Source organism: Gavia stellata, chromosome 4, assembly GCF_030936135.1.
Source record: "Gavia stellata isolate bGavSte3 chromosome 4, bGavSte3.hap2, whole genome shotgun sequence".
NCBI lineage: Eukaryota > Metazoa > Chordata > Aves > Gaviiformes > Gaviidae > Gavia > Gavia stellata.
The window spans coordinates 78,629,385-78,773,563 of NC_082597.1; the positions used below are offsets into that span (position 1 = coordinate 78,629,385).

The following is a 144,179-nucleotide window of genomic DNA, read 5'->3' on the forward strand; positions in this document are numbered from 1 at the left end:
TTGATTTAGCATGTCTTTACCTAAATGAATATACAAAGTGCATTTAATGGTAAGCTTGCTGTCACTTTACAAAAACCTTTACAAGTGTTGTGGTTAGGAATTAGGACAAAACAAAAATCATACAAACAGGTGAAGACTCATAATAAAATGTGCATCTGCCTTGTTGTCCACCAGGTAAAATCACCAGCTATCCAGAGTTCTTCATGCACAGTGGCTTGAGTTTTTTGGCTCAGAACTGGCAACAAATGCTGCCTAGCAAATGGGGTTTTCTGTTGATTCTCCCCCAGCTTCCATCAGTCAATAGCAGATGGATTTTCATTTTTCTAACAATGACTATAGGCTTAGAATAACAACTCTTACATTTCCAACAGAGATGATGGAAAGCAACAACAACAATAAAAAAAAAAAAAACCACACAAACATTCTGGCCATCTGGACACTGAAATGCAGAACTAATACTTCTCTACAGCAAGGCTCTTGTAACATGCCCACAGTCTCACCATAGGTAGAATTAGGCACTGTATTTCTGCAAACTATCATATAGATAACATGACTTGATATTCATAAAGAAATAGTTTTCTATAAATATAGAAAATGTTAATGAACCTGATGGTTTCCTAAAAGTTTATGGAGATGAAGCCAAAACTATGACATCTGTTTGTAAAATGAGAAAAAGCTTACGTGTGAAAAATAGCTCAAGTAATTAGTATTTTTTAAATTAAGACAGTTACTGCTGCAAAGATCTGCAAACTTGGTACGAACTAATCTTTTGTTTAAAGTCTGATAGGGCAGAATTTACGTTACAGTCAGAGAATGAGAAAAATTGACAGTCTTGACCTATTTTGCAGCTAGGACTGAGCAGAAGAGTGCTGTAAGCACTTTCGGAATGCTGAGATATGTTACTACGACAAAATATTTCACTCTTTCAGAACATGATTCACCTTAATACTACTGTGTTTGTAAATATTAATTAGGGCTAATGTCCCGACTTTGAAGTAAGTAATTACTATTACAATGATGATAAAGTAGAGTTCTAATAACGTACAGAAGAATCTTGAAAAAGGCATCAAAGAAATCTCTTTTCACAGACATTTTTCTAACTGAGATAGCAGAAACCAAACTGAACAGATATACCCCTGACTTTGAATTTTGACTTTGAACTAGTCAACTGTGTCTTCTTTGGACAAATCCATTCTATAGAATTAAGTGACTGTATATTAGTTGAGGAATATTTTATTGAGATTTGCCCCCCTCTCCCCAATACAGGGAAGAGTGCAGAGAAATTCTAACCTTTCCTTTCCTTTCCCATTTTTTTTAAAGAATTATTAAAGCATACAAAAAAATTAATGGAAACATCTAATTTCATTCTGGACAAAGCATCTCAACTAGTCCTCAATTGTTTGCATTTTTTGCCTTTCGTTGCCAAAAAACAATGAAAATGTTTCCAGTTAATATGAAATTTTAACTTTTAGAACATTTTAGGGAAGGAACTATTAATAATTCACACAGCTCCTCTACTGTACTGACCCTCTTTAAGATGTTGTAGAGTTCTACCTCCTTGGGGAAATGGGTGTTATGTCTTCCAGAGCCCTTTGATGCACTGTGATGAACATGCCTTACACATCATCCCTTAGAAAGCTATAAATACATGCTAACCAGCCTAGACAGCCATCTTTGGTACTTGGTAGCACTGGATGAGCACAACACATCATTACAAATACTTTATAGCAGGGACAACCCTATTAGGAAACAACAGGAATGACAGTTGTGCTCATTCCCTCCAAAAGTATTGTAAAAACGGTGAGTTCTCATACATTCTCAAGCACCTTCCTCACTGGGGAGAACAGCTGTGTTTAAAACACCTTGGTTTTAGCAGAACTGAAAAAAAAAAATTAATTTGAAAACACAGGAAAGAGGTTTCAGGCCTAACTTTACATAAATTAACAGGGAAACAAAATTAACAACTGGAGTCAATACATCTTACAGACCACTAGAGGAAATTTTCCCATTTCTGAGCCATATTAATGGAAAAGATTTGGATATTCTGGTGTAAGTACAGTTTATTTTTAAATGTAAACATTAATCCTTTTCGAAGAATTATATTCCATTTTCATTCTTTTCATCAACTTTCAAATTTCTAAGTCAGTCAGTCAATACTTTGAAATGCAGCTTTTGTAAAAGATCTCTCACATGACCCCTGACTTTGCAATTGTCATTTTTGTTATTTAGGATTAGTATAAACTCCATTTCATTTCCACTCATATTCTTTCTCACTGAGGACCAAGAGACAACACAGTATTCTGAGGGGCTAATTAAGAGATTGCTGGTGACATTTCAGCAAATCCAATTCCCTGCTGGGAGATATTCCTTTAATTCCCTCTTTTATAATTTTTGGACTAGAAAGAAAGAGCCAAGAAAACAAAGCCTTTTATAGATAGTTATTTTGAGGTACTTGGGGTTTTAACAGTTGGTCAGGTAAACACTGCAAAACAGACACAATGACAAGAAAGCCTGTAATGACACTCTAACCCTGGATCAACACTGAGTCGGTTACCTGCCAACAGAAATGTAGGTGCTAACGCCTATATTATCACACAGTGCTGAGTATTTTCTAATCAAGTCTTTTGCATAGTGTAAATCAGGAGTCCTTATATAACAGGCACATTTCCAATTAAAATACTTGCTAGGAATTCCTCAGAAACCTTCCAGTCAACAATGTCCAACCATATAAGCATAAAAACCAGAATGAGGATACGTCTAGAATCCGACCAAGTGACTCTGGAAAGCTCCTTATTGAAAGAACATTTTATAAATGGACCTTTTCTTAAGCGCTATGAGTGCTTTAGTTACAATGAATAAGAGTTGACAGGTAAAGCAATTTAAAAAGCTACACTTCTGGAATAATAAAATGTGTAAACAGTGGAGAAAATGTTTATCTACTTTAATAAAAAATGTATTTAACAAAAATGAAGATATTTTTTCTTTTCCCATTTATTACATTTCAGCAAGGTATCTGTATTTGACTTCTTGGCTTTTTTTTCAGCAAACTACACCTGAAATGCCTCACTCTCGGTAAAAACAGACAACCTCCTGTCAAAGCCTCATACCTTCAACGGTCCTGGCATGGTGGGTGATGCAATCATGTGGGCAGTGACCTTTTCAATCTAAATCGAATGTGTCTTGCGAGGGCAATGCTGGATTCCTCTTTCAGCTCCTCTTTATGTGTTCTCTGCCCCCTGCTGAGACAAAATTACAATCTTTATTTTCAGCATTCAGGCTGAAGACTGAGTTGGACGCAAACCCCTGTCTCCGGGTGACTTTATTCTTGTCTCATACAGTTATTTCTGATTATTATTTTTGCTGCTGGAACAAGACACTATTTAGCATTTTCTAGAATGGGACTTCATACAGCTCTAGTGTAGCTGCTAACCAGAAGCTTGGTTTAACCTGGCTGAACAAAGAGCTCAACTGCAAGCCTTGGAGTGAATCCATATTTCTCCAGCACATCTTTGGAGTTGGCGTTTTAACTGGAGCAAGTCAGAATTTTTCCCAAACAAACTCTCTGGGGAAGTTTTCCTGCATCACTAAGACTGCATCTGCCTACTCAGGCTTTTTGATTACTTAGCTGAAACACTTCATGGGCCAGAATTTCTCCTGTGCCAAAATCTGCTAAGGGCAGGTTACGGTTCCCGAGTCTGCAGTGCACATGCAAGTCATGGGGTTGCTCTCGCTTGTGCCAGTTGGCAGAGGGACCCGGTGGACCAGCTGGCAGCCAAGGCTGGCTGGAGTGCAGGCACCCCCCAAACACCCCTTCTCTCGCTTTCTGCTCACCACCGGGAGACTGGTGCCAGCTCCTACCTGCCAGAGAGCGGTCAGATGCAATCTTTGTCTGGCAGTGCTGGGTTGCCCCACAGGGGCTATGCTGGAAGTAAAGGCTGATCTTAAGACTACTGCAATAATGAAAGGGAAGGATTTTGAAGCTGTTCTAATGGGATATTCTGATTACAACAGAATTGCATGGACTTACGGATTGCAAATATCGCTGTTGCCTGATGCTAATGTTAAAAATCAGCTCCCTAAGCCAGCAGAAAGTATTTTCACGTACTGTACTTTGGTTTCTCACTCTGGAAAATAATCAGTCATTACAAAAGCATAGGAGTCATCTCTGGCTTACATCCAACCAGGATGATACTCATATCTTTCACTGTACCGGGGGGAGTCTTAGGCCCGTTCTACAAACTGATACATAGGTTGGCCTTCCCATGAAAATCAAAAATCAAGTGGCTTAATTTACTACATAAAGTATTGCAAGGTCTCTGACACACTTATCTCTTTTCTCAAAAGTATATTGCCTCTTGAATCCAGTCTACTTATACTAAGTTTTAACTAGATTATAGTACAGAGTTGTAAGACTAAACAAGCTGTAATCAGACCCAATAAGCTTATTTAGTTTTATTCTTTACTTCCCAGAAGCAGCGTATAAACAAATGTGGTGCTAAAGCCTAAAAAGGATACTGCCAATATCAGTGTTGTTTTTTAAAAAAAAATAGAGGATTAAGTACTTAACCTTTTCGGTTTTACTTTTACTTAAAAGCTTAAGTAAACTCTATACACATGTATAGCTTGTTTACAGTGAAGTCTAACTACAGCAATTATTTTAGCAGACATTCATCTGGACATAGTGGACTATGCGGACTACAAATACAGAGCTCTCACTTCAGTTCAGGGTCTCTCAAAGTAAGTCCCTGAGCCTCTTAACACCCACACCTTTGAACAGGCCTACTGAGTTTAAGCCTGATCAAACGTGTTAGCACTGCAGATTCAACACCTAAATTGAGTGCTATTGCATCCAATTAAAAATGCATCACACATCAGGTGGTAATATTTCAAGACTTGGTACAAGAAAGCACTTTGGGAAGAAAATGGTGTATAACTTTCATGAACTGTAACAACAGCAAAGTCACATAAAGCAGAGATGACTCAATTTACACTAAAAGTTATTTAGAACTAGATAGCTTTGTATTTTTATGTAATTGTCTATCAGACTGTACTACAAGGTCAGTATATAAACAAGGCAAAATTTATTCATAAATGGATGTTTAAAAGCTGACTAAAGACATCAAATCTCTTGTTTTGGGCCAGGCCACTATCTCTACCAGTTTTTAAGTGCTCAGGGTATCAGAAGTTGGGACCCAGCAAGAGACGTGCACAAAACCATTCCTGAAAAATGTAGTCAAAACAGAAAAATACATATTTATATAACTATGCCAAAATATCAGCTCTTCTTTTCCCAATTTACTTCAGCTCCAATTTATGCTCCAATCTTTAAGACACACAAGTTCAGTAAAGGCTAACTTCAACCTGTAGCAAAACTTGTTGGGAGAAAATGGCATCCTATTCAGTGCCATATTAACTGTGTTAAAAAGCTGCCCTAAAGAGTATGCACGGCAGAGAATATTCCTCTTGCAAATACTCTTATGTATGTTTATTATGCAGATATGAATACTTCTTTTGTCTGGATTCCAACATGCTGGGTGCTGTACAAAACTAAGAAAAACTGTAACTAAACTGATAACGTATATATCTATTTAAGAAGCACTGTGAATGTCACTGTGAGACTGCACAGGTAAATAAGCAGTACAGGTCCCTGACTCAGAGAACACAGAGTACTGGAAGAAAATTAACAGAAAACCAGCAGCAAGTAGGAAGACAATACAGCAATAAAGCTACTGTTTGCATAAGTCACATGGGGGTTGTCCTTAGAAATTTGTTATTTTGTATGAAAATGCTGTATGTTCCCATGCATTTCTTAATCAGTATATCCTTTCTGAAACAGAAGTAGGTATATTTTGGTGTAAGCTTGTTCATTTTAAGATTTGCATAGGCATTTTGCTTCTGACAGTTGTAATTTTTCTTTGCAACCAGATCGGCCTGGAGGCGTACCTGTGTATCCTCACAATACCTTGAAATTGCTCAAAGTACACCTTAACTAAATACAATAGAAGGATAAAGCTGGACAAGACCTCCAGAAATTATACAAAATGTAACTGAAAGACATTTGTCATTAATTTGTAATTAAAAGTTCTAATGCTGAATTTCTAGCGATTTTTCCTTGGTAGCCTGTAACAATATCTAATTGTTCTTACAGAATTTCTTCCGTCAACTTCTACTTTCCCTGGCTATAAATAAAGTCTATTACTACTTACGCATCTCTTCAATTGATGTAAAGGAGGTTTTATTATTTTTCTAACAACCTGCTACACATTTGAGGACAAATCATCCTTTATTCCCCAAATCTTCTCTTCTCTTCATCAAAGAGACAATTATTTTGACTTTGCTGCATCGGTCATCTGTTCTTCACTGTTATAATCTTTTATGATCGCATGTGGATATTTTGCATCCATCTGAAAGCTTAGTGCCCAAATCTGGACAAAGTATTTCACCTGAGGGCTTGTAATTATTTGGCTCTACTCATTAGTAAACTTCCAAGCCTTAATGCCTCTTAGAACATTGTAAAACAGTACTTGTGGTCTGCTATAAACCCCCAGGCCTCCCCAGCCTGCTTGTGTTGCACTAGTTATCCTAGACTTTGCATTTGTGGAGGGTCTGTTCATATCATTTCTGAGGTGATACATTTTTCATTTTCTTTCTGGAATTTATGAAGTTAGGTGCTCATTCTTAAAACTTTTTTCAGTTGCCTTAGCTAAGTCACTGCCTTCCACCAGGAGGGATTTCCACTGGCCAACTGCACTTCATCTGAACAACTTATTTCTAAGTGTTCCAACACTGACTGACTGCAGTATTTCACTAAGTTGAATCTCTGTTTTTATATTACAGGATGACATAAAAGTAAAATCATCCTATTCTACCGTGACCGTCATAAAGACCTCAAGAAAATGCCTTCTAACACTTCCTTTTTAACTAAACCCCTTTAAACTGTTTTGCAGCATCCTCTTTTTAGTCACTTTTATGTTTGTCTTTGAAACCCAACCAAGAATGGGGCTCCTCTGTGTTGCAGGCACTGCTCAAACACAGAACGCTAACCCTACAGAGCTTTGCAAGCAGTGTGCTTCAGAAGAGCACAAGATAGAGAAATGGGATATGAAACAAAGGAATAGTGAAAAAGCATAATGGTTGTATGTGGAGGGAGAGAACGAGACAATCGCGGAAAAAAAAAGTCAATGGTGACCATATGGGGGCATGGCACAGGAAAAGGTGAAGGGACAGAAGTTGACGGAAACTGAGCTGACGAGAATATGAAAGGAGGAATGGGGGAAAAATGTGACCATGAAGTCTAGTTAAAACTGCAGAATTCTCTGAATGCCTGAGGCTCTTTGCTTTCCTATTCCTACAGCCATGTCTGCCTGCTGAAGTCTGCAGACATACAACTTTGCTTCACTGACCACTGTATTGTCTCTTTCTGCACAGTTTCATTCTCATCTCAGCATTTTTGAGCACAGATAATCCAAAATACCTGTTTTTTATCGACCTTACCCACCAACACCCTTGTTTTGTACTACACCGAGCTACGACATAGCTACTAGGAAGGATAATGAAAAAGCGTATATTCTTTGGGAGGGACAAGAATTGGCCATCTGATGCAGAACTCATCGGGAGAACATGGAATGTTTCTGCATTTTTATGCAAATCCTGCTTGATTAGGGTTAACTACTCATTGTTGTACTGCTATCTGCCTGGCCTGAAAGAACTAACTTCCATGCAAAGTGTAAGGATCCTGGGAGGGGTACAAAGAGAGCAGCCATTAACAGCTCCCAGCAACCACACAGGTCAGACAACGGCTGAATGCAACAGCCGGAATGAAAGGCCTTCTTACCACCTTTCAAAGGGACCGAGTGGGAAGCAAGCAGGAAATACTAGCACCAAGTCAATCTTCAAAAATTGCAGAGGGAAAAAAGCTCACTAAGCAGGAACTCAACAGAGCCTGCCCGCAGAAGGAAGCAAACTTTGATGTTTTGGGGCTGAACAAGCTGAACATCATGAAATTCAGGGAGAAACCTCCATGGCTTAGAGAGAAAAGGCCAGGAACACGGATCTGAAAATCTATAAATCTTCTGGTGTGATGGGACAATAGGGTCACAGCGTTTGTTAGTAACAGAGCCTTGCGTATTGTTTGCGCTAACAGAAGCCAAGAGCAATTATTTTAGACATTCTCTTGAAAGACTGTGTCTCTGACTGTATTTGTAACTATGAAGGGGCAAACTAGAACGCATCCAAACTCTGGGAAAGGATAACCTTAAACTATTAGGAGCCTGCAGGAGAGCAAGTACAGGTGGGATAGTTACCACAGGGAATAGGGGTATTTCAAGGGTTTTGTTTTTTAAGCAAAAGAGGGGAACTTTTCAGAAGGGCTGCCAGATAGACAACGCAACAAGAGGCTAAAGGAGCGGTCCTGGATTAAAGGAAATATCCAAAACACATGGAGTCACTGATGGGATCTAAACGTAAATGGGATCTAAACCAGCTGAGTGCTAGTTAAAGAAAAATTTTAATGGCACTGTGACAATCCTCTTTCTGACAGCAAGCGATACAAGATACTTAAGAAACATTAAATTTTAAATTCAAGGCATTAACACTGGTTTATGCCATCATTATGCAGTGAGACACATTTTAAAATAGTGTATCTGAAATCCCAGGAGAGCAGGTAAAATGAGTTTTCCAAATTATTACCTGAAGATGGTTCAAAATATTTGTACATTGTATAAAGAAGACAAACGTGGTGAAAATACATTGTTTGAAAGTTAGAAGTAGGTAACACAACTGAAGAGTAGGTCTATGCCTCAGAAATCTTAGGGTCCCACATATAATAAAGATCAGTGCCTCTTACCTACTGCTAAAGTATTTTGTTGTTTTTCCCTCCATTTAAAGAAATTATATGCTTTAGAAGAGCAAGATCTTTCTAGAAAGTAATTTATTACCTTTTTTTTTTTTGTAATTTTAGGTCAAGGTGTTTCAGCCTGCGAGTTTAGCACCGCAAGTCTTAGCTGTAGGCTAACACCTAAGACAGGGCACGAGAACTGCAGCTTTTAGGTTTACTCCGATTGCCTTCATTTTTACTGTTCTACGGTAGCACATGATCGCTGTACGTGATGCAAAAACGCTTGGGAGTCACTGTTTCAACCGGGAACTACAGCAGAGGACGTTACCTTCCCTCCCGTCGCTTCACACTACCACTAAGCCCACGTACTATTACACCGCCGGAGAAGAGGCCGCGAACGAGGCAGTAAGCGAGCCCAGGCCTTTACAGGTCAGTCAGGCACCGAGCCTGGCAAACCACCGCTTCTCCCGCCGTAGGCCAGGCCGGAGCCGGCCCTGCCCCGTGAGTCAGCGGCAGCTGCGCCCGGCCGGGCGAAGGGGGCGGGTACAGCTGGTGCGGGATGTGCCCCGCCACCCGGCCACGCGTGCCTCCTACTCCCCCCCACCGCTGCAGGCGGCCCAGTTTGGGGCCGCGAAGCACGGCAGCCCACAGCCGCCCCCGGTAACGGCCCCGCCGCCTCACGCCGGCCCGCGCCGGAAGGGGGACGGGCGCGAGGACGGAGAAGGAGTACCGGCCACGTGACGCAGATTCGAACGGTCGGCGCCAGACCCATACCTGCCGCAAGGAGCATGCGCGGCCCCGCCGGCCGTTGGTAAGACGAGCCGGCCCATTGGGCTGCGGTAGCCACGTGACCCGCGCCCCAGCGGCCGGCTGCGGGGCCGCCGCCACCGCCGGCTCCGCCCCTCTCTTCCCCCCCGCAGCGCCGGCCGCGGGGGGAGGGCGGCGCATGCGCGGTGGAGCCAGCCGCGGGGACAGCGGCGGACGGTGCCTCTCTCTTTTTTAAAAGAATTTCTTCCCCGTCTTTCAGGAGGGACAAAATGGCGGCGGCCTGACGGCGGGTCAAGCGACGCCGGCGAGCCGCGGAGGCAGAGCGGGTGGAGGGCCCGGCCGGGGGATGGTGAGCGGGCTCCGGGCCCGGGCAGCCTGTGACCAGACTCCGCCTCCCGCCCGCCGCAGCCGCAGCCTCGGCCCCGCAGCCCGGCACTGCGGGGGAGAGCCGCCCGCCCGGCCCCGCCGCCCCGCGCCCGCGAGGGGCCGCCCCGTGGGGGTAAGTGCCTGCTCTCTTCTCCCCTCTCCGCTCCCCCGCCGCCGTGCCTGGGATCGCCCGCCCTGGTGCCTTTGACGTGCGGGGGGGGGGACACGACACACGGGACACGCCGCGGGGGAGGGCTGAGGCCGGCAGCCGGCCCGGCTGGGGTGCTCCGGGCGGACGTGCCGGTGTCCCTGGAGGGAGATCGTCCCCGTTCCCGGCGAGTTGGTGCCTCCCCCGGGGTGCCTGGCCGTGTGCGCGTCCCACCGCGGGGGGGTGGCTGCCCGCAGGCCTCCCCCCGCCGGGCGCGGACCGGCCGCAGGCATCGCCTTCCCTGAGGAGAGCGCGTGGATTTCAGGCGGGGGTGAGGAGAAGGGATGGTCTGGCGGCAAATGTCACCCGCGGGCCTCCAACAGGAGGGCTGCAAGCCAGAGGGTACCGAGTAGGGAGGGGGTTCATCCTTGGAGCCTCCCGGCTCCGTAGGGCTCGCTTCGCGGTGCGGGGGGGGGGGGGGGGGCGGTGGCATTTTGGCGAGCTGCACCGAGGCGGGGGGGCAGAAATACATCCAGTTGTTTTAAAAGCGAGGAGCTACCCTGTAATCTGTGCGGGGCGGGAGGGAGGAACTTGAGATGTTACAGGGGACTGCAGCTAGGCCTTTGGAAAGGAAGCGAGCGGGGCTTTGTGTGTTAAACCGAAAGAGCCCACGCCGAAACCGAAGGCCTTCTCAGGGAAGGAGAGACGCGGGTCAGGGACCAGGCGGCAGCCTGCCTTCCGCTGCGCACCCTGCAGTACCGCCGGCGTCTGCTGCTCCATCGCCCAGCTCGGGACTGAAGAGTCTCTGCAGCGCTGGCTTCGCCAGCACCGCACCTCTTCAGTCCTGCAAGTATGATGGGATACCAGCGACTTCTTTTGCCGCCCGCTTTTAGGTTGGGCGCTCCAGTGGTGCAAGTTTTCTCGCCTTGTGGTAGATAGGGGATATGGTGGAACGCAAATGTTGAAAGTAAGTCTTGTTCTCAAAATGCTGCATTAAATAGGGCAGCTGTAGTTACTAGGTGTATTGTAGTAGGTCAACAAAACATCTATATTGTGGGGTTTTTTAAACAAGAAGAGCTGTTTCTCAAAGTAGTCCCATCTCAACCTGTTCAGAACATTTGCTACAAAAACTTCTTGAAGGTTGCGAGTATCAGATAGAAGTGGGTTTGTGTTGCTTCTTGTTTCACAGGTTAGAAAACATGTCTAGAATTTTCTTGCTAGTGTCTTAACGTATGTTAGATTCTGTTGTCTGCTCTTTTTTTCAGTACTGATGTAGCGAAATTGTGTAAACACGGGTAGGTGGTGCAAAGAACCTGGAGCCAAGGCCAACAAGTTGACCGCTCTTCTATTAGTGGGAAACAGGCTTTCTAGTTAATGTCGTGCTTGTCATGCTTCAGTGGCTGGTAATTCGATCTTCTGTGGAATCTGATGGTGTAATTCTAGGTCTTACTAGCCTTTGAGCTCTGGCTGCTGCCAACCAGATGCAATCTTTGTCTTCCTCTGGTTGCAAGTGTTTGTATACTCTTGTGGGAAACTGGACTGGGGAGTCAATATGACTTTATAAAAAGTATTTTTTTTATTAATGGGTTAGATTTAAATAGTTCCCCAGTCTGCAGAGAATCAAGCAGGGCATGGTAGGCGCTCTACTTTCAAGATGGTGTGCGGATTAGGGCGTTCTAAAGTGTTTACACAAAACAATCTTTTGTCACTGTACTTCCAAAAGATCCTAATAACTTGACCTTATTTGCGAAGCGTGTCAGACCAAAATTCATGGCTTTGACGTGTGATCTTTGTAAGACCGCTGTGCAGCTGGATTTACTGTTCTGTTTAAAAATATTTCATCGGCTAAACAAGATGTTCTGTAACCATGTATTGTTATCATTTTTGGCTCTGAAATTCAACTGTATGTGGAATTTTTTTTTATCTGGCCAGGTCTTAATCACAAACCTAAGAGGGTTTTTTAAAGAGTTTTAATTTTTGTGCTTGCTTGAGACTTATTATTGCTACAAACCCACATCTTTTCTTTGAAAAGTTTTCATATTTAGTGTGAGATGATAAGATCATAGTAAAAAAACTTTTTTCATATAAAATTTGAGTAATGTGATTGCTTGCCAAGTCTTTCAGATACAAAATATCATAGCTGGATTCATTCTTTGGTTTTGTACACAGCTGGTAAGTTGTACTTTAGTAAAATGGAAATCAGAAGTTAGAACTATTACAGACATTCCTTCTCCAAAGCTGATTTTCGTTTACATTTGCAGAGACAATTAGCAAAATTATGATTGGCTGCTTACAGTAATTGCTCTAAAAGCCATTATATGCTTCATGTGTTCTTGGAAGGAGAAAAAATAATCTACTTTATTTGTAATAGAATTTTTCAAATTTCCGATTAGTAATATTCTACCGATCCTGGTTTTTGTAGGAGAGCGTTGTCTTCATTTTACCCAAGCTCTCTGTCCAGTTGCTTCAGTAGGTCCTCATCGGTATTTATTTTAGATGCTATAAAGCAACTTACCCATGTAAGCAGCAAGAGAAAAGTATCCTGAGGCAAGATTGAGTGGAATATGGAATGTTTTAACCAGATCTTTTTTTCATATTTTTGGGTTTTGCAGCCCTTCAGAGTAAGTGGTGACCAGCTATATGGGTTATGGGACTGAAAGGAATTTCTTTAGCCAGCATTGCTGCTGAAGAAAACTTATCCCATAACTGAACTGCATATTTCTGTTGTTGCTTAAATTTAAGATCAAATATGGCTTATCGCTACAACTTTAATCTCAAGTGCTCTTCGTTGTTGTTGCCACAACAGTTGATAGAAACACTTGGTTTTCAACTGTCATTCCAATTGTGACCTACTTCTATATGAACTCTGATTCCCATTATTTGTTCTAAGTAATACAAATTGAAGATCACTGTTGCTTAGAATTTAATTTCTGTGCAATTGATTCTATGCATATCCCCCCCCCCCCCCCCCCCCCCCCCCCCAGGTGTGGAAAAATGGCAAAGAGAATTGCAGAGAAGGAACTGACTGACAGAAACTGGGATCAGGAGGATGAAGCTGAGGAGGTGAGATACACATAGATCCCCCCACTCCTGCAGGTAGTAGGGTAGTTATTTACATGTGCTATTTATCTTGTGGGTGAAATCTACAGTAAAATTGGTTAAAAGTGTAGCAATTAAAGATAATTTTATGTAAGTGATTTTTTTTTTTAATAAAGCTTTTGATATATGCAGACCATATGGCAAAGCAGCTTTTAACAGTTAAAATGACATCAGCAGCTCAGGGGAAAGGAACTTTACATTTCTAAAGGGAACCCCAGGCTTGTTAAAATGCATAATGCTTTTGAATTCTTCAAATGTGTGATGGGTATTTATTGAGTTCACAAGAAAAGCGGTTTTTATTTCTTGAGATCAATTTTCTTAATGTCTCATGTCTTGTTTTTTTTTAAAGGTCAGTAATAGTTAGTTTCAGAAATACGTTAATTTGGAGTGCTTAGCTGAATGTCCCTACACAGCCAGAATGATTAAGCCAACAGTCCAATGATACGTTTCATCTGATTGTAAAGAGATCTTCATGTTTAGTGTCTCATGCTTACTTATGGCTCATGTATTCTCTCTAAACAAACTGTGCTAGCTTCTGTGCTACTAAAAGTATTAAATGTTTAGGCCTATAAAATGTGAGGGGAAAAAACGCAACAGTACTCTTCCAGAAATTTGAATATAAGAAAACTTAATTTTCTCTTTTATTATGGGGTAGTAATTAGTCATTAGCTGCCTTTGCTAATACTTGAGCTACAGCAGACTGCAGAAGATTGACTTAGAGCATACATCTCAATGTACTTTCTCCAAACTGAAGATTGTTTGTAAGTGCAATAAAAAAAAAAAAAGATTACTTGAATTATTTGTCACAATAAAATTGAGATTGCACAAAGGGAAATGCAGTGCAGAACAAGAAAGATGGAGTTCTAAAAGTATCAGCTAATTGTCCAAGTAGCTGGCAAGCTAATCACAGTACTGTATTTTCTGTTTGGGGTGGGGTTTTTGTTGTTTTGTTTTGTTTTTTTTACTTATTCCCTTATTTGTTAGGGAGCAATGTTACAGTTGTGTTCAAAAGCTGATCTCAGCCATCTCTTCAGAATATGATGGCTTCATGCATTCTGAGAATTTCACTAATGATTCCATAACTTCTTCTTAAAGGTGGGAACATTCTCAGTAGCTAGCGAAGAAGTCCTGAAGAACAGAGCTATTAAAAAAGCAAAGCGCCGAAACGTTGGATCAGAGGTAATGTCATCACTGAGCATCAGTGTTGTAGTTTGACTCAGTTGCAAAATATGACATCCGTGCTCACGTTTTTAGTTATTTGGGCTTGTAATAATACTGTATAAAGCTATCATTTAGAAGGTATGTGCAACTGGTCAGATCATACATGGAAATTAATTTTTGCTCACTGTTTCATAGCAAGAATAAGGCTACAACAAAAAATGGGTAATACTAGTATTGATTGGGTGAAGAGAGATGTGTAATTTTGAAGTATAAATGCAGAGTGTTTCAGACACAGTGTCTTCTACAGATGGGTAAAGTAGCATTTGAACTGCTCCAGTTTTATTCTTTGCAGAGGTGGAAGCCTGGAAATCAAAAGTTACTAGTTACCCATACAGAGGAGGGCTGAGAGATGTCTCAGGCAGATGCTAGATAAGTAAAAGCCAAAATATTAAGCTGATCTAAGAATGAAAAAGATGTCTTTTGTTAAGAATGCAGCTACTTTCCCCGCCCCCCCACCCCCCAAAAAGCTTTAGTGCCACCTACTCTTTGCAGTAACAAATTGGAAGTTGGAAATTGAAAAGAAGTTGGCCTTTGTTAAAGGTTTAGTCCATGTGAAAGCATTAACCCAGTCCAACCAAATTGTAGTCCTTTCAAAAATCCCTGACAGGTGCTTTGTCGTATATATCTTTCTATGAAACATTCTTAGAACAGGGCATGTGCCATGTTAGAAATAGGACAGAAACTTTACCTATCACTCAAATTGCTTTTGGATTGAATGAGACTAGGCACAATTAGGGGCTACATAGTTTTCTCCTGTGCTTTTGATTTTCCTTCTGCTGTCCAAGCAATGTAAATGAGGAAGCAGTCCTATCCCACTTTGGCATATAGTAGTTTTAGCCACAAATGTGGTAGAGGATGCAGTTAATTAAAGGATTGTACTGGGAAGAGGTGATGCAAGATATAAACCACCGCTTGAACAGGAGGGATTCAGGGGCAAATTGAATAGCAAAACCAGAACTGGCTGAGAAAGGGGACCAGATGATTGTAGAAGAAGTAGTCAGGAGGATGGGAGTCAGCTGTTAGAGCTCTGTCAAAGCTGGAAGAAGAACTAGGATAGGCTGGGCAAAATGTAAAAAAGCAGAAGAGATGGCAGGACAGCTGAGGTTGCATAAGAAACCTGTGAAATATTTACAAAATGGTAAACTTGAAATTTATTCATGTTCCTAAATGGAGCAAGTAGAATGCCGCAAAGAAAAAGACTGCAGTTTAACTTGAATGTCCAGAGAGAGAGGTAGGTAGGACTGATCAAAGAGAGACAGAATAAAAATAGCTACCTAGAAATGAGAAACAGAGGACTGAACTGAAAAAGGTAAAGCACAAAGGGAAACAAAAAGAGTCCATACCCACAAGGCCAGAAACTGGAATAGAACCTGAAATTGTTATCTTTTGCTATTTCTTCAGCGGCAAAAGCAGATGAAACTCAGAAGCAATTCTCCCTTTCCTCTGAAGGCTTCCCAGAGACATTGAAAGTCCACTTCCAGTAATAAGTGCATATTGCCTCAAAAGACCTTCTATGTAGGACCTAAAAGTGGCAGTGCCTATTTGCGTGTTAATCACACTATATCTTTTAAAAACATGTAAGAAACTATACCATAAAATAATATGGTTGTAAAGATAGTGTTCAGAAGTAGGTAATGGAAAGGCTGCAGAAAGCATGCATATTATGTTATCAGGTACACTCTATCTTTGCTTCTCCCATCAGTCACACTGGACACTTAAACGTTACATAGGTGACTACAAAGTATGCTGTTTTGATGAGTGGCTTGAAGTGCTGGACTCTTAACTGCGGTTGTAAATGCTAAAAGTTGCTGAAAATAAGCCTGCAATTACATATTGCTATGTAATTATTTAAAGAAAACAAGATGCTATGAATGTCTAAATAGGTGGTCAGACACATCCGCTGCTCTGAACAACTTTTATGTATCCACTTCCTACATCTAGTTTATTTTCATACCAAGCATCTGAGTCCTTTAAAAATAGTAGCAATATGTGTCATAGGGAAGCTATTAACTTTGTTTACATAGCTGACTTAGAATAATGCATGAAATGACACACTGAACCAGGGTAAAATAAATGGGATATTAAGTGAGGAGAGGATTTTTGTGGAGGAGATGTATATAACTAGTTGTCTCTCTCTTGGTTTTTTTTTTTTTTTTCCTTCTTCTTTTCTCCCCAGTCGGAAAGTGGAGGAGCTTTTAAAGGGTTTAAAGGCTTTATATTGCCTTCTGGAAAAGGAGGAGGTGGCTTCAGCGGATTTGGTAATGGTGCAGGAATAAAGTCTTTAGAAGGGTTGTCTAATGGAAGCAGTAGTGTCTCTAGCACTCCTTCTTTCAGCAGTTTAAAGACCACCTCCGAAACACAATCAGCATTTGGTAAGTTTTAAATAAGCGTACGTATTTGTCAGCAAATTCAGTGATAAAATCCGTAGGGCTAATTTAATAGTGAAGAACCAAATTCAGACAAACCTGTAGTCCTGCTTTAAGGCATTGAGAATTTATTCCTCTTTGTAAAATTTCTTAAAAAGACTTTAGACTGCTGGAGGGACAAGTTATCAAATGCCTGCAGTTTTAAGAGGTAGAAACTAAATTGGTATTTGATCTAACACTGGAGGTAAAAGCTTTATAGGCACAAATGGGAATGGAAGATACTGGCATAAGACACTCTCCGAATAGTATAAAAAAGCTGATAACATGTTCCAGTTAAATAATTGCCCCAATTTTCTGAATTTAATTAAAAAACCCAAAAAGTTAATGGAAAATGCCCTTTTAGTAGGACTACAGGTTTTGTGTGACTTTTTTTTAAGGTTTCTGTATTTTTTGCAGTTCTTGGTAAATATATGCTGCATAGCTAAAGCCTTAACTTTTTTTCCCTGCACATCTTATATTGCAGTCAGTCTTACTAGAATCTTATTTGTTACATTTATACCTATATTTTAAGACACTTGAAATATTTTGGCACATCTAACTCTAGTCTCATGCTTTGGTAGTTGCTGAAGAATATAACTTCTATCTCTTTGTGTTGGAGATGCAGAAATGTTAACAATGCCACAGAACAGAAGTGGTGGAGTTTGAAGTTTAGAGTAACTTAGATTTCAATGAGCTTAACTAAATTAGGAGAAACTTAAATATTTTAATTAGGATTTTCTTAATTTGCTTATTATGGTTTTTATACAGATACCACTCAAAAATGTGCAGTATCATGGGCTAGTGTGTTCAGAGTTTTTTAAAGCACAAGTAGCAAGAGATAACTGAGTTTTGTTTTAATAACTGTTACAGCTTGGTAAAGCTTGAATTAAGATTTTTTTGGGGGCTGGTGAAATAAATAACTTTACTTTTTTAATGTTATTCTGTACAATTTCTCTGGAATTTTTTTTATACAACTATGTGCTTCATCTACTTTGTCTATCCCTGAACTAACTTACTTTTCTAAACTTGGTGAGCTTAGGTCTGTTTCACAGCATTGTCTGTTTACGTGTACCACAGTATCTGGTACACAGTGCTGTGATACAAGGCAAGGTGTGTAACTGAGCAAGAATGAGTGATTTGATAAAGCAACATTGAGAACATTTAGTTTAGGTTTTTATGAGAACCGTGCTTTCTGGAAAAGTGTTCTAAGCCATGTTTTTCTTCTAATAGGATCCACAATGGCAAACGGTCCTACTACTACTGCATTTACTGAGAAAAAGGCTGCAAGCCCAAAAGCTAATGGTGGCAGTCAACCGTCCTCATCTGGCTATGCTCAGAGTAAAGTTTGTAGCTCTAGCGTTTACCACAAACAGTTAGCAGCTTTAAACTGTTCTGTGCGTGACTGGATAGTTAAGCATGTCAACACAAACCCACTCTGTGACCTGACACCCATCTTTAGAGACTATGAGAAGTATTTAGCAAATATTGAACAGCAACATGGAAGCAGTAGTGATAGTGGCTCTGAAAACGAAAGCAACAAGACATCTGGCTCTCAGTCTGTTTCTACATTTGGGAATTCAAAGCTACAGCAAGGATCAACGTTTTTGTTTAACAACAAAAGTGAGGATACCTCGGACAAAAAACCTGAAGCTGCATCGGAAAAAAAAGACCCATCATTAGGAGCTACATCAGCCGTCTCATTTAATTTTGGCAAGAGTGTTGACAGCTCTGTTTTGGGTTCCCTTGGTTCAGGAACGCTTAGTAGTTTCTCATTTTCTCCTGGGAATTCAGGTTTGTTTGGAAAAGACACAAACCAGGCTAAGTCTGTCACTGCAGTATCCACCAATGTATTGGAAGCTCAGACAGAAAGTGGCAATAGCGATGATAAAGGTAAATTCTGTTTAAAACGATGATTTTAGTGGTAAGCTGTGAATGTACCTGACTTAAGAATACTGCAAAGATGAAATAATACTAAGTTGAACTAGACCATAATTGATCTTGAATTTAAAAGCTGCAAAACTGTACCACTAATTTGGAAATACCTCAGTCTTGCATACTGCTTCAGTAACACTAAAAGTGTATGGTTATCAAAACCTATGTATTTCTGTCAGATTTATACTTCATGTAATAGAATGTAATTCTTCAGCTGAATACAAGACTTCAAACCATGAAATTTAAATCAACTGGTATGTTCATCTTTGAGCCTGCAGGACATATCAATCTTGCTTCTTTTCCCGATAGGTTTATTAGAGGTCCCTCAGTAAAATGCATAAGATGTGGAACAATTTAATACATCTTTCTTACAAGGCTGTATGGCCAATAAACTTGCATCCTACCTGACAGTTTTACTCTGCTATTCAGCTAAGCTGGGTACAGTAAGCTGATAGAAATCCTAGCAGTTGAGGGAGTGGAAGGGCATAATCCTGCCATTGTCTCTTGGCTGTCATTCCTCCAACTGATTACCCTTCCCCTAAATTAAACTTAGCTGTTGGAAGTATTTATTATGCTTTACTTGGACCTATGTGATTTGTGGAGACTATTCTTTGAAATGTTATAACTTCCCCCCAGCAGTGGGGGTTGGGTATTTTCATCCCATTTAAATTGAAGATGAGCATAAAGCTGCTCGAGGAGCATGGATGAATGAAAAGAAAGTAAGACTTTTTTCTGTAGCTGAAGCTGCTTTAGAGCCTACGTCGATTTAAATGTTGACAGGCTACACATGTATATGTCAAATTTAGCATGCATAAGCTAGTTCTAATACAATGCCAAAAATACCTTCCAGATTATATGCTCACAATATTAATGTATGGAATGTTTTAAAACTTTTTATTTAAAGGAGGAGAAGAGGAGGAAGAAGAGCCACCAAAAGTCATTGTTAATGAAATAAAAGAGGATGATGCTTTCTACTCAAAGAAGTAAGTGACTTTAACTTGGAATAGTGAATAGAATTACAACTTCGAAAATAAAATTCATACCTGCATATTGCTATTCTTCACCACTGCAGTGCATAATTAATGATGTATATGTTCTTGACTTCCTAGTTAATAGAGCTTGTTAGGAAGCTATATAGAATATGAAGTTTCACTGGTAAAAAAGTTACAGACAAGAATGTGTAAGATCTTACTAAAATTCTTGTGTATCTTGGACACAGTACTGATAGCTAGTTAGTGTTCTACTTTTGGTCAGTTTTTTACAAATGAAGATGTTTCTGGCTTCATCAGATTTTGTAAGTTTAAATTATAGGGCTTGTACCACGGAAATAACGTACTGTACTTCTGAAAAATCAGTCAGGTGCTCAGCTGTTTGCACAGCCTAAAATACAACTCTTCAGTTGGAAAATGCTGATTGTTGTATGAGGGAGTGAACAAGTTGTACTTTTTAAGTTCAAAATGAGACTAGTTGTACTAGAAGCAGTTTTTCAAAGCATGTCAGTAGTCCAAGTAATTGCATGCCTGCCTAGCACTTGGCACAGAATTTGTCCTTCTACAAAAAGCCTTTTGCTTTATCTGAGAGAAGGTACGTGCTAATTTATGAAGAATGGAATTAGGTTTATTAGAGCTTCAAAATGTTTTTTAATTTTACATAAAAGTCCTATTATAACTTCAGAATGATACAGCAAGTTTTTATGTTTTTGTAATTAGTGTTTTTAAACAGTAGTGTACAGTTACTACTCCTTATAGACCCCGAGTACAGGTTGCTGTGCATTTTACTTTTCTCCGAAAGTAATAACGTTTGTCGTTTCAATACTGAAAGAAATAGTTAACTTTCTTAAGTGGAAGTGCTATCTGAAACAAGGTCAAGAAGAATAAAGATTTATGCTACTCACAGCACGTTAACTCCTAATTGTTGTTAAACTATTGGCTTACTCTGAGTCAGATGTATACGTATATGCATGCGCGTGTGTATTTGGGAGGTATCTTTGTATTTAATCTCTACATAGCTGCACAAACAAGTTTGGGGGGGTGGTGTTTTTTTTTTTTGCACAGGTGCAAACTGTTCTACAAAAAGGATAATGAATTTAAAGAAAAAGGTGTAGGAACATTACACTTAAAACCAGCAGGAAATGAAAAAACTCAACTCCTAGTCCGAGCGGATACCAATTTAGGTACGTAAATTTCTTCTACTAGCAAGTCTTGATGTGAAATTCCCTGCTAAGCATTAGGATTTTTTGGTTACACAGCGTAACAGACACAATTAGTGGAAACCTTTCTACCTTTTTTAAAAAATAACTTCAAGTATTGAACAAGCAATTGGATTCCTCTAATGAGTATTACAGAATAGTGCCCATGAAGCAGTGCAAGGAAGTAAAAGGTTATGGTGTATGTTTGGGTATTCCACTCCCCTTTTTAATAGCTGTTCTCCATCTTTGCCTTGTTGAGTGGCTTTGAAGTGTGGCTTAAGATCCATGATGAAGTATAGATGTATCAGGGGTGATGAATGAAGAGGAACAAATTTTGTGCTGAGACTCAGGCCAACTGTCATTTGTCTGCAACTCATCCTGAATGTGTAAATAGTTGGCCACGTGGGCAGACATCCATTGTACTTGGGGGTAAAGGGGAGCATTATATAGATCAGGCACGCAGGATTCTGCTGTATGCATTGCTCTTAAAATGCATGCTGAAGGCCAACTGTTGAATGGTGTTTTAGCTAACTTCAGTTGGATCACAAATGGTCAGTTGACTCTACAGAATTTGAGTAACCTGTAGTGTGATAGTTCCTCAGAATATCTTTTGAGATGAACGTTAACACATACAGCTAATTAAAGAGAAGAAAACCCTGCTGTTTCTTCACTTTTGGAAGTTCAGGAGGACTTGATGTAGTCAAGTTTTTAAGGTGTAATGTTCTGGCTGAAGAGTGTTTACACACTCAAACTGTGCAAATCCATGTTTTGATATTCACTGTTGAGAAACTTTGCTACACCTTGGTACCTAGTTTCAAAAAACTTGTATGTGGGGTTCACATGCACCTGACAACTTCCATAAAATAGAATAAATATTAAGCTAAAGCCATGCAGCACTGCAGGCCGGTGGTAAATCTCACCTCACTTTCGGTTTATAATGCGCTCCAGCGAGTCCGTACGAAGCCTCTGCAGGCCCGTTAGGGGCAGTTTTCAAATACCTGGTGGGATTGGGACTCCTGTAATAGTCACTTCTAAATCATTAACTTCTTTCAGTGGAGACAAGGTTTGCCAGATACAGGGCCGTTCTGAGCAATAAAACTGAAGGCAGACGTATGGCAGAGTTGTCAGTGCTTTCAGCATTTCCTCGGGGATTTGAATGTGTTGACTAGAGCAGATGAAAACTTGATTTCTCCCAAGTTACCTACTCTTTAACTCTTGATTTTCACTCAGCTGATGCTAGTTTTCATGATGTTGATTTACATTCCCTCTACCTTCATCTGAGGTGATGTATTAGGAAATCTTTCCTTTTTCTTCAGCTCAAACACTAAGATGTTTCCAAGCATTGGTTTCTAGAAGCTGCTGCAGTCAGTGATGCGCACTTTCCTTTTTGCTATCTTCACACAGTGCTATAATCCTTTCCTAAAATCTCACTGTGTTGAAAAACTGAACTGGAAAGGAAGGCGACGATTGACTTTCCCCTAAATACTACTACCGTGTTCTGAACTATTTACCAGGTTTACAAAATGTGTGCATCTTCCGTGGAAGCAGATTTGAGTTTGTTTGCAACTATTTTAATAGACCACTAATCCTGAAGCTGTCAAACTCACTACATAATTTAACAAGTTGACATAGAGCTGTTATTAGTAAGCCAGTGGTAGACCACATCAGATGTGTTGTACTATTTGAGGATACAAAGTACTTAATCTACCATAGTTTTGTCCCATTTGAGATTAACATGCCTGTATGTGTGTTAAAGCTAACTTTTTGCCTCTGCTTACAAACTGTGCTTGATGGTCAGAATGAGTAACTTGCCTAAGCGTACACTAAGCACTGTGACTCGAGTCCTCATTTGCTGCTTCTCCCTTGCTCCCTTCTCTTTTTCCTGCGTGTCCCTACTAGAATTTGATATTCTTCAGATTCTTCCCTTTAAAAAAGGAGGACACAGTGTTTTCAGAGACTTCCTCATTCCTAATGAGGAAGGAGATCTGTGAGAACAGTGGCCATGAGCAGATGTTTAGGGAAGAATAAGATGAGTATATATGACGTTTGTGAATTGCCTTCCTTCCAAAAACAAACTTAAATCCCTATTTAGTAAGTATACTAACATCTGTATTGCAGTAAAAGCTGAAAAATTGCTAACTGTAATTTTTTTCCTCCTCATATGCAGGAAACATACTGTTGAATGTTCTAATTCCACCCAAGATGCCATGTACAAGAACCGGAAAAAACAATGTTCTTATAGTTTGTGTTCCTAATCCACCGATTGATGAGAAGAATCCATCTGTTCCTGTCACTATGTTAATAAGGGTGAAAACAAGTGAGGATGCAGATGAGTTGCACAAAATCTTACTGGAGAAAAAGGAGGCTTAAATAAGTTGCAGTCAGTGATTTGAGGAATTCTTGCCAAACTGCTGCTGCTCTTTTTTTCTTCCGTAACTTCACTTGAACACTTAACTCTTTACTCTGATATTAAGAACTGTTATAGGAATTCTGGAAAAATTCTGTGAGGAAAAGCTAAACTAGCTAATAAAAGCTTTAATAGAACACAAGTTGGACTGTGCGCCCTCATTTTTCAATATCTAAATGCAGGACCTCTTCTGGATAAAGCACATTGATTTAATTTAAAGCATATGTTTTTAACACCGGTCGCTTTGACCAAATGGACTGAAATCAGAGTACAAAAACATGGTACCAGAGCTTCCTCACAGACTGTGGTGCAGTGCAACAACCTCCTGTTTTGAGAAGGGAGGATGTTGAAGTTTAACTATTGAAACTGTTTCTAGACTCCAGATTTTTAATTTTAATTGGTCTGTCATATTCTGGTGAGACTAATTTTTCAAACCGTCGGTGACAACAAGGTACCCCAACAACAATGATACTCTATATTGTACTGTGTTTTAACACTTACAGACTCGTGTGCTTTTGGGACTCAGACTGCATCTCCAGATATTTAAAAGAAAATTTGCTTGTGTATTCTTGTTGACAGTAGTGTTTCTTAGAGAAGAACTGTCAGTTCTGTTCTTACTGTAGCAACAAGCTAATGATGTGCAATAGTACAAGCAGAGAACTGGAAGACTGTTTATCTTGGACCACAACCGGCATTTGCTGACTTCTGACAAGTCAGAGGCACAGGGCTGCACTTCCATTATGGTCCCTCCGAGGTATTCTTCCCTAGTCCCTTGGGCTAAAACTGAAACCCAGCAGAGGCAGAGTTGTAAATGTTGTACTCATCTTGCTACTCGTACTTTTCTGAAGATACCTCTTTTCACAAACAAATTGCAGGATTTTTATAGATCTTTATATTGCCTCTGGCCATTACCAAGAATACATGCGGAAATGTGTGTGTGTGTGTCAGTAATTATGTTTCCCGTGTGCTAAAACAGCAGTGCTTTACTGCATTACATTAGGTAAAGCAGTAGTTTGCAGCTTTAGGACAAGCTTTCTGTCGCAAAAGTAGGGAGCACTAGGTTAATCGATAACTTAGTTTTCAGCTGTGTTAAAATTAACCATGTGGCAATAATTTGTGGATCAGAACATCATTCTGTGACCAGTTGTCATCTCAACTTTATCAGACCTTGTTTGGTTATTTAATCCTTTTCTTTTTCAGATCTTGTTTGCTGGAAACTCCTTCCCTAGTAATTGTTTTTCTGCTTCACTTCCAGCTCTGGAAATTATCTCAAGAGCTGGATATTAATATTAAACTTGAACTGCTCTCTGATCTGTCACACTGACCAGTTCTGGGGAGATGGAAGAAATATGCCACCCTGTCGCTGGCTGACATGGCACAGAGGGAAAAATCCCATTCTTTAGAAAAAAGCAGCATGATGCAATTCTCACAGGGGACCTGGAAATCCACAATAGTGGCACCCTGTGGGTGGGGAAAAAGTAATAGCACCACTTGGGTAGATGCAGCACGTCTCACCTGCTCCCTGCTGCTCTCTGCAGGGGAACAAACAGCTGCCTTCAGTCCTCATTCACTGCACAATTCAGGTTACGGCCTTTTTTCCCCCCTTCTTAACTAAAAGGAGGAAACACGTTAGAGGATCTATAGCCCTCTTGACCAAAGTTCAAAAACAAAGGCCTTTGCTCGCATTTCAGCTACACTGAGGTCACAGGAATTGCATTTTTAACACTCAAGTGTAAAGGAAGCTTATATTTCAAGTATTTGAAGTTGTATCTAAACTGGTGCCTTTTTTTTTTTGCATCTGGCTCAGTACTTAACCATTAAAAGTAAGTGACATTACTTTCCTCAAAATAATGTGCTTTCTTTTTTTTTTTAAAAAAAAGCCTTGCTGATACCTAAATTGGAGGCTGAAGGCTTGCATGTTAATTGTGTACGTATGAAAAGCAGAGCATTGCCTGAAAGTTTATTACAGGCTCAGGTTTGATGTCCAAGGGGCTCAGTTAACTTTGCATTTTGTCGTTCGACTGTAGTGTCTTAAACATGTCTGCGCAGAAAGGCTTACAGACTAGAGTGCTGGATGTGGTAAGCAGATTTGTTACGCGTCCCAGTTGAAGAGCAACTCCGTACAGATTGTGTCGGTGGTCTTGGGTTTATGTTTGTTCACTTCCGAAAGCTCGCAGATATAGAACTGTTCCTTCATCCCTTGAAATGTGGACCAATCAGCTTAAACAAGTAACAGACAAACGGAACTTCCCCTGTATCCTTACGATGTGCCTCTGAAGTGAGGCAGTCTGGGGTTTTGCACACCCGTGTTTGGCCCAGTTGTAAAGCTGGCAAACTGAAGAACAGCTTGTCGTGTTTCTGAGGATGAGCACAGAGTGTAAGGAAAAATAAGTGGAAGAATAATAAATTGTGTTGGAAAAAGTTAACCCTTACAGTATCCATGGCAGCAAGTAATATCTTCTGTTGGCTGTGGGAAAGTCTTATTGAGATGAGACACCTTAATTTTTTAGCAACGTATGTATTTATCAGTAAAGCTAGGGAAAGGTATATAATTGGGATCTTGTGTTAATTAGAATATCAAATGCATGCATAAAAACATGATTTTAAACATTTTAGATGGGGAAAGTTACCACTAAAAGAATGGGGAAGCATTTTAGTGCAAATTAGATTTTAATCAACATCGATAGTGACCCTGCAATTACCTGGACTGCAATTACCTGTTCAGTTATAAAGCACAACCTTTCCCCAGTACTGTTATAAAAACAGACTTTTGATGATGCTTCAGTTTCTAGTTAAGAAATACTGAAATACATAAATACTGTACAAGGCCAGAGATTATTACACAGAAATAAAGGCCTAAAATGAGTTAAAAGCAGAAGTTAGTGGAGAGCATGGACATCAATATACTAATGCCTTCATAACAAAGTGGCACATGCTATACAAGGAAGGAATTCTGATCAGAATTCCAACTCAGTGAGGCATTCCTGTATCGTGGTAGATACTTAATATATTTAACAGCTGGATATCAGATACCTGATGTTAAAGAGGCAGGTTCCATCCCTAATTTGAGTTTATGCCTTCACTGTTTCAGCTGTACGTAGGTGCTGGAGTGTCCTACGGATCACGCATTCTTCCTTCTGCTGTAATTTTGAAGTTTCAGCTGCTTAGAAATCTTTCCTTTCCCTCTCACCTCCCCAAAATAGAAAAATCAAGATCTCTGCTTCTTTTAATTATCAGAATCATCTGTAAGGGAGATTATTACAGTTGGTTTTAATTTTATTTTAAAATATTAAATTGCTATGTGCAGGGTTTTTTGTTTTGTAATGTACTTAAAATTACCTATTTGGGAGCACAACAGCGTGTTCCTATAATCCCTTTTGGTTGACGGATGTGAAAGTTTAAATTAAATTTCCAGTTCAAATGAACGTGTTGTAGAACGTAGACCAATTAGGAGGTACGCTTTACTCTGAAGAACTTCAGCTCCCTTTGCAGCACTGTAACATTTAAAATGTCCTTAAAGACTTTCTTTCTGATGCCTTAACTTGTTTGCATTTGCTAAAATTTTGTAGCTGGTGCCTGTGTGCGGAAATTAACTGATGTTAAGCGATTTAAAGTGGCATGAGCTAGTACAAATCCAATGAAAATGCTGAATGTGATGGTTTGTTAATTGTTAATAGATTTCAAACTGCTCTGAATTTTTCAGTGGATACTTAAGTTTCACATAACTTGTCATGTAACAATGTTTTCATTAGTTCTAATACATTGAGGAAGTGTACAAAAATCCATGGAAAATGTGAATAAACGAATGGGAGATAAATGTCTTCTGTGTATCACTTTCACTTTGAGTGTGTAACACTGTATTAATAAAATTAATTTTACAGTCAGTTGCTTGCAGGTGAACTCCCGCCTACAGAATCCTGCGCATGGCCTTACTGCTGCCAAAAGAAGCCATGTCCGACTCTGCCCCTTCCTCAAGCCGGCTTCGAAAGCTGTCACATGGCGAAGAGCCAGCTCAGCAAATACGCTTTCTTCTTGCCAGGTCAGCGAGCTGAATGAGCTCAGAGGGAGGAGCTGGGGCTGCCTTTTACTACGAAGAAAAAAAGCTAGTTCTTGCCCGCTAAGAGATTGACTGTAGAGGCCGACCTCTAAAGATCCCCCCACTTGAATACTGAAAGATTGAGGAGCAAAAGTAATCTGTTTGCCTGATGACATATTAAGAACTTAAGATCTAGCCAAAAAAGCACTGTCCTAAAGCCAGGCCACAAAGAGATTCTTCCCTTCATTGGTTTGTGACAAGTTTGGCAAATAGAAAAAAAAAAAGAGAATAAAATCAAGACAGACTGGTCGTGACAGTCATGACAAGCGTAGATCATCTTGCCAATGCGCCATGAACTGCTGAGGCCATGAGAGCGCCTATCACCCAACTGTACTTTCTGCGGTTGGCCACTATCGTGCTGTCAGCCCTACCTTACTCCTGTTCATAGTTCCGGAGCTATCCACTTTATGCCCACAAATGGGAGCTACTTCTTGCATGAGGATGCACTCAAAGGTTAGCAAAAATTACCTCAACATCCCCCCATCATCACCCTGCTGGTTACAATGATTGAGAAAACCCAAGAGCCTCTGTTCCATTTTTAAGGATGCAGTTGCTATCAATAGAGAGCCACATTTCTACCTAAATTGCCCAGTACTTTTTTTTTTTTAAACCCCACAACTTCATGTACTGAGGATGTTGGCATTATTCCACATTTTGGACATCTCTTACTTCCTTCCACTTAAAAAGACAGCCCGCACTTGCTTACGCAGTCTCCCTAGCTTTCGGCAGCCATAAAGAAAAGAAAGCAAAGTAACAGTTCTCAAGAGCAGAAATGAGCTTGTTATTCATTTCAGGCTGGGGCAATCTAGAACATCTAATGCTTAGTGCTTTGCTAATCCCCAAAGATTTCACCACTTGCACAACAGGAAGGGGCAAAAATAACAGTGCAGAAGACAACAAGTCCTGAACACACAGCCTAAGACAATGCAACACTCCAAGAACAGTCTGCGTTCATCAAAACCGGCCTCTTTCCTAATCCAGCAGGAAAATGCCCCTCACAGCAGACTAGCCACAGCAACCGAGTCATACAGACGTCAGAACTGATTCATCTGAAAAGCACATCAAGTATAAGCTACAGGCTACGTACATGTCATCGGCTAGAAAAATAGCGAAGGTGACAAGTAAACTTTAACCGTGATCCAAATGATGTATCGACAGATGGGTTACCTGCTGTAATCAATCTGCTAAAGACAAAACTGAAAGCCAGATGAAGAGCAACAGCCAGCCAAGTAATTTTGAGTCACTTAGCCTTACATATGACACGACATTTGAAGTGGTCAATGAGTTCAGACTCAAAGTTTGGTAAACAGCTTGCTGTGGTAGAATACTTGCTTCATAGAAAGGTTGTGGGACAGACAGACAACCGAAGTTTAGGCGGAGAAGAGCAACAAACTTCTCTGAATATTCAGCAGATGACAACTGGATTACAAACCTCTGCACTACTGCACAAGTTACAGTACGTGACGGCGTGAGCACCCGTCACTGACTGACCCGCATGACATACAGGAGGAATGGCACACAAGAACCAACACAAGGTGAGCAAAGGAGGAGAAGAAGAATGTACACTGAAGTAGTCATTGATACACTTATCCAAGTTTCTGTTAGGGTAGCACACTGCTCATTTTTTTAAAGCATCATACTTGTTTAGAAATTCTTATTTGCATCTGAGCATCCTGAGTAAGTATTATAATAAAAATAAATATTCATAATAATCAGTTTTGTGGCTATTACTATTAGGAACATCATAACCTTTACTGAGAGGTAGCACAGAAATGGATCATCTCTGGAAGCCTGCAGAGACTTCAAAAGATACAAATAGAATTTGCCTGCTAAGGCAGTACCACTGAGTAAAAAGTCTCTGATTTTGGTTTACTACCTTGTATCATAGATGACATCAGACAAAAAGTTTTGTACTGTATTAATTGCGGTCAATGCTAGCTTTGGAGCCCCACCTGAACGGGTGCACGCTCGGGGCATTCTTACCTGCAAATGGTAATTCTGTTGACTGCAACTCCAGGGAAAACTTGCAGGTGGTTTCTCCATTGTAAAAAGCAAATTCCTAATGCTGAAGAGAAAACGGTAGATCACATACCAAATTTAACTACTTTGGCAGTTTATGAAGTAAGTGTTTCCTTACCTTTACAATGAAGTCAGAAATGACTACTGCGAACATCGCCTATGCTGATCTTCTTATGCACTGGGCAGGTTAACCACGGAGGTACTTACCAGGAAGCATGTAATTCAGAACTCTTGCGGAGAAGGAAACTTGAAGAATAACTCTTCTTGCTCCTTGATGTGATCCAGAGTGATCTATGACTCTGATTTTCAAAGCAAAACCCAGTCTGACACTTGCAGCGATCAGCAGGGACGGAATAGTGGGTTCTGCCAACTTTCCTGTCCTTCAGGAGCAAAGGAACGCCTCTAGATTTGGTGCAGGCTGAAGGCATTCTCCATTTCTCAGTGACATAGGGTTTTGATGAATGCAGTGGTTGCATCCAAGTTAAAGGTTGAGTATGAGACTTCGAAGAGTCTGTAGACTAGTGAACTGCTTTTCCTGGATTTCCCCAGCAATATTGCTCCAGCAGGAAAAGCAGAACCATAAATGTAAACACCCTTTTATGTCGCAGGGAGATGGGAGGCAGAAAAGCATAGGTTGAGTAATCACATATTATGAAATACTAAGTTATGAATCACCAGAATCAACTGAATGTTGACGTAAACAGATAACAGGGAAAACGTTAAAGCAGCTGGAACTAACACTTCAAGACAAAAGCTTTTTTTAAATGCAGGTCGTCCCCACTGATCTGCGCAGGGTGACTTGGTCTTTTTGAAAATTATCAGCCAGCTCCATTCGTTTCAATAGGGCTTTAAAACTGTCTATTCCCATCTTCATTTTACCAATTTCTTTGAAGTGAATTCAGAACCATGCGACTTAACTACTTGCATACTTACTATTCTCAAATTTATGTTATTGCCTGAAGTTCAGCATCCTCAGCAGTGCGCTCTCGCCTCTGCAGGCAGCAGCCGCCCCAGTCTGCTTTGTTTAACAAGATGCCTCCTCGCCCTCTCCCACCCCTCACGTTCCTCCTATGCTCTGACAAGGATGTTTTGCCAAAAGATCATTCTTCTTGTGTAGGCGCCATAGGGTATACATCGCATGCGGGTACAATGACAGCTATGTGGCTGGCCAATTTTATCTTCTGCAGTGGAAGTGCAGTAGAGGGAAGAAGTCTACACTCCTCACACATAAGTAAATCCAAATTGTGCACACAAACACTTCCATCTCATCTGAACAAGAAAATGGATCATCTACCCTGTTTTTCGCACCACCATCTCAATCAACGCTAACCCTACTAGGAAAAGCCAACTAGCTTGACTCGGGGAAGAGTTTTCTGGCTTAACCAATCATAAATGACTTATTTCCCATGATGAGATCAGTAGATCCCATCTTTACCCCTGTGAGGAACCAAGCTGAAGGCAGAACTTGAATTAACTAGTGTTTTCCTTGATGTATTCTAATATGTTTTCTTTACTGAGTAGCATCTGCTGCTCCCAGATGCTCATCTACACTGTGGGTCTGATTTTTCCATTAACAGTCTTCCTGCATTTTACTCCTTTGCTTTCTGCAAACTTTTAATTACAAGTTTCAAGAACAACATTTCTGACAGGAGTACACAAGTAACTACGTGCTAGCAAAGATGAGTATTTTTTCTTCAATCTCCAAAGTGTGATTTTACTTTGTAAAATCAGACTTCGATGATAAACTTGCGTGCAAAGCAATAGTACAGTATTTCTTGGGGGCATCTCTCCAGACGAGGACAGGCAAGACACAAAACATTCCAGGACGAAAGCACATGAGTTAACTTGGCTCGCCAAAGCAGGGACTCTATTGAACAAGAGATCCGGCCACACTGTTAAAACAGTATTTTTCTTTTAGCGTATTAATGAAATTAATTCATTACAGTTGTGAAAGTTTTTCAAATCTGCTATGTGGCAGTTGTCTTTCCCAGCAGCATTTGGATTAAAAACCAAAACAAGCACACCTTTTCCTAACACTAACTCATGTTGAAAGACTAACTAAACAGGTGAGGTTTATGACCATGATTTGTAAGCTTCTGCTGCTCTTTGCCTTTTGTACTGTTTTAAATAATGCTTTCTCCACTATGGCTGCTTTCAAAAGCTTTCAATTTAAAGCATTCAAGTAAAATCGCACTGTTTGTTTCTAAGCCACATTTTAGTATTTCCCAAGCAGTTAAGATTTCTGTCCAGTTGCGTGTGCCTGCACAGAACACCACTGCCAACAATCTGCTCAAATATCCATATAAAGAACTAAAGCACGCTGTTCTCTTTCCTAAGGTCTTTTTTTTAATTTTGCTTAACATACCACACATCTCCAAGCTATCACGCGTGGCTTAGCAGAGATGTTGTTACACCACACATGGGTTCATAAAACAGTCCCCGTCCGGGATTCTTTGAAACGGAATCATCAGCAAGTCACCTCCTATTTATAGTTGGTAACATTTGTTTGATGAGCGTTTCATTTTAACTAATTCAGATAGAAAAATCCCCCGAAGAAGCCTACTGTGAAATGTTAGTCATAAAAATCAGGTGGAGAGGGAGGATGCAGTGCCTTGCAGGTACTGAAACCAAAACCAATTCAGTGTTGGTATGGACAATTTAAGGCAGTATAAGCAGTTAAGAGCTAAAGAGCAATCTCATTTTTACCACATTGCACAAACCCATATTGAAGTTTTTCCTGAATTTATCAGGAAGAAATCATTACAGCCGTCAGTCTCTCAGTATCATACACCGCACAAACCGAAATGTTAATGACTACATAATTAAGTTTAAAACAAAACACAGATCAGTTTAGAAGGGCTGCGTTTTTCATGGGGGTTTTTTGTGTTTTGTTTTTTTTGGGTTTTTTTAATGCTAGCATCCAAAAGAAAAAAACAAAGCCTTTTTAAACAAATTCAGGAGTACGCTGACTTTCACCTTCCACCGCCTTATACAATGTCAAGCTGTCAGAGGCTGATCATTGAAAGATTCAGCAAGCAGAGTCAGAAGTTGCGCTTTGCCCAAAGTGGAGTAAGAACGAAAAGTAAAGAGGCTGCTTTGCCTCATGAGTGTCTGTTTGGCAGCGCTTACAGTGTGCCACAGAGCATTATTCCACCATTGATGCTTGCCACCAGTAAGGAAGACATTCAAACTCAAACACCACTAAGCACAGCAGAGAGAAAACACTATTAACAAAATTCACGGTTGTTTAAGAGGTCTGTTTATTGGCTGCAGGGTCCAACACTTTCTGCACTGCTGCCATACGCAAAGTCAACTCCATTTTTGGTGCACAAAGGTTCTCCTTGCTCTTTGTTCAAAGGGCTCAGTACAGCGCCAGCATGATTTTCAACCCATCATCTTTTAAATCAACACTGATGATTAATGAGGAAAAAAAAAACCCCAAACCATGCAACATGTGTTAGTCTGATAAAATTAGGCTGAGAATATTTATATATTTACACAGAGAACGTTCAACATTGTAACCTGCTTGCAGCCTTGTATTATCTTGACCAAGCATCCGAACAGCTACATTCTGGTGTAAAATACTCTTTCATTTAAGGTTTGGTGTAAAAGCTACTTACTTCACAATGCCTTTAACTGAATTCTACCGCACCTATTTTTGACACAGAATTTCTACGCACCAGTGCCACACACTTTCAGTCATACCTCACAAAACAAGATAAGGCATTCGTAGATATCTGACTGCTGTGATCACAAGAAATCCATTTTCCAGAGCTTTCAGCCATGACCTCAGGAGACCAGAGAGTCTTTCAAACACGAAGGGCTAGTCTGTAGGAGACGGCCAATTCTTCTGAGAACCATAAACTTGTAATTTCTTGATGCTGCTACACACAACACAGAATTTAAGACTACTTTATTAATTTCCTTAATAAAAATTTGTTCTTAAACCCCACTGGATAACAACAGGGCTTAGGCACTTCTGAAGATTTTCTCTTCTATCTATCTTTAATAAGGGGAAGCTTTAGACTACAAAATACAGGACAAACAATCATCTGGAAAGGGAAAAATTAATGATTGGCAAGAAGCAGGTCAATAGTCTAGAAGTGTAGACTATTTATGTGGACTTCACATCCATACAGAACCTCAGCGACCAGACGGGATTCTGTACATGAGGCTCTGCCGGAAGAAATCTGTCTGCAGAGCCAAGGACTTCACTGTTTAAATGAAAACTTGGTGTAAGAATATATTTTGGGAAAAACATTTTACCATGAAAAGTCACCTGTGCAAACAATTCTCTTTTCAGGAAAGCACACTGTGCCCAGAAATGGAAAACTGAGTAACAGCGATCCAGAGCCCAACATGCTCAAGCCTTGTAAACAATGAAGACCAGGAGAATAAAAAGAGAAGGAACATAAACCCACACAAACTGGATTAGCCAACACAGCTGAAATATTTGTGGTATATCTAAAAAATGGCTTTTTAAAATGAGACTTGGAACCCACCCTGTGCTGGCTGGCAATAAGAAAATGCAGTTTCACATATGTGGTGGTCTCTAGGCAGAGCAATAATCTGCTAATACAAAAGAAATTATTTAAGAACTTTCTTTAAAAAAACAAAGGCTTTTTACTTGTTAAAATTATAGCAGTGAAAAACCTATTACAGGTGAAAAGATTTACATCCTTGCACTTGACATCTATCAATACACATCATCTATGGAGAGTTCCAGTGGCAAGCCTCGATCTCCAGAGGGCGTGAATGGGCATAAGGATGGAAGGAGTTAACTGAGTAATGAGGTATGGTGGGATTCTGTAAATAAAGCTGTTCCGCAAAGCTTCCCAAATTTGTTAACCGTGCTGCATTCTCAAGCATCAACATAACTCATGAAAACCACTGTGCTCCAACAGTTAAGACACTGACAGCCATACAGCCTTTATGGCATGCAGAACACACCAGTTCGTTCCCCAGCAATTATTTAAATGGCCAACAGAGGCTCCAAATGGTTTACGGCTTAGGAGCTACAGAATTAAAAACCCCTCCCAAATTAAAAGGGCGAGAGGTTCCTATTAACATTCCGTTTTCTTTTTTGGTATAGTGCAATAGCATGCTAAGGGCCCAGCTGTGCCATCTTGACCCAAGCAAAACTTTGATCATCTTCCCTGTCAATCTGTCTATACAAGGACAATAAATTACAGTTTTGAGGGTTTGTTTAAAAGTAGAACAAAATGCAGAATTTGTTTTCCCCCACTTGATAATAGAAAGTGGGAACCAGGAGCTATACATAAGAAATTTAAGTCAGTTGTTTAGAGAAGGAATAACTGAGAATCTGACACACCTACTTGTTTCCAAAAAACACTACTAACATTCAGTAGATGTTTTGACCTCCGTTTTCTATGGATGTCCACCTGGGCATACCTGTAGCCCTTTTCTATTAAAAAAGGTGAGTCTTCAATGTACCTGTAGCATATCCGCTAGCAAGATACAAGAAATAAATTGACTTTTTTTTAGGACATTTACATTGCAGCCCTTCAGAAACTCGACATTAAAATCCACCCACATACAGGTAACAAAGCAGATGATACCTCCTCCATACTAGATGTGGGATCTGAACTGTACTTTCTGTAATGTTGCCTTTATACTAATGTACTGGTTTAGAACCATTCTTCATTTGTTCTGCAATCTTATGCAGCAAGATTTGCTCAGTATTTCAGATCATGTGAAATTAAGTTACCTAAACATAATATATGATACCAAGAAAGCGTTACAAATTACTGTCAACTAAGAAGTATTCAGACACCTACCACTCGGGTTCCAATCTGGATATATTTCCTTTTCATGTGTGTTATTCCTCTGCCTGTTTGACTGAAAGGTATCAATTGTCACTAGTAGTACAAATATTAACCCTCTCTCCCTTCCCTCCCCAGTGAATATCTGAAGGAAAACCGAGCACTGATTTGCCCAGCCCAGCAGTATGAAAGTACAGAACAAGGAGCATCTTGAGAGGCTTCAGAGTAGAACTGGTCTTCTAGCTGAAGAGTGGTTTAATTCTCGTCATGGGCATAGGAAGAATATTTGTACCGACTGACATTAGGCACACCACCGAGGGATCTCAGGTAAGCACCTAGGCTGCCTAGTAAGTTCCTTGAGAGGGCACTTCAGCTGCTGATTTAGGACTCCACCTCTCCCCCGGCTCAGGAAGAAAGCCTAGGCACCCAAGTTACATGCCTCAGGTTAGACCGCGTGAACACCCTCACATACACACACGCACAACCACATGCTCCCAGGGAGCAAAGTTCAAGGGCTGCAACGTGAAAAGTGGCTGTGCTGGTAATGACAAAGTGAACGTTTTTCTAACACTGTTGCAACACATTCGAAGCAAACTAAAAACTGGTCAGCCATCCCTGTCATGCGCTCATGCTGCCGGTGTTAGAAATGCCATCACTCTGCGCTGAGGTGACTGCTTCCAGGCCTAGCCTCAAATAAAAAAAGACCTCCTTACCATGCTGGATTCACCATGCTGGGCTGAATGATAAAGTTAGTCTACCTTTATGCTGAAGTGGAGCTATTCCCATGGAACCTGGCCTGAGGAGAAAAAAGCAGAAAGTCCTATTTGAGAGGTTAAGTCATCAGATGCGATTGAGAGAATAACAACAAAGCACTTTGAGAAAGGCTGGGTATAAGGGGGACAAAGGTCCAGGCTCAGAGCACGTGCCATTTGGTAACTGCGCAACAGCATTAAGTTTAGGTGCTCAGAGTCTGAAAAGTGACAAAAATGGCATCTTCACTCTCCCTCTGTGCGTGTATCAGAGTCTCACACGCTGCAAGCGACACGCTACCCCACCCATTGCTGTGCCAGTTATGCAGTCATAAACAAACTGAAGTATTGACTGGCTCCCATATCAAAACAGCCTGCAGTAGGCTCAGTATTCAATCATTTCGCTTTCAAATGTCAAGGACAGCAGAGTTTTGCTATTTAGAGAAAGCTGCATTTTACCGGTAAACATAAGGCTTTTTTCCTGAGAACTGACACACAATTTTCAGACCTGCCGCTATGCAATTTTTAGTCACTTTTCAGAGCAGAATTACATCTCAATCTTTTGTCTTTCAAGAAAACTCTCTGTGCTTTGGCATGTAACAGTACAGCAAAACACCACCAGAGGATGAAGAATCTGGGCAAGCTGCCCAACCGTTAGTCAGCTCCCATGCCCTCCTTGGCTACAAACACTACCGCAAGGACGACTCTACGTACTCTGAAGTCCAGTGCATGCAGGAGGATGTTGGTTATTGGTAAGGTTTTTAGGTTTTGGAGTCCAGTTACGGCCTCCTATTTTTCCACTTCAGGCTCAAACTTGTATTGACTCAGCTAACAGAGAGAGATAAGCAGCATTAGTACTGGATATGAACCTCGGCTTTACTATAGCAGCACATTTTAGCCTTCTTTTCCCTGGCTTATTTTCTTAGCCAGTTCTTGAGGATGAAAATGTTGCTGTTCTTTGGTAGATACGGAAATCTGTCAGCAGAGTTCACCTGTCCTAACACTGACGCATGAACAAATGGGAACATTTTCAGCCTCTTTTAAGCTCTGACCTGACCCACTGCACGTACCAAAATGGCGATGTATCTTTGTAGCATCTTTTTCCTTTTCCTCCCTCAGTAGGAAATTATTCTCTCATCCCTTCAATCCCCACACGCACGCACACGCGCTCACACACACATTAAGCCAAACTGACAAGGAGAGTGTATGGGCGAGAGTCTATGGAACGATGTTCATTAGTACATCATTATGAAATTCTCAGATTGTTTCTCTCAAAGAATATAAAGTTTAACATGTTTTGTACATATTGTTGGTTTCTTAGTTATAAAGTAAACACAGTAACAAACTGTCCATAAAGCGTTGACTCATTTTAAAGACAGCCCCTTCTCGTTTTATCTTGCTGAAAGTCCTCTTCCAGTCAGAAACACTCAAGCGATGTACTGCAAGTGTGCATACGGTGTATGACAGCAGAGGAAGGAAGAAAGAGGCACTTTTGATCGGCTGGTATTCTTGGACTTCCCTTTTTCCTGCGGAGGTTTATGTTCCTGACACTAGATGGTAGTGTTAGTACAGAAAACCGCTGAGGTTAGGCACTTGGCAACAAGGCTCCAAGGCAGTGCCCGCTCTCTGCTATGTCATCAGAATTGGTTTCTGCCGCACTTCCAGGATATCTGGGCAAGGGAGAGAAAGAAAAAAATACAGCAAACTTAGGAGGCTCCTGAAAGTAGCCACAGTACCAGAAAGCATGAAGGACTGGAGATGCAATTGTGGACTGCACCACTGTCCCCCTGTTATGCCACTAAAGGAATTTAAAACACAACAAGCATGCGACTGCCTATTAAAGTCCAGTTTAATTCCTCCCCAGCTGCATCCTAGTTGAGAGATGGTATGCTGCAAATATCACGTAGAGGTGACGGCTGATCTACTAAGTATCATTTACAGTGGGATGAAGCAACGTATGTCAGACAGAGTGGCGTAATCTTGCACAGAAACAAGTGGAAGTGCCATTACAGGAGATGCCAAGGGTTTTCCCTTTCTTGAAGAAAGAAATGCACCATCCCAAGACCCTTGAAGAGACTTTCGGCTCTGAAGATGTGGGCACAAATAATTCTACTGTTTCATCCATCATATAGCCTGAAGCCTACATTTCTGCATTCAAAAAGCTGCTGCAAAACCAACTCCTTTTGTTGCCCCTTCAGCTCCATATTGTCCAAATGTGACAGAATGTGAACCCGTAAGATTTCTGTCATAGTCGTGGGCATCTTTCCAAACGTGGACAGTAAACCCAGCATGCTGGCATGGCAGTACATAGAAATATCTAGAAACTGGGCTGCTCTGTCCTTTTCAAGGCTACACAGAGAATAAAGAACATGGGAAAAGGGAGCACACAATTAAGAGGCTGATCACACACAGCTGCACAAAGAGGATGACGTGAGTAAAAATTGATCCACAGCTCCAGAGGGCTCTAGCCACACTTGTAAAGAATGAAACACAGTGTAGCGAGTCCAGTGAAGGGCCACAAAGATTATTAAAGGATTGGAGCATCCGACGTATGAGAAGAGGCTGAGAGAACCGGGTTTATCTAGCATGGAGAGCAGGCTCAGGGCGAAGGAAGTCTTATCGATATGTATAAACGCCAGACATTTTAACATGTACTTTGATGACTACCACTAGGATTTTAATTTCTTAGTACAGGCTTCCCAAACTACCCAAGGGAGATGAGCATCTTTCCCACTTCACCCTGCCCCAAGTGTAATGCTCCCGCTTGCTGGAAAGCTGCCGCTGGCACAAATGCATTAATTACAAAAAGGCACTGGAAACGGGCTCCACCTGATGTGCCAAGCTAAAGCAAACACGGGTAGTGAAAAACTGCAGATTAAAATTCTGCCTTACAGCCCAGACATTTCACGTCCTATTTCTGTGCATCTCAATATATACACCAACTCCTGCAACTGTATGTTAAACAAATTAAGTCTCAGAAAGGGTGTTCAAACTCAAAGCAAATATTTGAGCATGCAGACATTTATGCCACCCACTTGAGCAAGTATTAAATGCCAGCAGGAACAATACATCTTCTATGAACTCCAAAATGCCTGTGGTGAGAGAGTGAGTGAGCTTGATAACACCTGCTAACTAGCTGTAAGATTATCAACACAATTATCATACAGAATAATTATGTATTTTGCTGAAACATTGTTCAAAATCCACCCTTAATTACAGAGGATCAAGTTTTACTGGAATCCGTAATTTCTTCTAAATTGAAATCAATCCCCACACAGAGTGAAAAGGCAAATGTAGAAACACCTCTTTGCTAAGTATAATTTCCACCTCTACCTTATCGGCTACAATTTCCTTCTCTGTAGAGCAAAAGCCAGTGTACTTTTGCAACAGGCTCCGAGATCTCAGCCTGCAAATGAGAAGACTGCGGCTATTACTATTACATTAGTATCATACAGCTGATGACATTAATACCCGTACTATCTTCTTATCTCTTTTAGCAGCAGATTAACCTGTTTAACAACAGATTTCCCAACTCCTTTTCTCCTAGCTACCTTTCAGGAAAAGGCTGGACATAACCACTGTGTAATAGATTGGTTTTGTTTTCAGGTGTGTCCTCTTTTTAGACCCAGACAAGAAAAAGCAGGCACTGATTAAAAGCCCACAATCCAGACAAACCTATTCATAAGTCATCCCATCTGCTGGATGGGAAGAGAAGGAAAAAGATTAAGTTCTTAGAGGAAGTAACAGTTACAAGGATCTCCCAAGGTTAGAGACAGGACTTTACGTAGCTCTGGGATCATAACTTTATTCTGGTCTAGATTTTGGAGTTGATCAATAGTTTTGCCTAAGATACTGCTGTGCAGCTGGATCACACTTTCTTTCTGCCCGCGATGGTCAATGAGAAGGCATTTCAGGGCTTCACTTCAGAAGAATGAAGAGGATGGATAGTAACATTAGTAATGTCTATATGAAAGAAACTGCCACCGCATTTAGAAAGAGGAGAGAGTCCTTAACCACTACTGCTTTCACAGTTTTCAGAGGTATCTCAAGAGTCCCATGGGCACCCTCATACTGCAAGCTGTATCCCTGAAAGGCTAGCAGGCTTGCTGATGGATTGAGCTCAAACAGACCAGTTGTTTTCTCTAGTCCACCTGTATTCACAGGCAGACAAGAGTTACCTGGATGAAAATCAAAACTTCAGTACTGCCTGCAGATTGTAAAACCCAACTTACTGTGCTCTCCTAGCCCAGCTGAACAAATGCAAAGTTGGCTGTCATCGATGTAGTAATTGGCATAGCTAGACCAACAACATGGGGGACTCTGATTATTCATGGCAGAACACATAACATCATTACATCTAGTTAAAGACACTGGACACCTGACAGATTTATGAGCATCAGTATGGGCACTCTGATAAGTCCAAGCAACTTATATAGAAATAAAATCTAAGAGACAGAATTGGCAAAGGAGGTCACTCCAAATTCCAGAGCTGCCTTTCTGTAACCCTCTCAGTCACAGGTCTCGCTACAACTACTGCTGTCAGTGGATGGGCTCACAATGAGTTGCCTTGCACTCATGAGATGTGTGAAGTTTGAATTCCAGTATTAAAGCAATTAGTGTTCCTCTGGAAGCTTGTTAGAACAATTTACCAACTTGTTTGAATCATCACCAAGCAAAACCAGCCCAAAGCCAGAGAACAGTCTGACACCGTTCCACTTGTTCACACTGATTTGCTGCTACAGTATTTCCCTTACAGAGGAATACTGGTTCCCCTATCTTAACAGCAAAATTCCACAACACAGAAGGCTGTCTTGGAATCAAAAGACTCTCTTGTTTATGCATAATACACATTAAAATTCACCTGTTAAAATTCGATGCAGTGGCAAAGTGATGTAAGTTAAGTGTGCATAGAGTAGAAAGTTTTCATCTGTTCTGTTCAGCTTCAGCCACGAGCCCACCAGAGACCGTCCTGTTCCAGATAAGGACCGCGACCTCAGATTTGTCGCATTGTGCAGATCTGTAAAGGTAGAAGACAGCAAGCTTAAAGTGATTGTACTTTCTGCGTTTTATTGGAAGACCCAATGAAAGTTTCTGAAAGTCAAAAAAAGAAAAGCCTACTATTCATTGTCTAAACAGAAATCACATGCAGGTCACTATTATTCCTATTTTTATTTTTTTTTAATTACTCAGATCTTGCCCAGCACAGAATTCATCATTTACATGGAAGCTAATGAATTATATCAGCAGCTGGCAGCAGTAGTAAACCATTATCCACTAACAGACCAGCCAGGAGAGGGAATGAAGCATTTGGTACCACACTGCGTAAACAGAATCCTAACCCAGTCTTCCCTCATATGCAAAATAATAGAACATCCCTACAATTAAGTAGTTATGCAGGCAGAAATTCACAAGTGTAACAGACGGAAAATTGTATCTTATGAAGAAAATTGATATCTACAAGACAGGGGGAGAGTACGTGTTATTAAGCCAGTTTACTGCAGATTTCCATCCATCCCCCAAGCCAAACCTGGGACCCTTCAGCAGTGCCATTCTTCCCATAATTAGTTTAGAGGTCCACAAATAACTCATAAAACAAAAGGCTGCTGAATCTACTGTAGGCTAAAGGCAGTTTTTATAGCTGCAGGTCTCTCCCACAGCCAGGAATGCACATGACATATTTCAAGTGTTTCTACACTTTCCCTCCATTCCCCTGAAAAACACAGCCCTGTTCCACAGTGCTAAAAGCAGGTGTTGAAGTGAACACAATTCTGATCCAGAATGATCCAGGCTCTAGGACTCATTTGTTTAAAAATGGGTCCCAATCCACACAAAGAGGCCCTAGCAAAGGCAAAATACATAGTGGTAGCTACTCTAGCAAGATGCATAACAATGTGGGAGAAAAAAATAAATATCTGTATCTTGTTTTCCCTCCTTCCCTGTAAATGTGTATAGCCAAGCAGTCTCTTCCCTCTCCTCACGCATTACCACTCCGCCAAGAGCACTTGTGGTGATCAGGTCAGAAGGACCTGACTCCGGTAGCTGAAATAAGTACAATTCTTCTGCTGCGTCACCCTTGCGCACAGCAAAAGCCAGTGAAGTGGGCCCTTATGGGGTGTTCCTGGCCACAACAGGTCTGTCTGCACTGGGGACAGGTCTGCGGCAGCACTGGCCAGACCAAGGACACTGCTGATCTTTAGACAAGGAAGTCATCCTCCACCCACAAAGCCAAGATGCCCCAGAATAACTCTGCTTCTACAAAACCCTATCACTAGGGGAACTGAAGTCAGTTTTCCCCACTCTGAAATGAGAATTTCACCACCGCAGCTCCTGAGTAAACACTGGTAGGACACTCAGGTTCCTGAAATTTGTAAAGAAATCTCATTTTAGTTACTTCCCCTTGTAGAAATCTCATCTTTGAATAAATTAAACTTCCTAGCATAAGCTGTTAAAATATTTTTAGGACCAGGAACAATAAGGTCAAAACATTTATAACTAAGTGAAACCATACTTCTCGGTATTTTTTATGCGTGCTATAAAATGTCTGGAGAACCTAGAATTTGTTTACTTCTGTAAATATATTAGAAGGAAAAGAAAAAATGAAAATAATAAGAATGTTCATCATTACGATTAAGTACACTAGGATCAGACCCTGCAAAACAATACTGAGTAGAAACTACCACCACCCATGATGGCTGCCGGATAAATACTTTGAACTCCATTCTCTCCTGTGCAGCCTCCAGGAGAAAGAAATCAAAAGCAGGACTCCATCTGGGAAAGCTGCCCTTCTTCCCACACTACATAGTAATTGACCCAAGCCCTATCCTTTGCCTAGTAAAACATGCTAAAACACATCTCATTTGAAATAACAGATGTTTTGTCTAGGCAAATTAAGGAAAAAGAGATGAGGAAAGGTTTCTATTGATGGAATCCTGAATTAGTTACAACCAGTTTAAGTTGCACAGACTTTTAATTAAACATTATCACTTAAGCTTGTTTTTTAATGTGCAATTCTATTAGCTAAGCTGGTCCAGTACCGCTGATGGGTAATAGCTTTGCTACTACAAACAGAACTTGTGATCTGGAAACTACCTGTGTGTTTATCTGTTAGCATGCCAACAGACAGTTAGATTTTTTGGGGTTTCTACTGAATTGTTTTTAAACATATGAAAAGCAGTTTGGACTTTCACGTTTGCGAGTTCCCCAGTTAACAAAACTGCTATATGATTGGATTTATACACTATATTCTGAATCAGACTCAATTTTTTACCTTGTTGGTTGTTTCATACTGTGTAACTAGAATTCAAAGGAAGAGTTCCACAAGGCGTTAAACCATTATATAAACAAATTCATTAGGTTTTCTTTTTAGAGAGTTCAGAACTGATCCAAAGCCAGTTGAAGTAAATGCCTTTTCACCAACTTATATCAACTCTGGATCAAATCAGGGAACTCAGAGGACTTAGCCACGAGAGCATGCTCTATCTCACTACATTGTGATATCGGGAAGAGTGCCATCTGAGAGTGTGGTATCTGGGAAAGGGCAAGGATCTTTCCTGCTCAAGTTTCTCGCAAATGGGTCTCTATAAAAGGGGGAGATAAGTTTTAAACATATGCATGAATTGTTGGTCTCCAGCCTTCAAAAAGATGCTAAGCCTGTGTATAACCCCATTTTCAGAGTGGCACTGGTGTTGGACTTTCTGTGGAGCTAGGTTTTTCACACTGCAAACCTTTTAGAAAAGCCGGCATTGGGTTCCCTTTCCATAGCTCTGTGCCTTCTCCAGGCAAGTCTGTTTAGCCGATACTACTTCTCTCACCTCCGCCATCATCATCTCTGAAGAACTCCTCACTGTCATTTGCTGAGTGGGATTTTTTCATCTCAGCAATTCGATTTCGGGGCACTTTTCTCTTGAGGGATGGGGAGAAAAAGGATGGGCGATTGTTGCGTTCTGGGGTTGGCGGTGTGCTGAAAGAAGTGACCTGAAAGGGAAATAGAGGAAATGCTAGAGAAAGTTTTATTTAAAAAGTTCTATGCTTCTAGGAAGAAATAATCAGTCTCAGTCTGTGTGCTACAAGGCAGTCACATGTGTAAAAATCAGAATCATGACTGTTGTCTGGCTGGAATTTTTATCAGAGTGGCCAGAAAATGTCAACTGAGCAGTCATCTCAGCTTCAAGGTGTTCATCGAGATAAAAATATTTTGATATAATCACCACCCTCAACTGTTACATGAATAATGAAAAAACCTCTCTCCTCAGAGCTGATAACTTTTAACAAGGATTTATATTCATAAAGGAACAAAATACAGATTAATAATGTAGGCACCAAGAACGTCAATCTTATTTTTACATGTTGAAATTCAGAAGGCTTAATAGGCTAAGAATGTGCAGTATGGACACGCTTAAATTGTGCATCTTCACTTCTTTGGCAAATACAAGGTAGTTGTTTCCCTGCTTAAAAGGATGCCACATGGCATGACTGTGAAAGGTCACGGTGTCTCTGTGAAGCCCGGTCACAAGGCAATTACTTAACCCAAGATGCTGATGCAGAAGTGAAGTCAATGTACAATTATATGCACATCGTATTTCAATATAGGATGGAGAAAAACAAGTTGAAATGCCCCTGATGATTTGGTTAGTCTAAATGATGACAAATACAAGGGCATAATTGTCTATGGTGAAACACAGGTTAGGGACAAAAGTATAGACACACCCTTTCTTCAGAGCAGTAGTTGCTCTTGAGTAAACCACTATTATAGTCAACCATACCTATTTCAGAAAGAATTGAAATGCAGTGCTTATGTACTGGTTTTGCTAGTAATATTTTAATAGTTTCATTTCAAATGAAAAAAAAAATAGGGATAACTACTTTGCTAATGGAGGTGAGCAACTTCTATCTCATCCTTCCTTCTTCACACAGTTCATTTAACAATCCCATAACTCTCCCTGAGATGACACCTGATATTGCTTATATCTGTCCATACAAATAAGGAGGGAGGTGACACGTGAGTGAGGATCACAGCCAAGCCAGGCTGGTGGTACACTGCAGAAACACTCTGTTGTCCTTCCATCATCAATGTTCAAAAAAAAAAAAAAAGGCAAAAGCATTCTACCACCCAACTGATCCTCCCTTTACTGCACTTGATCTCTAATTTGTGCTTGTCCCTACTTTTAATTCTGTAGCCATTTCGTATCACACCTGAAGGGAACACCAGAAACAGACAAATCACCATTAAAACCACTAGCAAAAAGCAATGATCATAGATTATAAAATCTGTTTTGACATTTTCCAGTTGACACTGGAAGTCTTGGAGTCAAAAGATCAGGAAGTCCCTCCAGGTCCGATTTCTCCAGGCTGTATCTCTATGGTAGAAAGCAAGCACATCCAGTTAGCGAGCTCTGTACTGGCTGCTCATTTTGCCTTTTAGGAAGCCAGAAACAAAAAAAAAAAAAAAAAAAAAAAAAAAAAATCACACAGCTTGCATGGAGCCATTTAGAAGCAGCCCGCAGACCTTTAAACTACACAGGAAAACAGACTAGAATCCATCAGAATACCCAGCCCAGGTCAAGACACATCTGTGCAGACATTCTGAAGACATGTTGCCTAATCCCCATTAACTGGGTAAAATGCCCTAATGGAAAACAAGGCTCAGGACTGATTAAGGGCCAAATCAGCATCTAAGGACTGATTCTATTGGTATTTTACTGCACTTGCACTAAAATTAAGCATACGCATAAATATGGCACTGCATCTAGATCCGTAATCTTTGCTTTAATATTATACAGGCTTCACATTGGCAGCACTAAAATCTCCTAACAGTACCATTTCCTTTGAGGTTTAGCAAGCAACCTACGTAATATACAAATTCCACATTTCTAGGTAAATCCCATCCTGTACAGAAATGGAATCTATTAATTTTTTATAGAAAACAGGCAGAATCATCATTTTCCCTGGCATCAACATTGCTGTTGTTTCAACAAAACACTCCTCCAGAAGTATGAATCATCCAGTCATCTCTGTATTCCGTATTTGCTCAAGGGAAACTGTGCTAAAAATCCATCTGCATATACTGGGCATGTTCAAAATATACACAGGCAAACCCAAGTTCAGAACCTTGATGTGAGTTAATACCAGCTTCAGTCTGCCTACTGGCTTTGGAACAAAACATGTTCACCCTTAACCTTAAGTCAGTATTTCTGTCTGCTACTTACTCTCTCATGCACTGGGGATTCTGGATTTGAATCTTCTTCTGTCCCATACGGTGAAGTGTCACCAGTAGAAACTCTACTCACTGCCATCTCTGCATGGCCTTTCCCTTGTGGCCCCTTCATTCGGACAAACTCCATGTTGTTATATTTATAAAAGCCGAAAGACATTCTTTGAGCCATCTTAGCTGCAACACTCACCTACAATGCATCAAGACAGGAGAGAAAACCATGTGATATCATCTCCATGTTTCAAAAAAATAACGTTCTCTGAAAGCAGTTATCTAAGAATAAGTCAAAATAGTGGATAATGATCATTATCTTGATTATTAAGAAGCATTTTAAGCCACAATCCGAAGTGATCTCCAACAGGGAAGTAATTTTACAGATACAAACACAGAGGCTCAGAGAAGAATTGACTCCTTCAGCTATCCAAAAGGCAGAGTTACCCAATGGCACCCTGAGATAAAACAAAAGGTTTTTATCCAGACCCACATGATGTGGAACACCAGAGCACAAGCAGGCATGTGCACAACTCTACACAGCCTGTGCAGGGACACTTGTCTGCGTCCACAAAGCAATAGAAACACATACAAAATGCTTCAAACTAGCAAAGCGCACTGCACAATTCCGGCACTACTTTGTGGCAAGTCAACTTGGACATTTGTGTGTCCGCACTGTCAAGGCCAAAGCATAAAGAATCAGCCCCCATGCACAACTAACCTGCATTGCATTGCTCACCACAAAACCCTGACAGCTTTTTTGAACCCTCTCAACAGACAGAAGGGCTCAATTTCCAGTTAACACAACTGAACTGAAAACTGAACTGAGAACTGAAAAAAGGAACAGACCAATATGAAAACAGTCAAGGTTTTGCCAAGTGAAATAAGTAGGACTTATCCGTAAGTTTAAGTGGTTTATCACAACTTTCAGCAATTTATCGCCTGAAAGGGCCAAGATGCTCATCGTATAACACAACTCGTATTGTACTAAGAATTAATACAGACACAACTGAAACCAAGTAACCTTCAAAAGCATAGAGAGATTGCTTCTGTTGTGTTAAAGAATGGTCAAATTTCAAGTTTTGCCTTTGGCAAAAAATATTGCTTGAATATTTGAGGAGCTAACAATTTTATTTCATCTAACAAAACAATGTAAAGTAGCTGTGTGGTCAAACAGGACATTCCTAGGCTATGAGGTGACTTTACCACATCAAATCTTGTCTTTCCACTGCAGGGCTTTCTTCTTATGTTGTCTTTAGTGATTTTGCATTCCCATGTATTTTAATAACCTACCTGCTGATTGCATGAGGCCATAAGATGATGGTGGGAGACAGAAAGAATTTCAGTTTCATGTTCTCTCAAAAAACTGCTAGAAGAGTATAACTACTCACATTTAAAACAAGGAGAAGGGAAATGATTCAGGACCTTTCCTGACAAGGGTAGGAACAAAGGGAAGTGAAGTTTACAGTCACAGTATATGTTGTGGGGTTTTTCTTGTTTGTTTTTAAAAATCTCTCAGCACTGTCTTCATAACAAACTGTTTGAGAAGTTTATTGGCTCTTGCACTCTCTTGACTTCATCACTAAGTACTGAATTTGAAGCTGAAAGTGCTGGCATGTCATGTTTCTGTAGGAAAGCAAAAGAAAGCTTCTTTCTGTGGCAGTGAAACTACAGTGGTCTTTTGAAAACAGCCGTGAGTACAAAAGACACTGAAGAAAAACACGTTTTACATATAGCAAGGTAGTTATGAGAGTTTAAGATCTCCCTGCAAAACATGCCTTCTCTAAAGTAACTAGAAATATCTATGACCTTTCAAGAGAATGAAGGGGCTCCCAGAACTTTGTTATTCATATCCATTCCTGTGTCACACTCTTGACTACTTATCAACTTCACTCCTTTTGGCAAACACCAGAGTAATATATCCTGATCTGAATATTCTCAGCTGTCTGAGCCAAAAGCATTAGCTTTCAGGTAACTTTCAAACGCAAAAAAGACAGACTACGATGCAGATGATCTAACAGGACAAAAAGCTAACAGCCTCAGCAGCAAAGAAAAACTGTGGTCAGAGTATCATTATTGCAAAGGACATTGTCTTTCAGAAGCACCTTACCCTGTTGTCATAGACCTTCTTGAGTGCTTCATAGCGGATAGACCCCTGAAAAATCACCCCTTGGAAGGTGTTGCTTTTGTCACTGGCCACCAGCTCCACACAGACCATTTCTCCTTCTCCCACAGTCATGTCACTGAAAACCTGCCAAAGATGCAAGATGAAACACTTCAAGGCAAGCTTCAGCTGTTAAAGTTCAAATATATTCAGATTGCAATGATTCTCCTTAGGCCCAAGGTAGTTTCAGTGTAAATGGCAGAAAGCAAGGGAGCTGTATGCTCCACCCCAGCCTTTCAAAAAAACAGACTTCAGGCAGCACACACTGCAAATCAGGTGTTGAGATAAGCAGCTCTCACATCAACCTGTCTTGCTTTAGCCCATCATAAAGACAGACACCAAAATCCAGCTTTAAGCTCAGATTTCAAACATTAAAGAAAGAGGAAGGTCAAACAAAATAAAATAAAAACTACTGGAAGATAACCCTCAATTAGCCAAGAACATTTGTTCAAAAGGTACAAGAAAACAGCTAATCAGGACATAAGACTAGAACAGGACAAAACTCTGCTGCTGCAACAAGCAACTCACCTCTTCAAAACTGTCAATCATGAAGAATATGTTGGGGTAGCTGATCTTTGACTCCTCTCCTTTACTGTCCATCGGGTGTTTACTAGGAGACGCAAACACTTGCTGAGAAAGAGAAGGGAAAAAAAATACACCGTCTCAGTTAAATGTGCTCAGGAATGGATGCGCCGAATACAAGGCAAGCAATACCAAAACACCACAGCCCAATACTGCTCAGTCAGTCAACATTTTCACTTACGCTAGAGATCCTGCAGGCAAAGCTGAGCTGGTTTCTGACTACAGCCTGTTTTTTAATAATGACAAACACTTGTGAAATCCTTGAGTTTTCACAAGCAAGTTATCAAATACTAGTTGCTCCACAATAAATGTCCCTGTGTGTACCTGACCTCTCGCCATCCTATGGTACAGCTAAGGTATCCTCCTTTTCATTAACAGAGAAAACCACCTTGAGCTGCCTTTAAGTTACTGCAATGCGCTGCAAAGTAAAAGCACATGCAGCAAAAAAGTTACCGTGGAGAGGCTGACCTAAGACTATTTGCTTGTACAGTTAATGTCATTGTTTGCTTAGTACCAAAATAAGATCAACATCACTCAGCAAGAGGAAGCATGGCCTCCAGGAGGAAAGCACTTGATTTCTCATCCTCACGTTCTGCTTCTGTTTCTTTCTCTATCCACTGTGCTTCCTCATGCACGTTCCTCCCTCTGAAGCAGTTCCTGAACTCCTTTGGTCACTTCCCTCCTCAAAACAACCTATGTTTAAATAGCTAAAGGCTTTAGCTTTTACCATTCCAACAAGATTAACAAGCAGGTAAAGAGGGAGAAGAATTCATACCAAGTAGCTTTCTTTGCTTCCACCTCTGTTTACAACAAAGCTTTGAATTAAAGAAACCTGTCAAATCTCAGCCCCCTGTGAATGTGTTGAAAGCTCTGAATCTGCCCAGATTGTCAGGCTTGTGATACTCTTGCTACAAACCGTTCAACACAAAACATGACGAAGGGTAGGATATTAGATATTCATGAGGGGGTTGCTTTTCCTTATTTGTACTTATGAAGCCTACAAGCACATTTAAATACAGATTATTAAAAATAAAGGTTGCTTCATGACAAGGAACAGCATTAGAAAGTAACAAGGCTCTTCAAAGATGACACTTGCACCAATGCCTGAAACAAGGACATCTTCCAGGCATCCTTGTTCTCATGCCATCCAACGTAAAGCAAAAAAAAAAAAAAAAAAAACAACCCCAAACTCATCTCCAGTCAGACACACCTGAGGAAAATACAGTTTGTAGAGATCTTATTGTCAAGCCAGCAAAGAATCAATGTAGTTTGCAAAATAATTTAGGGGAAAGTCAGCCTTTTTTACACTGGTTTCATGCCTTAGGTACTCTACTGGTATGAACGCAGTAGCTTTGTCATAGGTCTGCAGTAGCAGAGCAAGTCCTATGCCTGAACAGGGCTTCTACCTATTCAACATCTGGCTGCACACTGACAGGATAATATATGCTTTCTAAAGCAAAAACCATCAGAGCAGTAATATAGATCCAAAAAAGTTGGCTTTTGTTCATTTAAAACTAAGAGTCTCAATGGTGCATATTACAACGAAATGCCCTGCTGCAAATACGCCTTTCCACAGTACACAGAATTGCCTTTTATCTCTCCACAGATCAACTTCACGATGTTGAAATGTTACTAGTATGTACTGGTAAGTTTTAACGTGTGTTGAGTTTCTCCTAGAAAAGGGGAGACAAAGAAAAATTCATAAGCAGTCCCACAGTATAAGCCTCTAGGAATGAGGAACAGAAAACCTCCTCCTTATTCTGAACACTGCTCACATGCAGTGAGGGCAGGTCCCTCATCCTCATCTTCCTAGTTTTCAAATCTGCAAGTAATATTTACAGATTTTTCTCAAACGAATTTTGCAGAAGTTAAGTGGGTGAAATTTGCACTAGTAAACAGTGGAAAAAATGAGAAATAAAAGGCATACATCAGTGGTGTAATATGGTATCTCAACAGCACCAGAAGAAGGGAATTATGTGCCTAACTACTGCAAATTACAAATACAATAATCAGCGTTGCTAGTTTTGTTTGTAGGCAAAGCAACAACTGTTTTAAAATGGTAAAACAAAATTAAAGGATTAAAGAGAGTTGGTTTATTTTAGGTAAAGCCATGCAAGCAGCTGAATGAGCTAAAGAGGTGGAAATGCCTGGGAGAAACAGCCTTTTAAAGGCAACAGGAGCCTTTTAAAGAATAATTTCTGCCAACTAGGAGAAGCTGTTGCAAGATCTGCTGGAAACTGAGTGAAGAAGTCTGGAGTTTCTTCTTTCTATCCCCTCCATGCTTATCATTCAGTCTCCTCCACTATGCTAAACCCTGGATTAACTCCATGCTGCACACAAGCAAGTGATAAAAGCCTTCCGTGTGGAGATGGAAGGAATGGCCAGTTTAAGAGAGAAAACAAGAATCTCAGAAAACAATAAAAAGATAGATTGGTAATCAGTAAATTGTCTACCACTTAATAGTCCTACATGACAGCTTTACCCTGAAGGCTTCTCATAATTCAGGTCTCATACAATTTCAGGTTTACCCTCAGATTGGTTAAGTTGGGCGTACTCCCCCCCAGCATATCCTCCCCCCTCCAAATTCAAATTCAGCAGGCAAAGATATAAATCTTGAAAGCATGCAGAGGTCTTTACAATTTTTTGAGAGGGGCTATAAAGGACATTTAGATCTCTCATTTAGATGACTGGCAGGAAATGTCACTAGACAAAGGCTTGATATGCTTCACAAGGATGCATCTGTCAGCACAGTCTGAGAACCACTGCCCTGGTTTTGATAACGTTTTTAGGATTAGGTAATACTGGATGCCAACCTCTTATCCACAGTAATAAGAGGGTAATCTCACCTGAGATTTCTTTTTGTGAATGTGAATATCTCCTCCATCAGAGCGTGTGCACACAGCACATGTCACCACATAATCCAGCTAAAACAGGGCACCAGATAGAGAATAAAGGTTTAGAGTTAGAAAAACAAAACATTCATGCACATGAAGCCGAACACATTCTGTCTTAATTTTTTTCGCTGTCTGGCTAAAAAGCAAGATGTTTTGGTATTGTCATTTTCTTTACTCTCTTTACTATACTGAAACTCCTACAATTTTCAAGCCTGTGTTTGCTTCTTAACTCAGTGATACTGAAATCTTTTGCACAGACGCTTGCTGAGGTGCACAGCCTATGGGTAAAGAAACTCCTGTCAATATTGTTTAACACTAGCTTACTGGTCAGCTGGGAAAATAGCATGACACACACATATAAGCACACTTTAAGGTAGAAATGGAAAAAGATATCCTCCCTTTGAAAAAGGAAAAATAGAAACACTAATGAACATAAGCAACACATTAGAAAGGTCAGAAACCATCAACGTAGCCTGCCAAACAACCTGAAAAAAACTTGTAAGGAGCAAGTGTGATAGCTCTGGACAGCAATGCCCAGCTGTAACAGCATCTCTGAATTCTGACTGTAGCAAACAGATTCTGGTTTTATCCAGCATCAAATAAAGGTGGAAACTGCTCTCTGCAGAGAAGCTCTGCAATGAGACTTTTGGGAGGAAGGGGAGAGAATGAAAACAATTTATTTTCCAGGATGTGTGCAATGAGCCAGCAGGCTCTAATTCCGAGATCATAATCAACAAAACTTTTAAGGGATCTCAAATGACTATAGTAAGGTTCAGCTTCCCTAAGTGCCCATGTAATATATGCAATAACTAAACAACCTAGGAGTTAAAGAAATAATTTGTGCTAGCTTCATGTTTCCAACAAAAAAAAAAAGTTTTATTAAAGTTCTGATGTCAAGAGCAGCAAACTCCCAGTGTAATACATAACAACGTTACTGTATTTCCACTTAGCAGTTCCCTCTCTTAGCTGCACCAGTATTGTGAACTCTAACGGACTCATTTGCTCTCAAAAACTATTAAACTTGACAAAGCCTTCCATTCTGCAAAACTTTGTTACAGAGCATAATATTCAGCCCAGCTTCATTGGATATATTTAAAGTTTTTTGAGGAAAGCTATTAGGACTCTACTGAGGAATAATAAACATCTCAGTTTATGTTCATTTAGACTCTGAAAGGCAAAACTAAACCCATGTTTTCTTTCTATCCTCCAGAAGTCTTCAAATCCCACAGGCTAGGGAGGAAAGGGGACAGATCAAAGCCTTCCCTGAAACCTTTCTAGCATAAATAGCCCATGAAAATTAGATAAGCATCACTGTTACCTTCTGTAGGATGAGGTTCAAGTAGACGCTCTCTTCCCAGTCAATGTCAGGGTCTCCCAGCCCAGGAAGCTTCTTCGAATCCCTCCGGTAGACTTCAACTTCAACCTGCTAAGAAAATATCACATCTCCTGGAAAAATATTACTTAAAGGTACCTATATGCAAACATAAAATTGACACCAGAAGCTGCATGTTGCATAGCTTCCTGCTATATTTTTCTGTCAGGATCGGGTTTTGCTGACCATGCAAGGTGAGCCCTTGTGGAAGGCTTTGCATGAAAGTGAAGCTGGGGGCACAGGGGATGTGAGGAGAACGGGTGAGAAAGGCAGGTCTGTGCAGTGGAATCTCAGTTTTGGACAGCAGCTTCGTTTATTCCTTGTAACGGGTATGTTTTAGCAATAATGAAATTAATAAAGTCAGGGATACACACACATATGTATTTCTTTTAACACAATCCCTCAGAACCAAACATGTCACTAGACTAACGCTCAGCATCGTCTAGCAGGTAGCTGTTGCTCATTCCCCATTGGGGTGGCAGCCTGGGGGAAGACAAAGTCCACTAATTAATGCCTCCCAGAGGGCATTTTGGTAACCCCTCTTCTAAAGGTTTCACACTGACAGTACTGACTGGACCCAACTAGATGTGAGAGTTTCAGCTGTACTAAAAACAAGACAACGAAAAATCCCAAACAATCTCAGAAAGCAGAAGCAACTCAACCAACGCTAACAAGTTGAAGCAACTGAGATAAATACAAAACTTGACTCGATGTAGTACACAGAGTTGAACAGTAGTTTCACACTTCAAAAAAAAAATCCACAGCACAGCTTAGTCTCTGAATTTGTGTGTAATACAAAATAGGGTGACAAGTAGAACACTCAACAGATGTCAAAGCTATGCACTATCCTGACAGAACACTTGGAAAAGCATTTGTTTCTCTTTGTTTGTCAAGTATCTTTTTTTGTTAACGTACTTTAACAGATGTTTAAGAAATATTCAGAATACTGTGACCAATTGACACAACTGTAAACAGGGCAATTCATAAACCTTTTTTGCCTTGGTCGGGGCAGAGAAAGAAGGGTAGAGCTGACTTGCTAGAAAACAGGTTGTCATAAAAGTCAGAATATGTGAATGAAATCAAACGGAGTAAGATTAAGCCCAATAGTAACTTGAAATAAGATTAAGTCCTATAGTAACTGTGTATTTACTTCAACTCCTCTGGGAAGGATAAAACTACAAGCTTGAAATATAGTGAAGAACAGTGAAACGGTACAGTATTTCAGGATCGACACTATCATCAGATACCATGCAAGCCAAATGCACTGTTTTCTATCATTCATTTTTTAACTTACAAATATCTTTAAAAACTGCCTATAGACTCATACATCATCATTCCTTTGTTTTGTTTTTATTTCTTCTGAAGCTCCTCACCATGAGTTTTTCTATTGGCAATATAATCACACAAACTAATGAGAGTTACTGTAAAAAAACAAGATGTGAGCAGCTGGGGGAAATAATTTAATTTAAATTCATCTCCAAATAAATAAAGGTGATATTTGCACTTCTGTGCCTAAAAGCACAGAAACATCACATTCGCAACATTCCAGAAATACCCTGTGAAACAAAAGCCATCCTGTCTTGGAAGGAAAGACGACACAGCAAGAGGACTGGGGGAAGACAGGACTGAGCAATTGCAGGGTAGAACTCCAGCTCTAATGCCAGGGTAAGTGAGACCAAGTGTTCAGCAGACACCACCTCAGTCTCTTCTGCTTCCCTATCTGTGGAGCCTTTATTTTAATCCAGGCAGAGTTTAATCATCTCTTAACAATAAAGTTTAAACCCCCCTTTGCAGAAGTCAGCCACTAATTTTTTCTGCTGGTGAAATTAATTCACATGCGGAACTACTTCTCCCCAGCAATTACAAAGTCACTGCACAACTCTTTCACAGAACGCCCCCCCAACCCTGTCACAGATAACGACAGAAAAAGGGCCTTTCTTTAATCACTTTTTCCCTATGCACTAATTTAGGGTAGGATTCCCGAGCTGTACAACCTGTGGGTTAGGGCATGGTGGATCACTGTGACTCACCACCACGGTTGTTCCCTGAGCCAAGTGTTTAAGCCACGCTGTACTCCAAAGGAAATCAATTCGGGGAATTTAAGGAATTCAAATTTTTTGCTAGGCAATAAACTGCACAGTGTACAGATCTCTGTTCAACAGGTCAAACGGGGCAGGACAGGGCAACCTCTTCCCAGAGAGAAAGGAGCTGTCAGCAGCCAGAAGCCACAGAGGCAGCACTCATCTGACCTCAGAAAGACAGAAAACGGACTTCCAAATGCTCCCCATGGCACTGGCATCTGCTGGACGTGTTTTGCAGCTCCTGCTCCTGTCCCAGTAAGCATCCTTGGTGAGCGGCAGGGGAACAAACCAGCCCTACCCAGCGCTAGGGCAGGAGTTACACCAAGAAGCCAGTGTTTGCTACAGCAGCAGTACTTTCAGATGCCTTACTCTCCGCACCACCGAAGGATCTGCTTTATAAAACGCAATAAGCCCTCACCAGGGTGCTATAACAACTCGCACCACCGCTCCCTGTCTGACTGGTAATATGTTTCACAGCGCAGGCACCCAAATTACAAGTCACTTCTGAAAAACATCTCACCCCTTATCTCATAAACACCTCTATCTGCAACATCTCTTTTACTCATTTTTAAACAATTCTTCCAGAAATAGCAAAAAGGCATCCATAAGGCATCTTGGCATAAAGGAAAGTGCTAAATCTGGGTTGGCCAAAACAAACAGCACTTCCCAGGGGCTCAATTTCCCATGCAAGTGCTGTAGCTCACAAATTAGTCTCAGCTACCTTCTACTGCTATGGTGCTGGACATGTGAAGGTGGTCATGCGATATTATGTGAAATAAATCAACAGGATCGGTTCCACTCGTAGCAAACGATCCCGCTGTTGCTGGCACACTGTGGAGCCTCAGGCAGGGCCAAGGACGTAGGAAAGACTGGGGCAGACTCCATGTAGACCCTGTAGCCACTTGTTCAGCATTAGCCAATAAAGGAGACATCCAAATCAATCATTAAAAAAAACCCCTATAAAACTTAAAAAAATCTCAGACAAAGAACTTCAAACACAAATTTTCACGATTCCATACATCTTAATCACTACTGTTTAAAATCAGCAATCTAAAATTTCTTGGCAGGCTGACCTAATTTGTCCATGTCCCAAGGAAGCTTGCTCAGCATCTGTATGCTTATCTTCCTGGTACTATGTACAAACGGCATATATACCAAGAACATAAAATCAAAACCTGAAACCTCAGAAAGCCCCCATTACTCAGGCTCCTTACGTGCAAAAGAATTGCAGTTGTAAGATCACATAAATACTGTAGAAGTAGCTAGCTTAGCTGTCACCAAGGGATTTTCTTCATTTAAGTCCCAATCAAAAAATCAAGGGGTAAGTACTAACCTTTCATATTTAAGTGAATCATTTCAAGTGAATGTAGGCATTTGGGATTGACAGCACGGGAAACAGAAGACCGACGTATTTGCTGTTCTGACCTCTAAGTGCTCAGACATCAACAAATAGGAATGCTGTCAAAATCTCAATGAGTTCCCAGTAATGGAAACCATTACGTGAGTTTAGGTAAGTCAGTGCTGCCAGTGCTGAGCATAGCACTTCCTAAATGAAGAGAAACACCTGCCTTACAGAAGTATTGTCTTATATTTACATAGAAATCACATGGTAAATGTGAGCCATATATATAAGATTAATACATATCTAAAAAAATATATAAATAAAAAATTAAAATATAATTTCTTAGTATACCTCATGCTTTTCATCAGAACATCATTTTGTGATATTCTAGGCTTCATTCATGTTGTCATGTTTGGCCTTCCAGAGTTAAGAAATTATGTGGACTGGAGAACATGCTGGATTTCAGACAGCTGAGTCCTCCCAAGAAAACAAGTCTGTCTCAGCCGGGGATCCAGGAGACACTGGGTCTTTTTCCAGGTCTGCTGCTGATTCACTTGGCCATGCCTCACCTTTATGCTTGTTTATCTGGCTTTAGATTAGATATGCCTTCCTGCAAGCGTGAAAATTTATTAATAGAAAGAACTACGTAAATTCTAATTATTTATTCCCAGTGAAGTCCAAAAGCCAAGCTGGATATTTCCTCATGTGAGTCAAGATGATGACCCTTCTGCAGTTTCAGCAAGCTGAAATCCATTATGGCACCTTTATAAAGTTTTCACAGGGTTACCAAGCTATGGCTGTAAAGGAGAATTACATCAGCTAGGCTGACCTCCTACATATCACAGACGTTTTACCCTGTTACTGCTTCACAAAACCCAGTTAATCACATTTGACTAGACAGTGCCTGGGAAAATACCTTATTTTGAGACCTCGTTCCAATGATTAATCATCCTCTTGGCTGAAAGTGTGCAACCTCATTTAATTCAGCTGCTTTCCTTTTGCCAGCCTCTGGTTCTTGTCATGCCTATCTCCACTATATTAAGCAGCTCTTTAACACTCAGTTTTGGTTTGGTTTTTTGGTGGGTTTTTTTTGTTTGGTTGGTTGGGTTTTTTTCATTTGTTAATCTTTCCGATAAACCAGACAAAATTCCTTTAGGAGGTCTCGTGCCTCTTAGCAGGGAACCTCTGCAGAACTTGTGCTTCTTTTCCACCCTCTCGGTGTTTCACCAGTACTGGAGTTCTCTGGTATCGGCACAGTGCCGGTGTACACACCCTTACTACTCCCTCAGGATTGCACTTTTTCTGCACAGCAACACGACTGCATGCTAAATAACTCACACTCAGTGCCTTGCCTGTCCTTTCCAGAGCCTGTGTGCACTCCTGGCACTGAAGTATTGAATTATACTAATAAATAGTTCCACGTTTCCTAGGGATCAGGCTGCGCAGTCCGACGGTCATGCCCTCATAATTTATGCAGCACCAATGTGTGTCATCTGCAAATGCGAATCGTACTAGTATGGTCCATCTCTGGGACTTCATGGGCTTCTGTGCCACAACGCTCGTGCCTACTCTGGGGTGAGTAGAAACAAGCCTACTCCTGGAGTGCCTCACAGCTACTCCCACCCGCAGCTACTCCCACCCGCAACACACACGATCACCGAACTGTTGTCAGGAGTTATCATCTGCACAAAAAGAACATACTAAGTACAAAGGAGCAAAGCATCTATTAACACTGATGTATTTTATTCACACAAATACGCCTTTTGGAGATGTATATATTATGGACTGATTATCTTTACCAAAGAACAAGCCATACAAGATCTTGTACTGGAAGTCAATATAACTCATGTGTTAAGTCATACTCTTACAGACAGCTAGAACATTTTTAATCACAAAACCCAGAAAAACCCATCTAAGACCCCCCAGGTTTAAAATCTTTGTGAGAAACTGGATACTTTTTCACCATGCCTATTTGCTCCCCAAAACTTCCAGAATACAATCAATCTTTTTAATTGGTAATATTAATATGAACACTGGGATACTTAGCCCTCCTCCCCCGAAAAAAAACCTCTCTCAGGAGAGCATTAATTCTATATAGTTCCCAAGGCTTTAGAGCTGTTTGATGAAACCCGTGTGAACTGAAAATCACCTTGTTTGCACAGCTTAGCACATAAGCCTTTGAAAAACTCCTGAAAAGAAATCTACAATCAAAATCAATACAGGCTGTCACAGCTGGGCAGCACAGAAAGCACGGGGTAATAAGAACAGGAGTTACAAGAAGCACTATTTTGTTGGCATTCAGAAGCCATCCAAAAAAAGCAGATTCAGGTTTTCTGTGAAAAAGAAGTCTAATGGGATTACAGGTCTATCTTGTAGTAGCACCACTTTTCAGGGTTTTTTCAGACCACATTCACTAAAAAACAGTAAAGGGGAGGGGGTTGAACATGAAAAGGGAGAGGAAGAAGATACAGTGAACAGAATTCAAGACTTTTTCCATAATACAAGTTACAGCAAGGAAATACTCTTACTGTCTCCAGAGCCAGCTGCAATACGGAGACTGAAAATTGATTTTTAGGATTTTACATTGACAGGTTTGGTTCAAACTATTAGGAAAAAATCAGCAAAAGAAAAAAGTTTCTTTCAAAAACTGGTCCATCTTCTACAAAAGCAGAATTCTGCTCCAGCGTGCACTCATCAGCGCGCAGTTTTGAAAGTCCCCATCACACAGTGCATCCAACTATTGTGAAGCCTAGTGGCTTTCAACATTAGAAGCATCTTTCTCACATTTATCCAAGTATTTCCTTTTACTAGTCTTCCCTGTAGCAGAAAGGTATAATTCCAAAACGGTATCTAAAATACTAACCAGATTAAGTCGTCTTTCTAAATTCACTGTCCAAAGGAACTAATGTCCCTCTCTCCCATGCTTCAGATCCACCCCCAAACACAGTCCTAGTTTGTTCTGCTCTTTTCTTGTGTGCATCATCCACCAGCCACTTGTTTTACCTTTCTCCCACTTCAACAATCTCTGTTCAGCACTGAGGTACCTTTAAGTAAATGGTGTAACCCAGATGGACGTTAACAGAGCAAACTGGTATTACCAGCAGCATAGCCCATCTCCATTTTTTAGACAACACTTCACTCTCGGACACCTAATATTTTGTACTTCCACAAGCACTTGTTTAAGCACCTAATCACATAGCTGGGATTTTTGTGTGGCATCCTCTCTCCTCACCCCAGCAAGCAAACCTACAGCAGTAGGGAACCAGATAGCTTTGGTACTGGTACCTATGTAGCTGCAACAGCACGAGCCTGGCACAAGTCGGCAACTCGAGCTGTTAGGCTTTCTTGTTCTGTTTCAGCAGCTTCACATGCAGCAGCACCACTAGCACAGCACGCAGTTGGAAGTAGCGTTGTTTCACAGTCTGCAGGCAGCCACAGACACATACGTACCCCATCCAGACCCCCCCAGCAAGCAGAAGTGTTGGTTCTCCAGGATTCAGGGCATCAGAAGAGCCCCTCCATGCAGGTGTGATACTGAGCTGCTTTCATTATCAATTATATACGAGTCTGATACATACCACGCTTCACACAGCACAAGACATTTAGTTATAAATTTGGACTGCAAAAGAAGATTACATTTTTACCAGTGCAAAAAATCATGCTAAAATTTTTCTCTTAGGGGAATGAAAGAGGCCTTAAAAAAAAAAATCAGAGCAAATATTTTAATGCACAACAAAGAAGTGGTGCTAAATGCTAAACGCCAGCCATCAAGCAATGTCAGGACAAAAAAAGTTATACTTAACTATAATTGCAGTATTAGTGTAAGTTCTAGTTATGTCCCAAGCTGGACAGAACATTAAAATCCCTTTTCTTTCTGGATCCTTTGAACACACACACACACACACCCCGCCCACAAGTAACTTGAAACACCAGTAGTGCTACTATAGCAAGACAGTTTATGGATGTGAAGGAGAGATAATCTGTGACTACAGCAGCTTTTTATTAGAACCAACTGGTTGGACAGCAAGAGCAAACTTCGGGGCATAAGCAGTCATCTTTGGCTCCTTCCGCCACAACAACTAATCTATTTTTCCCCAACCTACGCAAAGACATCAATTCTCACTCCCAGACCTCAGCTCTCCAGTAACCTGAAAATATGGTACCTTCCATGGATTCTCAAAACCCAATATACTTGTGGACTTCTGCGTCATCTCCATGACTAATGTCACCAAGGCTATCATTGATACAAATGCATTTTGGAGGCAGCAATCAAGCTATAATAAGCTACTGGAATGCTTAGGAGAGTCCTAAAAAAGGCACTAAGAGAAAAATCCAGGTCCTCTGATAGAAGTGGACCTCCGTTAGAATGCAAATGATAAAGGGCATTCACTTTCAATGTTTTACTCTCACTGCAGTTCTGGAACACTTCAAATCCCAGCAGGCTTGCTCCTAACAATGTTAACTAAAAGAAAACAATACATGCACACCCCTTGAAAACTTTCAGAATATTAAAGATGTAGCAACTCTAAGTTTTGAATCAGCCTCACAAATGCTTCAAGCTAATTTAATACACTGGTGATGGGAAAAGGTTTATATTGATTTCTGAATCTAAAAAAATAATAAAATAATACAAACAATCGATAAGCTCCATGACCCTGATTTAATGCAGAGCACTCTACCCTGGTCTGAACATTTTATGGTATTTTTACCAGCAGGTGTCAGGTCTGAGATTAGCAGATATTAGAAGGTAGATTCAGTTCGAGCCAAAGCTACCCAGTACCAGAAGAGAGGGTTTGTGTGCAGTGATTCCTTTTCGTCTTGCTCTTGGGGAGGGAGTAGAGGCAATTCCTAAAAAAAATGAAATGTGAAAAATAAGACTGCTGCCTGAAACCCAGTGGCAATACAGATCTGTGTGACAAATGCTGAAGTCTTTGCAATGTCTGGCTTTAGCACCTCCTCCAGCTCATCGGAGCAAGGCTGGCTGCACAGAGACTGATCTGCCAGAAATCTGCCAAAACACGCCCAAACTTTCCCTACAGCGTGGAGCTGCCATTACAACAGCATTCGCTTCTTTGGCCAAAAACTCCCACCTCCAGACCACTGAGACGCAGGTCATTTCTTGCTTCCTTGCCTACGGACTAGAACGTATCAACAACATGATGCAATTCAGAAGGAAAAGACAGTATCCTAGGAGCTGCCAGCAGTCTTTGGCACAGAAACAGGGCATTTTCTCAGAACAAGAAATCACCACGAACGGCACGGAGGTCCCTACTCTCATCTCCAAAGACTTTGGCCTCACATGTATTTAACAAGCTGGGAGAAGTCACAATAGCACAGACCTGTATACGAAGCAGTGTTTTTGTGTTTTGTAACAGCCTGCCAAGCATCATTGGAGAATATACACCCAATAAGACAACATGAACAGATCCAACCAAGTCACCCATGAAAATCCATCTGCTCACTCATCCGCTCAGCATCGACAGACCCGTTTTTATTAAATGGGAAGAAAAATCAAAGAAGTCTGGTATTTTCTGGAACACGGAGAGAAGCCCTATGGGAAGGGTGCATCCCCAGTCCTGTCACATAGAGAAGCTGCAGAAGGGACAGTGACATTGAGAACAGATTAGATTCTAAGCCTTGCCTAGACTACATCCAAGATAATATTTAAAAGGGGACAACTGTATTCAGCAATGCAACAATGTATTAAAATGAAAAAGAAAGATTCTTTCAGATGTCACATGGAGCCATCGTCTTAGGGTTACTGCTATTATAATCTTCACTGGCAGTAACTGTAAAGGACAACGAGAAGAAAGCCCTCCAAAACAAAATTCCAAGTCGCTTTTCCTGGATACTATTAATTATTTAGAAGTTGCACCTGATCGCTCTCGAACACACTCAGGAGCCCACATAAAGGCAGCATAATGCCCAGTAGCTACAGCAACTCCACACCCACCTTAGCTATAAAGCTGAACAAAGCCCACTGCAATAAAGTGACTGCAAACCGTTTCGTGCAAGAAGCAAAAGTTCAGCTACAGACAAAAACATCCATTTTCTAAAAATTTGCTTCAATATTAATTACTTAGAATTCTCTCCCCACAACCACTTTGGTATAATCAAAAGCCAAACCAACAGAAAGCGCAGTAAACGATCTAAAAAGCTGACTGTAATTTCCAGTGTCTCTGGATAAATCAGAACAGCAAGAAGGTCTCTCACACTTCAGTGTCTTGCAGAGGTTCCTTCAGAGGTTCAAATGGGACAAGTTGCGTGCCCAACAGCAGTTGCTCATTTTTGCTGTGATGCACTTACCCAGGAGGGTCTATTCACAGCTTTGGACTCCCTCTTCCATTTGTTGGGATGAGAAATGCTGGGTGACTGTAACTTCTGCTACTCCTTCATGACCTGCAGGCACAGCCCAGATCATCCCAAAAGGCAGTATTTATGTCCTATCTCTGCCAACACCATGCTGACATTTAGCTTCAACATTGAACTTGGAAGATTTACTGCAAATGCTACGTGTATTTGTAGGCAAGGACACGGGAGGGTGTTTGCAGGTGGAATAAGAGCCTTGGAGAATGGCAGTGGATTATCCTCTTTCATCACCCAAGTTACAGGATGGCTGATGAGACATGAAAGATGTTGCTGCAACAGACACCATTCCTACTCGAGGCCATACTAATCAGGAACAGGGGGTTCACAGGTAGCTAGCTACCAGCAAACATGCTTTTTAAATTGAAATGTAAATAAACAATTCACTCTCTTTTGTCACACTTACCTGTAAACGGGAGACCCATTCAAGTCAAAATCATCCAGTCTACGCTGCAAGAATAGCTGCAATATTTCCTACCCTGAAGAAGCCGTGTTTGTTTAAATAAGCAGCTGAATTTGTTGCAAAATGTCTTCTCCCTTCCTGTCCTCTTTCTCATCTCTCTTGCTTATATTTAGGACTTTACAACAGCAGCAATCACCTCAGGTGAATGTGGGATTGCCAGACAGATGTCATCTTAGAGCAAACTGGCTATATGTATAGAAAGCTGTGGGGTTATCGACGTAATGGTGGACATAATGGGGAAAAAATACAATATCTGGTTTAAGAAAATGGGACTTACACAACTGAGTTCCTTCCCACTCCCACCCATCTTTCAAATGCATTGGCCAACTTCAGATGAACTTGACACAGGTCTCACTGATTGTATCATTGCGACCACCGGCAATCAGACACCGCCACATTACTACTACTGCTGAAGAAGGGCCGGGGAAGCTCCGTCTTTTTCTCAGACGCCACTTGCCATGAACCACCCACAGCACCAGCTACCTTTTGCCTTGGCAGCAACCGAAAAGACGGAAAAGGACTACACAGGTTAAGAGGCATGGGACATTGCTGGAGGGACACTGGGGACATAGCGGGGAGATGAGCTGTACTTTGGAAGGACCCAGGGAATACCGCAGGAATGGAGTCACAGCAGTCAAGAAGAGAAGCAAGATTAGTCAAAGGGATTTTTTGCAAGGTATCAGACATAGCCATAGGCCTGGCTATATTATTCTGCAACTCAGTTTATTTTACCCTCTATATTTAATGGGAATGAAATTCTTGCCCACTGAAGTGAATGGCAAAATTCTCAGCAACTTCAGAGGAGCTGGGATTTCACCTCAAGATTTTCCAAGTATTTGTAATTTATACACACATACCTCAAGGGAAATTTGTCATTGGTGTGTTTACGATAGTCTAGATTGAAGTGTTTAAAAACCAGGCAGACCACTGTAACTATGATCAGATTCCAAAGAGGAATAATTACCTATAACATTCATTAATATGAAGATTCACCACACAGGACCTTTTCTTTTGGACCAAAGTAATTTGCTGGATTTATAGACCTATTTGCAGTCCTATCACGAAAAGCCACGGACCTTGTAAAGTTTATTAGTCTTCATGCAAGAAATATATAAAGCAACAGTAATGATTCTAAATAAGGTAATGAGTGCTAAAAAGATAATGTGATTGTATAAAACATTTCTATTTGGTACAAAAACACAAAGGGTAGTAAAATATTGCATTAGAAAAACTTAATTTATACTTTGTTGTCATTTAAAGACTCCACTTGCAATTATGAAACTGGGAAAAACAGCCATTACAAGGAGAATCATTAGCATGATTTGCATGACACGTACTATGATTTTTTTATTCCTGAGGATGGATATTGGTTAAGGAGGTTAAAACAGACAGTGATTTCACCATATTTGATAAGGTTCAGCATGGTTCCCAATCACTTAAGTTTAGCTTTTATTAGGCAAAGAGCTAGAAGTATGCTTTCTTTTCATAGTTAATTTGGGATTTTAAAGAGAGTAAGATGACTAGGCTGACTGCTCTCCCTTCTAACAATCAAACAGGACTTAAATCCTTAAGGGAATAAGATGATCATGAACTAGATGGCTTGAAAACTTTTTCTTGTGCTAACCAAGAGCTTTTAGGGAGAAAGCCTCATACAGCTGTGAAGGAGAGCAAAGCAGGGCTTTGTTCCTTGAACAAAGCTCTGAGCAAGATATGCTAAAATTCTAATCTTGCACCACTTCATTATACAACCCTCTTGTACCTTCCATGGACTAATGCGCAGTAACGCTGAAAGTCTCAGGCTGGGGACAACAGAGGTAACCGTACCCACGGACTGGTTGACTCATCACCTCTTCCCTGAACAACTGCAGTTGCAGTCAAAGCTTGAAAACAGCAAAGTCAACTCACACGTAGCGTTTATTCCCTCCCAGTTCTTTTCCTCTTGATATTCTGTTCTGCAAAGCTATTCCCACTACTCACATGGGTTTCAGTGCTGCTGTAATTCCTTACAACCTAATCTTTCTCCTGTCATTTATTGATCTGGTTGCAGATGACGGCTTAATGACATAAGACTGCCCTAAAGTCAACATTTTAGTTCATCTTAGAGTGAGAAGTGCTCTGATTTTTGAAGTCCAGCCCCTGAAATGCAAGGTGAATTACACTGCTCATCATCCCAACCCCTTTCAGAAAAGGTGAGGCATCACTGCAAACATCCCCCAACTTTGATCCACTGGCATCCTTTCCTTCCACCCAACTGCGCTTTTGGGGGAAGAACAGACTTAGGTCTATGACTAGGTCTGAACTGAACAGTAAACTTTAAAAACTCAGACCCCATTTATCTCTAATGAGACAAGTGTAAAGGAACGCAGAGCAATCTATAGCATCAGCTGGCAGCTAGAAACAGCACCTTCTTCCCTCTTCAAAGACAGATAACACCCTCCTGTAACCTTTGCACATCATCAATCTGTAGCAAAAAAACACTGTTTGCCCCCCTCATTTGAGGCCATACCCCAAACACTGATTTTTTAGACCCTGCACTGCCTTGAGATTGTGCTTTCTCACTGAATTCTCATTTTCTTTCTTCATTATTACATACGTTTATATCTCAATATTAAAAAAATCACCTTAAAATTAATTATAGCTCTTGCAAAAGTAATTCTCAATCACAAGGAACTCCTACTAAACGTATTCTCTTTTCTTCTTTTCAATGACCACAAGGCATTCCTTCTGGATCAGCAAGTCACAGTCATAGAAAACAAAAGTTTTAACAAGCCTACATATCTAATTGCTTCCAGTATCTGCATATTGTACTTGAAGAAGCAGAATCTAAAGCAAGAAGAAGGACGAGTAAAATAGAAGTCTGAGAAAAGCTAATGGGACCCACAGAGTTAAAAGTTGACTTAAACCAACCATAACTGAAATTACTTACGTGAAAAGAAACCAAAAAGTCTAGTTCTGCCTTTACAATTCTAGCAATAGCAGAAGAGCTATAAAAGATCAAAAATAAGAAAAGCGCAAGTTGTTCAAATTACTGGAACAGTCTGAATGCTTGATGATGCTAATCGAACAAATGAGGGGAAAGCAAGAACACGCAAGTCATAAGACACACAGGGTGTGGAAACTGTTCCTGCAGCATAGTTCTGGCACCAAGAAAGCCACTGTAACTGTGGCTAAGCAAGACAAGGCTGGGAGTTAAAACATGCTGATTGGTATCAGCAAGGCATGAAATCACTGTATCTGAGATACTGATGAAGTAATCCTAGCCGCTGCCTGACACTTGCATCAACTTTCATTCCCCAATTCAAACGCTCCATAGATCTGCTAAATCAGCTTTCAAAAATTGAAAGGATAGATACACATGCGACTATTTGAGCATTATCAAACGTGGCCCCAGACCGCAGGGTAACCAGTATTATCAGACGTAACAGGTTGCTCACTGTTACCTTATTCCTGTGATATTATTTCCCAGCCTTTCTGAAGTCCTCCCTAAAAAAGCACGAGTGCCTGAAGCAACACGTAGTGTGCCTCCTGCAGACTACAGTCAGTGAAACAAGGGGAGGCACGCTACATCAGTAACGAAGGCAGCAAAGACACGGGAGAAATAAGATTACAGAATGTTAATAAACCATTGTATTTCAAACCATCTCTGTTGAATGTGGAAATGCATAAACTGCGTTACGACTAGAAAACGTGGGGGGAAAAAATACAACTCGTGGATAGACCAGACATCTAAGTTCTAATTACTAGTGTTATTAGAGACTTGATTATGATATTCCAGAGCTTCAATTCAATTGCATATTCATTTCAACCCTGAAAACAGACATCTTCATACCTCCAATAAGCAAGATGAAACACACCAAGTGCTCTGCTGAACTGGTAGCCTGATGAGGCTTTCAGGAAGCTCCAAGCAGACACTTTTACCTTTTCCAGGGTGCAAAGCCCAGTCTAGCAGTGCTTTTCTGTCCCTCAGCCCCCTGGTGACTCAGATATGCTGCATTTGTGATACTGAATTATTCATTACAATTCTATCAGATGGGGGAATGAAGTCTGGGATCCTTTTCTTCCCAATGAAGTTTTTCTCTGCCACAGAGAATAGAGCATCTTCTCAGCCACATGACTCAGGGCTGCCATGTTTCAGTGCAATTCATATTAAATTCGCTTCTGATCACTTCACTTTCTTGTCACCCTATTTGATTACTTTAGAAGAGTTCTTCAGAGACTGGAAGCAATAAAAAGCAATTCATTAAAAACGCCCCTGCAGCCAACACCCCCTCCTGAGTCTGGACTTTACCGACTGTGACACCGCCAAGGATATTTCAGCTGCATGCTCGCTTTGCCTCAGACACGAATTTACTCTGGAAATAGGACAGAATATGAAAGCAATTGAATGCTTGTTAGCCTGCCAGGTACATCACAAGCATATTCCAGGTCACAGACGGCCGGATCCAGTTCTGTGTGGGAAAGAGATGTTCTTGTCACACCTGTGGCAGTATTCTTCACTTCGCTTTTGCCAAGCAGTCTGCCACAGCACACAAAGGAAATGGAGATGGTCTTGCAAAAAATGCACCGTAAGCAGAGGCTATCAAGTAGCAGCTCCTTTATGTTCACATATTTAGACAGCCAAACATCAGCAAAATAGCATAAGAAAGCACAGGAATTTCTGAGAAGGATAATTGTAAAAGAAAAACCAAATCTGTGCATTCAGGATGTTGAGCTCCTTACAGAAAATCGTAGTATCAATCTGATAATGCCAGTGTTCATTTTTCATGTTTCAAAATGAGAGCAATGCGTTTATGCTGTCCTCTTCTGCAGAAGCCACTGTTCCCACTCACTGCAACACCTCCAGGAACTTCACACAACAGAAGAGTTGAGGCAGAACAGCTGTCTCTGTATTGACTTGCACATCTTGCAATCATTGTTTGTTCCCACATGCTATCTATGTATCAGGAGAGAATTTATTTGGCAAAAAAAGATGCATTTTTTAGTCATTTGTTTCTCTGTTGCATTCAGATGGTGATGTGGAACTGCCATGAAGTATACCAAACAGCTCTTCTGGAGACATCCTGATTCCTTATAATGTTCAAAAAAACCCCCACTGCTCTGAAAGGTACAACAGAGACAGCAACGTAAGATTTTTAAAACTTGCATTTCTGCTAGATGCTGAGTTCAGGTTGTCAAATCTTCCAGCCAGACAGATGGTGACAGTGAATTAGAGATTCAGCTATGAAAATCCTGTGATTTGCAGTGGGAGTCATCTGCTAAAGTCATTTAGCTTTGGAAACTAACTGGTCTTCCACCACAGCCAATATTTGTTGTGTCACAGGTCCAGATGCACATAAACGTGTAAACCATGGCTCCTGTTCAGTTCTGTTTCTGAAGCTGCAGCCACAACATCAGTAGCTTAAGCATTTTGAAGACTTAACAGCCTGAACGACTATCCCATGCATTTGGCAGCAACTCTGCTCCTCCACATTTATAGGATGCTGAATTAAACAGGACCTACTCCAAAATGTGGGCAATCTCAGAACATACCAACGGTGTCTTAAATTTATCCTTTTTGTTGCTTTGCCCTATAAATATAGCACCCTTTTCAGGTGACAAAGCATGATGCAAGGCTGAAGGTGTTAATACAACCTAGCTCTGCTGGTCTACCACTGAGGTTTTACCCTAGTTTCCCTACTTGGCAGTTGTCTCTGCTAACACCATACTAGCATCTTCCATAGTCCCATGAGAAAGTAAAGCTTCTCTCTGCAGAAAGATCAGAAGCTTGCAGCTGTAACAAAGTATAGTCCTTTATAAATGCCTTTGCACTGGAAAGAGCCAGAAATATTAAATCTTGAGCTAATACTATTTTAAAATCAGAATCCCAAGTCCAACCACTTTAACCTTTTAAAGCTGTAGGTTTTGGCAATGTACAGGACCCTTTGTAAGTGAGGATCAGGGCTTACATTTTCCAGTAGGTCATATCAGCTGGTGTGTGAGGCAGCAGCGAAGGGGGGTTTTTGAGTCTTGACTTAACAGTGCATAAAAAGCAACAAGTCAAAGGGATTCCACCTTAAAAAAGCCTACTAAATCCCTTAACCTTGAGAAGAGCTACGCTCCACAGTGCTCTGCCTGCACAGATCCTGACAGGTGGGGACTGTGGCTTTGCTTAAAGACACTGAGAGAAGAAGTATCTTCAAAACTTGGCAAGAAAAACTGCAAAAGTGTTATTGTGACATGCCAAGGAAACACAGAATTGAATGCACTTCTCCGGGATCCAAGAGTCCCTGTAATGGATATAGCCTGTACGGCAGTTCTGCCATGGCATAGACCATATCAAGAGCTTAAATGCTGTTTCACCCATGCATGTGCAGTTTAGAAATTGGTGGCTTGGAAAAGAGAAGTAAACAGTCACTTAGACCAGGGGGTCTACGAAGTTGATCATTTAAAAGGTCTTTTAAAATTTTTAATGGTAGAGAAGTTTACCATCGCCTACTGATACACCAAATTGTGAGATTTATTACTTCAACCTGTTGTGACTAAGCTGCATCCAAAGCCCTTCTCGTTCAGTCTTAAAATTGAACAGAACCTCTAATCTTGACCCTATCAGATTTTTTCTGCTTATCCTCTATTACATCCCAAATCGAATACACTTAAAATCAAATGTTATTGCTGACACTCTTCAGCTCCAGTAAGCTCAGGACAGCCAGCAAAACCTGAAAACCATTTCATAAATTGACACTTGTTTCTTGCTGACACGAATCATCACACCATGGCATGCAAATAATGCAAACATGCTGCATGAGCTCCTCATCTCAGAAAACAAACATCACCATTGTCAGCATTCAGACAAACAGCCCCTCCCTGCTCAATCCGTTTTTGTTGTTGTTGTCATCAGTCCTACAGAAGATTACTGTGCTCAAAGCTGTGCAGATCTTATTTTCATGAATGTAAACCAATGCTCTCACATGTCATAGGACAACGATTCACCTCACACATCTCTGCCAGCATTCTTCAGTTAAAGGCTACAACAGCCAGGGAAACACAGAGCAAATACATAGCATCTACAGAAGAACAACAATGAACTTGCTTCACTATATAACCAAGCTACAAAAAGATCCACTTCTATGATAACCCGATAGTTAACTTCTACGTGGCCCATGGAGAAATCATCACCAGACCATTTGGCACAGTCTGGGCACAAGGCAGGAGCCAAAAGTGCAGCCCCGGTTCTAGCCCTTCATGGTCCCTAGCAACTCTGAACCCCTCCCTTCATCTGCCTTTTCACAGTCTACCTCTGGGGATGTAAATGAGACCACACAGTTTGGTGGGTGGCAAGGATGCTTGAAGTTATATTTGGCTTCTATAAATATCAGTCTCTAGCTTTTTCCACTTTTAATGATCTGGCTTTGGTATTTTGACACCCAACTTTCAAGAAAGAATGGCCAAAACTACACAGGAAAATAAAAACTTGTCTAGTCATAATTCAAAAAGTAGGGGTAGTTGTTCAGTGTCTCACTGCACAGGACAGGCTCAAAAATTAGATACAAGAGGAGTTAGAACTGCAAAGAAGTCAGCTAAAAATCAAACGGAAGGAGAGCTGCACAGATACCAAAGAACCACCAAACTATTAAGTTTCACAAAGCATCTGAAGTACTTCAAAGTTGCAGGAAAGGTTCATTTCTCAGAGGCTGAGCAAAATGCAAACAGTCAGTGGGGAGTTATAAAATACTGTGCGTGCTATAAGGCACGCTCCCTGCCTTAGTTGTTACGGCAAGCAATTCACTAATGCTGATTTTGTAATAACTACCACTTACGAAACCCCCTCAGAAATAAAAATTATTTATGATGCTTTTAGGAGGCTTAAATAAAGCTCTGAGAGCAAATGTAAGGGTTTATTTCACTGTCTCCTCTCCATCAGAGGTTCAAACATTTTAAACTGATTAATAAGTTAAACAGAGATTGATCAGGGGTCTGTGAATGAATTTAAGCGACCAGGTTTCCTCTGAGGTTCACCTTCCTTGTTGGGAAGGACAAGAGGTTAAACAACCCATGCTTTTATTAGGCTGAACAAAGCCACAATATTGTTTGATGTGGAATAGGAATGCATTTATAGTAATGTAAACAACAATTAGGTTGAACGTTTCCTCCAAAAGTCTTAAAGCTCCAAGTACGCTGGACAAAGACTACTAAATCACTAATCTGACAGAGAAAGAACAGTATTTTGCCATCTTCTCCTCAGTGGTTGTCATGATGGAACTTGGAGGGGTGGGGGAAAGAGAGAAGATAATTCTGCCTATTTCCTGTATCTCCAACAAAAATGTGGGAAAATTTCTGGGATCCTTTTCTCAAGGGAGTTGACAACTGGTTCTTTATGTCACCACATTTAAACTCCAAGAACTCCAATATACCTGCTTAAAAACACTCTTGCATACACCATCAGCATACATCTGTGATTCAACAACAGTGTAAATTATTTACGTATGTCAGGAAGTTAATCCCAGTCTTTTCTTCCTCCATTTATCTTCCTGCTTTTGATCCATCTCCTGCAGCCATCTCCTTAATTCCCAATAAAACCATAATTTCTCTTGCTTCTCTTCCCCCCAATTAAGATAAAAACTGCCATGAAATGCTGAGAAGTTTCTCAAATTTCTAATGGGAAAATACCTGTGCAGCAGCACTAGGCTACCTGATTATGTGTTTTCAGGGAACAGTACTTCTATAGAAGGGCATATTGTCTTAAATGTAGATGATGAGAACACAGTCGCTTCTCCACTGTTTGTCACTACTGTATCCCGCTCCAGCAGGCTGCATGTACTCTGCTACTGTGTCCATTCCTGATGCTCTGGTATCTCAGGAAGGGTTCTTCTAGAGATACAGGAGTGACCACCTTCCTCCTCTTTTATTCCTTCCTTTCTACAGATTTAAACTTTCAATTTATGAAGTATCATCATTGAAAAGCAAAACAAAAATCAGCATGGATGTCCCCCCTTTCCCCCTAAATGCAGGCTGACCAACATAAAAGCTTCCCAAGAAAGCATGGAAGCTCTCTGATCTCCTCAAGTCTGTGATAGCAAAGCTCACTTATACTGCTGCTGATGTTCACAGCGTTAACCATGGTATTTCTCTATGGGCCAATTTTGCATAACTTCTTGTGGTGGGCAGAGCTGGAGATTCCTTATCCTTGGTCTGTAGTTCTTCAGATGTGTCAGGTACTCCGGAACACCAAATCCCATGTTACCTTAAATTTTCCAGGTTAAGATATATCATTACTCACCTTTTTCCCCTCTGTACTATCACCACTGACATAGGACAGTTTTCGACGGACATAGAAGAGCATGTCATCTTGCCGGGGGGCCCATTTCTCCATAAAATACGTTGAAAACATCCAAGTCCAGAACACAATACGGTCATCTTTGAAACACCCTAAGAGGCATAAAAGAAAGGAGAAATAAGAGTTGTGGAATTAGCAGGTCACATTTGATTGTGCTTAACATGACACCCAAAGACTTTGCTACATGTGGTGCAGTCGCATCCAACTGCAGCAGAAATACTCTTGCAGAGCTCAGAATATGTTTTTCATATAGCAGCATAGCCGCCATTTGGCACGAACCCACAGCCTGTCTTTGGCCATCATCAACCAAAACCACCTTCTGGCAACCAACCTGCCCCTGTGCACAACAAACACAGATCAGGGCCCATGAATATACCCTGGCTATTCCTGTGCCATGGAGAAGACAGGACGAGCGCACCGAGTGAGAATACATCAAAGCAGCACTCAAGGAGTAATTTCAAAGGCATGTAGTGCCAATATATGCTCCAGTTACTGACATGAAGCCATCAGCTGCCAACAGGTTTGTTATATGCTCTCAGGAAGTATAACCAATCCTTCAGAAACTAGCAGCTGATACCATCCTTAAATCGATACACAGGAACAAGTACATCCCCGTGCAGGGGCAATTCACCCTCTCTCTGACAAGGAACAAAACCCAGCTCTTCCTCAAGGGAACACATTTTGAAGTCCTGAATCCCAATTACACAAGAAAAAGCAGGAGGAGACAGGGGAAAATGGGAAGAGAAAGATGCAACAAAGTCTTGTTCAAGGAGACAAATTACATCAGCATCAGCAATACCATGGCAGTTGGCCTCTCACCAGGAAAAGAAGGCACAGTTGAGGTGACATCACATTTTGTGAAACTCTTCAAAGCACTTAACTGTAATAAAACTGCATCTCTTCTGTGCTGTAATGCTTGCACACTGTTAAAGACCAAAATTTATACAGACAAGGAGAGAAGTCACTCCTGTGCCTGGTGATGAGGGAGCTGAATTTCTCCACTGCTGCTCAGTCCTACCGGAGGCTCCTTAATGGAGTAATTGCATCCCCTCCCCGAAGCCCTACTGAGAGATAACTGCGGCTGTTAGCCAGAGTCTAGCTGTTTTAAAACCTGTGAAGAGAGAAACACTAAAAAAAAAATTTTATTGCTGAGAAACAGCAAAAACCTGAAATGGATGATGGATGGTAGTGTTATGTACAAGACAGCGAGGCAGGTGGGTGTGTGTCCATGTACACACGTGCAGCTGACAACCCAGCCTTCAGAACACCTATCCTTTACAGTGGCTCATTTCCCCAAAAGCTGTATGTTGGCTGCCAGATTGGTACACACGTCGCTCCCCAGCCCTCGGCTACCATTCAGGTTGGCGAGTTTCCTTCCCAGCAGTACGCTGCATGTATGAAATACTTCTGCAGAGAGAAGAATCTTGTATGAGGCAGAAGTGACATTTATTTACAGCGATACCTGGATTCAGCTGTAGAAGATTTTCCACTCAATTGCCAAGAAAGCTGACGCATACCATAACAACGAACACGATTTCTCTTAGACACTGGTGGCTAACTTCAAGGCTTCATAAAGCAAGCAATCAATCTTTTAATCCACAAGTGTAACTCAGCACATTTTTCTACTTCATTGTTTGTGCAATATTTGCAAGACAAATCTTTTTTTCCAATCTTTAATTACTGCGGTGGGCAGGAGATTAGACTTTCAAATTTTTCAGCAGACAAATGGGCAATTGAAATCAAAATCTTAGGTCTCTCCAACTAAATCCAAAAGCAATATTGAAAACAAAATTAAATTCCACTGATGGACTGTGCACAGAATACATTAATCAACATCACGTAGGATGGTATTTGAAAAATATGTATATAGTTGATTATATTTAAAAAAAAAAAATAATGAAAAGGCTGAGAGAGAACAGAAAAAGGCCAAGGTAGTTAGTTCCCAGTGCAGATTAATTCCAGGCCACACTGCAATTGCTTTATTTGCATGTCTGCAGTGAAGCCATTTCAATTACTTAAGGCACCATAGAACATAATGTGCAATCGTGAATAAAATATGCAATGCACTTAAGTATTATCCAGTTTTTCCAGCAGAGAGAGGGAGTCAAGCACTGGAGAGATCAGATACGGGATGCTGGGCATTTGCACCATCTGAATCCCTCTTTGGGCACAGGTGAGTGGGACCGTATGGCAAACAGCTGTATCTGAGAGCCTACCACATAGGAGTGGACTCAAATGTGTTCGGACTCCCAAAACCACGCTGAGAAAGGACAGGGTTATCATCGGTCAGTATATTCACTGATAGACACCGAGAAGAGAAAGAAAACTATTCAGGGTTAAGGATATAGTGCTGACAGCAGGACAAATGGCTCTAAACAACACACCAACACATATGTAGGCTAGAAATTCAAAGCCGATTCCTAGGCATTCAAGCCATGAGGTTCAGGAGCAGCCCCCTCAGTAGGAATAGTGAAGGCAAAGATCCCTACAGCTGTAAAGACAGAGCTCAACTTGGTTGAGAAGGTTCATGGAGTACCAGTGACAGCCGAGGACACCGTGACCCAGTCCCACCTCTATATTTAGCAAAGAGTAGAAAACAGGGCATGCATTCATTGTGATTCATCAGTGGTGTTAAAGAAACTTATTAAATCTCATGGGTTTTGAGTACCTGAATTCCCAGCCTTAATTAAATGCAGAGGGGGGAGGAATGCAGGAAGAGGATTGCCCTGAGTTCATCTAGAGTTCTAGGAAAAATCAAAGGAAAAAGAAAAAAAGATTCTACATTCTGCAAGAATCATCTCTGAAAAAGTTCTAGTGTTCAGAAGTACACCACTTTGGTTTTGCTTCATAAATGACTAAACAAAATAACCCTAGCCAAGCCACTCCTAAATTTATATAAAAAAGTTTTTCTTTCAGGGGGAAATATTTTTCCCTTAGAAAGCAAAAATCATCAAGTTATCTAAACCCAGCATTATAAATGAGGGTTAAACCACTTTTAGATTCTGCCAGTACCTGCAAAAATCTGAGAAGTTGTCATATGAGCTGCTTACACCATCAGATATGTTTCACGCAATAAAGCACAGGAGTTAATATGCTCTTCTGAACGATTTATGGGTGGTTACAACAGAGCATTAATACATGCAGGAGAACAGCAGAACGGGAAAAGGTACCAGGACTTCGTGTGTGCTTTTACCTATGCTGGGGAATGCAGGACAAACTGAATAAATGTATTCAACATTAGTCTAAACAGAAAACCAGAAGTGCTGCAGCAGTGAAGCTACTTCAGCACTGCAGCATAATGCAGGGGGAAAAAAACCCCCAAACCTGAAAACCCGTATAGCAATGTTGGACAGCCGTCAATTCAAAACCCTACCTGCAACAGATTAGATGTAAAATCGTTCTCCAAGCTTCAGGGATACTTGCAGACATTGCTGTAATTAAGAGCAGCCTGAGGATGTTCTAACTGTTCTGACTGCAGTGGCTGAAGGACTTTTCTTGAAGTCAAAAAGAGCCAAATCACTGCAACACAGCTGTTTTTATTAAATTTTAGTAGCAGCAGGAAGGATAGGGAACAGCACACAGAACAATTAGCCTTTAAAAACTACTATTAAATAACATTAACTTGGAAAGGAGACAAGAAAATTTGTAATTGTTATCCAGACTTCTTAAAACTTGAGAGGGGGAAAAATCTATTCCAATTTCAAGCCAGAAACTGTCAGATCCAATATGTCCGCTCAAGCTTGCCTTCAACTATTACATCCTCAACTGCACAGTGTACCCTTACAGTTATTTTGGTGGTTTACAGCATCTCACTGGAAGCCTTCCAGCTTTACCAAGAAGAAACTTGGAAACTGCTTTTAAAATCATTTTGGGTAATGGTTTTGAAACTGTCAGGCTAACAGCCCAGCAGGCGAAGTTATTCCTTTCAATAGACAGAAGAAAGCACAAAGCCCTCATTTCTCAGCCTTTGCCACCGCACCCTGTTGCGGGGCCTCAGCTGCACTCAAGAAGGTAGGGCTCAGAGAGCAGCTCTGTCCCCATGACATGCCACCCACCAAAGAAGTTGACAGACTTAGCTTGCAGTTGGATTGCTGATGACCTTAACCCTCTGCTATAATACTCGATACGGCTCCTATCCACCTGGCAAGGACTGAGATCAAAAACAGAAGCCAATTTTTCATAGCCTGGACAATCATGAGTTGGCACCAGCTTTCTATCACGTTGGTCCACTGCTGTTTGCACAGCACTCGGAAGATGTGCATGCATGCATATACGCTACCGTTAAGCTGGACAGTGCTTAATAAAACACCTGGCACTTAAAAGCCTTTGAAGCTTTGACTTCAGTATTTGGGGAGACCTTTTAAAATGCTAACAGTTTTCTTTTTGCCAAAGGAGAATTTGAGCCTTCTGCAACACCAGAAGTAGATGATAGTTGCAAAGGAATCAAATTCCATCTATAGTTGAGAGCACGTAGCAAGACAGCTTGCTGAAAACACTCCTCCCCTAGCAAATTCTGCTTCTAAATGAATAAAATGGAATTAAGAGTTCAGACTATAAATCTTAATACACTAAAAGTTGATTATATAATTATGAGACCTTTGTCATGAATAAATCCTAATTACAACAATTTATTGTAATGATTCATTTACATGGATTTTAGACTCATTAGCAGCAAAATTTATGCCAGCTACTATGTAATAAATGTCTGTCTTTTTACCTATTAGATTCTTACATTGAGCATTCATTTCGGGGAACTGACTCCACATCGACATAAGAAGTTGTGGTTTTTTTTTTTTTTTTTAATTAATGCTTTCCAAAAAGTCAGTGGATAAAGAAAAGTGTCAGCATATTATTTTGCTTCAAAGGAATAGAAGAAAAGATTTTGGATTTGGTGGATAATCATTTTTTCAGCAGAAAAATATTCCTCAGAGCTTAGAGGAACAATAATTTCAGCTAGACAGGGTTTCTTCCTATGCTTTTATTCCTCTAGCTTGCCATGAGCTACTCTTAACTGAGAAACATCATAAAACTCATTTTATCCAATTCTGCCATAATGCTATCATCTGTAAAACGCGCATCCGTAGATGTTTAGGGGTTAATTAAATGCTTACGAAGATCTTTACAGCCCCAGCATGGAAAGCAAACTAGAACTCTGAGCAATTCACGCTGTATTTAATTTTTGTTTTGAGTTTAGCCAAGTACTCTGCAACGATAATATGAGAAGTGCTTCACATAGATTAAAGCCACCTTTCGTATTAAAACTTTATCATTATGACTGCATAAAATCAGAATGGACATCCCCTGTTCAATGATAGTTGCCAGCTAGCCAGATCATTAGAAATCACAAGTTCAGTCTTCTTCCCACACCTACATTTCATCCCTTCAGTTTGACCTTACACAAACACAGGACTTCACCAAACTTTCCGAAGCTCACCGGCAACCAACAGTTCAAGAGCAGGCAAAACAGAGGGAATGCACTACCAAACAAGAAGCCCCAGAGCACATGCTTGCAACATGTTCCTCTCAAATACTGGGGCTGGGAAAGGAGCACCTCCACTGATGCCAGCCGTAACGACACAGCACAGCGGGAAGTGTGCTTTTGCAAGCATGCAAGTCCTAAATCTGTCAGAAAAGACCACATATACTTTCAACATAAGTTTTTCTGGCAGAACTCTAGCTAGAAAAGGAAGGCATCATGGTAACAGCAGGAACAGGGACAAGACAGATGCCACAGATTAAATGTCCTACTCTGCCACAGACACAACCCTCCTCTTTTCCTCACCCTAAAATGGAGGTAACTATCCCCCTACCCCATCACGTCTTGCACGCACACAGCCATTAACGTAATATGAAGAGGATAAGCAGAATATAACTGAAGACGAGAGAACAATTTTATAACAAATACAGCACACACTTCTTTACTAACAGACAGTAATTTACAAGGGGGATGGATGGAAGCCCGTTTGAAATTGAATGAAGAACAGTCTAAACCAAATAGAAATGTTGCTGCTCTTCACTTTCTTTCCGTAGGCATTTTAAGAATATATCCTCTATCGTGCTTTCAAGCTTGCATGCACATATTAGACTTTTTTAAAGCAACATAATTGACTTAAACCTTGGCTTCATAGCATATCTATAAGGGAGCTGACAAAACTTGAGCTTCAAGCATTGAGTCATCAATGTGAAAAGGCTGAGAAAAACATTAGGCCAATTACTCTTACAGCTGCTGTGCCATATTTACCCATTTGCCTATAGATGATATCACCTCTCATATTTATCACCTTCTCTAAGCGCAACTAAATGGTAGACGTCACTAAGATCCCCAGAATCAATATGCAGTTTCAGTACACACCTTAAATTTAAAGCCTGTTCTCACCAGATAATTGACTCAAAGGCCCAAAATAACATGAGCCAGAAGCTGCCACTTGGATCAAAGACAAATGCAGTCCCTGTGTGAAGAGGGAAAGATAAACACATTTCTGCATTCAGGAATCAACTATAAAGCCTTCCATGAAGGCCTGTGAACAATTCCATGAAATAACAGGTCCAAACCACTTGAGATTCAGAAAAACTGAGCTCATTTTCAACTGATCATTTCCATTTCCTAAAACACAGAAATGACTCACAGAGCTGACTGAACAGAAGCTGTGCTTAAGTCTTACACCGAACTAAACAATGGTGGGTAAAATGTAATTCTGTTCCAAAGATCACAGTTTACCCTATCCAGTAACAGTTTCCCTCCTATACCACAGAGCTTTGACTTTGAAACTCTCTGTCAAAGTCAAGCCACAGTTGTAGTGATGCAGCTCCATGGTCCATACTTGTAAAGCACCTGTCAATCACATCACATGCCTATCCTCTGCCTTCCACTGCAAAGCAATGGAATTATATCACTTTGGAAAAAAGGAAGGAAAACACCACAATGTAAAAACCTTTGATTCTGAGGACCTAAGTATAACCTTTAAGTATATCTGACATTCACTGGTGGTGGCCCTCCACTGCCCCATGCTCCTCCTGACCCCTCAGGCTCTGCCCTAACCCTAATACAATGCATTTTCATTCATATAATTAGATACAGACTTCGCCTAGACTATGAAGCTTTCTCTTTTATCCACAGAAGCTATACAATCAGGGTCAAGGCTGATGCATCAAAGGACATGTGTTGCAGAGATGGTTTTTAGGAGGTATAGATTCCCTGCACCATAACCATACCCCTACCTAGGCACTTGCTCTTCCATCGGATGGGACAGATTTGTGCCATAAATGTTAAGACAGAAGGTATTTGGTTTCAATATGGCACAATTTCCAAACACCTAAACACAGCAGACACTTTACAGACAGTTTATCTTCATTAACACACTTTACTACCTTCTTCAGCATAGCATGCACATCAACTACAACCAGTTTCCTGTCTCCCTGAAAAATACGAAATAGTTCATTTATATTGCAGCATCATTTGGGGTATCATAAACAAGCTCTCCCCTTCTGCCTAGGAAGGAAAATAATTCATGCAAATTAAACTTTCCCAATACCTCCCTAGGTTCTTAGGAGTGCATATACTTCCCAACTAAGAATCCTCCATGAATAACTGTGATGCCACAAAATGTACCTTATCAAAATAGCCAATAGAGTGGAGATAGATAAGAGTCAGACAACAAAATTTACATTCAACTATGATTTAGTTAGAAGTTCTTTCTTTTGTGTAGGGTCTGCAGAAAATAGTACAAGGTGTATTATACACAGAAGATGTTTCTAATATTGACTGTGTTTGCTTGCATTCCAACAGCAAGAGAAGACAAAGATAACAATTCCCAGAGAAATAATCTGTCCCAAGAATGACACAGATTTCAGCTTAAAATTTAGAGCAACACTCCCCATAAGACATAAATAAAATATATTTAGATTTGTTCCTTTTCCTAAGTTGTTTTTTTAGGAAAACATTAGAGTAGTTCCACCAATGCCATGTTTCTGGGAAGGGCCTAGCCTGCTTTTTAATAGCTACAAATTGAAGGCTAAATCCTAAATTCACTGAACTTGACCATTAAGCTTGTAAGGATGCAAACTTACTAATATTGGTCATCCATTGCCTTGGCTCTTACCCGTATCGGTAAGACAGGGGGGAAAATTCTGCATGTTGAGGGATCAGTTCTCAGTGCTCTAATGCTACCACCTACCCCCAACTGTAGCAAGGAACATTTAACATCATATACATCAACAATCAGCAGATGTTCTACACTTTTTGGCAAGAAAAGCTTATTGAAATTAGGGTTGAAAGTGGTACTTTCTGAGCTTTTCAGGTCAAATATTGCAGTGATGAACTTAGCAGCATAGACAAGATATAAATACTGAAGTTACATGATGAAGAGTGATTATTTTGATAGGACAAGAGAAAATGGCCTCAAGTTGCGCCAGAGGAGGTTTAGATTGAATATTAGGAAAAAATCGCTTCACGGAAAGGGTTGTCAGACACAGGAACAGGCTGCCCAGGGAGGTGGTTGAGTAACCACCCCTGGAGGTATTTAAAAGACGTGCGGATGAGGCACTTAGGGACATGGTTTAGTGGTGGACTTGGCAGTGTTAGGTTTATGGTTGGACTTGATGATCTCAAAGGTCTTTTCCAACCTAAATGATTCTATGATTTCATGGATAAGGACCTACAGGCCCAATTAAATCACTTGAAGATGACAGTGACCAACTTCTCTTACATTACAAAAAATTCTGAAGAAATTCAAATGTTTCAAGACCAGTACCATGTAATAATGCACTGCTTTCAGTGAAATCAAAGATACTACTTTTTCATGCTAGCATTAAAAAGTGTTTGCCCTCTTGCCAGCAGTATAAAAATAGCATCTGTTAACATGAACAATAACATAAACCACCAGCTCTCCATGTGGAGCATTTGCTTGCTGAAGACTAAAAATACTTGCCAGTGGAGCGTAAAAAAACCCCCAACAAAACGTATCTTGAACCTGAAGAGATCATAGGGAAATACTGTTAAGGGAAGAGGTGAAGGACAAAATATGAGAACTGCCATTCCAGCTCACACCTGGCAGACCATGGAGCACCACATTTTGTTTTTAACAGGAACCAGGAGCCTCCAAAAAAGCAAGAATCATTTCACAACAGGTAGGTATGGGATAACCCACTGCACACCCCAGTCTCGCCCTAACGCTTAGCAGTTGGAGCTTGTGCTGCACCTTAAAACATGAAGATTCTTGTCCTTTCTAGAAGCTTAGAATTACCCTAATGAATATAGGCATTCCTCTCTCAAACTCAGCATGTTCTCAGACTCACAGAATGACAGGGGTTGGAAGGGACCTCTGGAGACCATCTAGTCCACACCCCCACCAGAGCAGGGTCACCTAGAGCAGGTTGCACAGGAATGCGTCCAGGCGGGTTTTGAATATCTCCAGAGAAGGAGACTCCACAACTCTCTGGGCAGCTTGTTCCAGTGCTCTGCCACCCTCAAAGGAAAGAAGGTCCTCCTCATGTTTAGATGGAACTTCCTATGACCAAGTTTGTGCCCGTTACCTCTTGTTCTGTCACTGGGCATCATTGAAAAAAGACTGGCCCCATCCTCCTGGCACCCACCCCTTAAGTATTTATAAACATTGATAAGAACCCCCCCTCAGTCTTCTCTTCTCCAGACTAAAAAGACCCAAGTCCCTCAGCCTTTCCTCATAAGACAGATGTTCCAGTCCCCTAATCACCTTTGTAGCCCTTTGCTGTACCCTCTCCAGCAGCTCCCTGTCCTTCTTGAACCGGGGAGCCCAGAACTGGACAACGCACTCCAGATGCGGCCTCAGCAGGGCAGAGTAGAGGGGGAGGATAACAACCTCCCTCGACCTGCTAGCCACACTCTTCTTGATGCACCCCAGGATGCCATTGGCCTTCTTGGCCCCAAAGACACATGGCTGGCTCATGGCCATCCTGTTGTCCACCAGGACTCTCGGGTCCCTTTCCACAGAGCTGCTCTCCAGCAGCTCAGCCCCTAACCTGTACTGATGCATGGGGTTATTCCTCCCCAGGTGCAGTTCCCTACACTTGCCTTTGTTGAATTTCATAAGGTTCCTCTCTGCCCAACTCTTCAGCCTGTCCAGGTTGCGCTGAATGGCAGCGCAGCCTTCTGGTGTGTCCGCCACTCCTCCCAGTTCTGTGTCATCAGCAAACTTGCTGAGGGCACACTCTATCCCTTCATCCAGGTCACTGATGAATACATTGAACAGGACTGGACCCAGTACTGACTCCTGAGGAACACCACTTGTTACAGACCTTCAACTAGACTCTGTGCCACTCGATTAATTAATTTTGATCTAAAAAGAGCTGTGTAGTTTTCTGGTTGTTTTTTGCGGGGTAGAGGTGGTATATGTTTTGTTGTGGTTTGGGTGGTTTTTTTTTTTTAATATTTCATAAGATACAGAAATAATTTTGATGAGGGGAGTAACAGAAAGAGTGATATGGCTCATGCCAAAACTTCAAACTTTGGCACTTCTGGAAAAAACACATTGCAAAACAGCCAGCTAGAATGTTCCTAGAGAAAGATAAAATTCCTCTTGCAGCTTACAGGAGACAAGTGTATTGTCATAGGAATGGATTAGCAATACTAGCCCCTGGTTACCAGTAGCAGGTGATAAAGGTATAATTCCCAGGGCAATGACTATGGACAAACACAATAAATTTTAGTGTACTGCCAAAATATTCTCCAGCTGGTTTTGCCACAGATAGCCATTTCCATATTGACACAAGCAAGTACAATCCGAGCATGTACTAGGCTTCTGAAAGACAAAAAAAATGCACTTATCATGGGAAATGGTAATATTTTAAAAACACATCTAACTTAGAATTCCAGATCCCATTTCCAAGCAACTGCAAGCACTTGAAGTGTAAGTTTCATGGAAAGTCAAAGGACTTGGGTTTCTTAGTGCCACTTTATTATGTGACATTATGATTGTTATTAATATTATAAAAATTTACCTCTGCTCTATCCCTTGGCTTTATTTCAAAATTCCCATTGTAAGTCTCCTTTTCCCTGAGAAGACACACAGCAAATAGTTAGCTGGTTTGATATCCTGATTTTATTCTAAGAGACAGTAGATAAATGCATAGAATCTTTTAAAACCTGAATGCATTCATGCATGGAATCTGGAAATTAATACTTTCTCTCCTTCCAAAGCCCTGAATTTCTCCATTAAAAACAATTTATTTTAAGCTTTTTTCATAAAAAGAAATGAACAGATTTTTTCTTTTTTTAAATGCAAACAAAAGCATCTGCGATGAAAATGAAGGACTAAATCAAGAGAAGGGAAAGGTTAATGGAAATGCTAACAGAACTACTGAGCCAAGACAAAGCCTACCAGAAATGATGCCAAATTTTGCAAGCTGCCGTCATTATCAGAATTGGTGTAAATTCTAGCCCTATTGTAGTAGCTATGTACCTAAAATATGTCACTTAAGAACACAAGATAGTAACGAACAATTATTATCAATACAGCAAAAAATAACTTTTTGAATGTATTACATTTAATATACCTCCTCTGGCTACAAAACAGGAATTTCAAATGGACTGTGATTTGTTGGACACTCCAAACATGGAGACCGGGAGTCACAACTGAATGGTAATTACCTACATCACAAGATCAAACTAGAGTTAAGAAGTCTTGAATGTTTTAGAAAATGTAATGCAAAAGACATGCATGAAATAGCTCTTTCAGTAAACACGAGTATTTCTTCAAAAAAAGCACTCACAGGTAGCAAGCACTATAAAAAAAAGGATATAAACATCCTGGTAGAATAGGATTATGTCTTACAAATCCTTACACCCATACATTTCAGGAGAAAAAAAAGGATGGTTTTAAAGCAAACAGCGAACTGAAGGTAGCAGTTATAATTTCACTCTCCAATGCTAAAAAAAAAAAAAGACTACACCAATCTACTTTCAGATGCTAACCTTCAAATCTTACTTTCTCATTAAAACCAACCATGCAGAAGGAAAGAAGCAAGACCACTTCAAAGCAATAGGTGGCACAAAGGAGGGCTGCCATCACGGCCAGGACTGCATTGCTCTCCGACGCTGCACTTTTGCTTTAACATGCCATTTTGGCTACCCTGAGAAGCTGCCCAGTTTCCTCTCAGGAAAATGGGGTAAGGGATGCTTTCTCTTGTGGTTGGCTTTGCTTTTTTTAAATTGCAAAAACGCATACAGCTTTTTTTTTAATTTTGTTTTTCCTTTTCAAGACTTTGTATTTCTCTAACAGTCTCTGAATTCTCCACTAGTACAATAATACACACCATGAAAGCTAAGCTGACTAAAAAAAACCAAGACAAAGCTGAAACACGCTCCATCCCTACTTTAGTCCCATTCTGTAAGCTTTAAGATACTATTTCAAGACCTTATCCAGCCCTTTCTACTTGACACTTGCGTAGATGTCAGTAACTGCACAACATGCCGAGTTAAGGTGTGTGTACATGAAGATGCTTGCATGCTCTGCCTCTGGCTGCTAGGACGTGCTAATACTGTTTCCCATTCGCAGGGTAACAGTGATACCAGAATTACATGCCAGCTCTCCACAGGCTGAGTACCTTAGAATTCCTTACACTCAACCTGCGAAGGATACAAAAGGATATCCTTCCTGACTTTTTTTTTCTTTCTTTTTAGCCTTTTAGCTGTGAGACTGGGCCAGAACCAAGCTTCCTTTCCAAACTTCGTATGTGTAACTGCTCCGATAACTAAACCCTACCGAAATTTTATTGAACACTGCCTTGAATGTTACCTGGGCCCAATTCAAGAAAAGACAAAGTGGAGTATGAATAAAATAAAAACTGTGGTGACATCAACAAGCAGGGAACTAACAAGGGAGAGCCCTCAACACAAGCCTGTTTGCCAAGGAGCCGAAGTAGACTACATAGTGCACAGCAGCATCTATTTTGTTGATAAGTTGCCCCAGAGCCACTGTAACTTACCCTCAGTGAAAGAAGCAAGATAGGGTAGAAGAGAAACAATAAAAAGGAAGGGGAACACGATTCATCTTATATCTGCTAACCTCATTTGGTTTTCTTCCCATAAAGCCAGATTTATGGCACCATCGCAAACTGAAAACTGCATTCATTTACCCTCCCGCATAACAATATCCAGCTTCCTCTGGTATTTGTATGACCTGAGACCATGGACCAAACCACAGATGTTCCTGCATGTTTGGGGGAAAATACGGAATCTTCCATCAGGCTTTGAATGCCATTTTGACACAAATACTTCTGGCTACATGGAAGGAATGTATTTCTTGCGTCAATTGTTCTTGACCAAACACCACTAAGATTCAGAATATCTGAAAGATCAAAGCCAAAAAAACCCAGAGGAATTTAGTATTAAAAGCCATAAATACCTAACAATTATTCTACAGTCTTTCAACATAGCTTAGAAATGCCAGGCATTTCCCAAAAAGGTATGTGCTGAGCAGATAAGAGAAACCTTTCTTGCTTCTGGTGAAACAAGAACTTCATTCCATTAGAGCATACACCTAAGCAAATGTAGCTGAGTGAGTGGCTAGTGTTTTGGGCACGTGAGGCAATTGGAAGAAAGAAAAGGAGTATGACAGAGTAGGGATAAACAGCTTCCAATTTGCTAAAGGGAGAAGGGGGCGGGGGGGGGGGGGGGGCGGGGTGGAAGAGTTACCACTGAGACCCAGCACTTGTGCTTCACAAATTAAAAACCTCAATTCACATCTGCTCTCCCATCCGCCTTTCTTTTGTGTAGGAAATCTGACACCATGATACCTTTGACAAATGCATTTCTTTCTGCAGGAAAAAAGAGCTTTCTTCACAGTGTATCAGTTGTCAAGCTGTCAAGATGACTAACATTCACATCACTGCCACATCACTATTGTTGTCCTGTTTAAGCACTAAAAGCATTTGTCAGAAATTTTCTGTCAAATTAAAATATGGAAAAGAAAATAGCAGAAATCATTGTGAAAGAGGATTCCCAGGTGGAGAAAGAAAAATAAATCATGAGTTAATTACAAAATTATCTCTCCAAATATTAACATGGATAATTGTAATACCTGGAATGAAGAAAAAGTTATTCCTAAACCTGATGTGTCAGGACAATAAATAGCCAGGAGGAAGACACTTCCATATGTTAGAATTTTGTACAGTTAGATTAATGTCTTGACTAAAATGTGTAATGAAGAAAAGTGGAAGAAAAAACACCGCCTTCCTCTAGCACAGCACTTACTGAAAATAGCTTAGTGCACTATTTGGATCACAGGTTTTCTCCTGGGATGAACTAAAGTTCAAATCCTGAACACCAGCACAAGTAGCCTGGGGATAGGAGGGAATACATGAAAGTATCACCTTTCCACCATGGATGTGCACAAGGCGACTCCAAATACACTTACACAATCTCTGTTGGAAAAAATTCAAAGGTTGTCACCTGTGGCTGATGGCTCCTTCTTCCACCATAAATTACTGCCCTTGGAGCAGGGACAGCAGAACAGGTGTTGAATTTGCACCTCAACAGCTGTAGTTCAGAGTATTAGCAGAACTAACATTGATTTCTTCCTCTCTGTGTTTTTTGTTTTGGTTTTTTTTTGGTTTTTTGGGTTTTTTTTTAAGTCTGCCAGGCTGTGAGCACCTGAGAAACAGACCCAGTGACCATTCTGCAGCCTCGGCTATGGAAGCAATCATCTCCAGCAGACAGCAGGGTGGACACAGCTGAGACTGGCAGCCTCTCAAATCCTCTCAGCATGAGTCTGCTGATCATCTACTACATGTCTTTTCACATTAATTCCAGGTATTTGTTCTCTAGAAGCCCAAGCCAGTAATCTCACAGATAATTGTGCTTACAGGGGAGAACTGCCTTCTAGACCTCACAGAAAAGACAGCAAACTAAAGGCACTAAGTTAATAAAATAATTAGACTCAGTATTATCCCAGCAAGAAAAACTGAGATCTCTAGTTTAATGCTTATTCAGAATACAGCTGTAGATGTAGATGAGATAAGAAATCCATAAAAGTGTGTGTAACCTGGCTGCAGTCAAGCAAGTATTGATTTAAAGGAAATCCATACCTACACACTGTGCTATAAAGCTGTGTAGTTACAAGTTCAGGAAGTCATCCCACGGTGTCAGTGACCTCTTACCAAGTTTGTGGCTTGATACCAATCAAATTATCTGGAGAGAATTAGAATGAGAAGAAATTGTCCCCTGTCTCCTAACAAAAGTAAGAAAGCAATCAGCCCCCCTTCCTCCACTTGAGTCTGGGAAGATGAACTTCCTTCCTCCTTTTCATTAGCTTCAGAGACTGAAGAACCTCATGGAGGTAAACAGAAAGGAGATCAGCAGAAAGTACCACTACAGAGAAGCAGATACTGAAGAACTCAAAGGGTTTTCTTATGTTGCTCCACTCAGCAGCATAAAGACTGCCTGAAAAAGTACAAATCACCTAATCAAAAAAGTGTATCAATTGTCTTTTCTTCAGCCTTCAGGTGATTTTCAATGTCCCCCCATCTCCTCCACTTCGAGACCAGATTCTTTTACTCATCCCCTAGACATCACATCAGAAGCCCTGCCAGGTCTCTCCAGCCTCCCAAAGCTCCATAAAGAACGGCCATGAACTGGCATGTTTGAGCACACACCTTCCTCTCAGATCTATGCATCCACCCGTCCCCAAAGATTTTCCAGTGCTCTGCCCCACCAGACAGGAATGATACAGTGTCATATGATGCCACCTACATCTTTTCACGCTCAGGCTGCCGATCCTCTCTATCCCTGTGGTCCAAGGCATCATAGGCACTTAGGTTCTCAACAATAATGGAAAAACTGTTTCAAAACCTGAGATAAGTTGCATTAAAAGCTTCATAAACAATCACATGAAATCACTGTATAAAACACAGATGACATAGCAGTGAGGAGAGTTCTATAAAACAGTCTAAAGTAAATTTACCATCATCACCTGTACTTGAACAAAACGGTTCAGAAAATGTTTCGCCTCCCCATTCTCACTAAACACTTTATCCTCAGGTAAGAGAGGAGGTGGGAAAGCTAAGCACTAAAAAAATATTCTTGAAACCTGGCCAGGTACACCCGCAGCCTCGCCTGCAGGGCAGCCCGTGCGGGCCAGCACCACGGACAGCGCCCGGCGGCACCGCCCCGGGAAACGGCTCCGGCTCACCCCAGCGCCCGGGATAACCCGGGGGGAGGGAAACGGCTCCGGCTCACCCCAGCGCCCGGGATAACCCGGGGGGAGGGAAACGGCTCCGGCTCACCCCAGCGCCCGGGATAACCCGGGGGGAGGGAAACGGCTCCGGCTCACCCCAGCGCCCGGGATAACCCGGGGGGAGGGAAACGGCTCCGGCTCACCCCAGCGCCCGGGATAACCCGGGGGGAGGGAAACGGCTCCGGATCCTCCCAGCGCCCGGGATAACCCGGGGGGAGGGAAACGGCTCCGGATCCTCCCAGCGCCCGGGATAACCCCGGGTGAGGGAAACGGCTCCGGCTCACCCCAGCGCCCGGGATAATCCCGAGTGAGGGAAACTTGAAAGCGTCCTGGGCTGAACTCAAAAGGAACCCCGCGAAGCACACCAAGCTCGATGTAACATCCCAAGGATGCTGCTTACGTGGCATCTTTAAATGTATCACAAAGAATGAAAAAGCCATACGTTTTCAAAAGCAAAAAATAACAATTTCAACCCACACATGTTGATTTTAACCCATGTATATTAATTCCAATCAACAGCTGTATAAGCAAACTGGCTTATTAGGGACACCGCACTTAACTGAGTCATACCATTTTACAGACCTTTTGAAGTAGAAATACACACTGGAAACTCTATTTTAGTCCCGAATCTGTAACACAGCACCATGCAGGCTGCGATGAAGAAAGTTAACTCCACCCGAGCCAGACTCAGCAGACGGGTCTATCTGGTGAGATGACCCATGTGACACCTAGGACAGAGACCTCCAATACAAGCACAAGCCGTGACAAGCCAGACTGGGGGAAGGTCCTCCAAAGACACCAGAGTAGACCCACTGGTTGACCCAAGCAGTCAGGGGAGAGAAGTTCAGGAAGCCCCTGCCTTCGCCGAGTGCCTGAAGCCGATGACCTGCATGTGGAGGGGACTCTGGTCCAGGACAGTCCCACCTAGCCCACCCCAAAACTGGCAGGACCTCCCCTGGTCACCAGCAGGACCCAGCACAGGAGCGCTCCCCTCCTCCTTCCTGCCCCTACGGCACAGGCCATGCCCAAGAGCAGGAAGCACAGCTACCACGCTGCCGGTCCCTACCTGGCCTGTCATCCGTCTCTTCTGCCCACCACCATCAACTCATCACTCATTGTTCTTACCGGTTAATCAATAAACAGCCAATTCTCCACTACTGTGGCAGTACGCATCAACTCGGAACCACCACTTAACATGATCAGTTGCCCAAAGTGTTGCCCAAAGGTAGACCTGCAAATTAGTTAAAAACAACAAGAGTGTTGTTCTAAAATTCTCATTTTGAATATGGCACTGACTGAATTACCACAAATAAGATCAGACTCTCCTGAAGACCGATTTTTGCAAAACAACTCCCTTCAAAACTAAACTAGGGTTATTCCCACCACTTTGTTCTTACAGCTCCTGCCTAACAGTGCATCTGAAAAAGCTCTGCTCTGCTCTCAGTAGATGGGCTGCCACCTTCCCCCCACCTTGCTGACCTTAAAAATTTATTTGGCCAGGCTTTTGGCTGAGAAATTTTTTTTATTGGCTATTTAACAAACAGATGACTACAACGCATACCACAAGAACAGTTTCACAGTAGGCAAAGAAGGTTTTTCTGTTCATGTCACGTAACAAATAAAATGCACTCTTGCCTTTTTTTTTTCCTAAAGGTGAAATTAGAAACATTCAAAAAATAGACACAAAGAAAACAAGTCGAAGCTAGAATAAACAGGCTCTGCAAAAGGCGTTTCCTTCGCCCATGGGGCTGTCTTCGCCGGGGGGGTTGTATGCGCCAGTGGGGCTGTCTTCACTCTGCAGGGCTTCTTCCATCCACGCAGACAAGCGAGAAGTTTACTCCACCAATTCTGCATGAGGGGTGGCCGGCCATCCTTGCCAATCTGCCCATGCCCCACCAAGACACACGGGGAACCAGTCAACGGACCTGCTGGGGCTGAGAGCTCGGCGGCAGCAGCCTCTCTCCTCTCCCACTCGCGCTCCTCCCGCCAGTCCCTGGTGGGCAGCTGGAATCGGACTTGCTTGGGACGGCTGTTCCTCTGACCTTCCCTACGCAGCATAGCTACCAAGGCCACTCAGACGCAGACGCCGCGCCGGCGATGCCACAGGACACGTGGAAGGCGTGGAAGTGCTCCTCCAGCTGCTGGGGTGCAGGAACCGGAGAGCCGCCTCTCTCGCCTCCACGATCGCTCCAGGAGTGCGGGCAACTGCCAACTCAGGCCCCGGTGACACACCAGCCCTGGCAACGGTGCGCCAGGGAGCAAAGGCTCCTGGGAAATGCCACAAGCAGCCAATGGGCTTCCACATGCAAATGAGCATGGTGACATTGGCCACCAGCATGGCCTCAGGCCCTGGGCACGGGACCCCGAGGTCGCCAGCCAGCCCCTTCTCCGCGGCCTCTCCTTGCAGAGCCCTCTGCTTCCGTGGCCTCTGGACAGGCTCCCAAGCACACGTCTCCCCCCATAACCCCCCCAACGCCTTCTGGACCCCTGCGCCAGCTCCAGCCACCTCTGGCCGGGAAGGGAAGTCCCACCGACAACGTCACCCAGAAGCGCCACAGAAACAGAGGTGCAACAGAGAAACTCTCTTCAAGGCCTCTGGTGCAGGGCAAGGATGAGGCTTGAACTCGCCTTTACAAACCACAGAATCTACATGGAAAAACAAACCCCAAGTACGCACAAGCCCAAATTGGCCAAAAACTAGTCCTTCGTCACCAGCCAAGAGGCAAGGGAAGGACCTGGCAGGTGGCATCCCTTCTCCTCTGTGTCACACACAAGCGACCCCCACCTCGGCCTTAGTGCCACTGACTATGGCAGCCGAACGCACGAGTGCGTAAACCAAACCTCACGAGAGATTTGCTAAAGCAGCATTACCTTCCCCTTCCGTAAGATATCACACGGAGTTTTATCGCACAACTTTCCCTACGCTGCCATCCTCCATCAAATCCCTTAGCCTGTTCTAGAGACATTTCTGGCTCTTGCTGTAAGCCTCTGGAAAAGCCCTTGCAAGTGACTGGGGGATCACAACAACCGGCCTGGCTACCCAAGCGCAACAAGGGACTCTTCAGCAGGCTCCCCAGGGGAGCTGCCAAGGCATTGCTCCCTGACAGCTCAACAACCACACAACCTGCTTCTCCCCATCCCCGTCCTGAAACAGCTACAGGCAAGGAGGCAGGAACAACAAAATCCTTACTCTGGTTGCCTTCCCATACTCAAGTAGTACACCAGGGTTTTGTGTAAATCTGCCTTGATTAATAAGAAGCTTGGATGCAGAACTGAATTACCAAAATCAAGTAATTAAAGACAAGGATAGCCAGTGCTAATCTAACACATGTACACAGACTTCCTAATAAATGTAATTATAGTATTTCTGTAACGCATTTTGGGTCTTTCTTTCTACCTCCTAATTAGCCACTGGCAAGCAGGAACAGGAGTACAGATACAATCAGCGTTGAGAGATCGGAGCACGGTTCCTCCGTGAAGCTGCTTTCATCTGACTCAGTACCGCATTAGCAGAGAGGAGACATTTAGGTTGTTGATCTCTCAGTTATTTCTGATTTATAAACAGCATCGGTAATGATCTACGAAATACAGAGAAAGCACTGACCTCCTCTTTGCAGACTTTTGCAAAAGAGATACTTCGTACAAAGAACAGAAAAAACAGTAGCACATTTATTCCACCACTTTCTGCTGATTTTGTATAAAAGTGCTTAAATATAGTCCAGGCACCTAATTTTACATTACTATTATCAGGTATAACTAGCTATTACCCTGATTTCAGCAACATTTTTTTAGAGGTTGTCATAATTATTCCATGGTTATCACTAGAAAAGTAATTCCTACATTCAACTCCTACATCAGGTGCTGTCTTTTGAGTTGCTTTGCCTTTTATGTTTAAATACTATTTTTACTGAAGTTAAAGAAGTTGGTCTCACTATCCTACAGCCGTCTCTAAAACCTACAATCTGTTTACCTACCTTTTCCTGCAGCTCCTACTGTTTTAACACCTCCTCCTCACAGAAACTGCCTTCTTTCTGTGCATCTAGACAGAAATAATACCAGACCACAGCTTCTAGATTCATTAATATAATACCACACAGTCCTTCTAGATACTGTACGTTAATACTGGGCATAAGAACACAGTGATAGCACTTCCAGTCAAAGATACAAACAGTTAATGCATGTCTAATGCATTTAAGGACTTAATTCAGCCCCAAGGTTACTACTAGGCTCACAGACTTTTGGAAAGGGAAGAGGAGAGCACAGGGCAAAGAAAATCCCCAGACACAAGTACCAATTCTACCATTTGCAGCACTCAGTTTGGGAAAGGGAAGGTCTCAGCAGGTCTTCAACAACAAAATACAGTACTTTGGGATAAAAAACAGTGTAAGAGGTGGCTCTAGCTCACCTGGGAAAGGTCCCAAGGACGAAAAATGCAACCAAAAGAGGTTCTGGCCTTGCAAACCTCTCCAGAGAGGGAACACAAAGTAGAGGGCAAAGCAGAGAGCAGGGCTTCACTCAGCAACTGAAGGGTCTTTTTCAACATTAATTTTAGGGCCCAAAAGTTTAAGTACTTCCTCAGTAGCAAAGTGGGGGAAAAAAAGGCACAACACTTCTGCACACCTAAATCGTAAGAGAAAAGAGTCTAATCAGAAGGAGATAAAACAGTGGGGAGCAGAGTCAGACAGCTATAACCATAGCACCTGACCATTTTGGAGGAGCTCTTTCACTTATTCAGATACTAAGTTCAAAAAGAAGCATTCCCAAATTATCCTGTTATGTACAGGAGGCACAAAAACTTAAGTGCTGAAGATTCAACTTCTCCAAAGTTGACCAAAAAAAAATAAAATCCATGGACTTCAAACAAACCTCATAAACACATTAACTGAATGCAGTATGCTGCTCTTCATATGAACCCAAGATTTTACTGAAAAAGTTAGCATTCCAGAAAAAAGCTCAAGTCAAAAACCACCAGAAGAGGGTTGTCTCTCCCCCATCACTGAGTCTTTTGGTTTGAGTAAGTCACTTAGCAGCCCTGCTTGACTCGATTCCATCTGTCAGGATGAGGCAATATTTTCATGCTGTCACGGAGGACAGATATTTCATAACTACATATTTAATTTCTAGTTAAAGGAAAACGTACTTTAAGCTGCTGTTTGTCAAAAATACTCTCGGTTTTGTAGACTATGACTCCAAAGTAGCATAAGCATAGATGAGCCTCAGAGCATCAATAGAAACATAGGAAAGATACCAAAGACCTATTTAGACACTAGTTATCAACATAATTACCATCAACTGTCTAGAACTACCACTTTGTGTATACTGACAAGACACCACAAAATTGCAGTTTAACCTCTTCCTAAACCAGGTCCATGCCAGTACCTTGATCTGCCTTGGTTAATGAAACAGTGACACAAAAGAGCTTATTTTTCTTATCTCTCATTAGCTGCCTGAGATTAATGCTGGGGTATTATTCTGTGGCACAATTTCTTACATTGGCTTTAATAATCAAAGTTATATATCCAGTAACTCTACAGAGTTACTGCAAGAACAGTATAGAAATAGCACAAAGAAGCTAAATTCAGATAACTGAGAACTGTAAGTATGAAGTTCAAGAAGAAATATTTCAAATTCTTTCTGTATTAAGCCATTACCTAGTGAAATGCTATTACAGGACATTCTCGATGAGGAAATTCCTTGGAGAACACTTTCCTTTCAATTCCAAGTAATACAAAACCAGCACATAAGAACTGTGAGTCAAGACCAAAGGTTGTTTATCCCAGTATCATGCCTTAAACAGTAGGCAACGTAGATGGGCAGGGAGGAGTGGCCGACGAAGGCAGGAGTACATTACCTTTCTCCTCAGTAGCCTCACAGCCCCCAGTGATTCGCAGGTCAGTGACCTTCTGTGCCAGAGTCTGTGTATGTGGCAGCTTCCACCGAATCTCTGTTCTACCCACCTGTTCATGCTCTCCTTTGACCCACATAAGCTTTTACAAGCTACAACTGTCTGTGACCACAAACCCCACAGCTTTTACCATACATTGTGTGTTTTGGGGTTGGGTTTTTTTTTTGAACCTACCAATTTCCAATTTTATGGAATGGCTTTCTTTACAGGAAGACACAGTGAGCAATTACTGCCTATACACTGTATTCACGCCACCCACTTTATAAGTCTCCATCACACACAAGACCTGAAGCATCCTTTTTCCAGGCTGAGAAGTCCTAGCCTACCACTTAAACATCCCCTGTATGGAAGCCATCCCCATAGCACCTCTGCTGCCCTTCCTTGAACGTTTTTCAAGTCTGTAGTATTAAAGATGAGCATGTGCCATGGAATCCTTCTGTGGCAAAACACTGATTTCTACCCCGTCCCTCATAACTTCTAACACTTGACTTCCTCTTTTGACTGCACTAAACAGAGGAACTATTACGAAACTATTACAGCTCTAAAACCAGGTAATACCAACTTGTTCTTTAAACATAATGTCTGTAAACCAGCTGAACCAAAGTTTCCAATGCCACCAGTTTTGGGGCACATACATGCCTTTCCACAAAACAATCTCCTCTTCTTCCCTGCTCTTCAAATCTTCTCATTGCAGAGCTCTAGCATGACTAGAAAAAAGAATCTACCATCACACACAGCCAGGAACAACGATCAAGATTTCAAACGTGCTCTTGTGCAAGAGGACACATTAACAGGCCTAGAAGAGGCTATAATAGAGCCCTCACAGGCAACACTCAAATACAACCATAGTATGAAATTGCACAGCTTTGTATGATGGAAATTTAGCCCAGAGCTCTGTGGTTTGAACACCTCTATCAACAATACGTAACACAGGAAAAGAGCCTTAACAAAAAGGAAAGCTCAATATTAAATATGTTTTAGTTTTCCAAGATTAAATTAATAAAAGCCCACTGCATCAGCAATGGAAACAATTCCACTCACCTGAGGAACACACTTGGAACTGAAGAGCAATCAACCAACACAACATGTTTCTCAGTTGCCTCCTTACTCTTAAGATCTTGTACAGCTCTTTCTGAATTCAAACCATTCTTTTCCACTATTTTCTGTTTTATTGAATCTCACCCAAGAGAGAAGTGACTCACAGAAGTTATCCTGAGCATGGCTTTAGGCACATCTGTAACGTACGATGAAAGGAGAACAATACACAACACAGAGAAGTTCTTTCATGGACTGAATTGCTTTTTCTAGGTCAAACTGAGCACCTCCTTATGCAGAAAACAGCTAAAAACCAGTAGAACAACTACCACGAAGAGCTGTTACCTTGTAAGAGAAAGGACACTAGATTTGGTAAGCATCCTCTTGTAGTTTTGGGGTGGGTTTTTTTTTTCCTTCCTATTTTCTTACCAAACTAAGATTTTCTGCCCAGTACTCACCTCACCATTCTAGATACCAATAACACATCTTATCTACGTCCTCAACTGCTTTCTAAACTACTTCTGGTCACCTCAGAAAACTTCAGTTTCTGGAACACTTTGATTTCTGCTTTCTAAACTTCGCATACCATCTGCCATTTTGATTACCTTTATCATGTTCATTATCACTTTGTTTTCTCCCACTGAGAGGAACACAGAATGACCTTTGTAGAGGCCTAGCACGAGTTCATGTATTATTTAAGTCCAACTCCTCAAAACATTTTTGTGGAAGTCATGTGAAGAGAACAACTCAGCTGATCCTGCAACTCATGCTAAAGTATATTCTAAGCATATGAATACCTGTAGTTAGCGACGCAAACATTAAGGTGAATGCTTATTTTTACATGACAGCCACGTAGTATCATATATTACAGTACTGTAATACATTTTATGCTGGCTGCCAAAATGCAATGGACATAGAAATCGTTGTGCAGTATTTTGAAATACCACTAAAAGTGACAGAGAAAGGTATAACTGAACATGCCTGAGTTTGAACACTAGCCACAAAGTTTGGCTGGGGCTTTAGAGCTTCCTCAAATTTGGGCCCTCTTTTGATTCCTCCCATCTTGAAACAAAAATCTTGCTTATTTGTTACTTCATTTCATGCAGGTGATGAGAATATCAAAGGAAAACAACTGTTCGCTCACACAAAAGCATCAGTAAGTCTCAGTGCTTGGACCCTGGGCACTGTGGTTTTCTCCTTTATTTTCCTTGGGATGGTTTGTGTATTACTCAGAAGGGGAAGGTGAGGGAGACCTTACTTTCTCTCATCCACATTTGTTTCAATTCTCCATTTCCATTTGCACTTGTTCTTCTCCTGCTGCAGAAGATTGCTGCATGTCATCACGGCTGAGAACACAAACACAACCTCCTATAGAAAAAAAAAAATTGTAAAACGTATTCTTAAAGTTCACGCCTCTTCCTGTCAGTCTTCTCTCTTCTATTACTACACATGCTGTGGAAACCATCATTGTAGTTAGCACTTAACATTGAATCGAAGCCCACAGGATTTAAAAGCATAAACTACTGCGCACCATCCTTAGATATCCGCTTTGAAAAAGTGGAATTCAAACTGAAACATAAATAATTTGAGAAATATTTTCTGAGACAGACCAAGCCTAGATGTTAAATTCAGAGAGAAATAATTAAATATCATATGTCAGTATGAAATACAATATCGAGACAGCATCTTACAGGCATCTGCCAGTTTACTTTAAATATCTAATCATAGCAAGGGTCAACACAATTGACAGGATACAGTTATCTGCTACTGAACTTTGGTGCACAGAAATAAAACTCATTTTCATCCAACAGTCATCAGCTACTTTGCTGTACTTCAGCCTCTCATAGCATGTGGTAGTTCAGTTCCCTAGACACTGCATCCAAACCTCGCTCAAACCCATGTGCAATTCCATGAAGGACTGAAGCATCACTTCCACGGATTTAATTTATTCATTAACACCAGAGGAATCACCTAGTTATGCCTTTCACATAAGAAACTAATGCAGAAAGCTTCTGTGTTTCCTAACTCACATAAGGGAGGATGGTTACACCTTGTAGCAGACACAACCTTGATTCCACTAGATGCAATCACTTTAAACCCAGTGGAAGAGGGACAAACGGTTACACATTCCCTACTGCTTCTTCCAGGATCTACCAGCAACAGTCACAAACTTTCCAAGACCTAAATCCAGTCTGGAAAGATCACTTGGTAACTTATGAAGCATGCTGGCACTGCTGGAGTACAGAACCTTGTCTGTAACAGGACAAACATGCATTTTCAACACTACATATACATGCTATTTTTGTTCTCTGCCAAAGCAATCACTCTGATCAAAGACTGCCAGTCCTGTAAATTTATGACATCCAGTGTCTCTATTTTCACACTTAACAAATACCATTGTCAAAGCACTATCTGAGAGACTATTGCAGTAGATCAGGTAAAAGCAGCAAATCGCATTTTGGAAGAACTCCAGCCTTGCAGAACTACCTAGAGTGTGGTTGTTACTGATGTTTTCATATACGTACCTCCCCTGGCATCTTATCTTTGCTGCGGGCTGCTAGTTAGCATCATGCTATCAAGGCAGAAGGAGTAATTATTGCAACAGCAGTTTGCAGGGAAGCAGAGCTGTTTCCTGCACATGCCTACTATCACACTGGTATTTTCCAAATTCAGCTTCTTTCTTCTAAGTAGAAACATTGGCAGCAGCTTTCTGAGCGAGCACTTGGCAACTCTGCACTGGAAGCCGTAACTCTCACCTCCCAGACCACAAACTCACTCGCTTTTAGAAGCTGACTTTCACCCATCTTGCAGCCAAGATTTTAAAAAAACCCTGTTTGACACTGCATCTCTCAACTGGGTGTCCAACTTGACACACATACGTAAGAAGACTAATCTACAGAAGGAGGTACTTCTTAAAAAAACAAGCCCTTTAAAAATCCCTCTTTGGGTTGCTTTCTAAAGTCTTCAGGCTAAAGCAAAGTGGTACTTAATGTTACATCCAACAAACTGAATGTCTTTGCCAGGGCCTAGGTATTGCAGCTAATTAGGCAGCACTCCCTTTAGCATTTCCATTATTATTAACACGGGCTTCTAAAATAACAAATATAGCAGTTTAGCTAAGAATAAAAATGAAAGAGTGTCTGCCCACTCACACACATGCCAGTGAAACCTCCTCTTACTGCAAAAGCAGGCCCCTCTCTTTAAACAGACCACATTTATACAAGGAAGAAAAATGTTTTCTCTAACAGCGTATCACTTCACTGTGAAACCATCAAAGGGGCAAGAAACCAGTCCAAGGCCGGCCTGTAGGCACTGCATGTAGCTTGCAGAACTGCAGATCTGGAGACCGTCAATCCCCTTGACAGCACACCAGTCTTTGTGCTGCGGGCATCTTGTACGTGTGAGCAAAGGTATTGTTCCTTGACAGCCCCAAGTAAAGCACAAGATTTTAATTTAGCCCACAACAGAACAATTGAAAACAAGGAAAACTGGCTCTCTGGAGACATGGTCATTATTGGTTACAGGAGAGAAAGGAGGAAAAAAAGGAGCTTTTGTAACACTCACGACACACTAACTTCAGTCAGAAAGAACCCAAAACAACTGCCCTAAAGCCAGCAGCACCCTACTCCTTAAGACAGAGAGTAACTACTGCAAAGCTACGATTCTGTTTAATAAATGGAGGTTCAGCCTACCATTAACATGTTACCTGCTGAAAACATGCCATCCTTTTCCATTTGTAACCAGTATCACTACACCAATTTCTCCTCCAAAGAAGAGAATTGCACAGCTACGAATCCCTACAGATCTGGAAGGCTTGCACAGGGGTGTACTACAGTGAAGCGGCCCAGGGAATATGATATTGGAATAAATATTTAAGAGACTTCCTAGCTTTTTGCCTCCAACCTGCTACATGACTATGGTTTGACACTTCAGCTCTGTTTCTACTGCTCTCTCTCCCCCTCCCTGGGTCTCTCTCCCACGCGCATCACCCTCAACCAGCCATTCTCTCCAGACTAAAAACATTGTTATGAAATATCATTTATAAAACCAGAAACAGTCACAACCTTTATCTGTTGAGAAACCACTACCTCTATCTCATGACAGTTACAAGGTCTTAAGTAGGAACATGTGAGTTGAGAAAGAAAGGTCTTACTTAGAAAATGCCTCAGCAAAAGAACAAGGCGGCAATGTCTTTTTCTGCTTTTCCCCACCACTGGGCTTACAAACACCGTCCCCTGTGATTTTGATTACATAGTTTACTACCTTTTGATGTTGCCACTAGGGTTTTGCAGTAAAGAATATAAATCTTAATATTCTTCCATTCAATCATCAAAGCACTAAAGCATGGATCTTGCATTTGAAGAGACATATAAAGGCTTCAGATATAGCCACAGAAACTCCAATTTCCCCTCTGTCCTTTTGTTTTCTTTGAATTCTAGAAAATGTCCTCAACCTCAGGTTTAAGAGACAGTGACAAACAAGTACAATGTAAGCATTACATTCTTAATGGCTGCATTTTTCACAGTATTTTGCTGATGAAGAAATATTTGTGATTCCTTTTAAAGTTTCTTGCCAGGAAACTAGAAAGAAGAAGGATATGCCTATGCTGGATTTCCCCCTTTTGCCCCATTCAGAACAATACAGGATGAAAAATTTGAACCTGGAGTTTTCTTCATCGCTGGAACGTGCATAGGTACATAGAATAATTCAGGTTGAAAAGGACCTCAGAATTCACATTTTGACCCAGAAAACCCACAGACAACTCTGTGTTTATGGTTTTTGTTAATAAAGCAAAACTTATGTTATTTACAGGCATTGTTTTTGTTCAGAGGGGGAACAAAGCCCTTAAATCACTTAACACTGCAATATATGAACTGTCAAGTCTTCTGTTTTCCTTGCTGTTCTCATTTGCTCAATCTTTCTGCCAAACCAATAAGCTCAGGACTAAAGAGGCCAGTCCACGCTGGACAGACCCATGCTCTCCCTGGTGCACTCCACTGTGGCTATGCTATTCCACTCCTCTGGGATATTGCTTACGGAGGGAGCTCTCAGGTCCCACTCACCCTTTGCCCCTAAGATATTAGTAGAGTTGTCAACCACAGGAGAGTTTTCCCTCTGAGGTAATGGCTTATTATTTCCCAATACCAGATGGGGAACACAGGTGCAAAGAGTGCCAGCAACTTGCCCAAAATCACAGAAGAAATTCACAGAAGAGCAGACACTAAATCCAGATCTCTGAAGTTCAGCATTAATGGCTGGTATATTCCTCCTCAGCATGTGCACACAGGGTTATAGACTTCAACTGTGTTCCAGTTTAGAGAGTGACTCATTCCTCCCCCTCCTTCTGCAGCGCCAGAAACATTCAGTAAAAAGAACTATGAACGATAAAACCTCAGGTTGACTAAGGACTCAAAGTCTCAAGCAAAGCATCAGATGGATGACGGTCTTCTATACCCTGGCAACACCCAAAAATCTTCGTGACAGTAAAATATCACTAGCTGAAGGTGGTGCTCCTGGCCACGCTACAGTAAGGATATAAGGCAGACTGCCTCTCGTGCAGAGGATTGCACAGCTTGCAGGAACGGGACACCAGCCTTCTCCGAGTGCAACACCTACATCGTTAGTACCATCTACAAAAGCCAAATCATAAAGCCTCAGAGCCAAACATTAGAGTGAGCTTCAAGACAGGATTCCAAGCAAGTCCAAACCTTTTAATCTCTTTATATTGGAGATACCTAGAAAAGTTATTTTAGAAATAAATGCAAAACAGCAAAATTTTAAAAGTAGCTAAAAGCATACTTTGGATCTTACATTTTGCCTGCTTTTTCCCTTTTTCATGTTAGGCTCACAATCACTTTTTCCCCATTGGCTTCTAGGAGCAACTAGGCACACTCAAACATGGAACAAGTCCTAAAGGCATCATTCTTCCATTAAAAAAATAGGTTTATCTTGTCATAGGATCAATGCATTGAATTATATATATAAACAAATGAGATAGCCTGACATTGTTGAACAGAAGAAAGTGAAAAAATTCACGATAATTATTCTGATCCTGGAAGTTTTTAAAGCACCTGCATCCCCAAAGTACCTCATGTATACCTTTACATCTTTGTTTCTTTTTTAACTGAAAGGAAAAAAGTCACTTATGAAATACGATCCAGCATAAATCTGGTGAGCCAGACTAAAAAACACAGCATAATGCAATCTATGCTTGTAATATCAAAGAGGATGAAATTAGTTCCCCTTTCTTCACGTAAAACATGGCCTACTAACAATTCACATGATGCTTTGACTAGAGTTTAGTCACCCTTGTTATGAAAAACATGGGTCATACATTCAGATCTTCATTATTTAGGCAGAATTAAACTTCTCATTAAAACCAAGAAAAAAAGTATCTAACCATTCCTATGAAGTATATAAAAAGCTAGATCATGATTATTTAGGAAGCCACTGGGCTTACACAGACCTTTATCTCCAAGCAATGCGTTTGCTGCTTTGTTTCTGAGAAGATGAGCTCAGGAAATAATTAAGCAGAAGTGACCCTTATGATAGGGCAATAAACTCCTCTCCTCAGGACTGATTACTTAAATTACACTAAACATCCTGCGTATTATTATGGAGCACCAAGTTTTATGGAAATTTAAAATCCACCTCTCAAGGTCCTTTAAGGCAGGTAAGTAAACGTACTCCTTATTGAAAATATAACATTGCTAGACATTCAAGAACTCCTGTATTTGTTCTCTGAAAAAGCAGAGGAATAAATTTCTGGTGAAATCTTTCACAACTCTTAGCAGAATACTATAAATCCATTTAAAAACACTTCCCTCACCTTGCTGACGTTTCAGCATCTCAAGGCAATTAAATCAAACTCTTCACAGTGCAAAGACAGCTATAGCTTCACTGGCATTTTAATCCATCTCTCAAGTCCCTGCTGATCACATGGAGCCCTGTGAGACAGGACCAAGAACTTCCAACTCGCTTCTTTTTATCCAAGCTTGGTAGTTAGACATGCAAACAGAGACTGCAGCTAAAACTATCTATATTACTTCCAGATACAGATAATCGGAAGTAATACATCTTCCACATCCATTTGGTCAAGGGAAACACCACCCAAGCGTTCAAAGGCTAAGTGCTGCCAATCTTCCTACAGAAGACCCTACACCCTGCAGCCCCTATGGTTTGATAAAGTGGTAGCAACACCTAATGCCAATTTCCTGAAACTGAGAAGCCAGGCATGGAGGCAGCCTCTGGCAATTACTGAATACAGGGCCTCTCTCCTCCGCGTGGTAGCTTACAAAAAGCTAGATCACTATTGAGCCTTAGAGATTTTCATCACCCCAACACTAACATCAAAACCAGGGGCAGCCTCAGCCTGACTCACTGAGCACATCCTGGTTAAAGGGGAGAGACAGAAAGACCAACGATGCAATTTCCCACGAGGGAAACCTGACACAGTACAACAGATCAGGTGGCCTCAAATGCACTTCTGAATGTCCGGCACACTGTTGTACCTGGAAACACCCTGGAATGCTTTGAAATTGGTCCTAACGTGAAGGACTACTGATTGCCTCCATATGCTATGCTTTCTGACAGATCCAGCTATAAAAAAGAAAATTATGCAAAGAATATTTTGAAACACCAGATACAGCCTAAATACCAGCACCAGTACCCGTTTCCTCATTCTGCAGTGGCAGGAAGGACATGGCCCCAAAAGGAATTGCTCTTCATGTCACAATACCCTATCTGCCTGCAAAAGAACACATTCACCTCAGAGGGATTTAACTTTGAGACCCCTAATGAAACCTGTTTAAGGAACTCCCAGAGAAGAATGATAGAGAATATTACTGTTGCCAGGGTTCAGCTTCTGCATAGTACTAGCACACAGTCAGTACTACAGTACTAGAGACCAGGTAAACCAAAAATCACAAGAATTTCAGTTTTAAAACCTTGTTTCTAAAATGGGATTGCAGAAAACCCTATAAATCTTTATATATAGTATTCATGCCTTTAACAGTAAGAATTCAGATGGACTCTTGCTGCATCTGATTAACTTCAGTCAACAGAACTGCTGTTGAAGTGTACCCAGGTTACCACAACTCCTCTACAGGAGCAGTATCGTGCTGTATCTGGTGTTTCTGTATCATGACTGTATTTTATTTCCTGCATCAAGAATAGTAATTAATACATTCTTTGGGATCACACACACAAAAAATGAGCAACCTTGATTCTCTGACATTACCCTGTTTAGCCCAGGGGGCTGCAAACAGACCAAAAGCAGCCTGTTCTATGTTCTTTTGAATACCGACTGGAAGAAAGTAGCTTCACTATTCAGTGGGCTCCTGAGACCATGAATTGATTTTGTACAGACATTCTCCTTACACCTTATCATTCACTTCATAGGAATACTTTCAATGTCAGCGAGCTGCTACCCTGATCCTACTTAGCCCGTTTACAAGGATAAGTAGATGTAACAATCAATACTAACTATTTAATTGCAGGGTTTTGTTTTTCCTCAAAATGTAGCTGGAACATAAGACACAGTTTATTTCAAGTGTTGAAAAGTTTGCATCCTCTGAGTTTTTTCTATTGATCAGCATCCTGAACACAGATGATGAGAGGGAAGACCAACACGCTTAATCCTTCAGGAAATTCAGTTTTTCATTTATTTGGAAAGAATCCAACCAGATATACTGTTAAATTCTTAGAAGACCTGTCCTGAACTGTAAAGCTAAGCTGTATTTTAATCCCTAAAACAGACCTCCCATCCATCTTAAAGTTCGAAACAGAACCCAGACTTCAAAATGGATTTGCGACTAGTATCCTATTAAAGATTTAGAGAGAATACTGCTGGAACAACAGAACCAAACAGTTAAGGTATCAACCAGAACTACAGTATTACGTACATAGAGATGGGTTTTTTAAAATACCCCGACTATTCCCATTGTCAGGCTTACAGATTCATAATTCAGCTCTGAAGGAGTCATTTTCAAAAAACTGGGCATTGAGCAACTTCTGCTGGCATCCAAAAATTAACAGCAGCATGCCTCGTTTTAAAAAGTAAACTGCTTACTTAGTTGGAGCAACAATGTTCTGAAGGGTATTATAGGGTTTTTTTGTTGGGGTGGGGTTTTGGGTTTTTTTTTTTTGTTTTTAAAAAAAATCTTGCCTCCTTATTTCAGCATCTCCAGTCTGACTGTTATAATTTGAACATGTATACTCTTGAGCAGGACATGAAAAATCCCATAAAGCTTCATCTCTATTAAAAAGAAAGAATAAACTAATAACCCAACTGCTCAAAAAATATGAAAAAGCTGTAATAAAAAAAGACCACATTATACTATTGATCTGGGATGATGTGTGTCAAGCTCCTGACAGAAGCTAGCCTTCATAGCCACATTACAAATCCCCTGAAACACTGGTCTGTAATGGAAAGCCTGACAGGCCATTAGTGACAACAGCATGAACAAGGTTCTAATAAACAATGAAAATGGAATTTTAAATGAACCAGCATAAAAAAAAACAGTTATTTACCCTGGAGGGCTGCAGCCCTACAGTTTACCCCAGATTGCCATTCTCCATGACCTGATCCTACACAGATATTCCTAAACATCCTGTGCTTGACTGCAGAAGTGGCAGGATGGGCTCCTAGGGCACAAGACCTCAATACTCCTTCTGACACCAGTTATTTTCTCTTCAGCCCAAATATTCAAGATCATTATTTGCCTCTGTCTGCAATCCTACAGAATCCTATCCCAACATCACAAGGTCTCCCAGTCCCAGTGTTATTTCTCTTATTTGTCCCCCTCACAGTCTCCACCACCGCAGCACAGAAACACACCACAGCAAAATCACAGCCTCTCTTCTGCTCTGTGATACCAACAGAAATCAATCTCATCAACAAAAAGCATGCCACCTAGCACAGCCTTGCCAGAAAGGAAATTTCCCAGCAGCCGCCTTCAACTACTTGGTTCTCACTGATGCATTACAGCAAGAGACATTACCTTAAAACTTGGCACTGCACCTTGGTTTTAAGATTGCCTGCTCCAGCCCTGATGCAAGCATCCAAAAATCACCTTTCATCGGACTTACCTGAGTCTGATGTCCTTGGAGCACAAACAGTACTGCTCGCATGAGTACTCTCCGCTGAGGCCCACCCCAGACCAGCACCACAAGCTCCTCTCTCCCACCCTCTGTTCTCTAGCACACCCAGCCCTGCTCCTTGCTGGGACAGAAAACAAGACAGATCCCTCACAGGACCCAGTGAGCACATTCCTCACCCCATCGGTCCTGCACACAGGGCTGCTGGACAAGCAGAAACACATTCCCATCCCATGACCAAACCCACTGGGTCTCAGAATTGGCTCCAGCTGTGGTTTCTCCTACACCACCCTATCCAAGCACTCAACTGCCCATCAAATGTATCCATACATGCTTGATTTCTGAAATTTCTCCCAGACAGTTTTCTACACCAGGCAAAAAAGGGAGCTTTAAAATCACCTTTTCCTTTTACCTCTAAAAAAAAAAAATATAAAAAAATCACATTATACCCATTTTCATGCTGGAATTCCTTTGCTATTTGGCTCATCTTTCTCCAACACAAATCTGAGATTCGATACCCAGGGTGAGCTGGTTAAATCACTTTGATTTCGAAGTACCTACTTTAACTCTGATTTAAATAATCTGTCCTGATCTTGCTTTGCATTTGTACTTTCTAGAACTTTTCCTGGAAAGAAATACAGATTCTTCCTGGCTGGAACACTGTGATTTATTTATTTTTTACTGACTAGGAAGCTACTCTATAAACATTTTTTTTTTAATTTTACTATAAGTTACTTACATTAGTATTTTTTTTCTTCAGCATTTGACAATTCATTTTTTATTGAACATTTCAATATTACAAATATTAAGGTACAAGTCATAAAAACTGTATTTTAAACTCAAATTAAATCCTTCTAAGTGTGTTAAATGAAAAGAAAGTAAATTAAACTAACTCATTACAGGGGACATCACCCGTAGTTAGTGAATTTGGTTGTATATGTGTCTCAAGTTTTCATTAGGACAGATATGATTTTCTCACTTTGTTATTCATAGATCAAAAGAAAACAAAGCTTCCCAGCTTCTGTAGTTTCTCACCTTTGACTGGACACGTCACTGAACTAACAGCAGGAAGAACCATGAATGAAGAATATGTTTTGTTTCTGCATGAAAGCTACTCCTGTCAAACCAGTTCTGTACTGCAGCAAATTCTCAGCAGTCATTTCCACCTACTCTGTGGTTACGCTTTCTTCAAAGCCTCAGAAGCAAATATATCTGTCTTGAATATTATAATTTAATTAACAGTTATTACACTATGATAGAGTTAAGGCCTGAATCTAGCACTTTCAAATCCCAATTACTCATTCTTCTTTTTATTTCATTTTAACCTCTTTTGCTTTCCAAAAATTTCTTCCGCCGTTCTTCATCCTTCTACCCACGTTCTCGCACTTGGGTCTTTATGTTTCCATCATATTTTCACAACATGCACGTGCACAAGCACTTACTGTATGCCACCTCACCTTTCCTTCTCTCAGGAAGGCCAGAGACCTATTTATTTCCAGGATTTATTCATCAAGATAATTTGGCACATGAATCATCCCACTGTCTTTACTCACATGACAAGCCCCGAGGTGCACTGCTGCACAAACAAGTCCAAGAGATCCTCAGACTCTGAGGATGAACGTTCTTCCTCCTGTGGTCCCTATGCCAAGTACACCCTCCTCTGCCCTCCCCTCAGCAGCAGTTGGTCAAATACGAGAACACCTTCTCTACTACCGGGAAACCAAACAGAAGAAACACTTCATCACTGATAAGACTATTGGGCCTTCTGCAGGGTTTGGCCTCTCCACTGGCATCTGTAACCACCGCCACCACAGATCATGGTGGCAGCAGTTTTCAACTGCTTGTTTACTCCCCATTTCCTGCAGCCCACAGGGCAACCACCTGCTTCTCAGGATCCTTACGACTTCTCCACCTTTCACCTGGCTAGATATCTCCATTACCGATCAGCCATGGTTCAAGACATTATTCAGATCTACCTATTTATTTTTTCTTACTCATTTTAAGTTCCAGTATGCACCAAGTCACACCTCCACCCAAGCGCACTGTGCTACACCGAAGGTAGGGCAATTTGTCACTGGAGGACAGAAGGACACAGGGAAATTCAGCATCTGACAACATTACACAGTAATGTAACCAAAAATAAAACCCTCCCGGTTCAGGGCTTTGGCCAAAAAGGTTAAGTTCAGAGCCTTACGTGCAGCCTGGCTGAGAAGACATACAGCAAGTCTATCACTCCCCCAGAACAAGACCTATTTTGCCAGTGGACTGTTCTAACAAACACATTTCAAAACGAGCTTTGCGTACAACACTAGTGTAATACTCTGCACAACTAGATGACACTAACATCCAGCCGAGACTTCTTCTCAGAGCAGCAGCATCCTTCCCCCTAAGCAGCTTGGTAAGGGGTCACGCATGAGTCATTTTGAAGCGTGATGTGAGATTTGCTGTATTTTCTGCATTACACAAACAGGACAATATGGAAAATCCCATGCAAGGGGATTTACATTTTTGGACAACAGTTGAACAAATGCTCATGTTATATTTCTGAAATAAAGCAATTCCTCTCACCAAAACCCCATGTCAGCAAAAATAGCAATTTCCTCCTTAGGCTGAGGAATAGGGGGTCACTTAACAGAAATACACAAAATGAGAGAGGCCACCCAAGTGATGTCCCGTTTTGTTGTGAAGGGGTTACCAGCACTTGGGGAAAACGCAGAATTTAACATGGTCCAAGTTTTTGCCAGCTGATTTCAAGAGAAATCAGAAAAACTCACAACAGGTTTAACCTACTGACACAGCTGAAAAAGATTTGGCCATTACAAAAAGAAACACCACTAATACAAAACCAGCTGTGGGTACACCCATCCTGCAGCCCAACAGGTGACGTGCCACAGGTTGGATCGTTGGGACTGTTTCAAGTAACAGCACCCAGGCACAAAATGCAGACAAAACCTGTGTGTCAGCCACCTGAACCTAGAAGGGACTGTGACTACTTTCATGAGTACTGAACTCCAGGAAAAGCCTTTACATCTGCTGTGCTGCTAGTGCCCAGCATAGCTGGATTACAGCTATTCTGACTATGTCGCATGCCCTGCAACAGCATTTGCTAGCGCAGTCCAGACATGCATAAATTTAAGCCATAGGATTACACCTGATAACCTTCTGTTCATCTACAATTTCTACCAAGCACCATTCCAAAAGTTCAGTGTTTTTCCTAAGAGAAGTATTTAAACTATTTACTTCCCTACTAATAAATACAGAATAGGGAAAAAGAGCACTCATTCACTAGGAGTGATGATGTTATAAATCTGGTAACATGCAGCACACAATGAAATGAAGATCTTGGAAAAATCCTTCAGTATACAAAAGTGGAGATTTATAGCACAGAGAGATTCTCTGGCTCCTAGACCTTGAGGAAGCTTCCCACTATGTTCCTCCCAAACTTTAGGTAATAATATGTACAGATTTAAAAAAGCTGGTCAGATGCTGTGACAATTTAAATGTCCCTATGGCAACCTGAGCTTGCCACCCCTAATCCTGAGAGGGGTCCCACTTTGTGACTCTGCCGTGCTTGGGGCTTAGCAAGGGGAGTGCCAGCGGGAACTGATATTCAGCAACTGTGCTCAGAAATAGCCACCGTAGAACAGATTTTCCCTGCGTTAAAGTCGCCATGCTGTCCCACAGCCACCACAGCTGAAGGTCCATCACACCCACAGCTGCCCAGGGCAGGGAGATCTATGGCACTCTTGCACCCACAGGACACTGCACTTGTGAGAAAGGCGTAACAGCTTGGCAAACTGCAGTGTTTTCAACTAAAAGTTCAGCTCCATTCCCTGAATATAAAAACTGAACATCCGAGGCACTCCTGTGGTGACATATAACCTATTTCCACACAGGTATAGATGTACACAGCCAAATCTCCACAGCCAGGATCAGCCCCTCAGTGCAATGAGCTAAGCCATTCTCCTGAGCTTTTCCTTTCAAGCCTTAATCCGGTAGAAGAGAGGTGCAATACTGTCCTATTGCTTGTGTGGTTATCCCAAAGTTACACAGCAGGACTTCTCGTGATGAGCCACTGTGGATATGCGTTCAAACAAGTGGAAAGGAAGCATTTCTACATTCTTACCGGCCAACACAGGTTTTCCCTTTTCCATTTTCAGTAAAAGAAAGCGATGGTGGTACTTCTATTCCTGCGTCTTTATTTTCATTCAAACATGACATGGCCAAACATGAGCTGACAACAGCTTTTCAATGAATGCAATCTCACAGGCATTTAGATTTTGTGGGTTTTTTTCTGTTGTTTACAGTTTCTTTGCCACAACACTTTATTTGGCCCTGTAATGTTTTTATACTACAGTAAAACCTGGAGATCCAATTCCATTAGAAGAAAGCAAAAAGAAACAAGACAGACTCCTCATTCCTCTTTGTTTGCACAAGCTTTCATTATATTCAAGGCAAAAATAAAGAAGGGAGAGCCCATTCCTGCCTGTAATGACCACAGTAAGCACTGGCAGACAAACCAATGCACAAGGGTCAGCCGGAGAACGGGAGATTTCCCATGCCAATCCACACCACAAAGCCAGTAAAACTCGAATAAAAACTCATTCTGAGGAAAACTCAAAACGGAGACTTTTAGGACCTTATAAATGAGCTGAGGAAGTATGAGCCATTAATAAAGGTCACATGGAAGAGACAAGACGTATTGCACATCAGTGTCCATAATTTAAAGCCCCGACCCTGCAAAGACTTCTGGGCATTCATCCCCTTAGAGCACAGCTCCAGTCCAGGATATACAAAAGCTCTGAATAAGGGAGATACCGTTCCTCACATCAAAAACTTGCCTCTATGATCTTTACTGTTGCACATAAAAATCAATGACTTCTATTCATTAGCCTAGCCAGAAGAGTTTCCTGATACGAAGGATTTTGGTTAAGGGAGCTATCATACCACTCTGTCGCCTAAAGTCAACTGAATTTCAACTTCAAACTTTTATTTTGCAATGCGTAGGCTTTGCCAAAAGCTAAATAAAGATGTATCATGTAAAATTTGCACAGGTCAAGATGTAAATAAACAAGATAGCCAGAAAGCTGAAGAAAACCTCCACAATTTAAAAAATTAACTGACCACCAAGAGCCACAACGTTATGTGCTTACTAGACCATGGCAAGCAGCGTGAAGTCATTTACTCAGAGAAGGGAGGTGTCTGACTCAGAAGAGGAAAAAAAATATCTACAGAAATCATTTGAGAGCCATACGATCGCATGCATGGGCAAAAGTAACAAAAAATTTGTTCTGTTTATATTCCAAAACACATGACACATAGTTTATACTCAAAAAAAAAAAAAAATCATCAGCCGATGTGCGTAGTGCCTTCTGACCATTTTTCTCCAAGGGCATTTCAGACAATGGAGCAGACAGCTGCTCCCTCCGGTTCCCGGGGACTTCGGAAGGCAGAAGGGCCCACCCCCGCGGCAGCAGCACACAACAGGTTTCCAGGCCACCGCCGCCGGCTGCGCACGGCGAACCAGGAGCCCGAGCCAGCCCGCAGCCGCGGAGGGGCGGAGGGTCCCCGCTCCCGCCGGTGTCCGCCCGGCCCCGGGGCGCCGCGCTCGCCCCTCCGCACCCGCCCCGCCCCGCGCAGCCCGGCGGGGAGGCCCCGGCCGCCGACTCACCGAGGCCGCTGATCTCCTGGCGGAGGCCGGCGCGGCTCCGCTCCTCCGCTATCGCCCGCAGCATCTGCTGCAGGGAGCGGTCCAGGTCGCCGTTGGCCTCCTCGTCCCTCGGCCCGGCGCGGCCGCCGCTCCTGGCAGAGGCCATGCTGCCGCTGCCGCCGCCGGCGATGATCTCATGTCAGGCCGCCCCGCGGAGGCGGCCGCGGCACCCGGCGCTGCCGCCCCCGCCGCCCGCACAGCTCTCCCGGCAGCAGCGGCGGGCGGAGCCGGGGGCCGCCCGGTGGCAACGAGGAGAAACCCTCCCCGGCCCCGCTTCCTCCGGCTCGGCGAGGGGCGCGACCCTCCCCGGTTCCCCCTCAGAAAGTTTCCCGGGCGTCGACCGGCAGCCCCCCGGGACGCCGCGGCCGCTTCCACAAGCGCTGCCCAGCCGCGCTCCGCCGCTTCCTGCTACAGCGGGCACGGGGGGCGGCACCGCCGGCTCCTGGCCCCGCCCCCGCCCCGCCCCATGGGCGGGGCGGGGGCGGGGCCAGGAGCCGGCGGGGGCGGCCCCTTTCCCGCGGCGGGCGCTGCGTTACCCGTAGTCGGGGTTTCCTGGCGGTAGTTGGATATAAACCCAAAATATTTACGCGGGCCTTTTGCGACGCAAACCTGCTGGAGACCTGACTCCTTGCTGCACAAACACACCTTCAGCTGTAGGGGTTAGGAAGGAAAAACTTCCTCCGGCAGCTATCAACAGAGTAAGAAAACACAGAGCGCTACCATCAATGGGTTGGTCTTCCGAGGACACCAGCAAGAGCCCTCTCACCCAGGATGAACCCCATGCCTCCACCCACAAGTATTGCTTTTGATGTTCTATGCTGGTGAAAAATACCTTTTCCTGCAGGAAGAGCCAAGCAGAAAATGCAAATTAGTATTTCAGGTGGTCTGTAACCCCACAAGGCCAAGCAGAAAGATAAGAAAATCCACCCGCAGTCAGGATCTGCGAGGAGAGCAGAGCCACGCGCTGGGCCATCATCCTGGGCAGCCCACGCAGTCCCACGTCCCTCTCATCTAAAGATCTTTTGTTTCCAGTCAGGCTTCCTGGACACCTTCTTCCCCATCCTTCCCTCTCACTGTCCCCCACAGATTTGCAGCCAGACTCTTGCCACTGCAGGCAGAGCTCTCCTGCCTGCCCCACTGACATCAAATCTCCTGAGCTGCTGCTTCCTTCTTGCTCGCCTGTCCCCCGCCAGCTGTAACCATACGTGTACAGCGCCATGGGATCAGAACCCAACCTAAGGCATCCCTTGAAGTGTCTGCCCAGAGCTGGGTCACCTCTCCTTTAGCGTTAGCACGTCTCGCTAGTGAGGTATAACATAAATCAGGAATGGGCCATCTCAGGGAATAGGCCAGCTTGTGCTGCAGAGGTTAGACGTTGGACCCCAAGCCCTGTTGCTGCTGCTCGTTGTCCCCAGCAGATACCAACATCAGCCAAACCTTTATCAGCTCATAAATTAAGGATTTGCGCTAAACCACAGATGGAGAGCAATATAACTGCCTTCGCAGTTCTTCTGCAAACAATTCGATCAACATTTTTTTCTTTATAATGTTACTTTATGCTCTCCTTAGTTCCTAAAAATATTGTAAGGCTTATGCAGCCTTTTATTCTCTCTGAAGTCCTATTGGAAACTTAGCAGGCCTTGAAGGCGCTGGTGGGAAGGAGAGAAGGGGACAGAGGACTTAAGACTTGAGTTGACATCATTTGAGAGTTGGGCTTTTTGCTACGGCTTAATAAGAAAGAAAAGTTTTCAAATGCTGCATGATCATTCTCCAAAATAGTATACATTTGTGCCATGTTTTCAATTTCAGTTTCATGTCAACTTCTGACACTAATAAACTAACACTCAGACACCTGCTGAATGCTATTTACAGCCATATACTGATTTCCCACTACAGGGGTATAGACGAGTATTTTCTATGGGAGGCCTCTATGCTGAATTGGACACATGAGAGAAATGTGAAGTCAATTCAGCATTTTGCTAGTAAAATATCTAGTTTTTTACAAAGCAATGGAAAGCATGGACATACAATCACGGGACTTAAGCACCTCTTCCATTGTTAAATCTGATAGTTCTCTTTCTCAGCGAGAATGAAGGTTTGCAGTCACACACTGGCCCTGTAAATGCATGCTTTAGAGTTACTTATTCCACTGGCTTACAAAAGGGAAGAACAGCAGAAAACTGTCCTGTACTGTTAGTCCCCAAGTTGTTTCTGACATTGCCAAGATATGACACTTAGGACAGGAGGAAGGAATCTCTCTGCTGCCAGAGGAGCTCACAGTCTCATTTACCTTGTGTCATGCTGTACTAGCTAAGGATTGGGCATTTTTCCCCAGTAGATTACTGCTTGATCCCAACACCACTGTCATGTTAGGGGTACATGGAAATACGTGACACTTGTTGTGTCACCAGCCAGTAGACAATCCTGCAGCAGTTTCTTTAGAGCCTCCAGCAGCTCAGCCCCTCTGCTGAGCCCTCAACACTCCCCCTAATGTTCCAGCAACCCTGCTTAAAAAAAGAAATTAAGCAAATCTTCTGCTGCCCCATCCAGACCTTTTGTGTAACAAAACAGTATTCCTGCCCCTATTCAGTTCCTAGCCCTACCTTCAACTTTCTCTGGCTTCTACCAACACAGCCCATGGACAAAATCCTTAGTTGTTTCTCTTCTCGTAGGCCTCCCTAGCCAAGCACACCTCCTAGTAGATGACAGCTCTTGATCAGAAGATAGAGGGATAAAGTCTGTTTTCTTAAAGGGGCTATTGATGAAGTACCCTTAGGATCAGTTAGAAATCTGAAATGCTAATTAATTTTGGGTTTTAAAGATCCCATGGTACATTTTAAAACAACAAACTCCTCTGTCTAGCCAAACTCTTGATATAGAGGGGGGATTGTATTCTATCTTTACATATTGTTCCTGAAGGTCTTCCTCACTGACACTTAGCACCATGTTATCACTATAATTGGTATCAGGAGTCCTCTCCTACCATGCATTCTCTCACTGAACTCAATTACACACAAAATAATAAATTCTCTATCTTGCAAAGGGGTAATGGGTGTTAGGTCCCTGGGGGCACTAATAGGCCTTAATGGCCCTGACCAGCCTCACCTGGGGCCTCCACACACACTCCCAGGTTGGGGACTCTGTTTAAATAATCTCAGTGCTGAGGGTCTGCTTGGGCTATGGTGAAGGAGTATTGGCCTTTGGTTCTGCTACAGTTGTGTCTATGTCTGGCTATGGATGCTGTTGATCTGGACCTTGACCTATAGGCTGACTTCTCGGCTTGGCCATGGACCTGCCTCATGACCATGGAGGTACCTTTTGACCTAGGCTCTGATTTACCCTGTTCCCTTGCTTAGGTTCTGTAGTGCTGTGCTGTGGCCCACAAGGTCACCTCCCAGTTCCCTGGCCCCCAGGAAACTTCCAGCCTGTGCAGTGCCCTGACAATAGATGCCTATGCTTTCTTGTATAATAATGCACTATGTGTCCTAATGTAAAATATGTATATTGATCAGTTGTGGGTCAGAGGATAGGCTGGATGCATATTTTTAACTTAGGATGTGTGTTCTATATAGTAGAAACCTAAAACAATAGACAAATTCAAGTTTGTTGTAAATAACCAGCTGACTTAATGTAGTAAAATATGTCTTTTTGCATTAGTAAATAATAGTCAAGTGTTGCCACACTTAAACAAAAGTCAAGCAAGTTATTTATGTAAGGCTATATTTTCTTTGCTATATTTATTTTAGCAGCAGCTAATAGTGATAGTCTGCAATGCATGTTAATAAGACCACATGGTGTGTGAATATCTAACAATTAAAATGAGTTTGCAAGTTAGCAGATATGGGCTTACTTAATGCTTTTGAATGTATTTCTAATGGATGAGTCCTATACTATATATGCCTTACAGTACTGACCCTGTCAAAACTTGTGTAGCTACTTATATCCTGTCAAAAAGATGAGCATTATTTATGAGCTTCAAGCTCTGTATGTGCATAAACTTTTGCAGGAATAGACTTTGTAATTCTGAAGCTTTGAAAGTCCTATTCAACCCATTACAAGCATGCAAAATACCCTCATTTTTCAAATGTCTTTCTTTACTGATAATAATAAATTCAGATTTATAACAGCTGCATATGGCAAATGCATTTTATAGCCACTTTAAAGATACAGGGCATGAAATGCAGTTTTGTGCTGATGAGATTAAGCAATTTGCTTAAAAATAGAAAATCCTAATTATATTTTAATGATAAATTGGGGTATCTCCATCTTCAACAGTCTGTTGCTTTCTGCTGAAAGCATGCTCATGGGTCAGTGGGCCATCCAGCGAGTTTACATGCAGAGATTAATGTTCCAATCTTTAACTGTCTCCCTAACTGCCTCAAGGCATTCTGACTTAGGACACAGCAGTTTTGGGCCTCCCATTATAAACTGTGTTAAACTGGTCAGCTAGAAAGATAATTCAAAGTTACTTCTGGAACTTTCCAGTGTTCAGCCCAGGACTAATTCTGTTCCCAAGATTAAACCTACAATTAAAGCTTCTGAAAGTTCTACCTATAGAATACTACAAGATTTTTTCAGCTAAAATAATCCTTTGTAGTTACTCTTCTGAATGCACAGCAGAGTACTTAAGGTGATGTATTTCTGAAGTTAGAGAGGGTTCTACCTGTTTATTTTTCTTTTGTCCTTCCCCCTTTCTTTGTACTACTCTTGTCATCCCTGTCACTGCTTTTAGTAGTTAATTGCCATGAGATATGCTGAGTGGAAGCCAGAGATGCTCAGTCTTGCGTTGTAGAAGTAGAAACATGTGTCTGAACTTAAATGAATAGCTTTCAGTCCAGCCTGATCTCTCTCTCTCCTGCAGCCAAAACCACTGAGCCTTCTTCACCTGAGCTTTTTATCTTAGATTGCTCCTGTGTTGCTCTTGAGAGTGTCATTATCTTAATAGGATTGAGATGTGAACCATAGCCTTTGTGATAACAGGCTCCTGGGTTTTATAAGTCACTTGCAGAGGACCCCTGTTTCATTGTTTTCCTTGAGCTGTACTTGCATCCAGAAACACCTCACCACTTATGAACCCACCCCAAGCCCTCCATCAGCTCAGCAAATTTGAAGTCCAAGTAAGAATTCATCTTTTTTTATTACATAGCTAAGCTCTTGCCTAACAGGAAATGGGGCAGTCCCTGGGTAAAGGCAAGCCCCTTGCAGGAAGGCAGCACTGCCAGTCTGGGTATGGCTTTGCATTCAGGGCAGAGGATTCTGCTGAAAAAAAGGAACTGGCTGGGAAGCTGTCTGAGACAGCAGAGGTAGCACGGAGCTTGCACAGGCCAAGTATCTGCTGAGAAGTCTGTCCAAAGCAGTGACAAACTTAGCATTGCTTTTCGCTGGAGTGTTACTTGAAGCTAATCTATTGCTAAGTTCCTTGAGGTGTTTACCTTACCTATGTCTTGTCTTTATGCATCTGTGCTCTTTAGCCTATATATATGTTGCAGGTTTTGAGTGCATAGGCAGTAATAGAAAAATAAATGTTCACCACCTCTTGGGGACACAGGATTTCTGAACTGTGAATATGTGAAAGAGTGCTCCAGTGTTGCCTATATCCTCTGAGATGACAAGTCTGGTTGAAGAGAACTGGGTGGGGAAACTGCAGTGGTTCAGCAAGATGAGTCAGAGTTGTGGACTGACCTTGCGGAACACCAAGCTGCACCAATCTGGCCGCTGCCGTTGGGATCTTGCATGCTTGCTGTCCACTTTGGATGATGCTGAAGGCTTATGCAAGATCTGTCTGTAAACACAAAGAACAGGTTTCAGCTTGCCTTAAGGAGCAATTTAAATCCTAGTAGACAGTAATAGAGGGTATAAAAGAAATTACTTGTTCAAAGAAGTGATCAAATCATGCATAGTTTATAAAGAACGTAGTGATTAATTTCTTAAGTATTTTGGGAAAAGATGTGTGATAATTTTCCAAAAATAAACTGAATTTTCAGCAGTAATTTCTAAATTACATTGGAATTTGGAAATGAGGTTTTAAACTCCTGAATTTTTGTGTACACTTCCAGAAATGTAGGGGCAAAATCAAATTTGAGTAACAATTGGATGAATGCAACTAGTAATGACTGAATCTTTTATTTCCAGAAATATCTAACCAAAAGGGTATTTGAAAAGCTTACAATTTTTGTAATAGACCAGCATTTTTATTTTACTGTTTTTAATGTTATGTTGATTACATTATATTGTATAGTTCTGTTAGCATTTCAGTATTAATTTTAATGAACATTAGTTAATATTTTAAGTAACAGGCAAAATAAGAAAGAACCTGTGAGTAGAGAGCAAAAGAAATTGTACTCTCCAGAAGACCTGCTTTTATAGGCTGGGTTGCTCTAAATGGCACAAGCAACAGCTCTAGATAAAGAACTTGGTATGGTGGGTTTTCTTTGGATTCATAGTTACTTAAGCAAACATTCAGAGTGGGTTAACTACATTCAAGACAATTCAGGTAATTTTCAACACTTTATCTCTAGGGCAAAGGTTTTCTCTACAAATCAGTTGATTGAACTCCACTCAGACCCTCTTCTTTCACTGACACCTAATCAGAATATTTCTTTATCTTTGTAAGATATTCTGCTACTCAAATATATATAATACATTAATTAGGGGGGGAAGTTTCAAATTAGAAAAATTCTTTCCTGCTTAGAAAAAACAATTTTATTGTCAGGAAGATCTTGGGTGAAATCTGGCCTTACTGACTCAAGTTCGTAAAAGAAATATGCCAGTGGGTATCAGTGAGGTCAGGACTTCATCTTGTGGTTTTTAAACTTACTCAATACTTTCCTCTATGCCTCTGTAGAATATAGATAGTAAATGTCTCTTAAAAGGCATCAAGTAATTTATGTGTGCAAGGAGCTCAATCTCTAATTTTGTGATGGAGAAGTTGTGTTCAGACTCTAAAGCAAAACAAAGAAGCTGAAGGCTCAAGGTACTATTAATGATTAAAGAAAAATATACAAAATGTTGCCTTTTTCTCTCAAGAGTCAAAAAATAATGATCTTTATTTTGGGAGGGGGGAAGGAAACCTGTGAAAACAGGAATTTTATTCTGAAGATGGGTCTCCAACTGTAATGGTACATTGGTGATTTTGAGTATCTTATTCATGACGATGCCATGCATTTTTTCCACACTAGCTCAAGGTTAGATGCTAAGGTATTAAGCCCACTCAGTTGTCTCCATGATTTTCCTTTTCCACCAGTACTAATGATTCACCAGTGGTGAACTGAGAAAATGCTGTTAGCTAGGGTAGCTATAGCTGTGTAAGCTGTGGAAAGGATCTCAACTCTTTAGTGGCTTGTAAAGCATTTATTAGTGCCCAGAGTGATTATTACTTCTGAGAACTCTTAGCAATGCTCCTTTCAATAAATGTTTTTATAAATCATGGGATCTGCTGTTCTTGCAGAAAATAATAAAATTATACCTGTATGTATTTCTTCAAGCTGGTACCTATCTAGTGAGTTCACAACAACAATTGATGATCACTTCAAATCATCCTAACTTTTGTTCATCCAGTTTAATTACAAACAATTGCCTCCTAAGTTTCAGACTATATATCTTGACAGACACATTGTACTTTTAGTGTATTATACAAGAAGTTTTATGTACAGCAATGCCTGGAAAGTTATGCCTTGTATTTGAATCAACTGTACTTCTGAAAATGAACATATATTTAATAAAAATTAAGCAAGTTCACCCTCACAAGGTGAAACAAAGAAAATAGATAAATAAGACTTAAATCCTGGTAAAGCCTGGATATATTTCAAGAAGCCTTGGACCTTACTGATCCAAGCAGAGTACAAACCTGCAAAAAGCTGGTCCTTCCTAAACACAAAACTTAACAGAGTGAGGAGGGAAACTGTGACAGAGGGAAGGACAGTGACTTGAGGTAAGGGAAAGTCCAGAACCAAGAACTTGCTCGGCCAGAAGGCCAACACCTAGCCCCCCAGGCCAGTACCTTTGACAAATGTGTCTCTAATGATACCATGCACTAGTTCTTAAATTCTTGCCTAGCCGAGCCTCTAGCTGGTATAATTCTAGTTTTTACATGGATACAGGAATTGGTATGTCACTTAAACGATCATGTTAGTCTGGATTACTTTAGACTAATTTTGCCTCGGTGGTTGGTACTAAATCCATAAGGTGTGCAAGTGCAAGAAGCTTTATGCTGGCCTCAGCGGCACAAATTGCCTATCAGTTTGATTGTCTTATTCTGATGTAGATAACTTATTTTGATGGAAAAAATCTGAAATTCTAGTAATGGCTATAAAAGAAACCTAGACTAGAAGTTAAGTCAGTCTTATGAAGATCGCCTGCATATAGTGAAAGGAATCTGAAGAGTAGTAGATGTATGTCAGCACAGACCTTGTTACTTACACAGGTGTAATTAGTGACAATGAAGGACATAGCTTTTTGAAAGACCTAAACAATGGACTGGGAGGCAAAAAGTGTAAGGACTCTTGCATTTTGTCACTGACATACCACAGTCTGCACAAATCATAATGACAAGAGTGTTTAGTGCTACCCACCTTTTCCAGAGCTCTGGGTTCCCCAACCGTGTAAGTGTGTGGTGTTACTAATTGAATACTTCCATTAACAGTTGCTGGCATTATGCAATTCTCAGCAGAAGCAGGCTATTGAGAGAAAGGAAATATTTTTAAAAAGTAATTCTGAACTTAGCAGAAGCAAACAGTCTGTGTCAATTGAACTAGCTTTATGTGACCTGTTCTCACCTGTTAACTCTTCCCAGCCTATTGACATGACCAGATCTAAGCTAAGTTCCCAGTATTTCCTGTCAGCCTGGTATTTACAGCTGGGGGCAACACCAAGCTCAGATTTTCTGAAACAGCTTATCTTTAAGTGTATGCTGCATATACAGTTAAACTTCTCAGTGGAGTTGGAGTGGAACTAATGCTTTCAGGATCTATTTAAATGTCTGGTTTTCAACATTTTCACATTGAATAAATGTCCAGACTGCTAAAAAGTGCTATCCTAAATGAAGAAAGTTAGAGTAATGAAATTAATGGCTGGCTTATATCTTTGTCACCTTTCTTTGCCTACTGATGTTCCAGAGGAACCTATAGGAAAGCGTCTTTAAATACCAAGATAGTATTTTTGGTTTAATTTCTTTTTTATCTCGCTCCTGGTGCTTTTCTCAAGCCATCACTGAAATCGCTCTTCCTTATGGTCTCCATTTCACTTCTTTTACCCCGGCATTTCCTTTTATTCTTTAGTAATATTGCTCCCTCTTTTGAAATCCCTGTGCTTCCAGCTCCTCAAACCCCACATTCTCTCAGTGCATCATTTCTTTCTTTCCAAGATGCTGTTCTTTTCTCACTACCTTTTCTTGGATTGACTGTCTTGGGTCCCTTTGCCTTAGGACCCCTGTTCTGCATACACTTCTCCAGGTGCTTAACTTTAATCATTCAGTACTAAACAATAACCAGGCTAAAATGACAAATTTTGAGTAACATTGGTTTTTCATCTACTTGTGGTGCACATGAGCATGGCCCTTTGAGTGGTAAATGTGTTCACCACAAGGATGCTTTGATGGGGAAGGATAAAGGCTAAAACTGGAGGTATAAATAACTGGTATCTGCTGAGCAAGCAGAGATCTTGCTGCTCTTATTTGTTTGCCTTGCTGTTCTATAGTCATAGGTTTAGCAACATACAGAGGTTTAAGGATGAAATGGGCCAATAGCTCATCTCATTCAGTTGTCTGTCACAGGCTGTTACGCTTTGTGCAATAAACCCTGCACTAAGCTCAATAAAACCAAAGGAAGATGTTAATAATTTCAATAGACTTTTTTAAAGAAAAGCATGTTGATAAAAGTGTAAGTCTGGAACATATAATGTCTTATCCAAGGGTCCACCAATCTGAACTGTAGTGAAATTAGTTTAGTTTTCCATTTTTCTATAGGCACGTTGATAGTTTACATAAACCAGAAGTTATCTGAAACAGTAGAGCTTTCTGTGGCTGGACATTATGGTTTTACTTCTGAAGGGTTATGTGTTTTCCTACATTGTTTAAACATTGTCCCCTGTTAAAAGCAATTTATATATATAAAAATCTTAACTGGGTTTGTAGACTCCTTTCACAATGCTTAAAGAATTCCCCACATGGTATTTTGGAGGGATTGTGTGTCTTGGAAGTAGAAGTTTCTTTACTGTTTGCAGACAGCTTACTCTCTGCTGTAAGGGATCTGGGTCACACCAGGAGTAAAGAGTTGAAACATCTGAAGACTTGAGGTGTCTATTGCTCTTCCTGTGTTAGCGGCAGGTTGTTCACTGGCCAGCTGTACATTCCCACACTTTCCTGGGGAATGCTGAGCTTGAATGAGTTATCCTATTCTAGGCATTACATATTAAGATTATTTTGCCAGAGTTAATAGCAAAAGCAAGTAACTACAAGTTAATTACTATCAGAGATGAGATGCCCTAATTTCCCACAGCCATGACTGTTGTGGAGCTTTAATAGTTAGTGTTCATCTCAGCTTTGCTTGCTACTAGTGCTGAGGAGTGAGGCTGATGTCAGACTGAAGCACTCAGAACAGAAGAGGTGGTTTACATCAGCAGCAGAGTCTAAGGCTGTTCATGGTTTCTGGGTTTCCCCCAGCACAGCACTCCTTCATGTAGTGGTGTCTTCCTTAGCCAAATATTTTAGAGTTCAAAAAGAAGTGCTCTCCAGATCAGCCTAAAAGGTAGAGACATCTGTTAGATTTAGGGGAGCTTATTATGTGCTTTCCTCAGGCAGAAGGCTTATGGGATTTCTTTTCCTGATGCAGTGTAATGGAAAAACAGGCAGTTAAGGAGCTTCAGGAGGTGAGATCCCTCTTTCCACTGGAAAAAGGCTTCTGTTACATATTTAAGATAAAAAGCTGAAGAACATCAATTTGAATTTCACTGTTCTGCTTACTTGTAGAGCATTGAGTGGTTACTTGATGTCATGAATTCAGGCAGGAACTTTTCACTCTTGAACCATTAATTCGATTCCTAAGGCTAAAAGCAACAATGTATTGCAAATGTCTTTCTTTCACAGATGTCTTTTTTAATCCACCCAAAGTGTGGTTGTCGGCTTCTCTCCTGGAAAATCCTTTTATCGAGCAAGTGTTGCATGTCAGGAGTGCCAAGGGGTGCTGCTGTGGCTGCCCTGAGTCTACCACTTGACCGTGTGGCAAATCTTATGTCTAGTCTTAGCTTCTTACGGGGACTGCTGTTTTATGAATGTCAGATGTGAAACGCACAGAAGTATTTCCTGTGTCTTACTAGCTCTCTGTGGAAACGTTAAGGGAGAAAAGCAATTTCCTGTCAGGAAGAGCTAATGTCTCTAAGTGCAAGCATTAAGTCCCTGCAGAATGGTGGCTTCACATGCTGTATGTACGTGCCAAACTCAGTCAAGTAAATGGAAAGACTTGGTAGGTAATTAGTTAGTTCTGCATTGTCTGTTCATGGATGCTTGGCTGTATATCAGCTTTGACAAATGCTTTCATTCAACAGTGTAATTGATAACTGCCAGAGTTTCTCTTAATGAGCTGGTTTGATGTCATGCTTTGTTATAGTGGCTTGCTTGCACCTTTGCAGATAAGCTTGGGTCAGGAATCCCATTGTAAGGCCCATATGTTCAGAGGTGTAAACACAGCTGTAAGTGTTTGCAATAGGTAAAAAGGGACAATTCCATTTAGGAAGATCATATTCATTTGTTGGGCAGTATGAAAAGAATAAGGGTAATATTTTCAAATTAAACTAAAGGAAAAACACCATGCATATAGCTTTGAATGTGCCAGTCTCCCAAGCAACATCTAGAGGCTCTGAATTATGCTGGGTCTAATTATTATGCATGCACAAAGGAAGAGATTAAACAGACTAGTTATTTCTTAAGCATAAAGCTTTAGAAATTAGATGTTAAAGTCTTTCAAAAATCAGACATGGCAGCAACCGAGATAAAGAGATTGTCATAACAAAAGCATCCCAAAGTGTCAGGTCTTTTGCTATAATCTGGATGTCACCTGACACTTCATCCACAAAAATCTGCTTTCCATACAGCTGGGTGCAAGCCTCACTCCCATTTCTTATTTTGTTGGAGAATGGGGAAAAACTTTTTTGTCAAACCTAGATGAATCCTGCAACCCATGAGAGAAAGGAAACTTGTTTACGGCTCAGTCTGCTCACTCTTGAAATGCTTTACCACATGGTTACTAGCAGACCAAGCAGACATGAGACTGGCTCTGAACTGTGGCACACAACCATTCCACACTGCTAAGAGTCACCAGTGCAGCTTTGGTCTGGGGAAATGATCCCCAGCAGTGGTTTGGGGGCTTGCACAGGACAGTTATTTGTGGTGGTGACACCTTGTCCTGGAGAGTAAGGGAGTTCAGCTGTCTAGATGTCAGTTGTGCCAGTTTGTCTAGGGGACAGAGAAGGGTCTCTGTCCCGTTTTATATGCTAGCCTCTGAAGCTGCAGAAGAGTTCAGAAAGAATTCAGGGTAAGAATAAGCTCAGTAGGGGAATTTCAACCTAGTGAGCAATAAGACCTATTGAACATGTCTCCCAAGGCTTTTCACTGAAATGTACTTGGCCAGGAAAATATCAGGGGATCACATCTTCAGACTGGGGAACTTGCTGTAGTTGAATTCAAGCAAAATGTACCACATCCTCAAATGTTAAAGAGGTATAATAAAATTGTAAACAGACTTAACAGCACACAAAAGAACAAAATATGATTAAGCAGAGCCTTGAAAAGAGGTAGAGAGCTGACATGACATAAAAATGTTGAAAAGCTGCTTCAAGGGAGCTGTTGGAGCCCTGGGTCTTTAGATGCCTGGGCTCAAGGCCAGCCCAGAGTTGATGTAGCTGGTAGCCTTGAAAAAAGATCAGGAGCCTCAGCAGAGGCTCCTCCTGAACATCTCTGCTGAGAAGCCTCAGTGAGGGCCCCTCACACTACTTTTGGGAGCTGCTTTGAAGCTGAGGCTCACACCTTTAACAGCTTGAGCTTTGCAGCTGTGCTTGTGCCTGTTGATACACTTTGCTGATCTGGACACCGGCCCAGACCTGTGGTCTTGACTTTCCAGCATGTTGCCATGAACTTGTCTGATGGTCTGGGTTAGGGACTGCCCCTGAGCACCCCCTGGATCTGCTCTGCTCCCTGGCTGGGGGTGGTGGGACAGGCTCTAGAGGGTGAGGACCCTGCACTGCCAGTCCCATGGGGATCCCCTGCAGCTCATGGCTGTCCTTGCAGAGCAGCCAGCTGTCTCAGCACCCTGATAAGAGCCACTTATGGTAGTCATTCACCAGTGTGTGACCCTGGAGAGGTTTTCAGTCATGAGGAATGGGTGTCAATGTAAAGAAGTTTTGATGCAATGTTCCCTTGGCCCTCAGGAGCACAAGGGTCTATCATTGTAACAAAATTCATCTTGAATTATAATGACTATTATTGTGTATGGTAGGTATATGTAACAATCTAATATTGCTGATTGGATAATGACAGCAGGTTGCCACAGTAAATGTTGATTTTTTTTTTTTTTGACATTAAAATACATCAGCCTGAAAGTAGGACACTTAGTTTTGGAACTAACACTGGTATAGAGGAGTGTGGGTCTGCTACTCAAATGGTCCAGCACCGAGGGAGTGCCATGACAGTGTGGGCTAACTGAAATATTTGTTACCAAGTCCATAGAAGGTTTTGTTTTCAAATTAATATATTCCTTTTTAGTTATCAAGAGATTTTGGTTAAAAACATATATAACTGGACTGTTTGGGACAGCTGGTGTTTCACAGAAATGCCTTTTTCCTCCCCTCCTTTCTCAGCAGGAGGGAGAATCAACAAAACAACTTTATATCGAACCATTCAACATTTTTCTGCCACGGTGATAGCTCCATCACATGGCTTTTGACACATCCTGGATGTGCACCAGGGATTAAGGAACACTCTGAAAACATGTGTCTTCATGTCATAGACAGAGATAATTCCTCAAAAAATTAGGTGAGAGAACCTGAGCTCTCTCATAAACAACTAAAATGGGTGACTAATAAGGAAAATAAATGGTGAAGGAAAGGAAAAAGAATAACAAAAAGATGGTTTTGTGACTGACACCAGGCTATTTCCTGGCTATAATGGAAAAATGCTGTTATTTTTACCATAATAATGGTAATTATTATTCCCAGATCCTTTTTGTGCCAAGTATTGTACAAACAGAACAAATACGAACTCCTCCTCAAAGAATGTATGATCCAGCCATAAAACAAGAGGAAAATTAACAGATACAATGAAAAGCGCACAGCAAAATACAAAACAGTAGTATGGACACTACAGAAACACTTACAATGCATTCTATACTAGAATTTGCAGTTGCTATTAGGTAGCCTCTGGCCATTAGCATAGCTGAAAAACAAACATTCAGGGCAGATGAATTCAGATTGTTCCTCATTAAATCTGCAGAAGCTCCACCTTCCAAAGATGCTGGCACTTGTTGCAGCAATAGAGAATTTTCTAGTCCTCAGAGGTATTACAGCAAGGTAATGAGGCTCTGCAATCCATACATAGCAAAGATGAAAAATACCTTTGCAAGCTAGGAATGTGGGAGATCTGGATTCTGCTCCTGGCTGTGCCACTGACATGTTGGTCTGTCCTGAATGAGTTGGTTTAGACTAGTGTGCCTGTTCCCTGTCCAATCTCTTCTGTGTCAAACTTGTATAGACAGTAAGTAGTGATTTATTTTCCCCCCTTCAGGAGACTCATGTGTATGGGGCCCAACATAGCAGATCACTTAGCATGGTGGATCCTTTAGGCAGTGCCATAACAGTAACACTAAAAAGGAGGAAGCTCCTTATTTAAGCAGTGAATGACATATATGGGGGAACTTCAATGCAAGCTTTCCCATACTTCTAATGTATCTATATCTTGGTCTGCTGCCCTGCTTAAAGCGTCATTTGGCCAGGATGTTCAAAGTAACTCAATGCCCACAGCTAAGTGGGGTTTTCAAAAGTATTCCATACACCTGGCAGTGATTTCTTTTTTTTTTGGGGGGGGGGGGCGGGGGCAGGGAATGATGATAACTATCATAAGTGTTAGTTGTGGTTGCTGAACTCTGAAAAATGTAAGGAGTTGCTGGTGTTGGTCAGATAAAACTCTGATCTTCAGTATTTTTGAAAACCTGGTTAAATTTCGAGGGGATTACCGAGACTTCTACTGATTCACAGACTTAAGAACCTTTCTGCAGAAAAGTAAATATCCTGTATGCAAAAGTAGGAAGTAATTGGGTTTCTGTTCTTCAGTGAAATGGTACACTAGATATGTTTTTCCTTAGTATCTATGTTATAATATACTCATGTATTTCATTATGGTAATGAAATAAATTAGAAAGAAGCTAATAGCTGCCATTAGGTGAATCTGATGCAAAGATTATAGCAAACCTAATAAAAGTAAGTAGATATACTAAGAGGCAAAAAGAAATAAAATATCTATCTTCCCCATTGTAGACAGTTGCACGCAGTAGAATGTCTGCTGAAGACAGTGTTGTGTGGATTGTAAAAAATCTTAAGATATGTTATATACACTCTGCTATAAAGTAGGCTGTGAAAGTCAGCAGAAAGCTTGAAAGCCTTTAAGAGCATGAGAAAACATGGAGAAGCACATTTGATGTTCTTCCTGATCAAAGAAATTGTTAACTATTGTTTCCTTTCACAGACTTCTAGACGATTTTTTGTGAAGAAACAAAATTCCTCAAAAAATATACATTCCTTATGATATCAATATTTGATTCAAATGGAAATAAACCTGCACCTCCGAACTTTAGCTATTTGGGAAACAGTAATTTCCTGTATGTTGAGAGACAAATGTATGGTGGTTTGTGGTTTCCAAACAACTGAAGGAAACTGAGACATAACTTATCATCTGTGCATGTTTTTCATTACGGAAGGTTGACAGAAAACTATACAAGAACAGTGCTGAATATGGCTTATAATTCTAGCTCCAAGAATTCCATATATCTACAGTGTATAATATGTAGAAATACCCTAAGTAGCTTGAAACAAGCTAGTTCAGACCTGATGGCATTAGCAGGAAACTCTGCCCAGGCAAGTTCACCCAAACTTTATGCTAGGTTGGAAGCTGCTCTGCCATGTGTTTCACTGAAATGTAGCTGGACCTGTACACCTGAAAACTGTTCAGACTTGGACAGCATTTATTTTGCTAAAGGGGACAATGGCTCTGCACGTTTTCTCATATTAGCTGCCTATAAAACCAGAAGTTACAACATGCAAGATCAAAGAATTGAGATCAGGACTTGATCAAACTTATTCTCTGGATAAGCACATTTTAAAGGGATAACTTTCATCTTTTCCTACTCTGTATCAGTCAAAGAAAACTTAAGTTAATATGCTCTCCTGGCACTGAAGTTGAAGTCAGAATACTAACTCTTCCACTGTCATCTGTATCCAGCTTCAATCTGTGGCTGCTTTCCAGTGATGGTTCAGCATTTGTCTTGCATCTTAACAGGATATTATAAGCTTAGCCTGTGGGCAGTGCAAGAAGTGCTTCCTCCTGCTCTGATATCACTGGTATGATAAGCAGCCCAGAGCAGTATATAATTGCCTAATGACATGCATACTGCAGTCTAAGCATGGCTTTAAAGGAATTACAGTACATAGCTCTGCAGCAGTTCAGCTGTTAGTAGCCTGACACAATTAAGGCAGAAAATTAGTCACGCTGGGCTTTGTTTTTGTTTTGCATTTTTATTTCTGTCTGTGCAACACAATGAACCTTAACAAAGAAGCCAGAGCTTTCATTCTAGAGGTATTAAAATTGTTCAGTGGCAAGATGCCATATGTATTCCTCTACCTTCTTTTTATTGACATTGGTTTTAATTATAGAACAGTCAATATCTTAGCTGGACAGCAGAAAAAAGGTAAATTTGATGCAATGTAAATTATTTGATGCAATGTCTTTGAAATGACTGCTTTAAAGTTACATTATAACTTGTAGAATGACTGATTTTTAGGAAAAGTCAATGAAAAGATACAAAAATCTTTTAAACATATTCATGTGTACATGCACATATGCATACTCATTCCTTGTTGTCTTTGTTATTCAACTTCACGTTTCTCTCTCCTAATTCTGCTTGGTTTCCTCATGATATATGCATTTTGCTAGTAGTAAATGACTCTCAAAGAACATTACCTGTTGTGCTGGTTTTGGCTGGAATAGAATTAATTTTCTTCATAGTAGCTGGTACGGGGCTATGTTTTGGATTGTGCTGAAAATGGTGTTGATAACACAGGGATGTTTTCATTATTGCTGAGCAGTGCTGATACAGTCAAGGCCTTTTCTGCTTCTCACACTGCTCTGCCAGCAAGTAGGCTGGGGGTGCACAAGAAGTTGGGAGGGGACACAGCCAGGACAGCTGACCCCAACTGACCAAAGGGATATTCCATACCATATGATGTCATGCTCAGCATATAAAGCTGGGGGAAGAAGAAGGAAGGGGGGGAACATTTGGAGTGATGGCGTTTGTCTTCCCAAGTAACTGATATGTGTGATGGAGCCCTGCTTTCCAGGAGATGGCTGAACACCTGCCTGCTGATGGGAAGTGGTGAATGAATTCCTTATTTTGCTTTGCTTGCATGTGCAGTTCTTGCTTTACCTATTAAACTGTCTTATCTTGACCCATGAGTTTTCTCACTTCCGAGTCTCTCCCCGATCCTGCTGTGGGGGGATTGAGTGAGTGGCTGTGTGGTGCTTAGTTGCTGGCTGGGGTTAAACCAGGACACCTTTTCAGTTTTGGTAATAATCATAAAGGCAGGATGATGCTTTTATTTAAAGGCTACATCAATTTTCCTAAGCCTTGGAAAGTGTGCTGCAGTTTGAGTAGTGACAGACTTTAGGCTGACAGGGTTCTACCTAAGTACCAAAATGGACTGGGAGGTACAGAAATCACAGATAGAGCAATTGTCATTATCTTTGCCTGTTAGCAAATTATAAGGAGTATCTTTTTGGTGTTGGGCGGTTGGAGGAACAAAATGAGAAATAGCAGGATTGCTGAATGAACATGAACAGAAGGGCTGTCTACGATTGCAAGGGAATATTGTCTTCTGTGTGGGTCCCACTCCTTCCAGCCCTTTTCCACTGTCTGCCCACAAGTACTGTTGAACCTACTGTCAAAGAGCACTATTACCCTGCCAACTGCAGGTCTGTATGAGGGGTGGCCACTGACTACAGTGGTCATCCTCCTCCCAGGTGAAGTGGCAGAGCGCTTTGCAGCATGTTGATATGTTCTAAACCTGATGATGACTTGTGAGTATAAAATGTACATAGTCATACTGATGGGTTTTGGCCATAACTTTAAATAATTTTGGTCAACATTTTTAAAATGTTGGGGATGGCATAAAAAAGGCATAAGAAACAAATACCACAACTCAAGTGCTCAGAAGTTCTGCAGTGCCTGTGTTAACACAATTTGTGCAACCTGAAAGCAACCTTTGTCATTTTATGCATCTACTTCTAACACTTGACCCCCAACCTGGAGCTGCTCTTGGGTTGATTTAGGATTGTGTAAAGAACTAGCTTGTCTACCATATCTCTGCTCCAAATCTTGCAGAAACTAAGAATGCATCTAATAAACATGGTCTCCTGAAGATCAGCTTGGTTGAAACTGAAGTCCATGCTTTTTGTGCCTGGAACAAATACACAAGATGCAATAGAGGTGAAAAATATATAGTTCTTGCTTTCTCATATAGGGTATTCCAGATGAGTGTGGTTTTTTTACTTGATTCTTTCTGTGCCTTGGTCTTCCAATGTTAAATAAGTATTTATCATGCTTATAAAATGGTATGAAAATGCAGTTATTGGTTTTGAAACCATCAGATACAGTTACAATGAAAACTGTAAAAATTTCTGTAAGATTATTGATTATTCTGTGGTACAACAAGTTAGAAGTTGTCACCATAGTAAGACAGAGGGTCAGGCAATGACGACTGAAGATACAACAAGGTATCAGTAATAATTCCATTTACTGATCATAATCTATCTTCTATTAATTAACTTAGGGCCAAACTTAAAATGAAAATAAGATATAATGAAAGACTGACTTTGCAAGCTGAACACTTCTGTATATTTTTGCAATTAGAATACTTTCTCCTGCTATAAATAAACTTTGAGAATGCAACTATAATAAACTAAACAAATGCAAAACCATCACATGCATCCATCATACATTTTGTTTTATACAAAAACACATAAAAGGAGGGCTTTCCCTTTGATAAAAAGACTAAAAAAATAGCAGGAAGAAGAAACAAATGATCTTTAAATTGACAGTGACTGTTCTATGACTGTCCTTGGGAAAAGATTTTGAAGGCTGGCTTCTCAGCTGGGATGTATTGTCTATGTAACAATGGAGCTGTGCCAGTCTACAAGTGCTAAGGATATGGCCATGTGTTAGTAATATTAAAGATTTATGATATTTACTATCTTGGATAGACTATCTGCTTTTCATAGCATGCAATGTGCTCGGGTTTTGGCTGTTAATGAAGGTGGAGTGAAACTTCATGGCTGCCTTTTCTAAGAGGCTTATGAAAGTCAAAACTGAAAGGACAGATATAAAATAATAGACTATTTCAGAAATGAAGCTCATGTTCTGCTGTAATTACCTTTTTCTTTTTGTTTTTCTGATCTATGTAATTCCTAATAGGACCCCCTACACTGTAATACTATACTGCAGTGGTCTGCCTGTACCATAGTAAAACACAGCAAATATACTCATAAATCAAAGTAATGTCTGCTGAGGAGTAGACACATATACACAATGGTTTTGAGACAAATGACTAGTCATTTCTCTCAGCCAGTCCCTTGCTTTACATATCTGCAAAAAGATCATGCAGGACTTGACTTTTGAAGTGCTTTCCAATTAGCAAAGTGGTTTGTATGATTCTGCCTTCCCACAGGCTGATGCACTCAGGGTGGGAAGCCCTCCCCTTCCTGCTGGTTCAGAGCTGGCAGTGCTGCAGGATGGCAAAGGACAGCCATGTCTCCTGGTGCAGCTTGTCCCACTGGCTACTCATTCACAGGTCGCGGCAGAACAGGGCATCTAAGCCATGAAGCAGTTTGAGATTGCCTGAAATGGATGCGGCTAGGGAGCTGCACCAATTGCTTCTAGTCTGTATGAGAATCCAGTAGCCCAGTATGTATCCTCGTACAGTGGTTTTTCATTGTCACAGTCTAGGCTCATTAATGACAAAGAGAAATGCTTCCTTATAGTTGTCACCCTACATGGTCATCTTTCCTCTGTCCCTCAGGGAATCTGACTGAGAGAGACGGGATCCAGACCCATGCCATTAAACACCAGAGCAGCGCTTCATCTCCTTGCCCCTTTACTGCAAGTGAAGACCTTCAACACATCTCACTCCCCATGCCATCCAGTCCCACTTACACCAAGTGTTAAAATCCTGTTTTAACCCTGTCCCCTGAAATGGCATTGGGAAGCACCAGGGTCTGGTGAACAAGATACCAGACTGCCAGTCTGGGGAGCTAGACCTGACCTCTGGCTGCCACTGATGCAACATGTGTTGTTGGCCAGGTAACTTCCTTTCTCTGGGAGCTTTTGTGAAGCTTTAAGGACTGTTTCTCCTCTGCCGGGCAAAGCTGCAGTGTATGAAACCAGTCAAAGACAAACCTCAAACATATTCAGTTCTTGCATGAAACTACTAAACCTTTGCTAAAATTAGGAACCACAAGAAAAGCTGACTCTAGCATGGCCTATGCTAAGCAATGCAAGGTACAGAACAGTTGGAAAAAAGTGATGTCACTCAGCTTTCAAAATGCATGGTTAAATGTATCCATGAATCAAAGTAATGCCTACACCTGTGGTACTCTAATTTTAGAATACATTCTTGGAGTTTTTATAGGGGGCAAGCCATGACTGCAAACATGCCCTGTGACATTATCATCGCTATTGCAGGAATCCCAGTTCTGGCTTCTGCCTGGGCATGCTTGACCCACTAATGACTCAAACTGTATGAGTGTGTTTATGTCTTATGTCTATATGTCAGTTTACATATGTCCTTGATGGGGGGATGAAGTCTTTTGTACAAACAATATTCACTTTTTCTTTTGTGCATATCTGATAATTAACAGTAGTAGGGCAGGATACTTTTCCATGTGGGCTTTATTGCTTTATCTTGATGATCAGTAATAGCTCTATAACTGCCACAGATTTTTTTCTTTCTGAGATGAGATTCAAAATGTTATAATGATTTCTCAGTCATACTCAGTGGAAAAAAAACTGGTTTTCACTTTCATGACTGTAAGGATGGAATTAAATGATTGGAGAAGTAATAACATAAAACCAGTCAAAGCCTCAGTTCCCTCCAAGAAGTAAAAGCAGTGTCTAGGAGTCATATTTCAAGATAAGATCTGGCTGGGTATGTTCTCCCTTTTCATTTGGAAAGAAATTCCCAGATAGTGCTCTTTCCATGCAGCTTGAGAAATGCACTCAGACTGCTGCTGTGCAGCTTTTTGGATGATTTCAGTTTCTATAAAAAGAAGATGATCTCATCTTCAGTACTTAAAGATGTATCACCTTATCTTTTCCCCTTGCCCAGCACAAAGGGGAATTTGAATTTATGAAGCCTGGTGTGATTATAAAAGGATTGACCTGAATGACAGAAAAGCATTAGCTTTAACCCCTTCCCTACTTTCAGCCTGTACTTGCTTGTCTCCTGGCAGGAAGAACAGTCACTTAAAGCAGCGGGAATTGAGATTCACACAAGGTTTGTGTGGTGGGCTGCAGAGGTGCTGCATTGCTCCACTGCAGACAGCATTGCTCCCTCTGAGCTTCAATATCACTCACCTGTGGCAGGGTGCATGCAGTGTGTGGTGTGCTCAGCTCTAGAAAGAGAGATTGGGATAGACCACCCAGTGCATTCCCTGGATGGACTGTGAGAGTACCGGTAGCCTCCCAGAAGGGAAATATTCTATGTTACAGGTAATTAGCAACACTTTCAAAAACAGGAAAGTCATATTTTGGCATGCCTGCTATGATTTGATTTTTCAGAAGACCTATGGTGTGCATTTAAGTCAGTGAGAAATGTTTAAAGTGCTTAGGCTTTCAAGGACCAAGCTATACACTTAGGGGCCAGATACTAAAAGGTCTTTAGGCTCCAGAAATCTCTTGATGCTAAATTTAAACTGAGGATTTAAGAACCTAACTCAAAACTTTTTGGCCTGAGGGGTTTTTTTGGCCCATGTGTATGCAACAAGGGTGATTGCAGATTAGCTGTTTCACCTTAGCTACCTGCTTGCATTTTCATAAGAGTGCTTTTTTGCAGGTTCATTTATTAAACTTAGTCTAATACCAAAAAGAATTTTAAAAAACTGTAGAAGGGATGTATAACTGAGAAAAAATTTTGTGCAGAATACCTCTTGCATCCAACATTCAGATCTTTGTGTTCTACAGTAGTTTCCTGTGAAAACAAGGCCCAAGAGGAGGTGGATTGTAATGCGGGAATGGTCAACAGTACTGGACTTGTTGCATTTCCTAGCTAAATATTCAACTCTTCATATCTCATCACTACTTTGTTCCTGGCTATCACTGACAGCACATACCTCAAACTGCAATCTAGCCCTATGTTTATATTTCAATTCCTTCTATTGCATTGCTTAAGAAACTGCTTAATAACTTCATCCAGTAGTTTTAAAATAGGTCAAAACAGATACTGAATTGTCCTGAACACAATAGGTGTACTAACAAGAAAGCAAGTTTTCAATATCCCAAAGTGTCTTTTTTTCTTTGTTTTTCCCCTGAAAAACATGAATATTTCAGACTGGTTCTAATCGATACAGTTTAGCCATCTCAGTTTACCTCAGCCAGCACCACCCTCAGAAGGGTTGCTCTGTATCAAAATTCATTTTCTACTGCCTTCAAGCCAAGGCTCAGATCTCGCTGCCATGTGCAGCATTTCTCATTAGGGGTATCACTTTTAATTTATTGCAACAGAAAAAACAGCTCACATGGAAGCATTGTAGAAAAGGGTGATTTCAAAAGAAATTATTTTATACTACAAGCAGTAGATGCTGGTGTTATGATTTTGTTTGGAGGGGAAAGAGAGAAGCTGTGGATTGCTCTTGCACAAAGCCTGTTTTCCCTTAGGTTTCTTATTGCCCATTCCTCAGTCCTGTCACAAACACAGTTCGGAAGCTTTCTAAGCACTTTATAAATGATTGAATTTCACATACTAGAGAAATATATAGAGCAATAAAAAGGTACTCGGTAACAATTATGAATAAAAATACTTCATGTTTGCATAATGTCTTTCAACAAGACCTTTCAAAAAACCTTTCTTAGCATTAATGAAGTTTTGAACATCTCTTAAAGGAAGACAAAAGCTGTATCACCAGTATGTGGTTTACTGGTAAAATACAGCTGCTGTCAGGGTGCAAAAAACCATCTATGTAATAACTTACTGTAATATTACAGTTCAGAAAGGGAGGCGTAAGGATTCTGCAACTGACAACATAGGCTGAATTACTAGGAGTAAAATACAGAATTATCTCAGCTGAAAGTTGGCCAGGGCTCCAGAAAATAGAGTTCTGTGAGGTCTTCAGTGACTGACAACAGTGAGCAGGTAGGACTCTTGTTCTCTGTTAGAGCCTAACTGGGACGTTGCTAATACTCCAATGAAACCATAGAACCCTTCAGATTCTGAGTAAGGGGATCCTACTGAACCCTTTCTGACAACGATACCATCACCAGAAAGGAACAGATACTTTGTTAAAATATAGCTAAACATTTCCTTTTATGATAAAAAAAAAAGTATGTTTACAGAGAATAAACCCATTGTTTGACCCTACTTGAAATCTGGAATTTTGTTTTTTTACATGACTTTTGCTGCAAACACCAAAATCCAAACTAAAAGTGGATTCTTACCCCACGTGCATCCTAGGAAGCTTGCTTTGGGGGTACCTGGCAAAAAATTTACTAAGGAATAAACTATGAAGCAGCAAACTTTCAAGTTTGAAAAAAGATATAGAAATAAGTGAAAAAGCCCCAAATAGTCAAAAGTTGAATTTGCAGTAAACTGTCCAAATTAGAATGCTATATTACTTAAATATCACTCATTGAATGTTGTTTTGTTGAGAGATGCTTGGACCTATGACAAATTGGGACTTCATTTGCAAATGGATCTTCTTTTATACTAAAGCAAAAAACTCTGTTTAGAGCACTTCCCATTTATGGATTGTTAAAAATCTAGAGACAGGATGCCCCTTAAAACTGGCATCTCATTTTACTGTGCAAATGTGGTCCCCTGAAATGTCAGTAAACCAGAAGGCAACTGAAACTGCTACACAATAAAAAACCACCACATTTATCATGTGATTTGTAAAATGTATTAGAGTAAGTCTATTAGTCAAGAGACTTCCTAAAAGAAAAGATAAACATGAGAAGAGGAATGGGCTTCCCCCATTATCCCTCCACCCTTCAAAGGCAATCATTCTCAGACAAGGCTAAGGGCATTGTGGCAGCAATCTCTCAGATGCCTAAGGCAGCACCTCAGGGGAGGTCCTCTGAAAATAGGGGATTTTTGTGGTGGACTTTGAAGCATCATTGACATTCAAGAGCCATCAGGAAACCTGGGATATAAATGGAGGTGGGAAGGTAGCCTTGGGCAGCACCCTCGAGGCTGAGTTCTGTTGAGTCAAGCCCTGGTGACTGCAGCTAAGAGGTGCCTTGGACAACCCCAGACCAAAGCTAAGGCTATACATACTCAAAGTTTGTGTTTCTTTTATGCTTTTATTTTGAGTTTTAAATGAAAATTTAACTTCGTCTTGTTGGAATAAACCTCATTATTTTAATTTTGAGGTTTTTTGCCATTTAAAATGAATTCCACTGAGCCTGACAAATCAGGGGTGCTTTTGATTTCTCTAGAGGTACATACTCAAATGAAGCCAAAGCATTGCTGCAGATAAACCAGGTGGGCATTCAAGGAACAGGGGTATATATTCACCAAAGCTGAAATGCCAATGCGAGGCAGGTAGTGTCAAGGGCTAGAGGGGAGAAGTCATCTCCATGAACTAGGAGAAAGACTAGCAACAGCTTCAAAAAATCTCAGATTATTTAATGCAGTTTGTAGCTGACCCTGCATCAGCAGTATTATTATCAGCAGTATTTGCCATGAACAAAAGAAAAAAATAGGTTCTTTTTCCCCTTTCTTCCCAGCTTTTTCTCCTTTATCACAAAGAAAGAATGACATTAATGATGCATTTTTTGAAACTTGTTCTTACCTTGTGAGCTAGAATCCCCAGATGAGACTGCTGGAAGTAAGCTGCCTAAGGATCAACGAACTAAAGTGAAAGACACTAATACAGAGTTATTCAAATGACATTTTAGTGGTAGCAGTTTTCTCTAATTGCAGAATCTCTAGAATATGTTATGTTACATTACCCGAATAATGATTTTTTTAATAATTGTGAGTCACACCATAAAAATATGAGTATATAATAAGTCTGTTCAATTGCCAATTGAATAGAGAGCATGAAATGACATGAAATACATCTGAGTTTTAAAGAGAGAGGACTGTTTAGATCCATGAGAAGTACCATTTTAAGTAGTCATGAGTTCTCACTTATATTAACTGAAAATAAAGCTACCCCACACTTCTGAGAATTAGTTCTTAATAATCTAGTTCTGATAAAAAGTAATCCATTATAAAAACAATATTTGCAAATATTTACTCAGTTTTGATTTCATGAAAGATGACTTGTCAGAAATTTGATGGGTAAAAGAATACATTTAGTATAGTAATAAGTCTAGTATCTTGGTGTTTAACATCTCCATTAATGATCTGGATGATGGGGCAGAGTGAACCCTTGGCAAGTTTACAGGTGACACCAAACTGGGAGGAATGGCTGATACACTACAGGGTCATGCTGCCATCCAGAGGGATGTTGAGAGGCTGGAGAAGTGGGCCAACAGGAACCTCATGAAGTTCAACAAGTGCAAAGTCCTGCACCTGGGGAGGAACAACCCCAGGCATCAGTATATGCTGAGGGTCACCCAGCTGGAAAGCAGATTGGCAGAAAAGGACCTCCTGTGTGTCCTGGTGGACACCAGGTTGAACATGAGCCAGCAGCGTGCCCTCACTGCAAAGAAGGCGAATGGTATCCTGGGTTGCATTAGGCAAAGTATTGCCAGCAGGTAGAGGGAGGTGATCCTTCCCCTTTATTCAGTGTTGGTGAGGCCACACCTGGAGTGCTGTGTCTGGTTCTGGGCTCCTCAGTACGAGAGAGACATGGACATACAGGAGAGTCCAATGAAGGGCCACAAGGATGATGAAGAGACTGGAGCACCTCACATGTGTGGAAAGGCTGAGAAAGCTGGGACTGTTTAGCATAGAGAAGAGATGGCTTGGGAGGATCTTATCAATGTATATAAATACCTGAAGGGAGAGTGCAAAGAGGAGGGAGCCAGGATCTTTTCAGTGGTGTCCAGACCAGAGGCAGTGGATGCTAACTGAAACACAGGAGGTTCCCTCTGAACATCAGGAAACATTTTTTACTGTGAGGCTGACTGAGCAGTGGTACAGGTTGCCCAGGGAGGTTGTGGAGTCTCCATCCTTGGAGATAGTAAAAGAAACTATCTGGGCACAGTCCTCTGTAGCCAGCTCTAGGTGGTCCTGCTTGAGCAGGGGGATTGGACAAGATGATCTCCAGAGGTCCCTGCCAATCTCAACCATTCTATGAATCCATGTTATTGTTGGGCAGAAAGTTTTTAAAAAAAACCACTTTCACATTTCAAGCCCACTGACTAGTAGTGATTAATCCCATGAATCCCCCAGAACTGATTCCCTGTTCATGAGCTGGTTGAGTTCATCTTGGATAGCCAGCAGAATTAGAAGAAGCCATTCTGAGTTTGTCTTCTAAGGAGAAACTATGGGGCAACCCTTTCTTGAAAGATGAAATTAATTCTTTTGCTTATTTTCTGCCACTGCAAAATTAAAGTCTACACTCATCATGTAGTGATGTTGACCTAGAAAAAATATTAGTCCACTTTCATTTCACATTCAAGGCTTGATTTCTCTTCTGTTAAAATTAGAAGCAGTAAGGAGTACCATGAATACCCTAGTCTGAACTGAAGCATGAGGCTGTTCTTTGTCTAACTCTCTCTGTTTGCATGGAGAAGTCCAAGTATGTTAGCACCTACTGGAGGCCTAACTTCTCCTTCATGTAGTCTCAACAATTGTGTTCATATGCTCACGTAAATACCAAGGGAACAGCTGATGTTTTGTTTTTAAAGTATATTGTAGACCTAGCTATGGCAATGTGTATATAATGCATTATTAAACAAATAAATAATTATTTGCTTACCAAATTAAGGGACATTCCTAAGATAATCAGATGCAAAAGTATCTTGCCTCCCAGGTCCTCCTCTCTAGCCCTTTCTCAATTTCATTTAGCTCAGATTACTTTAGGAATTCAATGTGTGACTCTTTGGGTGGAATGTATTTCTCGAGCCTGTAAATATATTATTTCACTGTAATGAATATGAAATGCATGTTTATCGTTCCGTATGCAATATGTATATCGTAAGTGTTACCCAGGGATTGAATAGGTTTTATCAAGCAGATAGAGCTCTGAACGGATACTGCTTTTCATATGCCTGCAAGTCCAAGCAGTGTTAAGCTGTAAGTGTTTAAGCTGGGGAAAGCTGTTGTTGTCTTGCCTAATTAAATCTCTTCTGGTAACACGTTTATGACTGTTGATGACATCTTTCAGAAAATTTGAACTGAAAGTTGGTGAGTTCTCCCTAGATTTTTGTCATTGCTAATTATTAAGGCTATCTTTTTTCTTAATGTTGGACAAGCTCTTTTATAACCATGTTGGTAGGGTGGTGACAGTATCATCAGCAAAATCTAAATCAAGCTTACTGTTGTTAAGCTATCTGGTGCTATATAAAACAAATGTTAAATACTTTCTTATGTAATTACCCATTCTTATAATGATGCAAGCAATTCCATAAAGTTGAAACAAGAGAAGGCATTTTCATTTGACATTGAGTTCTACGTTAAACTGTTCACTGAAGCTGTATTTACTTAAAATACGAAGCTAAACCTTGCTATAAAAGTTTTGATGTCTATTATTTCCATTGGATATCATAACGTTTCAAGATGTTCCAGAATGACATTGATGCTGAAGCCTGTCAAAAGCTTTCTTAAAATATGTGAAGTTTGTGAGTGGCCTTTGCTACTCAATTATCTCTTCAATGGCTGTTCTTAGGGTAAAAATCTGGTGGGCACATGGTTTTCTGGAAAGAAATATGTCTTGCTCTTTCTTTACTTTTGCCTTAGTTCTTTAATTCCGTTTAAGTCAGTACTGTCTCTGTCTGTGGAAGACTGAAGGGACCCTAAAGCCTGTGTGGTTGTTGCATATGCTTAGGTCATCCTTGGCATTTTGAAAGAAATGCTGTTTTCACATTGATGTAAAAGCTTCTCCTGATCTCACAGGTTTTTTTAACAGTTTGGTGATTTTACTCATAACCTTAACAATTCCAGCATTTTGTGACTGGTTTCTTTTAAATCTTCTACCTGAAACTGCATTGGGTTTACATTTTATATAGCTTTTTCACAGCTTTGTTTGTGATGTGAAATGATCCAGGTTTTGGCTCTGACTGTTTAATCTCTTTGTCAACATCATTGGTTTTCTGTGGTGCTTGCCAGTGTTCCATCTCTAAAGTATGATTTGTCTATAGGCTTGGGTTTTTTCTGTTTCTAAAATTTTCCTCTGTTTATTTGTAACAGGTCTTCCAATTGATATAAGCTTGCCAGTCAGAACTCTGCTTTCCTTAATTTTAAGTAATTCACGTTGTTAATTTTCAGAAGCTTTTTCAGTTTTTGTGATAATGTTGATTCACATATTTGCTCGTTTCTCCTAGCACTGCTTTTTCCCAGTGTATGTTATACAGGGGTTTTTTGCTGCTTACTTTTTCCGGAGGCATTTTTCAGACATGGATGCTAGCTTCAACTTGCAGCTCTTCTTTAACACAGCTTTGTGTCTTCGCTCATCAAATTTCGGATTTGCTTGTCTAGAAAACAATTGCAATTGTTAAGACTTCCTCAGTATTGGCACAGCAAAGATGCCATGCCGATTTCTTGTACTGGTATAATCATCTCAAAACTCATCTCATTCTTTGGTTCTATTTTATATTCCTTTTGTTATGCTTCTATGTTAACTTTTTGTCCTCTGCAAAATGTTAGAGCTTTGAGGATTTATATATTTTTAAAATTTCACCTCAAATTTTACCATACATTAACTATTTCTGCTTTCCATGTCAGCACCTATATATGCTCAGACATTCCTGGAGGATTTCTGTAGTCAACCTTTTTAGGGAAGTTCTCTGGCTTAATTACAGCCTTTTGTTTTCAGGGGGTTGATTTTAACAAGAACCAATTCACTGTTCACCTTCACAAATGTTTGTACAGTCACAAGAGATGACAGGCATGCAGTGACAGGAACAGATAGCATGTAGCGTGGGAACTCCTCTTTAGGCACTGGTTTATGCCAGCTTGAACTGTTCGTGGAGCTCCAGTGTGAGAAGATGATCCTCTCAGCAGCACTGTCAGTTAGGATCCGAAGGCAACTCTACCACTGAGCTCACCACTGCACAATTCATCTTGCACGTGTCATGGCTGGTGTTTCTTCCGGGTCTAATCAGCTGTTAGCTGGTTTCTGGATCAGAAACACTTCTCTGTTCTGAAAGTCATAATTAATGCTAGTCCTACTGAGTTTTGCTTCCCTTAAAATTTCCAACTTTATCGTCACCTGCCAATGACTTTTATCAGCCCCTGAACACTGATGTTAGCTTCCTTCAACAGTCTTGCAATGACATTTGTACATTTTTTGCCACCTCATAACTTTCACTGTTGCACACAGTTTTCTAAATGCCTCAAATCTACTTTGCTTTGTCTTTAAAATGAAGGATTCTCAACACTGCAGTTACCGCGTAGCTTTTGCAGGCTTATCAAGCCTGCCAAGAGAAAACCCATTATTTTAGCAGGCTGCTTGCCAGAATGGCTATCTTACTGTGTTCCTGCATCTTAATTTGTTTCTACTGGGATAGTCTGTGAGCTTATGATTGAGCTTATGACCTTGACAACCACTGCATTTGTGGTCACTAGTCCCAAATTATCCAGTTTGTATGACTCTGTCCAAGCTAAATGTCCTGCTATCACAGAAACCTGTAAGCATTTTTACCATGATAGCACATACTCCAAAGAAGGAATAATATGTCTTGAGCAGCATGACTCCTCTCCTAGAAGGAAATGGGAAGGTTACAGCCCTCTTCTAGCACTCTGTCCCGCCTGCTTGGAGTAAAGGAACAAAATTTAAATTCTTATAATTTCCTTTTTTTAATTAGCAGAGACAGTTCGGGCAAACTTAAAAACACTTGCTAAGCTTGACAAGTCAGACTCAGATCTCCTGAGAGGTACTGGAAGTATTAAATGTATTTGTGTAGGTTAGCCTACCTCCAGCTATGTCGCGCTTTCTCTTCCTAGAGTCAGTGATACACTCTACAGTTTCTAACTTCCAACATGATACAAACTTTTCCACATTTTCTTTCTAGAAAATGTATACATTTAATTCATACAGTAAGCTCAGTCAAATTCCTTATCAAATATGAAAACTAGAGCTGCTCCTAAAAATAGCTTGGGAAGTCTTTCAGAGAAAAATTACTTTCCATCAGCCCTGAACACAGACAATCTAAGAAGCTCTGTAACTTGTCAACAAAAAAGTACCTTATCCTAAACAAAAAATACACCAAGAAAATACTTTTCCATGAAAAACAATTTTGACAGGAAATGTTCAGCAGCCTTTGTGTAGGCAAGTGACTCTCTTGCTACAACTCCCACCTCCTGCCCACTGCCTGCCTCATCTGCTGCCTGCTTGCATGGGAGCCTGCTATTACCCTGTTCAGAGAACGGAATGAAAAGAGAAGGCAGTAGAGGACAAGGGAGCAGCGCAGGACTCTTCCTCCTTAGGAGAGGTCTTACTTTACCTTGACAGTTGTATTGCTTCAGAAAGTAGAAAGGAGGCAGTGAGGCTTAGTTTAGAAGACCGTGTAATGGCCTCCTGTCCCTCCTTCTTCTGGCACTAAAGAGGCTGATCTCACACACAAAATGCAGAAACAGAGTAGAAGTTGTTAGTCTGGAGTTACAGTACGCTGAAAAACTTCAAGAAAGGGCTGTTTATGGGAGCTGATGAAACTGAAGTACTCTGATTTCCACAGTGAACCTTTTTATGCTGCATAAAACAATAAGCTATTTTACAGCTTTATAACTGCTTGAGATGAGAACATCCCCAAAGAGCAACCTGCTCATGGGCCTCTTCCCTCAGGCCTTTTCAGAGGAATTTGTTGGCAAATAGCTACGGACAAAGTCTTAAGCAAGAGTCTGCTCAGGAAAACACTGACCAGGAAAAGGTACGTAGTGGTAGTACAAGTGGCTGAAACCTCCTTACAAACCAAACTCAGTCATTACTCTTAACACTGTGGTATATTGAGTAAGTGAAGAGGGCCGCCTTCCTAAATGACACACCTCCCTAAAATGACAACACATTTTATCAGCCACTTCAAGAATTAGAGGACAAGAAAGAACAGTTTGGCAAGACACGTACACAGAATAATTACCAAATGCTGACTCAGGCATGAAAACAAGGCAAAAAAACCCTCCCTGAATTCTTTGAGAGAAGCTGACAGAAATATCGTAACGGCTGTTTTGAGCAACGGTTCAGTCATCCAGCTGTGCCAGAAATATGTGTCTCTGTAACAAGATATGAAAGGGCTGGGATGTTCCATTCCAATTAGATAAAATGGGGATAAAATTGGTTAATACTTAAGCTGATTCAATCAGCTGTCTTTAAATTTAAAAGCCAGAATAGTAATCATTTCAAGCATGTTCTCAGCCACGCGATCATGACAGCCGGGGGATAAGCCAATTCAGAAGATGCATCCAGTGAAGCTTATCAAGAGCTGGTTGACACACGTAATTTGATTTCTATTTTGGCTTCTCTCTTTTGAGTCAATCATTTTTGCGTTGAGAATTTACAGTGATATACCCATCAAAGCACTGACTAACTACCATTAGCACACATAAAGTTATATAAATCTCTTGCATACCAGTAGCAAAACCTTTTTATTTTCATTTTGGTAGGGCACTAGAAATCTAGGTATGTGGCCTCTCTTCCAGTTTTTGTAGCTAGCTCACTGTGGTTGTGAACATATATAGCTGTGTGGTTTTTAACCTCCTCTCCAAGTCACCCAGAAGATGAGCCAGCTCCCATCTGGCAGCCAATTCACAGTATTAACATGACACAGTGCCTGAGCTCATCTGCCTGGTTCTCTGCAAAACC

The 144,179-nt window shown here is 41.2% G+C and overlaps 2 protein-coding genes across 2 annotated transcripts; one reads left to right on the plus strand and one right to left on the minus strand.

Annotated features, from left to right (window-relative positions):
- The first annotated feature begins 10,073 nt into the window (after positions 1-10,073).
- On the plus strand, positions 10,074-23,512 carry NUP50 (nucleoporin 50). The gene is made up of 8 exons (XM_059816644.1): positions 10,074-10,103; positions 13,103-13,181; positions 14,313-14,396; positions 16,615-16,810; positions 18,074-18,733; positions 19,680-19,758; positions 20,830-20,948; positions 23,131-23,512. The coding sequence occupies exons 2-8, from the start codon at positions 13,113-13,115 to the stop codon at positions 23,331-23,333; spliced, it is 1,410 nt and encodes a 469-aa protein (XP_059672627.1). The 5' UTR covers positions 10,074-10,103; positions 13,103-13,112; the 3' UTR covers positions 23,334-23,512.
- A 13,642-nt stretch (positions 23,513-37,154) lies between these two features.
- KIAA0930 (KIAA0930 ortholog) lies at positions 37,155-111,857 on the minus strand. The gene is made up of 10 exons (XM_059816925.1): positions 111,713-111,857; positions 72,739-72,887; positions 53,177-53,284; positions 51,811-51,888; positions 48,911-49,012; positions 48,329-48,469; positions 46,223-46,417; positions 43,829-43,991; positions 40,879-41,034; positions 37,155-37,687 (listed from the first exon to the last, which is right to left on the minus strand). The coding sequence occupies exons 1-10, from the start codon at positions 111,855-111,857 to the stop codon at positions 37,647-37,649; spliced, it is 1,278 nt and encodes a 425-aa protein (XP_059672908.1). The 3' UTR covers positions 37,155-37,646.
- Positions 111,858-144,179: the final 32,322 nt, after the last annotated feature.

Bases quoted from the DNA above. Each gene is read 5' to 3' on its own strand.
- NUP50 (XM_059816644.1), top strand. From the start codon at position 13,113: ATGGCAAAGAGAATTGCAGAGAAGGAACTGACTGACAGAAACTGGGAT. The intron at 13,182-14,312 runs GTGAGATACACA...TTCTTCTTAAAG, and splicing joins AGGAGGATGAAGCTGAGGAG to GTGGGAACATTCTCAGTAGC. The intron at 18,734-19,679 runs GTAAATTCTGTT...TTTTATTTAAAG, and splicing joins TGGCAATAGCGATGATAAAG to GAGGAGAAGAGGAGGAAGAA.
- KIAA0930 (XM_059816925.1), bottom strand. From the start codon at position 111,857: ATGGCCTCTGCCAGGAGCGGCGGCCGCGCCGGGCCGAGGGACGAGGAG. The intron at 41,035-43,828 runs GTGAGAGAAGTA...CTACCTTTACAG, and splicing joins CAGAGATGATGATGGCGGAG to ATCTGCACAATGCGACAAAT. The intron at 37,688-40,878 runs GTGAATTTTAAT...TCCCTTGCCCAG, and splicing joins ACTGCATCGAATTTTAACAG to ATATCCTGGAAGTGCGGCAG.